Source organism: Cynocephalus volans, chromosome 9, assembly GCF_027409185.1.
Source record: "Cynocephalus volans isolate mCynVol1 chromosome 9, mCynVol1.pri, whole genome shotgun sequence".
Classification (NCBI taxonomy): Eukaryota; Metazoa; Chordata; class Mammalia; order Dermoptera; family Cynocephalidae; genus Cynocephalus; species Cynocephalus volans.
Window position 1 is genome coordinate 746,012 of NC_084468.1, and position 143,078 is coordinate 889,089.

Consider the following 143,078-nt stretch of genomic DNA (forward strand, 5'->3'; position numbering starts at 1 on the left):
ACCTGGGGCAGGTGTGTCAATGCAGCCCTGAGCAGCAAACCTTCCCACCTGCCTGCTTGACCTGTGATCGCGGCCCAGCGTGGCCGACCTACGTCCCTGCCCCAAGCCTGGGTCCCCTGGGCAGCCTGAGCCCCTCCTCCCAGGGGCAGCAGGAGAGGTGGGGGACATCCAGGCGGTGGACCCCCACTGAAGGGCGGGCCGGGTGGGGACATGGCCGTGGCATGGCAAGCTGTGCCTTAGTGTCGGCTGTGACTTTGAGGCTCAGATTTCAGAGTTCAGAGAGGCCGCCGGGACGAATGGCCTTTCTGTTCTCTTCTGCCCGTGGGGCCCAGGCATTGGGGAGTGGACAGGTGTCCTCGCGACACACCCTCCACACATAGTACCAGGCGCTCACACGGCCCCTCTTCTGCTGGCTCCCTGAGGGTGGGGCCCTGAGTGGGGCCCTTGGGAGCCAGGCTAGCCCATTTCACAGTAGGTCTGGGGGCAGCCTGAGACAGCCTGTCCTTGGTCCCAGGCTCCACAGAGGAGGTGGCTGTCTCAGGGCGGGGGGACATTCCTTGGCATGCCATCTTCGGCACTGCCCGACAGGGCCAAGGGCCACCCCGGGCTGTGGAGTGGCAGTCCTGTGACTGTCCCTCAGCCCTTTCAAAGGGGACAGTGGCCGGCTGGCATGCAGGCCTGTCTGCTCACCAAGTCCTCGGCCCCTTGATGTGGGTTAGGGTTACTGCAGCTGCCACCAGGCCCAGCCCCCTCCTCTCACGGGTCCTACAGACCCCCTGGAGCCGGGCTGGGGGGCCAGCCCTGCAGCCCCACCCGTGCCTGCCGGGGTCACCTGCACCAGGCAGTGGCTGGGCAGGCGGCGCTTGCCCAGCTGTCCCTGGGATCTATGTGGGGGCACACCCACGGCCTCCTGCCTGGGTTTCTAGGGCTGTCCCAGCTGGGGCCACATTGGGGTCTGGTGACGGGCTCCTCAGGCCCCTCTCACTTGCCCTGCCCCGGGCCCTTCCTCTCTGCAGAAGATGTCAGCCCCGGGAAGGAGAGCCCAGGACCCGACGGCCCCTCAGGGGGCCAGGAGGACCCAGCCAGCCAGCAGTGGGGTGAGAGTGGGGTGGGGCATTACTATCTGCCTTGGATGGGGTGGTGACCGTCCCTCCTGGTGCCCGCAGACCCTCGTCCCCTGACCTTGGTGCCCCCCCCGCAGCCCGGCCCCGCTTCACGCAGCCCTCCAAGATGAGACGCCGGGTGATCGCGCGGCCCGTGGGTAGCTCCGTGCGGCTGAAGTGCGTGGCCAGCGGGTACCCACGGCCTGACATCATGTGGATGAAGGACGACCAGGCCTTGACCCGCCCGGAGGCCAGCGAGTCCAGGAAGAAGAAGTGGACGCTGAGCCTGAAGAACCTGCGGCCCGAGGACAGCGGCAAGTACACGTGCCGCGTGTCGAACCGGGTGGGCGCCATCAACGCCACCTACAAGGTGGACGTGATCCGTGAGTGCTGGGGGGGGGGCCGGGGGGCCTGGCGGGGGCCGGGGGTCACGCCAACACGCTGCCGCCCCGCCGCAGAACGCACCCGCTCCAAGCCGGTGCTGACGGGCACGCACCCCGTGAACACGACGGTGGACTTCGGGGGCACGACGTCTCTGCAGTGCAAGGTGCGCAGCGACGTGAAACCCGTGATCCAGTGGCTGAAGCGCGTGGAGTACGGTGCCGAGGGCCGCCACAACTCCACCATCGACGTGGGCGGCCAGAAGTTCGTGGTGCTGCCCACAGGCGACGTGTGGTCGCGGCCCGACGGCTCCTACCTCAACAAGCTGCTCATTGCGCGCGCCCGCCAGGACGACGCGGGCATGTACATCTGCCTGGGCGCCAACACCATGGGCTACAGCTTCCGCAGCGCTTTCCTCACCGTGCTGCCAGGTGCGTCCCAGCCCCGGGCACGCGTGCACATCACCCCCACACGGGCAGAGGTGCCAGCTGGTATGGCCGCTCCCAGTCCCGTGCCTACCTCCCCTCCCCACCCCTTTTCTTGCTGTCTCTTGCAGACCCAAAGCCGCCAGGGCCGCTGGTGGCCCCCTCGTCCCCAACCTCCAGCCTGCCATGGCCCGTGGTCATCGGCATCCCTGCTGGTGCTGTCTTCATCCTGGGCACCGTGCTCCTGTGGCTGTGTCAGGCCAAGAAGAAGCCGTGTGTGCCCGCACCTGCCCTGCCCCCGTCCGTGCCTGGGCACCGCCCGTCCGGGGCAGCCCGCGACCGTGGTGGGGACAAGGATCTACCGCCAACAGCCGTCCTCGGCACTGGCGCTGGCGTGGGGCTGTGTGAGGAGCACGGGCCCCCAGCAGCCCCCCAGCACCTGTTGGGCCAAGGCTCGGCTGCTGGGCCTAAGCTGTACCCCAAACTCTACACAGACGTCCACACGCACACACACACGCACTCACACACGCACTCACACATGGAGGGCAAGGTCCACCAGCACCAGCACATCCACTACCAATGCTAGATGGTGGCTGCCTCTCCAGAGTGCCGGGCGCCATGGTGGGCACACAGGGCCGAGGGCAGGTGCACAGGCCAGGTGGGACAGAGGGCGGAATGCGAGGGAGGGCGGTGGGCCTGCTGGCCAGGAGTGGCCAGCGCTGGGGCTGCCCCATGAGGCCTGCACACACCTGGCCACCCACTGGGACCCACGCACCGTGGCACAACACACAGACATACCACCATACACACACATGCACACTGACATATCACAAGAGGTACACACGCAGACATGCCACCAGTTACACACATGCACACCCACTCGCATACACATATCCACGCATACACGTGCACACACATGCCACCAGATGCGCGCACACACAGATATACCACAAGAAGCACATGTACACACGCATACACATGTCACTGGATGCACACACAGACATACAACCAGACACATGCACACACATACCACCAGATGTACACACGTACACGCACACACCCTGTGAGATGCACACATGCATACACACGCACACACATACAGCAGATGCACACGTGCACACATGCACAGTTGGACTGAGACGCCTCCGTAAAGGAAAGGGTCATGTGGTGTGACTGCAGCACACATGTAGCGACCAGCAAGATGATGAAGGATTCTCTCTGGCCCCCGAGGAGGAGGATTTCACGGTGGCTGTGTTCGGCCCTCACCCCCGCCTCCTGTGTCCCTGCCCAGCCTTGGCAGTTGTTTTCACCATGACCTGCCCTGGGTGTCCAGGAGGCCATCAGTACCCTGGGCTGGCTGGGGGTGGGCACTGCAGCCCCAGGACCTGCGTGGCTGGAGCTGACTGGAGGTGACACCCCCCTCGCCCCACCTGACCTCCCAGTGCCGGAGAGGAGGGGCCTTGATATTTATATTTAAGGAATTAAGATAATATTAAATATGATGAAAGGGGGCAGGGTTGCAGGGACTCTGGCCACTCCTGGGACCCGGGACCCACAAGGCCGCGCTGAATGTCCATGCCCCCTGGGGGCCAGGCACCCTCCAGCCCACTGCCCGTGGTGGCCCCAACCTCTGTAATTTTATATAGATTTGAGCTGAAGCCTCTTATATTTAATTTATTTTGTTAAACAAGAGTGTGCATCCTTTCCTCTGGTCAGAGTTTGTGCCTGTATCCGCGTCTGCGTGTGCACGTGTGCATGTGCGTGCACATGTGTGTGCCTCTGTGTGGTAATCAGCAGCTGGGGAAGGCCCCTGATGTTCATTTGCTGGGCTGGGGCCACAGGGGCTGAGACCTGAGGGTTCCCGGCGGGAGGGCTTGGGTTTCCGGGCCTCAGTGTTCACAAGGGGTGGCAGCAGCCTGGGGCATTAGGGTGCTGGGGCAGGGCCCAGCTGGCGCCAAGTGTGGTACCCATCCTGGGACACTGTGCTTGGAGCACCGCCAGCAGAACTGGCCAGGCCAGTGTCCTGCACTCCTGGCCAGATGGTGCCCCCTCACCACACGGGGCTCAGCCCCCACGCCCTCAGTGCAGCGCCTGTGTTCCTGGTTCTGCCTTGTGGGGTTTCAGCAGGGTGGCCTTGGTGTGGGGACAGGCTTAGGTCACAGCCACCTCTTTCCTCAGGGCCCTGGCCAAGCATCCTCCCAGCCATGCCTCCGGTGTTGTGACCATGGCCTGCTTCTGCTGAGGACATGGTGGCTCGGACCCACGGGCTGGCATGGGGGTCGGGCTGCCTGCTCCACCCGGGGCCTCTTAAGCAAAGGCCCCAAGACGCTGCATGTGGGACCTGGCAAAGCTGCAGGCATGAGGTGCTGCGTCCCCAAGGCTGGGGGTGTGGCCGGGGTCCATGGTCATGCTGGTGTGTGGGGTCAGGATCAGTGCCTGGCCAGCTGCTCATCCTGCCAGGTCTCTGAGCGGCGTCACCTGCCGGGCTCTGCCACCAACAGTGGCCTCTCAGGGTGTCATCGGGAGCATCTCCCTGGACTGGGCCTGAAGGCAGGGCCGGGTCTTCTCTGCTCCTCATCCCCCTCCACTAGGACCCAGATGTATTCCGGGACAAGGCCCCGTCCTTTGAGATGTTCCCTCCCTGTCCTCTGGCCTCCCCAGGGTGGACCCCACTCCTGTCCCCAAGGAGGTGGGGCTGTCTCTGAGGGGAACTACAGTGGGGGTCCTGACCCCGTAGGCAGTGACCCAGTTTTGGACAGGCCTGGGCCTGTGGCCCCGAGTAGACAGGGGCCATCTGACCCGCGGATGCTTTCGGGAGCCCAGCCACGGTGACCAGGGATCAGCAGGGGCTCCAGGACCCCACAGCTGGTGACCGAACAGATGTTCCCCAGACAAGACAGGCTTTGGGCTGGCGCCTGGTTGGGTTTCAGCCTGGAGTTGGGGAGGGGTGGAGACCCCAGGCGGCTGGAGACCTCAGGCAGCAGGAGACCTGGGGCGGCGGGAGACCTGGGGCAGAGGGTCATCTGTGGATTGCAGGAGTTGCCCCTCCCCAGGGAGTGGGCTGGGGGTCAGGCAGTCCGAGGGCACAGTCCCCTCAGAGCCCCCGCCTGTGCCCTCCCTCAGGGCTGGTGCCCTGTGGACCCGAGGGGTTGGGGCCGATGCCCCGTGTGGCCCGCGATGGGCAGGAAGTGGCTGGTGGAGCCGGGGGGCCCTGGGTCCTGGGTTCTCAAGACGACCAGACCGAGCTCCTCCCCTGAGGACCCTTCCAGAGGTTCTGAGGAGAGACGCTGGGTGGCGGGTCAGCCTCTGAGCCTCTCGGTCACCCTGCGGGCATGGTGGGTGCCAGGCTGGGCTGGGGCTCCCAAGCGGGACTCGAGACCGTGCTGCCCTCACAGCCGCTGGGACCCCAGGCGCTGCTGTGGCTGCATCGGGTCGGCCCCTACTTGCTCCCCTGCAGCTTTCGGACCCTTCTCCCCACCGCGAGCCCACAGTCCCTTGACCCCTCCGTTCCTGTACCGTCTGTAGCCCGACGCTGCCATGATCCCACGTGGACATCCTTTGGCCACAGCTCTCGTCCCCACGCCGACTGCCCCTGTGGCAGATGCACGCTGGCCCCTGTGCCCCACGTTCCCTCCCCCCCACCTGCAGGGGCAGCCGGAGCATGATGTTGGGGACACAGGTCCTGTGTGCTTCGAGGACGTGAGGAAGGAGGCAAGGCTGGGGACGGAGGGTACCATGGGTCCTGGGGTGTGGCAGGAGGGACGGGAGGAGACGAGGACGTCCAGGCAGAGGAGCTGAACGACGAGTGCCCCACAGCCCAGCCTCACTGCACCCCAGCAAGCTCGTGGGAGGTGGGGGGCACCCCTCTGTGGGCCCCGTCCTCTGCCCACCCCACACCCCTACACCTGATTCAGAGGCCTGTGACTCTGACACCCCCTCCCCACAGGGCCTCCATAGGCCCAGGAGATGGACACCCACACACACGGGGCCGGGGGAGGCTGGAGGATTGAGGGGGCCTGTGGACAGCGTCCTGCAGGGCTGAGGGGGCCCTGGGAGAAAGGGATTTGCCCAGAGTGGCGGCCGTCACACCAGGGGGGGGCTGAGCCCTGGGCTTCCCTGCCCGTCCACATGGACAAGGCCAGGCCCAAGTGCCCTTGGCTGCCGCGGGAAGGTCAGCGGGCAGCCGCCAGGGCTGCAGCGACTGGGGCAGGAGCACAAATGTCTGCTGGGCTCCCGGGGGCGGAGGGCTGGGGTCGGCCCCTTCTTGGCTGTCCCAGTCTGGGGGTCAGAGGAGAGGATCCAGCAGTGTCCTCACGGTGACCCCCAAACCAGGCCAGGCTGAGCTGGGGGCTTCCTACAGCCATTCAGGGAGGACACTCTGTGTCCTGGTGAGGATCAGGGTGGCGCGTTGCTGGGCCTGGAGCCAGGCCTGCGATCCTCCCGCTGACCCGCGTCCTGGCCATGATAAGCCGCTTCCCTGTGAAGCCCGGCAGACTTGAAAGGGCAGCCCCAGCTCTGACACCCTCGGATGTGACCACCGCCCCGCCCCTCCAGCACCTGGCCCTCCTGTCTTCAAAGGGGTGTCCTCAAGCCGGCCCGCAGCTGTCCAAAAGGGGGGGCCTGAGGCCGATGGCAGAGCAAAGGGGCGTGGGACAGCCCCACCCCCGCGGTCCTGTGGATCAGAGGGCCTGGCCTGAGACCAGAGTCTGTTCCCAGGGCTCAGGACAAGGACAGAGGACGGAGGCACAGAGATGAGGGCTCAGGACAGGAACAGGAATGTGGATGTGCGCTCAGGACACAGGACAGGGGCCCACACACAGCACTGGCTCAGCCGAGGTGTGGGGGCCCAGGACCAAGCAGGAGCCAGGCCACCCTGAGCCTCCCAGGGTAGCACCTGGTGGGGTCTGGACCTGCTGCAGGGGCCTGGCTGGGCCACATGCAGCCCGGCTGGCCTGGGGGCTCCTCTGGGCCTCAGGCAGTCAGGGATACCCACAGGGCCAGGTGTGTGGGGGGAGCTGGGCTCCCTGGGCTGGGCTGGGATGTGGGGAGCATCCCGTCCCAGGCCAGTGCCAGCATCTGGCCTGAGAAGCTTCTGGACATCCCAGGAGATGAGGGCACTCAACAGAGCCCTGCCATGTCCATTGGGTAGGAGGCCGAGGCCACTCATCCCAGGAGGGGCCTGGTAAGGCTGCAGGAGCGGGGCTGGGCCCGGGCGCTCCTGGGCTCCTCTGTGCCCTGCACTGACATTGCCTTGTGCCCAGCCTGGCCTGGACAGGGCCCTCACTGGACATGTGTTACCAGGGGTGGGTGGGCTCGGGTGGAACAGGTGTCGGGAACAGGTGGGGAAGCTGGGTCCAGGGGCTCCCTGGGAGGCTGGTGGGGCCTTGCACTGCAGGGCCCTGGAGCTGCAGGTTTATTTTTTGGCTCACAAGACAGTCTCCAAGGAGAGAAACACTCTCCAGAGGGGCGTTGCTCGTGCCTGGCCATGGCTCGGAGCTGACCTAGGGCCCTCACTGGCCATCCTCTGCAACCTCTGCCGGGCAGGTTGGCTACCCTCTCCCTGTCACTTGGGCCCCTGGGTGACCTTGCAGTGCAGCAGCCAGCCCTGGTGGCAAGTGGGACTCGGGGAAGGAGTGAAGTCTCCCTGGATCCTCCAGCCCCATGCTCGGCTTTGGACGGGTTTGGCTGAAGCTGGGGACTCCCAGTGGTCCCTTCTCAAGAAGCTTCTGGAGGTGGGCACCCCGCATGCTGCCCGGGTGGTCCCCCTTGGCCCAAAGGTCAGCTCTGGTACCATCCAGCAGCGCCTCCTGAGGTCTGTCCCACCCCATCCCGCGGATGGAGGCTGTCACCACCATGGTGCTCTGGCCCAGCCAGGGCTTGGGCCCAGGGTCCTGGTTCAGGTCTACAGTGGACCCCAGGGCTGCGTCCTCCCAGCCAGTCCCTTGCCTGGCCACCCTGGTCACTGCCCGGCCAGACCTGGTTCCTTGACGTCCTGTCCCCGGGCCCTCCCGGGCCACCACACAGCCCTGCTTCCCCATGGGGTCCCCACCCATTGGCAGCTGTCCTCAAGCACCTGCTGTGCCCGCTAGAGCTCAAGTGACCCTCGATGCTGCTCTTCCTCCGATTCGAACCCCACCCCATGTCCCACCAGGCCAGCTGAGCCCTCTTCAGTCCTCCTCGGGCACTGAGGCACCCGCAGGCTGGTGCCCTGATCCCTGGACTGCTGGAGCCTGCACAGAAGAGGGTCACTCACTCTCTGGCCGGCCGTTGCAGTGACCTGGGAGAGCTGGCCTGTGTCCCGTGGGAAGGGGAGGGAGGTGACGGCCACAGGGTGGGGGTTGGGGTGCACCACCAGGAACTGCAGCCTCTGAGGCTTCCAGGTCCCCATGGCAAAGCATGGGGCAGTCAGGCTCAGTTCGTGGCAACCTCCACCCAAGGTCAAGGTGGTGACCTCTCTGGCCCACATCACCTTGAACCTCAGCTTCTGCCTGGAGCCGAGTGCAGGGCCTGCAGGAGGGACACACTTCTCCACTTAGCTGTGCCCTGTCCCGGCATGGGGAGCACCAAGGTGGCTCCTGCTGCCTCTGAGGCTGGGGGGGCGGCGGGTGCCAACCAATGCCCAGCCCTGCCAGGCCCCTGCTCCACCTGCGGTCGTGACTGACGTCTGGCCAATGTGTATGAGAACCACAGGAGAGAATCCCTGCCAGACTGTCCTGGTACCAGTGAAGGGGACTCAAAGTTGGCCAGTTATTGTCACTTTAGGACTTCCAATGGCCAGTCCCTGCCTCTGAGGATTCAGCCCCAAACCACAACCGAGAGAGGGACGGTGATTCTCCGCTTTCTCTGGCAGGGCTGAGGGACTCACAGAAAGGCCGCTGGATCCCCGAGGCCACCAGGGCAGGCGAAGGGTGGCCAAGGGGGCCGTGGGCCATCCTGAACCACCCAGGGTCCAGCTGCCTGAGGTCCAGACACCCTCAGTGTGCGCTGCTGTGCACACAGGAAACCAGGACCCTGTGGCTACTGGCCAAGGCCCTGGTCCACTGCCCGCCGCCCTGACATTGCCAGTTTTCTGTGTGTGGAGGCCACCAACATGGGACTTGCACTGGGTGTGTCTGTCCATCCGAGGCCACTGCCTGCCCAGGCCTGGCCTCTCGTGCCTGGGAGTCGAAGGGCTTTGTTGGTGTCCCATCCTGGGGAGTGGGAGAGACCTGGCCAGGAGCCCCAGACACACAGCTCGATGAGCGCCTGCCTCCTGGGGGTGGGGACTGCTCCTTTTGGGGCTGTAGTCACTGGCTGAGAACACGCTGACCCTGGGGCCTTCGACTGTGCTGTCCCTGTGCCCACACAGCTCTCTCCTCAGCCAGCAGAGGCCCTGCTCCTGGGTCCCCGTGAGGGTCTCCCCCATTGTCCCTGTATCTCCCGAGTGCTCCATGGGGCTGAGCTGGAGGAGCACATTGTTCTGGGGTCAGCCCCAGCGGGGTCCAGGCCTCTGCGAGCTGCTGGGGCCAAGCCCTCCCGGGCGGACATCCTCAGGGAAACAGTCCTATGGGCGGGGAGGTGGGAGAACTGGGGAGGGGACCTGGGGCCAGATTGGGGCATGATGTTCACCCCCACGGCCCACACCCCTGTCCAGCGAGGCCTGATGCTTGGGATGAGGATGGGGGGACGGGAAGACCTGGATCTCTGGTGGCCCTAGCAGAGGGAGGGGCTGAGCGGCCCATGACCCCCGGCAGCTGCACCCCATCCTGCTGCCTGCTGGGACAGCCACTAGGCATCTGGCCCTGGGCCGGCAGGTGGTGACAGCTGCCAACAGCTGGCCTGAGGGGTGGGCGCCAGGCTTATCCTGAGTGACTGGGAGGTGGGTCTGGCTGGGCCCTCGAGGAGCCAGGCCAGGTCACAGTCCCCACACTTTCATTGGAACTAAAGTTGGGGTTTGCAATGAGTTGTGGGGCACTACCCACCCTGGGTCCTTGGAACACCCTCTTGTGGCCCAAGAGGGACCTTTGTAGAAAGGACAGCCCGGAGAGCGTGGGAACGGCAGGGGTGACTCTCCCTGGCACCTGCCCTGGATGGGGACCCCAGAGGCTCCACCTTCCCGGGGCCGCTCCCCTCCAGGAGGGGACGAGCAGCTGGGCAGAGAGGGGGCCCCGCCTCTCCCTGAGGAGCAGGTCTTTGCTGGAAAGCCGGTCCCCCAGCAGGTCCCCCTGATGGGAGGCGGGGAAGGTGGGCTGCTGAGGCGAGGCCTGCGGGGGGGCCGGGGGCAGCCGTGGGCTCATGCTGAGGGGCGGGTGCAGACATCACCCCGGGCCCAGGTCTGGCAGGCGGCCCCTCCCACCGCCCAGGGTCGAGTGGGGGAGGTGGGAGCATGGCAGGGCTGCTGGGCCAGGTGACATTGTCCGGGGACTGCCGACTCCTGTTCCTCCACCCCCCACCCCCGCCCCAGAAGCTTCACCTCAGCGGCTGTTTCAGGAGCCCCCCAGCCTGCCCTCTGCTCAGAGGAGGCTGGGACCCTCCCACCAGTGGCGCCCTGGGGGCTGGGGACGGAGGTGGGTTTGGGGCTGCCTGGCTTTAGGAAGGAGCCAGCGATGAAGGGAAAGAGCCTCTGCCGCTGAGCAGTGAGGTCCCCGGCCCTGGCCTCTGCTGCCCTCTGTGAACCTCCCCCACCAGCACCTCCAGGAGCACCCACAGCCTGCATGTGGCAGGAAGGTGGGGTCCCAGGGTCAACACCCCACTCCCTCCCGGCCCTGGGCCGCAGGGAGCAAGGACCAGGCCTCCTCCGTCATCTCTCTCCACGTGGCCTGACAGTACCTGGGTGGGTGCCGCGGGTGGCACAGCCCTGGCTGGCGCCCTGGGCAGCTCCCCTACCCACAATGTACACCAGCTGAGTCCCCTGGGGCCAGACAGCCACTCTGACCCTCAGTGTCCTCATCTGTGACATGTAGGAGGTGCACCCAGCCCAGGGGCTGGCGGGAGCTGTCGGTGACCACATGGATGGGAGGTGAGCCCAGGCCTGGCCCTGGAGTGCCCTGAGCACAGTGGCCCAGGACCTCAGCCTGGGGAGGGCGGGGAGGGTGGCCGGGCGGCGCCGGGCTCCACGGCAGCAAATTCCTTCTCCGTTCACAGCTTTTTCCTCTATTTTTTTTCCTCTTTCTTCCAAAAGCCGTCCTCCACCGTTCCTTCCTGGAGCCCCTCCAAGACAATCGGCACCCGGCTCCGCTCAGCTGCCCACAAAGCCCCTTTGATGGCGGCGACGGGAGCTAAACCAACAGCAGCTGGGGGTGGGGTGGCTGGGGGGAGGCCGGGGCCGGCAGCGCCCTGCTGGGGCTCGGGCTGGGTGGGATGGGACTCCGAGGAAGGGGCTTCTGGCTGTCTTCTGCAGGGTGACCTGAATCAGCCGTGTGTTGGGGGGGGTCCCTTGTACACGGGGCCATACCAGGACCGCCCTGGCCCTGGGCCCGGCTGAGGCTGAGTTTGCTCCTGTCTCTGGCTATGAAATCCATGCCCCCGCCTGGCCTGGCCTTGGAGCTGTGAGCCTAGAGCCCAGCTCCTCTGAGCAACCCGCGGGGCCCGGGTTGTTCTGGGGGAGGCTTGTTGCCGCCCCTTGGCCTAAGGCCTTGGCACACTGTCCCTGTATCTCCACGGAGACGTGTCCAAATGTGGGTGTCTGGCCAGCCAGGCACTAGACGGTGGTCTGCAGCAGGGCCCACCAGCCTGCCTGGGAAATGGGACGGTGTTTGCCTGTGTGTGTCCTGCCCCTGCTGACTGTCTTCCCACTGTGGGCTGACGCATGCAGTGGTGCGCACTCAGTGCCTGGCCAGAGTTGTTGGACCCACAGTGCTTGTGGGAGCAGAGGCCTGGCCCCCAAAAGCCAGCTCTGAGCATGGGCTCCTTTGCTCTTGGTCCAGCAGGACCATGGGTGTCGGCATGACACACAGAGGGGCCCAAGCTGGGTGGGGGCCGGGGCTGAACATCCTTGAGCCACAGCTGGGGACAGGAAGTGGCTGCACAGGGGTCGGGGCTCACCAGGTTGGCCAGAGGAGCCTCACTTGGCTGTAAGCGCAGGCGTCACCCACATGGCCCTGCAGGGGCGGCGGCCGGACCAGGGAGTGTTTCACGCCCCACCGGCGAGTGGGCCCAGAACGAGGCACAATCCACCCTTTGTTCCCAAGATGCCCCGAGCCCACAGGCCAAGAGGAAATGAGCGGAGCGCCAGCCAGCAGCCTGCGCCCGCCGGGCAGGCCTTAGCCGCCAGCGCCCGGCCCAGCAGGGGAGCTCGGGCCTGCTCCTCCGCCCAGCTCAGCACAAGCCACGGCCATGGACGGGGGGTGGAGGGTGGGAACCAGGTCCTGGGCTGTCCCGCCAGGCAGGAGAAAGTTCCTAGAATCTGGAAGGCCAGGGCCGAGCCGGGGGCAGGCAGTCCTGGACCCACCCAAGTAGAAGCCCTGAGAGCGCAGCTCCTTCCTCACCCCACGGGGCTGAAGGTCCCAACAGCAGGGGTCTGTGAGCTCGTAGGCCACCTCCCCACCAGCCTGCAGCCCGCCCGCCCACACCCCTCCCCCGTGACCTGACTTTCTGGGTAATTGTGGGGGCCGCACGGTGGGGGCTTGGCTGGGGTCTGCTTCTGCTCTGCGCACTCCATGCGTCCTCAGGCCCTGCTCCCCGTCCTGTGCGTGGTCGCTCACCCCACGCCCTCCGCCTTCTCTCCCCTCTGGCCCCAGACAAGCACCAGGTCGCTCCTGTCTGAGGGTGGATGGTGGCAGGGACAGGGGCCCAGCCAGCTGTCTGGAGGAGGCCTGCTGCTCGCCACTCCCCGGGCCCCCCAGACATGACTGAGGGGTCTGAATCCCACACGGGCCGCTGGCCACACACTAGCAGCCCTCGGCCCTCACCCAGGACAGGCCCTGGGCCTGAAGGGCTGATTGTCAGACGGGTCTGTGAGGAGTAGCAGCCCCTCCGCCAGGGACGGGAGTGCACGTGCGTGTGTGCTGTGGGCTGACCCTTTCTGTCCTCCTCCCTCACCCCACACTCCCTCCAGAGTGGGGCCTGGGGCAGGAGGTGCAGAGGCTGGAAGACCCCAGAGGAGCCTCGTTCCGGGTGCAGGGTCCAGCCGTGGCCCCTCGGTGCGCTGACGAGTGTCCTGGGCCCCACACCCCTGAGGCCGCCCAGCTGTCTCCTCTCTCGGGTGCATCTCGGCCTCACTTGTGTGGAGGTGGAAAGGTGATCCCTGACGCCTCCCTGTCATGGCACGATCTTTATCTCCCTGGGCTCAGCTCTGTTCCAAGCCGACTGCTGAGAGGGCCCTGCTTTGATCCCGGCAGGCAGAGATCCTCACCGTGGCCCGGACACCCAAGGGACTGGCCTCACTGGAACACAGGCGGCTTTCACGTCACCTGCAAACTCCATGGGGGCTCTGACCTCAGTCTGGGTGCTGGACCCTCTGGGATGGCCTGGGGCCTGAAGCCCACCCAGAAGTGGGAGGGCCCTGGAGAGACAGGAGCCCCAGACGCTGGGAGGGCCCTGCCCAGGGAGGGCAGGAAGGCGGCTCGGGAGTCCACTCCTGTGGTTCCAGCAGGGCAGGACCAAGGCTCAGGGGCCCTGGTGAGCCAGAGAGTGTGTTCTCTGGGCCAGGAGTAGGGCCCCTCAGATCTGGGAAGCCCGTGGGAGGGAGCGTGCTCCCGGCTGCATGTGTGCACATGCTCATGATGCCAGCCACACAGACCCGCACACACAGCTCTGCGGCCTCAGGCTACCAGCAGGGCCCACCCTCACCCCACTGCCACCCCCAAGAAGGGGCCATGCTTCCTGTTTCCATGGTGCCCTGGCCCCCCTGGTTCCCACAATGGCCGGAGTCACTGGACTCCCCATCGGCCTACTCCTGCCTCCTCCTCCCAATGACCCAGGCCTCTGACTGCAGCCAACACCTGCATGGTCTCCTGGTTGAGTAGGCCCCAGGGATGGGGCCCAGCTGGCCCTCTGCCCTGGCACCCAGGGCACACCCTAAGGAGGCTGCCAGAACCACCCTGAGCCGGCCACGGGTGCAGGCCCAGGGCTGTCCCCAGTCCCATCTGATGAACAACCCTCCCAGGCTGGGGTGGGCATGTCCCCTCTCCACTGGCCAGCCAGGGAGGGCCGGGGACACTGCACACGCAGGAGAAAGGGATGTGTCCCCTATTTCAGGCAAGATGCACAGAAGGCCCCAGGACACCCACACCCCCCGGGTTGGTCCTACCACCTGTCCACAGACACCTACTATTTTAAAGAAGGTTCCAGCTGATGGCCCCCGCAGCCTGGATGGGGCTGTTGGGGAGTGGCCTCCTCTCCCCAGTGCCCCAGCGAGGCAGGAAGCATGTGGCGTTCCCTCTCGCAGGAATGGACCTCAAAGAGCAATAAACTTTCCTGCCATGCCTCTAAAAACATTTTTGAGAAGCCCCGCGCTGAGGTAGGCAGGGCAGGGGGCAGGTGCCAGGGCCCTACCTGCATAGCCACTCCTGGGGCCCGGCTACCAGGTGTCACCTGGAGTCAGGTGTGCCGGCTGCATGGCCCAGGCAATCACTAAACCCACAAAGACTTTCCTGTCCCTGTGTCCCTCCAAGCCCAGAGGGAGGGTGCTGGGTCTGGTAGTTGCCCTTAGCTTAGATGGGGGTTCTGCGGGGCCAGAGGGTGGCCCGGAGCTTGGCCAAGACCCTCTCCCAGTAGCCATCACCTCCCACCCCAGCTTCCCCCACCTCGCAGTAGGCAAGGGGCAGAGTGTGGTTGGTTTGCCCTGGTCCTTTTGGGGAGTGGGGGTGGCAGGGCCTGGAAGGACCAGAAGTTGTCACTGTGGCTGGGACCAGAGGGAAGGTCTGTCCTGAGGATGAGGGTTACATCAGGAAATAGCACTGTGGGGGGGCAGGGGCCCACAGCCCAGTGTCTGCGGGTGAGAACAGACCCTCACTGGGGTGTTGGGGGCCTCTGGCTGCCAATGAGATGGGGACCCCACCCCTTGCTGTGGGACCCAAGTTCCTAAGTGCATGTGGGCCCAGGAGAATGTGGTGGCCGGCTGGGTTAGGAGAGGGCCTGGAGGCTCAGGAGGATATTGGCCTGGGGGGCTGGGGCACTGGGCAGGTGGACCCTGCCCGGGCACCATCTTGGAGAGCCTTCTCTGATGCTCTGCTAGTGACAGCAGCTGAGGCTTCAGAGGGCCAGCATTTATTTAATTCCCTGCACAGGCGTCTACAAAGGCCCGCTGCTTCTGGAAGCTCTGAGATCCAGCAAGGCTGCAGAGTCAATAGCCCTTGTCTTGCGCTTCTGCTGCTTAAGCTGGCAGCAGGGTGGGGCAGTTGCTCCTTCCAGGAGGACAAGTAGTCACAGGTTTGCCCAGCCTTGTGGGCATAGGGCCCCCACCTGCTGTAAGAAGATCACAACAGCCACCCCGGGGAAAGGTGTGCAAGACCGACCATGCGCTCTCGCCACGCCGCTGCATGCCTCAACGCTGCCAGCTCCGTCCAGGCTGTCTTGGACATGAGGACACTCTCAGAGGAGAAGGGTCTGCTGAGGGCTCTGTGGGGCCTGGAGAACAGACATGGCTGGAGCCAAACCATCCCTGGTTTGAGTCCACGCTTGCAGAGCCCCGGGTGAGCCCGGGCAGGTGTTTCCTGGCCCGCCACCCCTGTCGGCCCCAGCCTCAGCCTCTGTCCACAGGCCCAGGGCCCAGTGAGTTTTGGGGGCTCCAGGCATGTGCAGGTGAGGCGGGTGCTGGTCCAGTGTGGCCCCTGGGCGAGGGCGCTGACCGCAGGCGTGGAGGGGTCGTGGGCGCGTCTGTGTGAGTAGCACCAGTGGGTCTGGCCTCATGTTACAGTTTCTACTGGAGAAGCTGCCCCATTTTGAATGTTGGCTCTGAGCTTTTTAAAAATTACAAATATACCCAGTTCCCAGGTGAGAGCTCACCAGGGAAGGTGGCTGGGGGGCTCTGCCTGCGGGGGCCAGGCTAACACGACCGTTCTGAGGTTACCTTGTCAGCCTAGCCAAAGGGCATTAGGCCCCTGGCACCTCAGTGGCCACTTGGGGCTCAAGTCCAGGTCCAGAGAGGAGACTGAAGCCTCTGTGGCCCATAGCAAGACGGACTGTTACAAGCAGTCCTGGGTAGTCGTCTGTGTGTCCTGTGGCGGGTGGCAGGCTTCACCCATGATGAGATCAGGGACCCTGCCAGTCAGAGGCACTATCTCCCAGGTGCCGTTCTGAGTCGGGCACCCATGTTGCCCCTCACCCACTGCCTCAGGATGTCCCCAGCCTGGACGAGGCCTCACTGGCAGAGGGCAAAGGAGCCAGGTGCTGTCCTCTGAGGGCTGGAGCTGGAGACGGGTGAGGGTGCTGATTCTGTGGAAAATTCTAGAAGTCATGGTGAACCCGAGCTCCTCCTCGCCCCCCATGTGTGGGACCAGAGGGGCCGAGGAGGGGGCCTCATGGGGTGACCCTGGCCCCAGGGTGTTGTGTGAATGGGGCTTCCCTGGGGCCAGGAACTACCCCCCCCCCAAATCCAGCAGCACCCCTGGGTCTTTTCTTGCAGGGAGAACATGACGCCCTGGGGTTTGCCGTTCAGGGAGCGTCTACAGACGCACGCTGAGATCCGCCTCTCCCTCCCGCCCCTAACCAGCAGCGCCCGCGGAATCCCACGGCTCCCCACACGGCTCCGCTTCGCAAAGAAAACAAACCGTAACAGAAAAGGCGGTCTCCTCCGGTGCTCTGGGCTGTGTGCTCAAATCATCAGCCAGTCTGTCCTCAAAGGGGTCTTGGCTCGGAAAAGTCCTGTAGCAAATTGTTTTTCAGCCAAATTTCAGTCTAAGATTTAAAAACGGAGAAATCAGAAGTACCAAAAGTGACAGTGGAATGAGGAGACGTCACATACAGGAAGAAAGTTTGCAAAGCAGCCCCAGCTAGGAGGACACGGGCCACTGAGCTCCGTCCGGGCACCCAAGCCCTGCATCTCCAAGGTCCTCCCACCCACCAGGCCACACTGCCCTGCTGGCCCGAGACATGGAGTCAGGACTGAGTGACCTGGGGCCAGGAAGAGCCAAACAGGCAAGGAAGAAAATGGCCCTCCAAGTCCAGGCCTGTGCCCTTCCAGCCCAAGCCAGTCTCCCTGGGGCTGGGTTTGAGGGTGACCCTCAGCAGGGGCAGGGCAGAAGTTTCCATCCCTCCGCCTTCACACACACACACACACACACACACACACACACGTGCACACACACGCACACACACATGTATACACACACATGTGCACACACTATACACCACATATATACACATAGATGCGTGCACAATGTTCGCATGCACACACACGCACATGTACACACTTGCACATGCCACACATACACACATGTACATACATACAGATATGCATACATGCATACACATGCATGCACACACACACACACGGTGTGCAGCTGGGGTGTTGCCACGGGTTCAGGAGGAGCAGGGCCCCATCCGCAGGGCCTGCACACTGAGTGCAGGGAGCTGTGGAGGACTTCATCCAGGCCCGTAGGCTGCTGGTGTGAGCTGTGCAGCCTGCACGGGAGCTGGGCCTCAGTTTCCCTGATTCTGCAGCCACAAGACAGAATGTGTCCATCCCCATGGTTCCTGCCAACTTCAGCACCCGCGAGTCTGTGTCTGGACTCTGCCAACTGACTGTTGGCGTCTGTAGGCGATGACTCATGGCTATCAGTCATCCTGAGTCAGCCCCAGGTGGCGGGGGGCTCCCGGCTCCCCCGGACCCTCTGCAGGGGAGTGCGAGTCATGGAAGTGATGCACCGTTGCTCCAGCAACGCTCCAAATCACGTGGCCCCTGCCCCAGCCCAGGTCCCCTCTGCCGTGGACAGGCCTGGGCTTGAGCCGCAACCACAGGGACAGTGGAGCAGGTGAAGAGGGACGTGGGCAGCAGAGGTGGCCAGGCGGCACAGGCGAGGCAGGGTGCAGGGTGGGGGAAGTGGGTGGATATTTCCTCCCGGCCCTCACCCCATGTTTTTCCTTCAGATTCCTGCCTGGTTTGAGGGGCCCCCTTTCCCCACTGTTGAGACCCCACTTCCCAGGGCTCCTGCAGATAGAACTCGGCCAACTCATGGCCCAGCAGGTGTTGGGCTGGACAGAGCCTGATCTCTCCCATCCTGGCTGTCCCCAGATGCCCCTGGACAGCCCCCAACAGCCCCAGATGCCCACGGACATCCCTCCAACACCTCCAGATGCCCCTGGACATCCCCCCAGCACCCCAAGATACCTCCGACATCCCCCCAACACCCTGAGATTCCCACAGACATCCAACAAGCCCAGATGCCCACGAACATCCCCCCAACACCCCCAGATGCCCATGGGCATCCTCCCAACACCCCCAGATGCCCACGGACATCCTCCCAACACCCCCAGATGCCCACGGACATCCTCCCAACAACCCCAGATGCCCACAGACATCCAACAAGCCCAGATGCCCACGAACATCCCCCCAACACCCCCAGATGCCCATGGGCATCCTCCCAACACCCCCAGATGCCCACGGACATCCTCCCAACAACCCCAGATGCCCACAGACATCCAACAAGCCCAGATGCCCACGGACATCCCCCAACACCCCCAGATGCCCACGGACATCCTCCCAACACCCCCAGATGCCCCTGGACATCCCTCAACATCCCAACACCTCCAGGTACCCCCGACATCCCCCAACATCCCCAGACATTCCCCAACACCTCCAGACGCTCGCCAATGCCCCTGGTGCCTGGCCGTCAGGTCCAAGCCCTCCTAGTGCCCAGGCTTGACCCGCAGATGGCCCTGGGCTCAGGGGAGTTCAAGGTCACACTTCTCAGTATTTCTATGACCTCTTTCCTCCCCTTCTGAGCATCTGCAGCCAGCATTTCCCTTCCCTTGGGGAAAACACTCCTCTGAGCTGGAGACCCCTGGCAGTCTGTGTCCCCCTACAAACCAGCTTAAGAAAAGAGGAGTGAGCAGTGTCAGCATGCCCAGAAGCAGCCCCAAACACACACCCTGCGTTTGTGGACATGTGCTTGATATGGGAGTGTCACCAGTGAGGGGCTAGACCTGCGTCTGGCCACGAGGAAACCTCAGAGATGAAGCCCAAGACCGAACCACTCTACTTAAAAAAAACAGGCCTGGGGCCGGCCGGTGGCTCACTCGGGAGAGTGCGGTGCTGATAACACCAGGGCCACGGGTTCGGATCCCATATAGGGATGGCCGGTTCGCTCACTGGCTGAGCGTGGTGCTGACAACACCAAGTCTAGGGTTAAGATCCCCTTACCGGTCATCTTTTTAAAAAAAAAAAAACAAAAAAAACAAAAAAAACAGGTCTGTACTGTCACAAAAATGTCTACCTTACCAAACACTGGAAGGCTGTGGAAATGTGCTGGATGAAAGGACACCAGAGAGGCACCTCACGTGGCATGTGCTCCAGCCTGGACACAGATGCCCTGTTCTCTGCACAGGCTGGAGTATGGTTGTGGCAGAAGCCTGACATGAGGGCAGCTGTTCCTGAGGTCGTGTGGGAGGACGTCCTCATTGGTAGAAAACACTCCAGGTACTTGGGGGTGATGGGCCATGGTATCTGCAACTGTTGAATGGCTCAGAAAAAAATAGTGCGTGTGTGTGTGCAAGCATGTGTGTGCGCAAGCATGTGTGTGCGCATGTGTGCCTGTGTGCATGTGCATATGTGCTAGTACACATGTATGTGTGTGCATGTGGGTGCATGTGTACACGTGTGCAAACACAATGTGTGCACTGAGTGCATGTGTACATGTGTGCAAGGGTGGGTGCATGTGTATGCATGTATGTGTGCATGTTCATGTGTGTGCGTGTCTGCAGCCCAAACGATAAAGCAAACAGGAAGCATCAACAATAGGTGACTCTGGGTGAGGTGGTGGGGTTTTTTATCAGTGTTAATACTGTAACTGTTCTGTGTGTGTGAGATTCTCTCCAAACCAAAAGTTAGCAAGAGGCACCACGTGATGCAGGGAGGGTAGGGAAGCCAGGGCAGGGTCCCAGGGCTTCTGGGCAATCATCTGCACGACATCAAGGGTGGCATGTGATTTCAATGACACAAACTCAACGGCGGTGCCCTGCCCAGGGAGCTCATGTCTGCAGTGGTTCTCATCCCTCTGTGGGGTGGGGGCCTCTCCTGGGCTTTGGAGACTGACTTGTGCAACGGTAGAGGGGACCTTGAGTAAGGAGCCTGCAGGCATGAGCTGCCTGCTGTCCCCAGGTGAGGACAGGGCTGTCCCACAGAAAAAGGCTCTCAGGTGTGGGCCTCTCCTCAAGCCCCCCGGGGACCGCTGGCTCCTGAGGAGTCCACGCCCGCACTCTACTCCTGTGAACGTCCCTCAACGTGCATCTCCACCCCTGGCTCTGTTCAGCATGGTGTGAAGTCGGTGTGCAAAGTCTTGGATTTACCACCTAAGAATTTTAGGAATTTCCTCTTGGTCTGAAAAGAAAACTTATTCAAAACCTCTCTTCGTATTTACGATTGCTTGTGTTTGAAAGAATTTTTGTCCTCTCCAGAGCAGCAACAGCTTCTCAACGGCCACACACATGCCTGGGGAGTGGGCTTTGTGCCCTCGGACTACCAGCCCAAGCTCCACTGAACTTGGGGGTCCAGGTCGGGTGAGCATCAGGGCACCGCCCCTGGACGCTGGCTGGGGGCACAGGCACCTCCCGGGCCAGGTGGTGGGTGGACACTTGAGCCTGGAGGGCCGATGCAGAGGCAGGGTTGGCCAGCGAGCACTCAGGCCAAGCTGGGCAGCCGTGGGGCGCCTGTGGTGACGTCAGCAGAGGTGGCCGAGCACCAGGTCCCCACAGCCAGGTGGGCCAGACCCTCTGCCTCTGTGCCTACGCACTTCCTGAGCCTGGCTCCTCCTTGAACTTCCTGCTGGTTCTGGGGCTTTCCAATTGTTCCCCCAATACAACTCAATCTGCAGGGGCTGCGGGGTCTCCTGACCAGGCTGCCGACCCTCCTCCTGCCCTCTCACCAGCTCCTGGGTTCCCAGGGCCAAGTCTTCAGACAGAGGGGGGAAGTGCTTGGGTCACGTGCCCTTGGAGCACTAACCCCACTGGGGTTAAATCGTCCTCTCTCTAGCAGCCCGCTGTCAACAGTCAGCTTTATTCCTTGGGAAAATAGTGCTGGCTGAATATTCTTTCACTTTTGAAAAACACATCTAGTAAATTAATACCTAACTTCACGCTATGCGTCCATGGAAACTTTAAAGCTAAAAACGAAATTTCTGCCAGATGGCAGCCAGTGTGGACTCTTGGAGATGGAGTGCTGGGAAAGGGCAGGCGAGGAGGGCTGGCCAAGCCCCGGCAGCAGCCGCGGTGGGTCTGTATGTGCTCGCACCAAAAAGAACAGACCGTAGGAAGTAGTTACGTCCAGAAGCAGGAGCAGGTGACCCAGAGAAATGCTAAGCCTCTTCTGGTTGGGTAGATGTGACTTTCCAGTCACATGCATGCATGATATAATCACACACAGAATCAGATTGAAAGGCAGTCCCTGAAGCCAAGAGCAGAGGAAAACACCGGTGCCACACGGGGTCTCCTGCAAGGTCCCTGGAGGAGGCTGCAGGAGTGGGGAGCGGTGCAGACGTGGCCGGCCAATCCCCTGGGGCCTGTGCTCACTGCTCCGGCCACACGTGGCCTCTTCTGTTTGTAGTGAGTGACTTTCTTAGCCAATCCTGGCCATGGCTCTCAACATGCCTGTCTATCCTGCTACAGGAGACCACCAGATCCCCGCCCTGAAGTACTGCCCTCTGACCTCTTCCTGCCTCACCTGACTTGCCCTCCCACCAGGCCTTCCCCCACACCGTGCTTGGCCATGTTGCCACCTGGCCCACCTACTGCCTGAGTCCTCCCTCAGGTTTCCTCCCACTTCCCTGGTGGCTCCTCCTTCTCAGCCTCCCAGCCTGGACAGCAGCCTGTGGGAGGGTCCCCAGCCCCCGGCCCTTCCTCTGTGCTCAGATCCTCTCTAGCTACTGGCTCTCTGTCCCCAACACACAGGCAGGTGACTCTCAAATCCTGGAACCCTTCAGGGGGCACTGTCAGAACCCGTCACCCTTGGCTCCCCCGGACCCCCAGGCCGAGCACCCGGGCCCCCCACCAGCACCAAGACCAGCCCCTGCTCCCCTCTGGCTCCCTCAGGTTGAGGACCCTCATGGCAACCCCCAACTTGGTTTTCCTGAGATGAGACAGGGTCTTTATGGTGCTGCATGCTCGTGACTTGCTGGAGGCCTCAGCAATTCCTCATCCCCACCCTCCACTATCAGCTGCTCCCATTGGGACACGGTACCACTCCACATGGCTGCCACCCGTCTGCTCCCAGGCATGCTCCCATGCATAGCTAGGTTGGCACCCAGCACAGGGCAAACATGTCACGTGAAAGGATGAATGAGGCCAGTGCCCAGAATAAGATGCAGCCTCCTGACCACCAGCTCAGCTCCGCACCCAACTCCTCACAGGTGCCTGAAGGATGGGGCACACTGGGGACACTCCCTGTTGCACTGCTTGTGAAGGGAATAAAAAGAAGACCCCAGGCCCACCCGAAGTGGAGCATGTGTGTGGCTCACTCATGTGAGCTGCAGGAGAGCTCACGCCAAGAAAAGGGGCAGGTGGAAGAACCACCTGTGCAGTGTGACCCACTTTTATTAAAACCAAAACAAGTGAACTGACCCCAACCAAACGCATTCTGGAAGATGCTGTGCTGCAAAAGGAGAAGACACACACCTGGAGGAGCCACCCCAGCATCTGGCAGGAGGCCTTGGGGCCAGAATGGCCCGATACCCACTCTCTCAGTCTTGGGACTGGGGTAGGTGTTGCCTTGTAATAAAAACAAGATGAAAAACAAAAGCCATGATGGTAGACAGACAAATATTTGTTCAGTACTACTGGGTGCCTTAAATTAAAGTGGACTAATGGGTGGGTCTGAGTATGACTGTATTAAAAATGTAACACAACGCTGAACCACCCTGGGACATCTGCAGGTCAGCTTCATTGTTCCACATCTGTACTCTGCACATGATTCCTAAGGAACATTTTGAGAGGTTTGCACGACCTGTAAAAACAGGAACAGCTAAAGACTGACCCCAAGACTTGGTCTGTTTCTGAGCACATGATTGCCACTGACACCTACACCCTTTCTCTGAATGTTGAAGGTCATCCTCTTGCTTCGGGTTCCCTGTCCCATTATTCCACAGAGAACACTCCGCAAAGTGTGCTGTGAGGGACTCCCCCATTGCCCTGAGCCATGTCCCCTGGAATCACTAAGGAACTCAGGTGCACAAGGCACACAGCAACAGCCTTGCTGGCTTTTCTGCACTGTCGTTGCTCAATGCAAACAGAACCTCTAAGTCTTACCTCATCATCCCAGTTTATCTTTGTGAACTTCAGTTGCCTAAAGCTTTTACAGACTCCATCAGAACAGCACTGAATGGACGGCTTGTTTTCATGTAAAATGAATCCAGCTGGGACTTGAGAGTTGACTGCACAGCTCACCTGGTCTAGTGCCCTCTAGTGCACCAGAGCAGTCCTGTGAGCAGAGGCCACAGAGGGTCTCGTGGCTGGCGCAGGGAGCCGCTCCAGTGTGAACAGATGCGAACATGGTTTTAGGCTCCACTGTTAACCCAGAAATGTCTCACCTACATTTGCCAACTAGCTATGAAATTAAACATTCTCACACTGCACTTAAGATGACCATTTTGCCAGTCCATTTGCATATAGCATCACTAATAGCAAACATTTTGAAGGAAACAGTTTGGTCAACTTGAAGAATTATATTACTTTCTCAAAGAACATTCTGTTAACTCATTGACTCTGACTCCACCAATCAATTGAAGTAAGATCTCATTTCTCCTGGCCGGGTCCCTTCTAGAGTATCTCTCTGAATCCGCATGGTGCTAGTGGCATTTCCTGTGTGTAAACACTAGCTTTGGTCTCGAATATTAGTGAAGAGAGAAATGATGAATGTGTCCACTTCGCTGGCACCTCTGGATTTTCTGTGACACACGTGGACAACTTGAAACACATGTCCTGTGTCATCTCAGCGGGGGCTTCATCTGGGCTGACAGAGGAGATGGATGCTCAGAGAGGCAGGTACCCACGAGAAGCTGCATGGCTGCTGAGAGAGGAGCTTAGGCCAAGGTTACACCTGAACTCTGAACCCTTGCTCTGAATCACGACTGCGTGGTGACTGCAGGGAAATAAAAAACCCAAGCGGGGACATCTGGTGGACAGCGTGTGGCTACACAGGATGCGGCACACTGCCTCCAGACCAGACTATGAGACACCACCGGGCAGAACAACTCACATGGTGCCCATACACATGCGAGCACAGAGTTGCTTCGCAGCCCAGTACACGTGGGAGAGCTGAGGACACCACCCCTCCATGGCCCCCAGCCCCCTGCCCTGCACTGACCCCACAGCTGCCCTGTCACTCTCACGTGTCTTGTTTTCATACCACTCAGGCTTGCTTGCATTGACTGACAGCTGTCAGCCAGGAGTTCAGCTCTGGCTGTCTGTCACAGAGCAGGGTCTGTGCAATTGTCTGGATCTTCTACTTAATTAAGTTTTCCCAATGAAAACTAATGGAAAATAAAAGCAGATGTGCTGATGTTAGTGTCAGTAATTTGAGAGGAAAGGACTGACAGTGGCAAACATCTTGATGCAGCCAGGTGCCCAGTGAACTTGAATTTGCTGAATGCAAGCTCGATTGTGAAAAAATAAAAATGAAGAACACGAAATGCTAAAAATGTACATCAAAACTTATGTCTGAAAAGCAAGGTGAGGCAAATCAGGAGATTTCTAAAACTATGGGTCAACAATCGGCCCCCAACTGGAGGGGCTGGGTGCTCCACTTGAAGAAAAGTGTGTGGAGTCCCAGACAGGTGAGGGGAGGACAGGAGCTGGGAAGAAATGACTTACAAGTTTTTATTTTTTACACTTCACATCTAGTCTACGTCTTAATATTTGAAACATGCATGTGTACATTATATAATATGCAGAGGGAAAGAAACATTTATGCCATAACTAGGAATTTTATAACACTTAAAACACTCCTGGGAATGGAACCAACCTAGAACACGTATACTACGGTGAGATTTCTGAACACCAGACTTCAGCACGTGTTGTTGGGACAAGGAGAACTCATGGAGCGGGAGCAGCCACGCATGTGCCTTGCCTTCCAGAAGACAGAAAGGCATGGGAGTGCGGGGGATCCTTCCTGTCCAGCAGCCCCAGACTTTGTGGCATCTTGAGGGCCCAGGGAGACGCCTGGGAGACTGGGTGTGTCACAGTGCCCTCAGGAAGCATGTCTCCTGCAAATGAAGTCTGTGATGTGGCCTGCTGAGCCTCGGCTTTTGTCTGCACGAAGGATGACTCTTCCCTGCTCTGTGCAATACCCAAGTGAGACTGAACATGCAAAGTTCTGCAACAGTTTTTAGGTAGATGCAAAATAAAAGATCAGAATTAACCCCATAAGCCTCTTTTCCAACCCTGGTGCAGTCCCGACTAGCAGGAGAGAGGTGGCGTTGGATGAGAGAGCACATGACCAGGCCCTCTGTGAGTCAAGCTGAGCACTTCCCTCGGGGAGGGTCCTGCCCACCTGACTAAGAAAGAGGCTGCATGCACAGAGGCTCACCTGCAAGGTGAGTTCAGCATGGAAGTCATCTCTGGAGGCAAAGATTGGTCCACCAAACATGGCATGACACACCAGCCACAAGTGTCATGTGAACAGAAGTGTGCAGCCAACAATGGATGACCCAGGATGTGACAGAGTTGACCTGTACTGCCGAGGCTTACCTGCATGGGTGTCTGTGCGTGGAATGCCCTGAGTCGTGGGCGCAGGTGCGTGGCAGACCCTGACCACAGCTGACTGGAAAACCTCTAATAGTGAACCAACAGCTAGTGCTCATTCTGCCTCCAGCAGTGACATTTTAAGGAAGTTTTTTTTTTTTTTTTTTTAAAAAGATGACTGGTAAGGGGATCTTAACCCTTGACTTGGTGTTGTCAGCACCACACTCTCCCAAGTGAGCTAACCAGCCATCCCTATGTAGAGATCCAAACCCGTGGCCTTGGTGTTACCAGCACCGCACTCTCCCGAGTGAGCCACGGGCTGGCCCGTTAAAGAAGTTCTAAGGCATTCAGAAGGGCAAAGTTTCCGACACATGACATACACCCCTACCCCAGATAACCAGAAAAATCTTTATTCCATTATGCTACTTAATCATTTCATCAAGAAAACGCGTGTGGTTACATCTACTGTCTAATGTGTGCATGCCGGGGGCTGGTGGAAGAACCGGAGGACCAGCAGACAGGGACAGCAGGAACACTCTCATCTTCTGTGCGCAGTCCCCCAAGGGGAGTGGACCCTACAGGAAGCACAGAGAGTCAAAACAAAAAGCTTAACTTTGTCTCTGAAGTGACTTCAGAATTCTACAGTGAAGAAAACGAGCACACAACGTCAAATACGAAAAGTTAGTTGGAGGAAAAGAGTTCATCAGTTTAACACGTATGCTTCAAAATACAGGAGTTACATCAGTGCTTTTAGAGTATTATTAATGTATTTAAGTCATAATTTATTTATTTATTTGTTTATTTTTAAAGATGACCGGTAAGGGGATCTTAACCCTTGACTTGGTGTTGTCAGCACCGCGTTCTCCCAAGTGAGCCACAGGCCGGTCCTAAAGTCATAATTTAAAAGTCCACAATGAATACAAAAGTGAACATTACTGAATTTCTGAACTACTAATGAAAAGCTCAGAAACACAATTCTCAAGAATATTTAAAGTTCTGTGTCTGCTCGTGTCACACATGTTTATTTAAAACTTTTCTCTTATACATGCACTTTTCCAAGGGAAGATTTTACCTTTCAGAGTGGGCGGGACACTTGCCTGAACACTGCCTCCGCATTAGGTCCGGGATGCTGATTGGCTGCCTGGGTGCTGGGGCCTGGGAGGGCGGCCCAGCCTGGGAGCTGCCGGGGCAGGGAGAACCCCCCCTGCTCACTCTGCCTGCTAGCTGGGATGTCGGAGTCTGTGACAGTCCCTTGTAGGGGATGTGCAGTGGTGGAATCCTAGTAATGGATTCAACAAATACAAAATTGTGAATGCTTCAACTGTTTTTGGTGACACGATAATTCCAGCTTTGAGCATTTTGTAGTCTTAAAGGCCACCTGCTGATTCAGAAGCACGTCTGGGTGCCCAGGACCAGCAGGGCCTGCCCCACACCCCCAAGCAGCCTCTTGAGGGAGGGTTCCTCTGGGCTGCAATTACTGTGAGCAGGTCCTCATGAGGACGGGCACTGGTTACCATGATCAGTGGACCCTCCCATGGGACCCCGCCCAGTGCTGATTAGAGTTGAGTTACCTTTCCCAGGGTCAGTATTAAGAAGCTGAGCAGAAAAACACCAAGGGAGGGAATCCAGGGTCTCTGCTGACCCCCACTTCCCGCAGACACCCAGACCTGCTGCCCTCGACCCAGGGCTCACTTGCTCGCAGCTGCCACCCTACCTGCCCCAACCTTCCCGCCATGTGGGCCGCTCCCTTCCCTGTCCTCCTCCTCATCCCTTAACTGCCAAGATCCTCTCAGATTCCACCATTAGCACTCCAAAGGTTCTGGAAGCTTCCGAGGCAAGCTTATCCACTCTCACGCTTTTGACCACGCCCTCCAAGGTGAGGAATCCTGAATCACGTGTCCAACCCAGACCCAGACTGCTGGATCCATCCAGGGCTGTGGTTCTCCTTGTCGAATGGATTTCTCTTCTATATTAATCTGTTTTTCATTTTCTGTATTTAAGGATGGTTTGACATCTTGGGGCCTTGCAACTCCTGGAGATGCTGCTCTCCCAGGTCTGGCTAATCTCCTGGGGAGCCAACAACCTACCTGTGATCACGCCTTTCATATGCAAACCAAACGATCCAAAGACCAGCCCCACCACCTCCTCTGTCTCAGTCCACACCCAAGCCAGTCTTTCTCTCGCCTACCCCCGCTGGGGAGCAGAGGCTGCCCACAGCCCAGCATCCACAGCAGTCATTCAAACTCGCCGATCCTGAACTGTCTGCACTGCCTGCCTTTCCCCAGAAGACACAATAAAGGTGTGTACGAAGGTTTGTGCCCAGGTGTTTCCCTTGACCCTCTGCCTCCTGACAGACCAGAGTGACACTTTCTCCTTCCAAGGCAGTGTCTCTGTGCTGTTGTCCTGCTACACCTGCCTACAGCACAGTCCCCAGGACTCAGACAAATCCATGTAAAACCAGACTCATCTTTGCCTTGCCAATGCCCCCTGCTTGTGCTGTCCGTCCATCCACAATCACCAGAGACAGAGAAGGGGGCGTGTCGATGGGACACTTCACTGCCCTGGGTGGCTGTGAAGGCAGGCGGGTGGATGAGGTGGGGCAGACACAGCAGGGTCAGCGGGCACCGAGGGAAAAGGGAGACACAACCAGTGTGTGCCTAACTGTACAGCCAAGAAAATGAGGGCCACACGAATGTCTAGAAGACTGTGGCTCAGGGAACTGTGTTCTGTTCAGGGGTGGCCACTACCGCCCATGGGCCGAGTCCAGCCCACCACCTGTTTCTGTAAGTACAATTTTACTGAAGCACAGCTTCACCCTCTTGTCCAGATGGTCTACAGCTGAGCACTTGCCTCCTAAGAACTGGAAATACCGACTACCTGCCCTTTACAGAAAACATCTGCCAACTCCCCCTCTATTCCCATGATAAAGTATCATACAGCCATGAAATGGTTCTTTTGGAGTTATCAGTAACAGGGCAAATGCCTATGTTATATTTTAGTTTCAAAAAAGCAAAATATAAAGGGTTATATACAATATAACCTCACTCAAAACATATTAAAATAGGATTAAAAAGCAATACACTAAAACTTTAACAGTGGTTATTTCTAGCGAATCAGATTGACTATATTTTGTTTTGTTTACATTTTCCCTTTTAAATATTTTTAAAAAGTTGTATGTGGGACCCTACCTGAGAGCACTGGACACACTCGTCTGACTTGGCGTCAGGCTGAGATGCTGAGGGCCCCAGTGGGAGACACTGCCTGTGGTGGAAAGGGAGTAAGATGTATGTTGTTCAGTTAGCACAGCATGACGTTTCTTTGTCTCTATACAACCCTGCATGTCCACACTGACCTGTCAAGTGCCCGAGCTCAACTCTGCAAATGCATCCACATAAAGGAGTGTAAATGTCTCATATCTCAACCTTCTTACCTTTATGGACCTTTGCAACTAAGAGAATATAAATCACAAGTATCAACATAGCAGATTGACATTAAGACCTGGAAGCCGGCACCGAGCGGTCTGGCTGAGCTCCAGCCTCGCACAGGAGCTCCTGGGCTGCAGCTCCCACCTCCAGTGGCTTGCTCTCGCCAGCAGCCACAGTCATGTCGGCGTGCAGGCATGCAGGGGCTCCACAGACAGCTGTGGAGCTGCACTTCTTCACTCACCACGCTGCAGCCCTGCCCTGCTGCTCTGAGAACTTCTGGGAAGGAGCCCCTTCCAGGAGTTGTTCCAGCTCCCTTCTGCAGGGATCTACCTGTAGTTAACTTCCTCCGCTTCCCTGCTAACATGAAAAGGGAGATGGACAGCTCTGTTCCAAGCCAACGATGCTTATGGTCAAATCCCTTGAGTTGGGAAATCTACGTGGTGGGGGAGTCCGAGCTTTGGGCTTCCCTGAACATGGTGACTCTGGTGATGGGCAAGTGTTTGGCATGTCATGGAATGTTATGGGGGAAGCTGGCCTGTAGGGCAGGAGGCCCCCTGAACAAGGTGGCCTCTGCACCCCTGATGGGAGTCCTGTCTCTGCCCTGGGGCTGTGTGGACTGAGGGAGGACACTGCCCACAGGTGGCATGGAATGCTCCTGAATCTGCAGATGACCCTCAGAAGGCCCTGCAGAACAGCTAAGAACCAGGAAGGCAAAACTGTCTTAGCAGTCTGTATTAATCCTGTTTTCATTTTCTGTATTGTATGGTGGTTTGACATCATGGGGCCTTGCTGATCTTGGAGAGACTGCTGCTCCCAGGAATAGCTAATTCTGAGACAGTAAACAACTTGCCTGGGAGCATACCTCTGATACAAAAACCAACCAATCCAGAGCCAACACTCTGAGCCACCTTCTGTGTCTGGATTCTACACTCCGGGAGTCAACAGTCTCTGCCCTGACCATTCAGGGCCAAGCACCCAACAACTAGGACAGTCCTACACCCTGGAGCCACAGAGTGCTCAAACCAGCCAAGCCCAAGCCTGGTCGGCCTCACCCATCCCTCTCACAAGAGCCACAACACAGGCTCCTGTCTACAGACTTTCACATCCTTTCTGCCACCTGATCTCCCTGTGTGGCCTGGGGGTGCCCTACCTTCTGCTGCTGGGGACCTGTGAGTAAACACTTAAGCTCCTTCATGGCCTCACCACATCTGATTAAAATAAGTCCCAGGTATATTTGAATACACAGAAACACAAACAGTAACGATGGGAGATATCTTGTTAAGTAATTGTTCAATACTGTAACGGGCAGCTGAAACAGCTTATTTACTCTTTACAGTGATTTGCTAAGATAACCATGACCAACAGTGACAAGTGATGAGGAAGCAGAGGGACCCACAGGTTAGCATCTCGCCCAGGCCACGTGGGCAGTTCTCTGTGTGCCACGTGTGACCCCCGATGTGTCCTATGGTGGCAGGCCGCAGGGAAGGGAGTCCTTCAGGCTCTGACTCAGAATCAAGTCATACCACAGGCATCTTCTAAAGAGCAGTAACTTAGAAGAAGGAGACTGCCGGGAGCTGCTGGCAGAAGGCAGATGGTTGAGCCCGAGAGCTCTAGAGCACAGCAGGACAGGCACTGCCGAGGAGGAATTCCTCAAGGTGCCACCATGCAACCAGAAAGCAGATGACCAAAGTGAAAATCCACCACCAAGACACATTTGAATTAAGTGCGGTAACTCCTATTCAGAAAAGCAATGTTATTTAATGCATTTTAGAAAGGTTTCCATTTGAAAAATTTAAATAAAAAACATTATGACATTTAAAGAGGGTAAATTTTGTTATCTGAATATGGACAGCTCCTCTTCTGGTGATTCCACATTAACAAGGCTCTGCTGTCTCCTGTATGGGACAACACGCTGCAAAAGCAGCTGCTCCTGCGTTACTGCTGAGGTAGATAATCCAACGCCAGCAACTCACAGATGTGGACCTGGATGAAATGCTGTCTAGGGTCTGCGTGCTGCTCTGTGTCCGAGCGCACATGTCGCAGCTCACTAGCTCATTCAGTGAGCACTTACTGAGAACAGACTGCTGGGTATGATGGAGCAGAGATCAGTGAATTATCTCTACAAAACCATGTATGACACTGGACAAAATTGTAAAAACAACCATTTTAGGGTTTGGAAATCAACTAAAGGCAGATGAGAAATTGGAAGACATTACTGTTGAAAATCTGCGACAGCTTTGGGCAGGAAGAGTAGGATTCTGTGTTTCCTTGCCTGGGGCCGCTCCATCTACCCTGACCCCACTGTGGCTGGCAAGAGGGCAGTTGTATCAGGGTGGGGTTGTTGGGGCGTTGAGGCCACACACCTCCTCCCGGGGCAGAGAACTAGCCATGACCCCACCCACACACGCGTATGTAATCTGTTGAAAACATTCGCTTGGACAGGAGAGATAAAGATGGTGCCTGACGGAAGCCACCGGGGCATGGCCAAGGAAAGACATAGTTTAAAATTATTGGATAAAAGATATTTTTGCGCTCGTGCTCACTGCGTGATTGCAAGAGCAAAGCGTTAGAGCAAGATGCATGTTCACATGACCTTTAAGATGAAAGGTTGAAGTTAGGAAATCCCCTTGCCATATGCTTATAAAAGCAGGTGCTTGTGTGAAAATAAACGGAACTGCTTGACAGAACCCCTGCCGCGTCTGAGTGTCTCTCTGTGGGGCTGAATAGGCGGGCAGCATCCTCGCCTTCCTCCCGGGCTCTCCTGGCCACTAGGGTGGCAGGAATAATTCTACCGGTTCCCTCTCTTGCTCATCCCGTGGCGGGGGGATAAAAGGGCCCGCATGGGGTGGCTAGGAACCAGGGGCTTTGCTTCAGAGCGGGTGGGCTCAGGGCAGGAGGAGAACACTCTCATTGGCTACGAGTGGTGAATCTGCGGGACACGGAGAGAGCAGGGCCTGCCAGAAAGATAATGGCGGAAGCCTGGAAACAAGAGCCAGAGAGAGGCTGCAGCCCACGTAACCTCGGCTGATGGAAACAGCACACGTGTGTGCAGGGGAGACTTGGGATGCCTACAGAAGTGAAGTCAGAGTGATTTGAGAAGCATCTGGATGCCGCATGGCCCACCAACACAAACAGACCATCGTCTGCTCTTACTACTTGTATTCCCTATTGTTTGGAGGTTCTAGCTAGGGCAGTTAAGCAAGAAAAAAAAAAAAAAAAGGCATCGAGATTGAAAAGAAAGAAGTAAAACATGATCTTACATACAGAAAACCCTAAAGAATGCACAAAAACCACCAGAGTTAATAAATGTGTTCATCAAGCTTGCAGGACACAAGATCAATCTATAAAAATCCATTGTATTTTCTACACGTTAGCAATAAAAATCTGAAAATGAAATTTAGGAAACAATTCCATTTAAAATAGCATCAAAAAGAATAAAATACTGAGGAATAAATTTTGCCAAAAAAGTGTAAGACTTTCACTGAAAACTACAAAACAGTGTTGAAAGAAAATAAAGATCTAAATAAAGGGAAAGATATCCAATGTTCATGGGCTGGAAGACTTACTACTGTTAAGGTGGTAACGCTCCCCAGATTGACACAGTCAGTGAAATCCCTATCAAAATCCCTACTTCCTGTTAAGCAGAAATGAGGAGGAAGATCCTAAAATTCAAATGGACATTCAAGGAATCAGAAAAGCCAAACCAATCTTGAAAAAGAACAAAGCTGGAAAACTCACATGCCATGATTTTGCAAATTACTACAAAACTATAGTAAGAAAAGACAAAAGAAAAACCTTTAAAGCAGCAGGAGAAAAGCAATGCATCACACCCAGGAGGACTATGTAACTCAAGGCTAACTCTGCATCAGAAACACCGGAAGCCAAGCAGCTGCGGGATGGCTCATGCAAAGTGCTGAAAATAGCCAGACAAGAAAGTCTACGTTAGGAGAGATTATCCTTCAAAAGGAAGACAAACTAAAGACATTCAAAGATGGACAAAAACTGAGAGAATTCAAGCTAGCCAGTCTTCCCTACAAGACATTTTAAAAAGAACTTCAGGTTGAAAGAAAATAAAACCAGACAGAACTGTTGAGTCCCCAGGAAGGAGTGACAAGCACTGGACATGGTAAGCAGGCTGCAAATGTAAAAGGTGTGAGTGTGTGTTTTACCATAAGAGCTTTAAGAAACATAAGCTTAATTAAAGAAGTAATTACAATATTATATTGTTGGGTTTATAACATAAATTATGTGTATTGGAAACTTCAAAAAGTTTGTGGAAAATGGAATTAAAAGATAAAAATAAAATATATAAACTTTATTTCTCAACATAAGCTCCATCAAGTTCAAGACACTTCTGTAAACAATGATACCAGCCATTCAGTACATCCCTAAAGAACTGGGGTTCCTGGGAAGTTATGTCAATGCACTCTTTTTTACATTTTTAACTGAAATAAAATGGGTGCCCTTGAGATATTTTTTTAAGATTAGGAAACAAAAAGAAGTCAGAAGAAAGGAAATCAGGACTGTAAGGTGGATGCCTAATGATTTCCCACAGAAATTCTCACAAAATTGCCCTTGTTTGATAAGAGGAATGAGTAGGAGCATTGCCGTGGTGGAGAATAACTCTCTTGTGAAGCTTTCCCTGGGCATTTTTCTGCTAAAGCTTTGGTTAACTTTCTCCAGACACTCTCATGCTAAGCAGATGTTATCGTTCTTTTGCCTTCTAGACAGTCAACAAGCAAAATACCTTGAGCATCCCAAAAAAGTGCTGTCATGACTTTTGCTCTTGACTGGACCACTCCCCCCTCTCGGTGGCCATGGCTTTGATTGTACTTTGTCTTCAGGATGGTACTTGTAAAGCCGTGTTTCATCTCCTGTTGCTATTCTTTGAAGAAATGCTTCAGGATCTTGATCTCACTTGTTCAAAATATCCATTGAAAGCTCTGCCCTTGTCTGCAGCTGATCTGGTCCAGCAGTTTTGGTACCCATTGAACAGAAAGTTTGCTCAACTGTAACTTTTCAGTCAGAACTGTGTAAGTTGAACCAATTAAAATGCTGATGATGTTGGCTGTTTTTTCTGCTGTTAATCAATGGTCCTCTTCGATCATGGTATGAACAAGATTAATTTTTTCATTGCAAATTGATGTGGGTGGTCTGCCACTGCAGTCTTCATCTTCAACACTGTCTCTTCCCTTCTGAAACCAAATTATCCATTTGTAAACTGCTGCTTTCTTTGGGACACTGTCCCCATACGCTTTGTAAAGTATCAATGATTTCATCATCTTTCTACCCAAGCTTCACTATAAATATGATGTTTGTTCTTGCTTCAATTTCAGCAGAATGTATGTTGTTCTGATAGGGGCTCTATTCAAATTGATGTCTTATCCTTCCTTAGTGCCTCAAACTAGATCATGTTCAAATATAGTATAACAAGTTAGTACAAGTTTATTTTGGTGCAAAGAATTTTTGCAATCCATACACAATCTTTTTATAATACCCATTTTCCATGAAGTTTTGGAAGACTCTATATATGCGAGTACTTCAAAAAGTTTGTGGAAAATGGAATTAAGATAGCACAAATCTTTCCATGAACTTTCTGAAGTACCCCTGTATGTACATAAACAAATATTACAGAGAGAGGGGCAAATTAAGCTACACTGAAGCAATGTTGCTATGTTTCACTGGAATCAAGTCAGAATGAACCTCAAGTATACTGTGATAAATTCAAGATAAATACTGTAACCCCCTAGAGCAATCACTAAGAAAAGAATATAAAACACATAGCTAGAATATCAACAGAACTTTTTGAAATTAAAACACGTACTGGTCTACTTGGGCTGCCATAACAAAATACTACAGACTGGGTGGCTTAAACAACAGACATTTATTCTCACAGTTCTGAAGACTGGGAAGTCCAAGATCAAGGGGCTGGCTGATTTGGTTCCTGGTGAGGGCTCTGTTCTTGGCTTGCAGACAGCTGCCTTCTCACTGTGTCCTCACATGACCTCTTTTTTTGTGTATGATGGAGTTTGGATGTGTTGTCCCCTCCAAAACTCATGTGGAAATTTGATCCCCAATGTGGCAGTGTTGGAAACTGACTGAGTCATGGGGGCCGATCCCTCATGAATGGATTAATGCTCTCTCTGGGGGAGGAGGGAGTAATGAGTGAGTTCTCGTTCTATTAGTTCCTGCGAGAGCTTGTTTTTTAAAAGACCCTGGCACCTCCTCTCTCTCTCTCTCTCTCTTGCTTCCTCTCTCTGTCTTGCTTCCTCTTGACATGTGATCTGCTTGTACCCGCCAGCTACCTGCCACCTTCTGCCATGAGTAGAAGCAGCCTGAGGCCCGTGCCAGACGCAGCTGTCCCAGAATCATAAGCCAAATAAACCTCTGTTCTTTATAATTACCCAGTCTCAGGTATTTCTGTTATAGCAACACAAAATGGTCTAAAACAGTGTACATGTCGAAAGACTGAGTGAGCAAGCTTTCTGGTGTCTTATTCCTTTTTAAAAAATTGTTTTATTATGATACAATCCACGCAACACAAAATTTACCATCTTAACCATTTTAAGTGTACAGTTCTGTGGTATTAAGCACATTCAGAATGTGCAACAATCATCACTACCAATCTCTATGAGAGTACTTCAAAAAGTTCATGGAAAAATAAGACTAAAAGATATTATGAATCTTTCCACGAACTTTCTGAAGTACCTTCATAGAGCTCTTTTCATCTGGTAAAACTGGAACTCTGTACCCATTAAACAATAACTCCCCATATCCCCTCCTCCCAGCCCCTGGAAGCCACCATTCCCTCTCTCTGTGACTGCTCTACCTACCTCATATAAGTGAAATCACACAGTATCTGTCATTTTGTGACTGGCTTATTTCACTTAGCATAACGTCCTCAAGGTTCATCCATGTTGTAGCACATGTCAGAATTTCCTTCCTTTTTAAGGCTGAGTAATATTCCGTTGTGTGAATACACCACATTTTGCTTATTCATTAATCTGTCAATAGATACTCAGGTTGCTTCCATACTTTAGCTATTGTAAATAATACTGCTATGAACTGGGATGAACAAGTAACTCTTTGACATGCTGCTTTCAATTCTTTTATACATATACACAGAAGTGGAACTGCTTCATCATATGGTAATTCTACTTTTAATTTTTTGAGGAACTACCTTACTGTTTTCTACAGCAGCTTTACCCACCAACAGTGGACAGGGTTCCAATTTTTCCACATCCTCGCCAACACCTGTTATTTTATTTATCTATTTATTTATTTATTTTAAAAGATAACCGATAAGGGGATCTTAATCCTTGACTTGGTGTTGTCAGCACCACACTTTCCCAAGTGAGCTAACCGGCCATCCCTATATAGGGATCTGAACCCGTGGCCTTGGTTTTATCAGCACCACACTCTCCCTAGTGAGCTACAGGCCGGCTCTGATTATTTTGTTTTTTTGATAGCAGCCAATCTAATGGGTGTGATGTGTTACCTCACTATAGTTATAATTTGCATTTCTCTAATGATCAGTGATACTGAGGACATTTTCATGTGTGGCCATTTGTAAATCTTCCCTACCCATTCAAGTCCTCTGCCCATTTTTGAATCAGGTTGTTTTTCTGTTGTTGAGTTTTAGGAGTTCTTTGTATATTCTAGATCTCAACCCCTCATCATATATATGATTTGCAAATATTTTCTCCCATTCTATGATTGCCTTTTTACTCTATTGATAGTGTGGTTGGATGTACAAAATTTTAAAATCTTCATGAGGTCCAATTTGTCTATTTTTTCTTTTGTTGGCTGTGCCTTTGGTGTCATATCCAAAAAATCATTTGCCAAATACAATGTCATGAAGCTTTTACTCTATGTTTTCCAAGAGTTTTACAGTTTTAGCTCTTTTGTACATTTTGATTTTTTTTTTTTTGGCAGCTGACCAGTATGGGGATCCAAATCCTTGACCTTGGTGCTCTAACCAACTGAGCTAACTGGCCAGCCCTGAGCTAATTTTTATACATGTTGTTAGGTAAGGATCCAACCTCATTCTTGTGCATGTGGATATCCAATTTTTCTAGCACCATGTGCTGAAAAGACTGTCCTTTCTCCACTGAATAGTGTCTCTTCTTATAAGGACACTGATCTTATTGGATTAGGACTCCACCTGTATGACCTAATTCAACCTTAATTACCTCCTGAAGGCCTTATCTCCATATATGGTCACACTAGGGATTAGTGATTTAACATATAGTTTGGGGGACATGATTCAGCCCAAAGCAAAATGGCACATTAAAAACATTTAATGCAAACAAATGTAGTTAAGGAGATACAGATAAACAAAAAATCCTGTTATATATAAAACAAATAGCAAGACAGCAGGCATAAATCTAATCATATTAATAATTATACTAAGCATCAATGTAATTGGAAGGTACAGATTATAAGAATGTATCAAAAAGAAAGATCTAACCATATGCTGTCTACCAGAGGCACACCTTGGATTCAAAGACACAAATAGGTTGAAAATAAAAATAAAAAGCTAAAGATAGGGGCCAGCCCATGGCTCACTTGGGAGAATGTGGTGCTGATAACACCAAGGCCACGGGTTCGGATCCCTATATAGGGATGGCCGGTTAGCTCACTTGGGAAAGCGTGGTGCTGACAACACCAAGTTAAGGGTTAAGATCCCCTTACCGATCATCTTAAAAAAAAAAAAAAAAGATAAAGATATACCATGCAGACTATAACCAATCTGAAAATTAAATGAAGAAAATTTCACTATCAAAACTAATATTTTTACATATAAACTTGTCAATAAAATACAAAACTTGTACACTGAAAACTATGAAAGATTCCTGAGAGAAATTAAAGAGCATCTAATAAATGAAGAGATAGATACAGCATGTCAATGGATGAAGGTATAAAAAAACTGTGGTATGTATATACAATGGAATACTATTCAGCTATTAAAAGAAATATCATACAATTTGCAGCAACATGAATGGAACTGGAAACCATCATGTTATATCAAGTCAGCCACAGAAAGACAAATACCACGATCTCACTCATATGTGGAATCTGGAAAAATAAATAAATAAATAAAAAGTTCTCATAGAAGTAGAAAGTATGGTTACCAGAGGCTCAAAGGGGCAAGGTGTGGGGAGGAGAAGTGGTGGACTAACCAGTACAAAACTATGTTGTCTATCCTAAGTGAATCATTGTGCAGTATATGCACGTACTGAAACAACACACTGTACCTCACAAAAATAAATATAAGTAAAATTGAAAAAAAACACCTCAAAATTGTTAAGGTGGCAATTCTCCCCAAACTGATATACAGATTCAAGAAAACTCCTATCAAAATCCCAGCAGGCTTTCTTTGTAGAATTTGACAAAAGAATCCTAAAATTTATGTACTAATGCAAAGCATCAAGAATAGCCAAACTTATTTTGCTAATTTAAGAACAAAGCTAGAAGGTTTACACCATCAAAACTTACTGTAAAGTGAAAGTAATCAAGGTGAAAGGACAGAACGTATTGATCAAGAGAAAAGAGTTCAGAAGAAAACCTTCAGTGGTGATCAACTGACTAATCCCAGTTTTGGACTGTTTTTTGTTAGCATATAGAAATACTTTTTTTTTTTTTTTTGTATATTGATCTTGCTGCACCCTGTAACCTTACCCCTTTCTTATTTCTAGTAATATTCTTACAGGTACCTTATAATATTAAACATACAAGATTATGTTGCCACCAATAAAGATAGTTATGCTTTCCCTTCCCAATTATATGCCTTTCATTTCTTGCCTCTAGCTAAAGCCTCCGGTACAATGTCAAACAGAAGTGAAAGTAGACATCCTTGCCTTGTTCCTGATCTAGAGAAAAAGCATTCAATCTTTCAACATTATATGATGTTGGCTGTAGGCTTTCTGAAGATGCCCTTTATCAGGCTGAGGAAGTTCCCTTCTGTTACATGTTTGTTGAAAGTTTCTACCATAAATAATTGTAGGATTTGTCAAATTCTTTTTTTTCCAGAAACATCATAGTATCTTTTATTAATTAGTTACCCTATATAAGGCCCTACAACTTTTATTTCCACATACTTTTCTTTGGTTACATTCTTTTAAAATTATTTTTAACTTATACATAATAAGCAATTATGTACGTATCTTTGGGGTATAATGAGATATTTCGATACATGTACACATTGTATAGTGATCATATCAGGGTAATCTACTACCTTAACCATCATCTTTTCTTTGTATTGGGAACATTCAAAATCCTCTCTTCAAGCTATGTTGGGGTACACAAAGCTTTTGTTTTCTACAGTCACCACACTGTGCACCAGGACACCAGCATGCTCTTCCATTCTAATTGTAACTCTGTACCCAATGATCAGTCTACCCGTCTCTCCTCCCAGTCTCTAGTAGTCATTGTTCTAGTCACTAATTCTATGAGATCAACTTTTTTAGATTATGCATGAGAGAACACGTGGTACTTATCTTAATATTTCTATTGAAAAGGTGTTATTTCTTTGTCCTTTATTCTACTAATATGGTTTATTATATTAATTGATCTTTGGATGTCAAATCAACCTAAATTTCTGGGATAAACCTATTTGGGAATGGTATATAATCCCTTTTATATGTTGTTAGATTTGATTGCTAAATATATCTTTAAAGAACTTCGCGTCTATGTTCATGAACAATATTGCTGTTTCTCTTTTTCTTGTGTTGTTTTTGGCTTTGGCACAGGGCACTGCTGAACTCATAAAATAAACTGGGAAGTATTCAATCTTCTATTTTCTGAAAGTTCATGAGGAATAGTACTATTCCTTCCTTAAAAGCTTGATAGAATCCACCCATGAAGCCATTGGGAAATGGGCTTTTCTTTGTGGATTTAAAAATTACTAATTCAACTTCTTTACTTGATAGGGGGTCTTATCCAGATTTACTATTTCTTGAGCCAATTTTGATAATTTGTGTCTTCCTGGAAGTCTGTCCATTTCATAGAAGTTGTTCATAATATTCCTTTATGATTCTTTTAATTAAACCTGTAGGGTCTATAATGATGTCCCCTCTTTTATTCCTGATACTGGTGATGTGTTTTTTTCTTGGACAATTTGCTGATCTTTTCAAAGAACTAACTTTAGGTTCCATTGATCTTCTCTAATGTTTTTGTTTTCCGTTTCATAGACTTCTACTTGATTCTCTTGTACCTTAAGTTGAAACTCAAGTTACTGAGGTTAGATCTTCTTCCTTTCTAATACAAGCATTTAAAGCTATAAACTTCCCTCTAAGCAGTGCTCTACTTGCATGCTATGTTTTCACTCAGTTCAAGATATCTTCTTATGTTCCTTGTGATGTTTTTCTCTGATCCACAGGTTAGTTTGAATTGTGTTTAATTTCCAAATATTTGTTTTATTCTCAGACTTTTTTCCTGTTCTTCATTTCTAATTTAATTCTGCTCTGGTCAGAGAATACACTTTGTCTAATTGCAACCCTTTAAAATGTATTGGAACTTGTTTCATGCCCTAGTGTAGGGTATATTCTGGAGAACGGTCCATGTGCACTCGAATGTATATTTTGCTACTTTGGGGTGGTGTCTATATTTTTCAGATAAGTCAATTTGGTTAACAGTGTTCTTCAAGTCTTCTATTTTCTTACTAATTTTTTCTCTAGTCATTTGGTCAATTAGTGAGAGTGAAGTATAGAATACCCAAACCATAATGGCCGAGTTAACGATCTTTCTTCTTGTCAGTTTTGCCTCATGTATTTTGGGGCTCTCTTTTTTTGGTGTGTATTCACTAATAATTCTATCTTCCTGATATATTGATCCTTTTACCATCATAAAATGCCCCTCTTTGTCTCCAGTAATAATTCTTATCTTAAAACCTATTTTGTGGGAAAGGGGGAGGGGGAGAGGGGATAAGGGATGAATTGGTAAAGGGCCACGAAGAACAATTGCATTGTATATCGTTGAATATACTAATTATCCTGCTTGAACATCACATATTGCACGAAGGTACTGATATTCAACTCTGTACCCCACAGATGTGTATAATCAACTATATTACAATATTAAAAAACAAAACCAAAAACAAAATCCATTTTGTTTGATATGAGTAACAGCAATTCCCGTTCTCTTCTGGTTACTGTTTGCTTGATTTATCTTCTTGTATAAATTTTCTTTCAACCTATTTGTGCCTTTGAATCTAAAGTGTATCTCTTATAGATAGCACACAGGTGTGCACTTTCTTTTATACCAGTCTGACAATCTCTGCTTTTCGATTATTGCATTTAGTTTGTCCACATTTAGTGTTATTATTTATGTAATCTGATTTACAGCTGCTATTTTGCTACTTATTGTCTTTTTTCCTCTATTATTCTTTTACTGTCTTCTTTTGTGTTTAACAAATGCTTTTCAATGTAACTTTTTAAATCCTCTTAATTTTTTAGCTGTATTGTTTGGAGCTATGTTTGTGTGTTTGCTCTAAACAAGTCTAATTTAGTCAATAGTAGCTCAATCCTAGTGCGATCTAGTGCTTCTGCTCAAGTACAGCTTTCCTTCCTCTCTCCTCCTTTGCACTTATTGTCACAGACACTACACCTACTTATGTTACAACCTGAACAATACAGTGTTGACTGTTTCTTTACAAAACATGAAGTTGAAGCAACAAAGAGAAAACAAAATTAAAAAATACAGTCTCTAATACTCACCCACCCATTTACCATTTCTGACACTCTTCATTCTTTCCCGTGGACTTAAGTTACTGTGAGATGTTATTTGCCTTCTGCCTAAGTGCCTTTCTTTAGCATTTCTTGTAGGACAGGTCTGTTAGCAAAGAATTCTGTTTTTGCTACTCTGTGAATATTTTTGTCGTCATTTTAAATTATAATTCCACTGGATATAGAACTCCTGGTTGACATTTTTTAAAGCACTTTGCATATGACCATATCTGGGAGAATTTTAGCAGGGAATACAGCCCATTGAATAAAACAGAAATCCACGAATCCATATTGTTACAAATTAATAAATGTATAAATACATAAATTAAGTAAAGGGGAAAGCTCTTTACAGTAGAATGCCAACTCATATGGGCAGAAGGAACTGTAGAAATAGAAAAATCACTATGAGGCAGTCATCAGTGGTGGCTGACTGTGGTAGGGCCAGTGTCCTGGGGAGGAAAAGAGTGCTAGTGACATCTCAGACTCTCTCTCCATAAGAGACTCACCCATTACAGGGGAAGTGGGGACTGCAGTGGAGAAACAAAGATGCCAGTGCTTCAAGTGACTGAGGTTACCATCCCCATGGAGGGACCAGGTGACCAAGGTTAAGGTCTCCATGGAGGGAACAGACTGCAGTTAAGGTCCCCACGGAGGGACCAGATGACCAAGATTGAGGTCCCCAGGGAGGGATCAGGTGGCCGAGGTTAATGTCCCCACAGAGGGAACACAAGACCGAGGTTAAGGTTCCCATGGAGGGACCAGGTGGCCGAGGTTAAGGTCCCCACAGAGGAACCAGGCGATTGAGGTTAGCATCACTGTGGTGAAATGGGTCGACGTCCTGCGCCTTGAGGTGGTGCACAGGGAAGAGCAGCACCATTTCTGGGCTTTCCTGCTGCAAGAGCATGGTCTGGTCTCGTAAAGAAACACCAGACAATGTAGGTGTGGGTCACCCTTCAGATTTAAGGTCTATATTCTTTAAAACTGTTGAGGACAAGAAATGGGAATTTTGAGGGGATGTTCCAGCCTGGAGGAGACTGAAGAGACATTACAACTAGATGTAGCTCATCTTTACACAGGGTTTTGAACTAGAGAAGACAGACTGTTGTGAGGGCTGATGGGATGGCAGAGCTGTGTCCATGTGGACACCTGGCCTAAGCTACAGGTGGTTTTGCTGAAGAGTGTTCTTGTGTTTGGGGGAGTTAGGGCACCACGCCTGTAACATGCTCTCAGTGTTAGTTAATGGAGCTAGTTCAAAGAAACGCTGATGAAAACAGAGCAAAGTCAGCAAGAGGTTAATAGTTGGGAAATCTGGGTGAGGGAGACATGGGAGTTATTTATATTGTTCTTAACAAAAAAAAAATAAATTATTCAAAAAATAAATTGGATACTCATCTTACAATATACCTCAAGATAAACTCCAAAGAATTTGGAAAAAGGTAAACATTAAAAATTAGAGAATTCTGCTCTGCAAAAGACAAATGCCAAGAGAATGGGAAGACAAAACAGACTGGGAGGAAATATTTGCAAAAGAGACATCTGATAAAGGACTATCATCCAAAATATACACAGTAAAATTCAACAATAAGAAAAGAAACGACTCAACTAAAAAACTGGCCTTAACGGACACCTCACTAAAGAAGACAGAGAAATGGCAAATAAGCACATGCTCCACATCGCGTGTCACCTGCAAAATGCAAACTGAATCAAAGAGCCACCACTACACAGCCATTAGAATGGCCAAAATCCAGAGCACCGGCAGCCCAAAGTGCTGACGGGGACACGGAGCAGCAGGAACTCTCACTCAGTGCTGGTGGGAGTGCAGCATGCTGCAGCCACTGTGAATGAAAGTCTGGCAGTTTCTTTCAAATCTAAACACACTCCTTCCATACAACCTAGCAGTTGTGCTCTTTGGTATTTACCCAAGAGTTGAAAACTTACGTCTACACAAAAACCTGCACTCAGACATCTACAGCAGCTTTATTCATAACTGCCAAAACTTGGAAGCAACCAAGACGTCCTTCAGTAAGTGAACAGATAGATAAACTAATGGTACATCCCCCTGGCCTTCCAGAAACGCATGCTAAGGGGAGAACAGCCACTGTGAATGAAAGTCTGGCAGTTTCTTTCAAATCTAAACACACTCCTTCCATACAACCTAGCAGTTGTGCTCTTTGGTATTTACCCAAGAGTTGAAAACTTACGTCTACACAAAAACCTGCACTCAGACATCTACAGCAGCTTTATTCATAACTGCCAAAACTTGGAAGCAACCAAGACGTCCTTCAGTAAGTGAACAGATAGATAAACTAATGGTACATCCCCCTGGCCTTCCAGAAACGCATGCTAAGGGGAGAACCCAGGGAGGACAGATGTCTGTGCACAAACATGGCAAACCCTGGAGACATGCACACTTGCCAGGAAACAGCAAGGTAGGCACAGTCAATCACTGAGGGGGCAGAGAGCAGCCCTGACAAGTGGCCCTGTAGGAAAGCATCAGAGATGGCCTGCACAGTCTGATGTGTGTGCAATGCACATGCCCCCCACACAGGTGGATCTGCACTTGCACAGGGAGCACGTGGAACGAGGCCAGAGGCCCTGGAGTTACCTCTGCCTAGTGAGGAGGCAAATATGGAGCTTCAGGAGTAGTACAGGGGACAGTGAAGAGAGCCTGGGTGTAGAGGACCAAGGCCAGGAGGGGAAGGAGCCTGATCCAGCAGGGTGGGGGCATGCGGCACTCACTCTGGAAAAGGACCAGTGATCCAATGCCAATTACCAGTTAGCAAACCTGGTGACACAACTTTTGTTTAAAACCAAGACGAGACAGAATGCAACAGGACCACTTCCCTTCTGTGACTGGTTAAATGGTAATCACCAGAGCTTCTCCTTGGAAGGATTCGACAGCTGCACCACTCTGGTAGACGTGTAGATTCCATGCTGGCTTGGTTGAAGGACAACGCACACCTGGGTAAGTTCTGCCAGCTGTGACTAAACATGACTTTTTAGGGACTACATTTTAATGTCTATCAATTTGAGGAAAAGTTACAAGAACTTTTACTTACCCATGCGTCCATCTTGGGGTGGACTAATCAAAGAGATTCTTGTAGGGCCAGTGGCTATCTCAGGCTAAGTACACAAAAAGAAAACAACTGATAAAAAATTGTCATTTGTGAGGTTCAGAACCTGTCCATTGAGAACATACTTCCAGAGCTCTGTCTCCTTAGTTGTCATCACCCCCTGACAAAATCCTGTGACTTGGCTCTGGGTTCACCTCTGGCCTCTGCCTCTGGAAAACTGCCCTAGGCCAACAGGTGGGGCCTTACCTGTTTCACTCTCTCTGTCCCACCAGGGCCTACAACAGTGAATAAATAAAGAACTCCACTGAGTGTTTAAAAGAACTTCAGAAGTAAAAAAATTTCATGGCTGACGTCAGATGATGCAAAACCCTAATCCTCATCGTGGGTGCATAATTCTGTCACCATGAAATCCGGATGGATGGGGCAGAGCCAATACTGCACAGAGCAGCACGTGCCCTTCCTGACACTTAACAGCAGCGCGGTAGGCGCTGTCCCTGCCCCTGCTTGCCAGGTTTTGAAGCTGGTAACGAGGCTGCTTCTCTACACCAAGTGGGCACGGGCATGGGCAGGTACCACCTCTCGCTGCCGTCCTTCTCTGACATCATTCCTCAGGCTCTCTGCCTACTGCTGGCATCTCTGTTCCTGGGGACCCTTGCATCACCCCGTCAGCCTCTAGACTCTGCTGTCACCAACGGGGCGCCCCCGTTGACCTCGGCTCCCAACTTCCCAGTCCCCATCCCCTAGCATGCCCACCCTCTAGGTCCTCTAATCTGCAGGCACTTCCAGTCCACCATGGAACTCATGTCCTCATGGCCTCTCCACCAGCTTAGGGCAAGCCCCCGCTCAGGGGCACCCTCTGTGATACCCGTGATGTGTCCCCTGCTCCTGCTCACTGACAAGACTCTAACCTTGGAAGAACCAGTCCCTTTACTTGATCCCCGACATGGGCAGCTGACACAGACCTATCTTCTGGAGGCTGCTTGGAGGTGCACTGGGATTTCAGGTGTTAGCAGCTGCATTCAGACTTCAACAGTCAACTCCAGACCAGGCCAAGAGCCTGGTGGTGACTTCCAAGCAGTTGGGCCCACGCTTGCAGAGAGCAGGACCAGATTTGGCCGAGATGGTTCTGGGAATAATCCTAGGAAGCCATGAGGCCTGGGGTGTCCTGAGTGTCGCTGCCATTCTGGTGAGTGTGCCTTCGAGAGTGGAGGCCTTCATATGGAAAGCTAGGATTTCACGGGAAAAACAAGAGCAGACTCCCCACATGGCTTCAGCTCAGCACAAACCAAGAGCAGCAGCAGGTGGCTTCCAAAAACCTTTCTCCCCAAGGCGCCCTTCCAAATGCCTCCTGATCCCTGGGGCTCCACTTCAGCCCAACACCCACTCAGTGTGTGTAATCAGGACACAGAGGGGGCTTGGCTCACAGGACACAGTCAAAGTGCATCCTTCTGTCTCTCTCCATTTACTATTCAGTGGAGGGTTTTCCTGCCAGAAAATAAAGATTCTGGTGAGACCCAGGGCTTTCCTGACACCAGAAAAGAGTGAAAGACCCTGTGGGGGCTGTGCCTTTCCGAGACCTGGAGCGGTCTTACAGCTGCCCATGGCCATGGTGGACACTGCAGGTGGTACAGACGCTGCTCCTGGCCCAAGGAGAAGACTTGCGTCCATCTGTACATCCTTTCCTATGTTCCTGGCTGCTGTGCATTTGGGTGGTCTTTGGATTCTCCTTCGAACAGGTTTTCATATTTCACTGTCTTCTCTCATTGATTCACGAATCAAATAAAGTATGTGACTGGTGGAGTTCACTTCGTATTTGTGAGTCACAATTTCACCTTCTGAAAAAGATCTGTCAACACCCGTCAACTGTACGTAGTAGAAAGTCCTGTGCTCATGTAAGGCAAAAGCCTTGACTTAGAATCAGCTGACCCTGCCTGACACCTTCCTGGTGGGCCTGGGGCCAGCACACGGCTTCTGCCTTCAGCACCCAGCTCCCCCAGCACCAGCAGTTTGAGGACCCTAAGAGATGAGGAGGAAGGAAAAGGAGAGCCCCTGGGACGAGTGCAGGCTGTGCTCCGGTGCTGGTCCTGATGTGGGGCATGCGTCCCGCTGCTCTCACAGGCCCCTCACAGGAGCCCCGACGCTTGGCTGGTGGCACGGCCTTTTCTCTTTTCATCTTGTAGCTGAGCTTGCGCCTCTGCTCCTCCAGAGTCCGTCCCAGATTCTCCAGATTCCTGCACTTGAAAAACCCCCCTCTGAAGAGCCTCGGGGCAAGAGCCCCACCAAGATCCAAGCAGCCAGCACACCTCCCCAGGTGGGTGGTGGTCCAGGCCTTGAGAGAGATGTGCACACTGCAGAGGGCAAGAGCCCCCGCAGGCAACCTGAGTGGTCTCCCAGAATCTTGGCTCAGGCTTGCGGTTACCAGGAACATCCCTTACTCTACTCCATTACAGGGGGAATGCACAGCAGCAAAGCAGCTCTCTCCAGAGAAACCTCTACACATGAGGGGTCTTCAAAAAGTTCACAGAAAGATTTGTATTATCTTTTAATTCTATTTTTTCACAAAGCTTTATTGTGCCCATGTACATCCACTCCAGGGATGACAAGGAGTTTCAGGAGGTAAAAAACTAGTTTTAGACACTTTCCCTGAAAACTTGCATTCTGGTGTAGCACAGGGGTTGGAAAACTCTGGCACAGCCTGCTTTTGCTCATATGGTTTTACGGGGACACAGCCACACCCACTCATTTCCACACTGTCTATCACAGCTTTTGTGATTCAACAGAGTTGAGTACCTGCAATAAAGACTTTCTAGTCTGCAAAGTCCAAAACATTTACTCTCTGGTCCTTTATGGAAAACATTTGCCCACTTGTGGTCTAGCATCTCACTTTGGAATTTTAATTCACTGCATTCTGGCCCTTCAGCTGCAATTTCCAATGTGACTCCAATGTGAGGTGTCTAAGTCAGTTCAGCCAGTCGGTCTTTAGTATTCTCTACCCTAGCCCAGTTATCCAAATTCTAAGGAAAACTGAAGCTGACCTGACAGAGAACCCTTCCTCACTAAGCTGTGGGTTCTGGGTAGCCATGAGTCTATGCTGATCCCTGAAACAAGGCCACGAGCAGACAGATGGAAGCAGGTATCCAGGCTCCAAGAAGCTGAGGCCCACAGGGTGCCTTGCACTCAGGGTCAGCTTCCTCCAGGGCTTCTGGTTGAAGACTGGGGATCAAAGGGGACAGATGCCCAGGACAGGGAGCAGATGCACCCAGGAGGAAGGGCATCCCACCTGGAGGCGCAGAGTGGATGGAAGGTTCTGGGGGCTGCAGGGCAGGGAGCGGAGCTCATGCTCACGCTGCCTACCAAGGAACTGGGTTCCTTCTCCACCGAAGCTGTGATGGCTCTTCAATCCCGATGAAATAAAATTCCTCCATATCCCAGAACTGAGGTTCCTCCACAATCTGGCTCCAGGTGATTCCCTTGGACATGAGCATTACTTCCCACTAACACGTTTACCAACAGTGTCCACCTCACAGGGCCATTAGGAAGATGGTTGGTGTCTATCAAGTGCTGAGAACAGTGTCTGCAAACGAGCAGCGCTGTTGACTGCAAAGCAACGCATGTGTTTCACAAGGAAATTGTTAGCACTCCTCACAGACATGCACCAAGTGCTCAACTGTCCCACCTCTACTCCCTCACACCCTCCCAGCCCTGGACACAGCTTGCCCTCCTAGTACCCCTCACTCCCTTTTCTGAGCTGCCTGGTGTGCGGCTGACCCCACATCTGATGGGGGCCGGGCTTGCAGCTCCCCTGGGCTCTGGCTCTGCTTTCTCTCCAATCTGAAGCTGTCACTTTTTATTGTTCAGCCCTTCACATTTCTGACCCACTTCCTCTCCCGGGCTGATGGGATTCTTGCCACTTCTCTAGATGGCAGGTGAAGTCAGGGCCACCAGCCCCGCTGCCGCTTCTCCTTGACACGCATGGCACCAGCACGAGACCAGCATGGGACTTGCGCTCTCCCATTTGCTTTCATTCCTCCAGGTACAACCACAGTCTTGGCCGTCCAAGCAGAGCAGGAGGGTTCTTAACGGTCCTTTAGGACCTGGTTTATAACCATGACCCTAGTTGCTCCCCACTGGGGCCAGCACACGAGGAGGAGGCACTGTTACAGCTCGGTGTACTGTTAAGTGAACGGTTAAGTTTATGAGTGCTGAGAAAAGCTGGAAGTACCAAATATCTGGCAAATGGAAGACGAACAACAAGGTGGGACAAATGTACTCACTCTTCTCGCCAGGGAAGCAGGAAGATCGACGTCCATCGACTCCACTCTGTTAAACACATAGTGAGATGCAGTAATGAGCCCAGGACTTACCTCTAAGTAAATGAGATCACCTTAAACACACATACACGTAGCAGAACCTCTTGTCCACATTATGAATGTCCAGACTTCTCTGTGGCTTCATGATCTTGTCAGAGCTTAGTCAATCACAGATCTGGCCACTGTCATTTCCCTGCCCACAGCTCTTTGCTGGCTGCCCACTGTCTGCACACAGCACCTCCTGCTCCAGATAGCTTGGAGTCTTTGCTGCCCCCTCTTGGCTCTGCTGGCTCCTACTCAAGGCCTGCTGACTAAGGCCTCCTGAGAGGGGAACGTCTCACCTGCTTTGTCAACACTCACTGCCTGGCCCATGCCTGTTATATCACCAACGCTCAACACACTCCTTCCTGAGCCCAAAGGTTGACAGGAAAACACCATCTGGATTCATTCTGAGCTGGCCCTCCACCCCTACAGCTAGTGATCTGACAGCTCCAGCAGGGGTCCCAGCCTGGGTGGAGTGAATTCTTATGGTTGTGAGCCCCTCGGTACCCATTCTGAAGATGTTTATCTTTCTTGTGCCAGAAGCAGGGCTCAGTTGCCCTTGACAGTTTCCAGCTCTCTGCCTCCTCCCAGTTCCTTGATGTAGTCAACCGAGACACGTGCCTCAGATACTGCTCCCCTGGTGACCATTTCCCCATGGGACAGCTAGATGCAGCCTACTGGACTCACCCTGCTGACCTCCTCCCCTTGTGGACTGTGCAGATATGCTGCAGTGACCACCTCTCAGTCCAGTGTGACCTTCTGGAACTCGAGCCTGCTTGCTCTAAACCCACCAATGAAAACTTCCTGCCCACCCCCCACTGCCCTGACACCCACAACCAGCCCAGCGACAACCAGTGAACCACTGCAAGAAGCGCTCCAGGCTCCTGAGCTCGGAGGGAGAGGGGTGAGGGCTTCAGCCACATCCCCCTGACATCTGCGTCCAGCCCAGCAATGACCAAGACACTGCTGAAAGCCTCCTGGTTTCCCCTGCAGGAATGAGGGAGGGGTGCCCACAGGCCTCAACCCCGCCCCTCCTCCTTCCACCCTATTTCCTTCCCCTCTCCTCCTCCCCCCAACTGTTCTGCAACAACATCATAGACTGTAAAGAAAAAAAAAAAAAAAAAAAAAAAAAAAATATATATATATATATATATATACACACACACACACACATATTAATAAATAAACTTAAAAAAAAAGGAAACTCCCTACAAAACACCTGTCTGAATAATGTCTTGGACCTCAATAAAGACGTGGGCCCATGAGTCCCTCTCTCCCTCTCTGCCTGACTCTTCAATCCTGCTTCGTGTGATGGAGGATGGCCCTTCCAACTCATTGAGCCCTTCCTGCTCAGGATCTATAAGTGATAAACCTTTGAGCTGTTTCCTGTCGTGGAGGTGAATTAAATCTGCACTTCCATCAGAAGGACCAGGGACTGCCCCAGGCTGGGTTTTCCCTGGTGCAAGAGCAATGATCAGGCAGGCTTAACTGGACATGGATCCAGTATAGAGAAGTTTCCCATGAGAGGAGTCCTGGTCACAGTCACACAACCAGGCGTTAGGCCGTCCCCAGGTAAGAGAAGTATCCTATCAAAGGCGCACTGTAAACAGCTGTGTCAAGCTCCCTTCATTTCCCGTTAGGGCAGGGCTGCCAGCCGCTCTGGTACTGGAACCCCAATTTAGCAGGAGGCTCTCCCATGACCATTTCCAAACCAACCATGGGGATGGATTGTGCAGGCTGGGTGGTCAGGACCACATTCTTGATCTGGGGAGTGGAGCCTCACAGGGATGTGAGATATGTACCTAAGGGAGCTGGACACTGCAAACTGTCTAGTACAACCCTCCTTTCTCCTCCCATTGGGGATTGGCAGGATTTGGGGATTTGGAGGGAGTGAGATGGGAAGAGAAGTGCCAAAGTGTCCACAGGAAGGACATGTGGGTCCTGTGATCTTCTCAAACTCCTTCACCACTCCCGACTCACGCACCTGTCAGGGCCCACGGAGCTGAGTGGCTGCCACAGGCGTCCCCCTGGTTTTTCGGAAGGAGCTGAGACAGAAGACCGCATGTTAGTGCACTTGCGTGACGCGGCAGCGTGCATCTTCATGCTCTTCCCAGTGTTATGCTACTTACTTGAAAGTGACTGTCTTATTGTGCTGAAAGCTGCTTGTTGTGACGATCTCATACTAAATGGAGGGAGAAAAGGTATCAAATTAAAACCACAAAAATTTACTTCCCACTAATTCATTCCAATTAAAAGTGTAAGAACGCTTTGAAAACAGCCAGATGTTCTTATGGGGTTTGCAAAAGGGCTCTCCTTGTAAACTTGACAGTTCTCCAAAATGTCCCATTAGTCTGTACACAACAGAATTAGTTCTATTGTCCTGTACCCCACCAAATGAACCCAACGCTTGTGACCATTTACATAACGGCCCCGGCATGTGCAAGTTTTACTGGACAGAAACCTGCTGGCAGGTGTTAAACGTACGAAATCAGGACAGGACGACAGCAGTTGTAACACACCAGTTTTTCAGGCCAGCAAGAGAAATGTGGGCAAGTTATGTGGTGGTTTTTCCCAGTCTGTCATTAAACCCCCTGGATCTGTCTCTATGACATCAGGGAGCAGAGACGGCGCTGCCTGAGGTCCGAAGCCTGCAACCCTAGCTCAGTACTGCTGCGTCCCATGACTGCCAATCAAAGAAGGCGGCTGCACCTCATGGGTCCTGGTGGAGACCTTGACATGTGACATGGAGTGGGTGGAGCATCTGTTCCTACAGACACACAGGACGTGCAGGAGCCATGCAGGCAAGAAGGGCTGGTGTCTTTTCTGCACTGAGCACCTGCTACACTGGCCCACTGGGTGAGGAACTGGCATCTGACATACGGAGCAGGTCTGCCCTCAATAAGTCTGGTTTGGGATCAAAGTAGCTAAGAACAGGACAGCGATTCAGACACCTGAGACCCCCCAGCACCGTCCCCCAGTGCCTTCTCTCCCAATAGCACATGGCCCTGTTTGACAGGTAAGTTCATCTTCTACCTCCCTCCCCCAAGCAGAAGTTCCCTGAGGACAGGCACTTGGCCTATCTGCCTCACTCTAAACTGCCAAAGCCCAGAACAGCGCGAAGAACACACAAGGTACTCAGTAAAGACCTGCTGCATGAGTAGCTGACCACAGTGGGCAAAAGCCCAAACCTTTTGCATCTGGCAGGGCTGTGGCCCAGACCCTGTGAGGGGCGCTCACTCCTGCTTCCACATGCCTCTAAAGCACTGTTGTGTGCTGGTCTTGCAGGAAGTCAGCAGCACTGACACCACCAGGTGTGCTACACTGCTGGACTGTCCTCAGGAAGGCACAGGCAGAGGATGAGCAGAAGTGGTCTTGGTGCATGAACCCAGCAGGCAGAGCACACGGGAACCCTCCTAGAGGAAAGCACAGGCGACATCAGGTGTGCACAGGGTGAGACCAACCCGAGCGACTCCGCAAAGATCACTGACCACACCAGAAACACACTTCGTCAAGCCACAGCCAGAGGGAAAAGGCGGATTTGGATTCCTGAGGATTTCAGGAATAGAAAAGAAAAAAACTGCCCATAAAAGGCTTAAATAAAAGATGGAGACACAATAATAAGCAAGAGACATGAAAGTAAAAATGAGCAAGAAAATTCTGGAAATGTTAGTTAATATAACAGTTAAATAAAAACTCAGTGGAGAAGTCAGGTGGCCATAGCACTAAACAGAGAATCAGGGAGCTGGAAAAAACATCCCAGGCTGTCCAAGAGACCTAAGGAGACAGAGATCATAAAACAAGGTCAAGAGACAGGGAGGACAGCAGCAGCAGGCTGCGGAAGGGGATCGCAAAAGGCAATGTTTGAAAAGATAGTGGCTGGGAATCTCCTAGAATTAATGAAAAACATGAACCCACAGAAAGAAGCAAATTATACACCAACAAGAAAAATATGAAATCAATTCCACACTTGGGTGCGTGTATGTATGTCTCTTCTCTTGTAATGCTGTAAAGTGGGGCTCTGCGAATGTGTTCTGCAAGGGCCAGCTGGCAAACGGACTGTGTTGCACTGCACCACATTTCACAATCTTTTAAAAATGTAGAAGCCATTCTCAGTTCAGGGGCTGCGTGAAATATACTGCAGGCTGGACTTGGCCTGGCGTCTGCTGACCCCTGGAATACACCCGTCACAAAACGAGCATGCAGCAACTCTTATAACCTAAAATAATGGCCACTGAAAGAGGCCCATTCCACCCCAAGGGAGGTAAGTGGATTGAATTATGTCCCCCCCTCAAACTCACTGAAGCTTGAATTGTGTCCCCCAAGTTTTATGTATTAGAAACTTGATCCCCACTGTGACTGTTAAGAGGGTGGGAAATCCTATTATGGTAATTGAAAGGTGGAGTCTTGAAGAAGGGATTGGATTGTAGGACCATGCAGTAGTGAATGGATTAAAAATGGTGGTTAAGGGCATGGTTCTGAGGGCTTTAAGAGAGAAGAGAGTCTGTCTTTCTCTCTGCTTCCACGATCTTGCAATGTGAGACCCCTGGGTCACTGTCACCACCACCAGATGGACTTTGGCCTTCCTAGCCTCAGAAACTGTAAGCAATAAATTTCATTTTCTTATCAATTACCAGTTTCAGGTACTTTGTTATAAGCAATAGAAATGGACTAATACAGAAAACTGGTACCAGAGAAGTGGGGTGTTGCTTATAACAAATACTTGAAAATGTGGAAGCAGCTTTGGAACTGGATGTTGCGGAAAGGCTGGAAGAATTTGGAGGAAAAGGTGAGAAAAAGCGTAGCTGCTGGTGGGAGTTTAGAAGACAAGAAAACCAGGGAAAGTTCGGAATGTTTTAGAGACTGGTTAAATGGTGGTGAGCAGAGTGCTGATAGACATACGGACTATAAAGGCCGTTCTAAGGAGGTCTCAGATAGAAATGAATAGTGACTTATTGGAAACTGGGGCAAACATCACCCTCGCTGTGAACTGGTTAGGAACTTGGCTGTGTTGTGTCCATGCCCTAGGACTTTGTGACAGTTGGAACTTAGGAGTTGTGAACCAGAGTATCTGGCAGAAGAAATTTCTAAGCAGCAAAACATTCAGGAAGCTGCATGGCTACTTGCAACAGCCTACACTTTACATCGTGCCTTTTGTGGCTGAAAAGTCATGATGTAAAGCTAGAATACATAATTAAAAGGGAAGCAGAAGGCAAAGAATTGAAAAACTTTCAGCCTGGCCACAAAAGCAAGGGTGTAGTCCAGGGAATCTTTGCTAAGAAGATTAGTACAACAGAAACGGATTATCAAGAGAAGGAGGGAAAGGCCCAGAAGGCATTGCAGAAGCCCCTGGGGCCAACCCTTCCATTTCAGGCCCAAAGACCTAGGGAGACAGAATGGTCTTGGGGAACAGGCCTGAGGCACCCTCTACAGGCTCACTGCCCAGGACCACCTTGGGATGCTGCTCCCCACACTGGCACCCCAGCTACGGCTCAATTGGCCCCAGGTGTGGCTGGATGTGTAGCTTTGGAAAATAAAAGCCAGAAGCCTTGGCAGAGTCCACATGATGTTAGGTCTATAGGCTTGCAAAATGCCAGAGCTCTGAAGGCTTGGGAGCCTCCACCCCGATTTCAAAGGACTATGGAAAAGCCTGGGAGCCCAGGAAAAGCTCTGAAGCAGGGCAGAGTCACCGCAGACAACCTTCACTAGAGCAATGCTGGGAAGAAAAGCAGGGTCAGAGTTGCAGCAGAGAAACCCCATCAGCACCATACCTAGTGAAGCCATGAGAGCAGGACCGCCATGGAGACCCTAGACCTGTGGAGCTAACAGCGTACAGTGCCAGCCTGCAAGAGGTGCAGCATCACCTGGGACCACGAAAGCCACAGGAGTGGAGCTGCCTGAGGACTTGGGGACCCAACCCCCATCAGGGCCATGCCGAGTGGAGCTGTGGGAGTGGGGCAGCCATGGAGACCCCAGACTTGTGGAGCTGCCAGAGTGAAACACCAGCCTGGGAGAGCTGAAGTGTGGCCTGAGACCAGGAAAGCCATAGGAGTGGAGCTGCTGAAGGACTTGGGGACCCAACCCACACACCAGTGTGCAGAGGACACTGAACATGGAGTCAGGGTACATGATTCGCCAGCTTTGAGATTTAATGCCTGCCCTGCTGGGTTTCGGACTTCTTTGGGACCTGTTACCCCTTTCTTTTGGCCTATTTCTCCCTTTTTGAGTGGGAATATGTACCTTATACTTGTCTCACCGTTGTATCTTGGAAGTAGATAACTTGTATTGATTTCACAGATGGGACTTTGAACTTTGGACTTTTGAGTTAAAACAAGTTAAAACTTTGGGGATGAAATGAATGTACTTGCATGTGAAAGGACATGAGTTTTGGGGGGCCGGGGGTGGATTGAATTAGATCCCCCCAAAACTCACTGAAGCTTGAATTGTATCCTTCTGTTTTATGTATTAGAAACTTGGCCCCCACTGTGATTGTTAAGAGGGTGGGAAATCCTATTATGGTAATTGAAAGGTGGAGCCTTGAGGAGGTGATTGGATTGTAGGACCCCGCAGTAGTGAATGGATTAAAAATGGTGGTCAGGGGTATGGTTCAAGGGCTTAGAGAGTGAATAAGGAGGTTAGTCTCTCTGCTCTCTCTGTTTCCACCATCTTGCAGTGTGAGACCCCTGGGTCACTGTTGCCACCACTGGATGGACTTTGGACTTCCCAGCCTCAGAAACTAAACAATACATTTTGTTTTCTTTCTAAATTACCCAGTTCCAGGTATTTGTTATAAGCAATACAAACAGACTAATACAGCAGGCAAAGCTAAGCCTTGTGCCAGGAACAGGCGCCAGCAGCCATAGCCTCCTCCTGGCCATGGCCCTGATGTGCCCTGCCAGTCAGCCACCCAACACAACAGGGCCACAGGTGTCCACACGCACACACGCTAGGTGCTCATCCTTGCACATGGAGCACCCACAGGCTGCTGGCTCCTCGACCTTCAGACTAGAGTGCAGCTCTAAGATGTCACTGAATACCAGATGCACTGTACCTATGTAATGAAGTGTTAATTGAACTGTGTATGGCACACTGTTGATGCCAAATTCCAGGCATATTAAATGCAAAAAAAAAAAAAAAAAGGTGCACTCGGCACAGATGCAATGTGGCAAAGGCACTGATCAGTGAGAATGGACAAGAGCGGAGGGCTGTGAGTGGCGGCTCTTTCCAGGTACTGAAATGTAATACTTCGGGTCACCATTTTAGGTTAATTTCGGCAACTGTGCAAGTGTCTTCCTGAAATGTGTCGCCTACTCACCAGGGTGTCTTTATAAACAGAACATGCCACATACACGTGTATTTACCTTTCACAAGTGGCTGCAATTCCTGCAGAGAGGAATCACCAGCTGCAGGGGTACCGCTGGCCCTGGCTGCCCTGTGGTGGCTCTTCGAGGCTCTTCTCGGGTGCCTCCCGCAGGCTCAGGAACCCCTGGCCAGCTCTCCCTGAGGGGAGTCACTCATCTCTCATCCACCCTCTTTTCTGCCTCCTTTCTCTTCCCTTCAGCTTCCCCACAGCATTATTTGCTTTGACAGAAGTTTCCAGTAAATGAAAGTGCTCCTTCCTCTGCTTCCTGGGCTACCACCGAGGTTGCGTCTACAATGACCTCCCTCTCTCTATCTTGGAGCCGAACACACAGTAGGGCTGCCTCACCTGCATGCATATGCAGGGCCTTACCTTTGCAGCTCTTCCATCTGCAGCCTTGATGTCCTAAGAGACTCTTCCAACGTGGAGATCTAAACATAATCAAATGACTTCTAGTTATCAGACAGAGTATGCCCAGCAACAGTCTGAACATGTCCCCTTGACCCTCTAAGTTTCTTAAACTATAAATCAGAATGTGAGTCACTCAGCATGAAGTTGCCCCCACGCTACTTGCAAGTGAATATGCATCAGGTCCAGTTCGTCAGGTACTAAAGACATGGCGCTGGGGGCATGAGTGCAGCGCTAAGCCAGGCAGCCCAAGAGACAAGCTTCTGCCCAGCATCCTCTGCACACTGGCTCACTGAGATAGGCAAGCAGAAGCCCAACATGCCAGCTGCTCGCCAGAGTACTCTGACCTCCAGGTCTATGACACAATCACCTTATGTGCTAGGCAAGTTCAAAAGCAGTCTCTGCCATGACGTCAGGGTCAGGCCCTGGCCCTGCCACTTGGCAGCTGCGAGACTTTGAGGTAGCAATTTAATTCTCCAGTCCTATGGTCATGTCTGTAAAAGGTGGTTAACATTATCTATCCTTTAGATTTGCTGTGAGGATAGAGAAGATAATGGACACAAAATGCTTCGCCAAGGCTAGGCACGTGGCAAGAAGCCTCCAGGTAGGATTCTGGGGGCAGCTTCTGAGGAGTCAGATGGGGCTGTGGTGGGCCAGGGAGTGGAAGGACAAGACAGAGGGGCAGGGCCAGGACGATGCGCCCCTTCTAGACCTGGCTGTGTGCAGAAACCAAGCACCCTCAAAGCCTCCTGTGCTCATGCAGAGAAGAGGCAGCAGGGCCTCGATGGCCTCCACACTTGAGCAAGGCCCGGGGTCTATGGCTTTAAAGCCAGGCTCCTTTACTCACTTCACAACCTTCAAAGTTTTTTCAAAAGGACTTTCATTAAAAAAAAAAAAACACGATTGAGTAGAGAACCCTCTAGGTTGCCTCCCACACCTCAGAAGCTCTGACGCCACCCCTGGCTCTGAGAGGGGGGAGGGTGCGCATCCCAGGGGCTAATGACAGGTGCTGGGCACACAGGCTGATGGTCATAAGGGGACAGTGACATGTCCCCAATAGCTGGAGAAGCAAAGAGAAACAGATCTTGCATCTGGCTGTCCAACCCTTTAAGAACATGGTGTTAGATAACAAGTCTGACATTTAAATCAAAAGGTCAAAAACTTCAAGAGACAATAATTCAATTCAATTTACCTTTTCTCTATAGAAGGCTAACAATCTCTTCCTGTGTTTTTCTTGAAATTCTGAAATCTGAGAAGATAACACATTTCAGTGGCTGACCCTGGCCAGTGGCTGCTATTGTACAACACTGTCATGGGGCAGCAGAGCCTGGAAGGAGCTTTAAATGCAGGCTACAGCGAGCTCTGTTTTATGTGCTATTTCCCCAACAGACACTTGTCTCCTCCTCCTAGATGTGGATTCTGCCAGGCCAGGGGCTGCTGGCTGCCACCTACAGCCAGCACTGCCCAGAGTACAGATGTGGAGGAGTGAACAAATGCCAGCAACAAACAGCCACACACCAGCACAGGCGCAGCTCAGCTTGCTCCACAGGAAGGTCCCGGGTGACCTCTCCTGTCTGAGCTATTTTGGTGGCACTCTCCTCCTGGTGATGGGGTGGGACGCTGGCCCACGCTGGGCCAACCACAGCGTGCTGACCCTTTGACAACGGGGACTGGTTCCAGGAATGGCCTCCTGACCAAACAGTGCCTATGAGAGAACATCCTGAAACTGACATGTGGATGGGGTGGGTGGGTGGGTGGAAAGAGACCAGCGGAGCTAGCAACAAGGAGGGCCTGGTGACCTGTCAGAATTGCCAAAACCAGCTACATCTGAAGCCAGCAGCCCCCTGGTCTTTCCATTTACACGAGCCCCAAAGTCCATGTTTGCTGCCTACACAGCCTGAACTAAGTTTCTGAGAGTGTCAACATAAGCAAGAAACAGTTGTCTGTGGTTTACTCAGGGGAAGAGCCACTTCCCACAAGCAGTTTCCAGACAATGGTGCCTGCCCTCTGGAGTGCTGCACTTTTGTTGCTGCGGCCAACACTTTCTTCTACTTACTGCATGGCTGAGACAACAGGGCTGATGTGGGTTAAACTGGCATTTAGAGTCAGCACCCCATAAAGCCATCACTCACTTCACCCCATCCTCCCAATCTCCTGTCATAACACAAACATGAGAGAACAGCCTGCACCTTCTGCATGGCTCCCTAGTCCAGTGCAAACAGGGAGAAAATTCCACTGTGGAAAGGAAACTTGCCCAGCGACAGCCCTTCAGGCCCCTCCTCCATGACGTAAGCCGTCTACAGTCGATGGCCACGCTAGGACCCCTACTCCAGGTCAGGAGGGACAGCATCCTCTTCAGTCTCCTGAGCTCCCGGATGCTGCATTTTTGGAGAGATTCAGAGCTCTCAGAGTCTCCTGAGGAGAACTCTGTTTCACGAGACAAGAGACTCATGTCTCAGCTAAGGGGGGATGACAACAACCCCAGGTGTTGCCCACATAGACTATGAAGAGGGGCTCCTGAGGCTCACAAGCATCCCTGAGCACTTTGCAGGCCACGTCCCAGAGCACCTTCCCTGACTGAGTCCGGAGTCCTCAGGTGCTGCTGCCTGCTCAGGTGAATGCTCACACTCCCTCCATGGCCAGCGCAAGGGCACCTGTGTCATGGTGCTTCTCTGAGGCACAGTCTGTGGGAATCACCACACTCCTGCAGGGCAGGGAGCCTCTGCTCCTCTGGCTCCACGCACTCCTGTGAGGACTTGGTAAGCTCACCTGTGTGATCTGTGATATGGGGGATGTGCCTTTTCTTCCCTTTCCACCTCAGACCCATGCAGGGCAGGCTAGGCAGGGCCATCCGAGCTCTAGAGCTCAGACAGGCTGGTGGAGATGGGCAGCAGATTGATAGCCACGTTCTCCAGCTGCCCTTAGCAAGGAGTGGCCTCACAGCCGGCCTTTCTCCACTGTCCTACTGCTCAACAGGTTCCACATCTGAGGCAGGAAGAGAGGAATGTTATGCACAAACCCCTAAACCATACTATCTTCGTGTGGGCTGGAATTCCAAGGAACAGAAAGTACTAGCATGTGGGGAGCACATGTCCACGCCAGCGTCAGCATGTGGACTCCCGACTGTGTGGGCGCTGGGCCCGCAGAGGCCTGTCGAGAGGGAGGTGGCTCTTCCTTTGTGGGCTACTTTCAGATAAAGACCACGGTGAGAGGCAGCATACAGGCCTCTGTGGCTCACTCTGCCCCACCCCAGGCAGATACTGACTTGGCAAGGCAGGTGTGGCTGCGGTAGGGACTGGGCCACAGGGAAGCATCCCTAGACCCTGCAAAAGCTTAGCAAGAGGAGGAAATGGGCTATTCCGCGAAGCCTGCAGGTGGGCATTTGAACTGCAGAAGGGACTAGCCCCAGAGTGAAGACTCTTGTGAGCTGGGGGTAGCCTAGACCCACTCGTCCACATGTCGCTGTGTCTGCACTGGGTCGGGGGACCAGCCTCCGAGACTCCACCGGAGGTGGTCTGTGCTCCAGGCCTGTGATCTCACTGGGGTGTTGGGACCCTGAGACTTGAGACGCTGTCTGTGGCAAACACCACAACAAGAACTAAGCAGGAGTTTGCAGCCTGGTGGGCAGAAGGTGACCATCAGAAGGGCACCAAGAAGAAAACTGCCGCCCTGAATCCAGGTGGGCAGGGGGGCTTCCAGCTGAGGTTCTAGGGTATGTCCACTGTGAATACTGGGGGCATCCTGCCCAAAGGACCACAGAGCTGAACTGAGATCACTTGTGTCTCAACGTGGCACCAAAAGCACCACCAGCAGCAACCAAACAGATCACATGAATTTTGTCAAAATTAAAAGCTTTTGTGCTGCAAATGTTTCGAGAAACAAACAAATGAAAAGAACACCCCGCAGAAGGCAGAAAATACTTGCCACTCACACGTGAAGGGACTTGCCTCCAGAAAATATAACACATGAGATCGTGTCCCCAGGTCTCCCCAGAGCCAAGCCACACTCACCTGGGAGGTTTCTCTGGAGTACTTCTTACACAGATCATCTATGCCCATAAAGAATGCCTGAATCTCTGAGCTTGTCTGAAAGAGAAAGAAAATGACTCTACATTTATTGCTTCTAAGAAACGCTGCTGGCTACGAGGTAGAAAATTGTACTTCAAGGTCTAGGATGAACCGCAGATGAAAGAAACGGCCAATGGGGCAGGGGTGGGGGGGCATCAGCAGGGGGCCAAACATCCTGGCTGCCTGGGCAGTCATGGCAGGAGAGGGCCGCATGTCCTTATTTGTAAGGCAAGAAGACAGGTCCCTATGTAGAAGGGCTCTTGGCAGGGGTTAAAGGGTGCCCGAGGGAAGTCCCCGGGCACAGGCCACGCACAAAGAGCAGTGAGCATGAGTGCAGCCACAGGCCCTTACTGAGTTATTTAAAAAGCAAGCATAAGGGACTTAGGAAAGAACAAGGGTTTAAGGAATGGCATTTGCCTACTTAGAGTCAGTCCCTAATGCAGACACTCCTGACTTTCTTCCAGAAGGCCTGCAACATGCCCTGCTCCCCCCACCCCAGGACCATGCTAGACCAAGTATCAGGGTGACAGCAGTCCTGGGCATGAACCTGGGAGGAGTTGCTGTTGCCAGACACAGAACGACATGGCATGCACAATGTGCCGGATGAGGGCACACACCAGACCAAAAAACATGGCAAGAACCTCGGTCCTCCCTCCTCCATCCTCTGGCTCAGAAGGGAGTGTTTACAAGAGTCTAGATTGTCACCTGAGGCAACCACTTCCCTACCTGCTCTCCCCAAATCCCACTGAAATGACAGTGAAATTAGTCAGGAGAAAATACTGAATTAGCACAGAAAATAGGAAATGGTGCCTTGAGTACTCCAGACCCTTTGAGGAATTCTAGAAGACAGAGGACAGACAGGCTCCAGTCAGCGCACCAGCCACAACGAGCAGGCTGGGCACAGAAGAGACAGCTCTGAACTCATTCCATAGTCACTTCAGGCCTCTGAGGGCAGAGGCCAGGCAGCACCATAGAGGTGAGCTCCTCCTAGTGAGGGGCTTGGACCCAGCAGAGGGGAGACCATGCTCTGGCCAGGATGCGGGGAGTTCCTGCACCACACCCCCCACACACACCAAACTGCAAAGGCACAGGCAGTATGCCCCACAGGATAGGCCAGGAGCTCAGAGTCCAGCCTGAGTCCCACTCTGCAGACACTCGGCCTGCGACCCTGGCTTATCAGTCGCAAGACACCTAACCACTCTGTGCCTCAGTCTCCCCATGTGTAAAACAGGAGCAGAAACAGTGCACACCCTGCCCCCCAGCCAGGCCGTGCTGAGTACCAGGAGACACCATGTGGGAACAGTGCACCACACAGTCTCGACCCGTGCTAGGCCTCAGTGAGCAGCCGTGGTCACTGTTATCTAAAGATACAAACACAAAGACGCATGCAGAACAAGACACACAGCTCCATGGATCAGTAACGGGAACACTCAAGAAGCTGTTACAGCTCTATCTGGCCCCTCAGCCTTCTAGGTGAGGGGGCCCCAGAATGGAACAGGAGGTAAGCGTGGAGATAGAACAGCCACAGAGTTGCCAAAATCAACAAATGCCATCACGGTACAGACTCACAATCCCTGGGAAGCCCGAGCAGGAGAACTACACAGATGACTACGGTCATACACACAACTGTCCGACTGCAGAAAAGCAAAGATAGATAAACAAGGGAGGGACTTTTTTTTGTTTTGGCAGCTGGCCAGTATAGGGATCCAATCCACTGAGCAACTGGACAGCCTGTGATATTTTCAAAATGCTAAAAAGCATTAATTTTCAACAAAGAATTCTAAACCCAGTGAAAATATACTTCAAAAATAAAGACAAAAAAGGGGGGGGATGATTTTCGAACAAATGAAAACTAAGAGAACTTGTCAGCAACAGATGCAAACTTGAAGAAATAATAAAAGGAATTCCTTGAAGGTAGGAAAAGGGATCCCTGGCGGGAGCACAGGGACTCAGGAAGAAACGAGAGCAAGAGACGGGGGACCTATGGGGACCTCACTGAACATGAGCTGCTGCCACAGGACCGGGCTGCAGGGTCAGCGTGCAGCAAGAGTCAACACTCAGAGGAGTACCTGGGAGAGGGCGGGAGGAAGGGAGATGACGTGAAAGCATTCCGAGGTCTGCATTGTCAGGAAACTCTAATCACACCAGACTTTAAAAAGTCAAGATTGCCTGCTGTAATCTCTAGGATAACCATAAACTAATGTTTTCTTGATCTGGGAGCTAGTTATGATCATGATAAATTTACTGAACTATATACTTATAATTTGTGTACTTGCCAATGTGTATTAGTCCATTTTCTGTTGCTTGTAACAGAAGACCTGATACTGGGTAATTCAAAAGAAACAAAATTTATTTCTTACATTTTTGGGGGCCAGGAAGTCCATAGTCCAGGGGGCACATCTGGTGAGGGCCGCCTTCTTGGTGGGGACTTTGTGCAGACTCCCATGGTGACATAGGGTGTCACGTGGCAAGAAAATGGCAAGAGCTCTCCCACGTGCTCACCTGCTCTCCTTACGAAGCCCCAAGTGTCCCTCCTGTGACAACCCACTCAACCATTCACTACAGCATGAGTCAATTCACTTACTCATAAGAGTATGGTTCTCAGGATCCAATCACCTCTTTAAGGCCCTGCCTTTCAGATACCATAGTCTCATTTCCCTGCTACAATGGGTATCAAACTTTGATCAGTTCTGAGGAGACATTCAATTCACAGGACTATGAATTATATTCCAATAAAAATTAATAGAAATGATAACTAAAAATTCCCAAGTATTTAGAAATTAATCAATATACTTCTAGATAACACTTGGGTCATAGGATAAACTGAGGAGAAATTTCAAAACTGAGAGATAATGAAAATATAACACTGCCAAATATATATAATGCAGGCAAAGATGAACAGAGGGAAAGTTATAATCCTATAATGTAAACATTAGAAAGGAAAGGTTGAAAATTGATGCTAAGCACCCATCTTAGACAACAAATTAAATACAAAGAAAAAAGGAAATGATAAAAAGAATTAATAAAATAGAAAACAAATAAAAAATGGAGAAGATAACAGAGCCAAAAATTTGTATTTTGAAAATACTAATAAAAATCAATAAACACAGCAAGACTGGTCAAGAAAAAAAGAGAACCTGAACAACAACCACTATTAAAATAAAAAAGGGGCATCATTACAGAACTTACAGACATTAAAAATACAAGGCGATTACAGGCAAGTTGATGACAAAAATCTAAAAATTTAGATGAAGTTCCTAGAAAAAGACAACTTACTTAAATTGATCTGAGAAGAATTAGAAACACTAAAAAGTATATACCAAATAAAGAAATTAAATCCCTAGTTAAAAAACTTGCCTTGAAGGGCTGAGCCCGTGGCTCACTCGGGAGATCGGGAGAGTGTGGCGCTGGGAGCGCCGAGGCCGCGGGTTCGGATCCCATATAGGGATGGCCGGTTTGCTCACTGAGTGAGCGTGGTGCTGACAACACCAAGTCAAGGGTTAAGATCCCCTTACCGGTCATCTTTAAAAAAAAAAAAAAAAAAAAAACTTGCCTTGAAAAAACCTTCAAGGTCCAAATTGTCACTCCTCAATTCTACTGAACGTTTGAAGAAATAACTCCAATCTTACAAAAATTTTTCCAGAAAAGAGGAAGAAAATAATTTCCAACTCCTTTTATGAGGCCAGAATAACCCCGATTTACCAAAACTTTGTTATAAAAAAGGAAAACTACAGGTCCAGCTCTCACGTGATCACAGATGCAAAACAAGAGCTGAATACATGGATATAGGCGAGCTGTGCTGCACTGCCGTGAAGTTGTGTTTATTCCTGGAACCTAAGGTGGGTTTAGAGTTTTAAAAATAAAAGCAACTCACCACATTAACAAAATAAGGTAGAAAAGTTAGATGATAATCTCAATATCTATAGAAAAAAGCATTAATAAAATTCAACACCATTCATGATTTTAGAAAACCCTTAGCAAATATAATTAGTGCACACACACAGTTGGTGGTGAATTCCTGAAAGCTTGATGCTAATGCCAGGAAACAGGCATGGCACGTGCTGTCACCAGCATTTCTACCCTGCACTGTACTGGAGATTCCGGCCAACACAGTAAAGACAGAAAATGGCATACAGATTTGAAAGGGAGACATAAAACAGTCTTATTCAAAAATGACATGATTGTGTAAGTAATATTCTAGAAGACTCTACACATAAACCAATAAAATTATCAAGTACATTTAGCAAGGTTGCTAGTGTAAGGAAAACTAACTGCACTTTAATATACTAGAAATAAACACTTGAGACGATATTTTAAAAAACTACTATTGTAGCACCCCAAATCATCAAATTCCTAAGAATAATGTTAACAGTGATGTATAAGGCCTCTCAAAAGAAAACTATAAAGTGTTACCGAGAGAAATTAGAGAATATCTAAATGAATGGAGGTATGTGCCATGTTCACAGAAGAGTCAATATCATACAGATGTCAATTTTCCCTAAATTGTTTTATCAATCAAGTGCAAAATAAAAATCCCAATAGGATTTTGTGTCACTGGAAATTAACAAATTGATTCCAAAATTTACATGGGCATGCAAAGACCAATGCAGGCCAACTGGTGTATCTGACAACTTCTATGTCTCGGGGGCTCTTGTGGGGGATGTTCGTTTCTCGGCCTGCTCAGTAGGTGGCTGGCAGCTCTGCCCTCAGGGCCTTCCATGTAGCATCAGCCTGCAAAGGGGCAGGAGGGTGGAGGGCTGCACAAGAGGCTATTTTCACGGGTCAGACCTGGAAGTGGCCTTCACTGCTCCCACCCACATTCCATCACAGGAGGGCAGGCAGGGAGACCGAGGCTAGCTAGGTGTTCAGGAAGGGAGGTCTGGGGGACATGCACCCAGGCTGGCTGTGGTCTGTCATTCTGATCGGTGGTATCGACTTCACTCCTCCTCTATATAGAAAGTTGCTCCCTCCATGGGACACCCCCAAACACCACTGCCATTGCGTCCACAGCACAGTCCAGGTTCTTGGGCGACATGTGGTCCTCTTCCTCAGGTCCCAATTTGGTCTGCAACCTATGAACTACAAAGTCAAGGACCACTTCCATGACCTCGCCATGACCTGACGTCTAATGGGGCACAGACGCAAGACTAGGAAACACTCCCAGTGAAACGGGGAAGAGAGCTATGGTTAGGAGAACATGGCAGTCTCCAATCCACATAAGGAGGAGACTACGGGCAGGTGCCATGGGGCTCCTCCCTGGGGGATGCTGGTTAAACTGTGACTCTCCCTGCATCCTGGGAAGGTTCTCTGGTCTGCCAACCTCCAGCCCCTGGTTCTGCCTGCTGGGGGTCCTGCTAAGTGAAGGGAGGCAGCCTGCCCTGCTCAGGCTTTTAGGCTTTGTCACTTGAGATTCATCCCTTCCCACTTGGGCCCTTCATCTCCTCACTGCAGCCTTTCCTTTCTCTCTTTGATGGAAGGCCCATGATGGCCTCAGCTCATCCTTTCTTGTAGTTCCTCAGGGAGGCACATTTAGAGGCTGGCACATCCCTCCCGCTCTGCTCTGTGCTCTCCAGAGGCTTCCCTCCTGGGCATCTGGCTGCCTCCCGCATCCAGCAGGCACTGGCTTTAGTCTGCCCTACCCTCCTGCCACCTACTACTGATTGCTACGGCAGTGCCCTATTTTGTGTGTGACATTAGTGGCCTATTTTGATGACAAACAAATTGACACATAAACGTATGCTGGTTGGTGACACACGCCGTGAAGCAGAATAAAGCAGGGTGAAGGACAGAGAGCCAGAGGGGACCTCTTATACAGCAATGCCTATCACCCGCAAGTCAGGGAAATCAGCTTACAACATGTTTTGTTCTACAGAAAGAGAAAAGATCAGAACAGAAGCCAACAGAGGGCCCTGCATTTAGGATAAACATTGTTTTGTGAAACTTATTTCACGGATGTGCACACACACGGATGTGCACACTGGGCTACGATATAAAGCGTCCTCCCTGCTGCAGGTCACAAAGAAGCCACCATTACACAGAGCAGCCGGGGACAGTCTCCTGATGAGATGACATCCCCAAAGACTTGATAGCTGTGGGGGATGGAGCTTGTGGCCACCTGAGAGAACATTTCAAGCAGAGTGGCCAGGGAAAAGCCAAGCACTAGGGAAGCACCTTGCTCCAGGAGCAGCAGGGTTGCAGCCGGGCCAGGCCACAGAGCCCAGGGGCATGAGGGGACTTGGGTTTTATTCCTGGAAAGTTGGGACACATGAAGGCACAGATCTGTCCTAGGTCTAAGCAGATCCCTCTGGCTGCAGGGATGACCAACAGCTCCTGTGGGGGATGGAGCAACAGGGAGGAGGCCGTGGATTCTGCAGAGACTGCTAGAGGAAGAGCCACATAGTTTGCCGAAGGTATAGAACACGGGTGTGAGAGGACGAGAAGCAGGAGCCACATCCACATTTTGAACAGCTTCGCTCAGTCACAAAGAACAAAAGAACGTATTTTTTCCAAACACCCATACAATATTAACAATTACCATGTACTAAAACACAATGAAAACCTTGATAATTAAAAAATGAAACCATATAGCTATAATCTCTGGTCATAATGCCATAAAACTAAAAATTAACTCTAAAAATGATAGTGGAGCTAAAATGTAACCACTTAGAAATTAAAGAATATTCTTTCAAAAATTCATAAGTTGAAAAAGAAATAAAAAGATTAGAGATTTTAAAATGATATTAAAAAGCAGTACTCAAAGTAATACAGAATGGCAGTACACATCAGGAAGTGGATGGTCTTAAACATATTTATTAGGAATCAAGAAAGAAAATAAACGAGTTAAACATTCAACCCCAGAAGCTAGAGAAAGGCCCAAGGTCTCCTCTTGCCAGGCTCAAGCCTCAGCACGTGACAGTGCATGGTGCTATGCAACTGTGCAAGCAGCAGAAACAGGCACTGCCATTGAGAGTTTAAACTGCCATATATTTGGAGAACAATAAGGCGCTTTCTATTAAAAATGCAAACATTTAATCTTTTGCCTTTGCTTTCCAATTTCTAGACATTTATGCAGCAGAAACATTCTTCCAAGTGTGGTGAGAGATTGGTAAAAAATTTTCACTATAAGGTAGTTTGAAACAATGAAAAACTAAAAAAACCCAAATGCTTGTCAATAGGAAAATATTGAAATATTATGCAGTCATTTAAAAAGAGAATGGGTGTGCCCAAACCAGAATGTCAACTAAGAAAACATTATTTTGGTAAATAGATAAGTCACAGTAACACACAGAGAGCAGGTTCCAATCTCGAGGCCAATCTCGTGGCCACCGTCATCTTTGGGAAACAAGACTGAGAGAACTTTCACATTTGCCATTTTGATTTTCTGTATTATATACATTTTGTGTAACTTTGTATATCTGTAATCACAAAAAATCCAATTATGATATTTTAAAACATCACACCAAATGCACATTTTGGAGAGCAGGCGTAGAAGAAAACAATCATTTGTAACTAAGTTTTTATCAATATCAAGTTAAACTGATGCACTTTACAGCTAGAACAAAAGGCATTGTATTAATTCTACTGCAGCTGTAATCTACTTTAAACTTGCTTCATGAACAGCCCTCTTGAGTATATACGACCCCTATGAAAAACCAAACTGTGTCACTCTCTTAAGGAGCTTGTAGAAGGGTAAAATGTTCATGGAAAAATAGAATTAAAAGATATAATATATACTAAAATTAACTCAAAATGGATTAAAGACAAATGTAAGAACAGAAACCACAAAACTTCTAGAAGACAACATAGGTAAAATACTTAAGGACATAGGACTGGGCAAAGATTTTATGAATAAGACTTCTGCAGCATGGACAACAAAAGCAAAAATGGACAAATGGGATTATATCAAACTAAAAAGCTTCTGCACAGCAAAGGAAGCAATCAACAGAGCAAAGAGACAACCTGCAGAATGGGAGAAAATATTTGCAAACTATACATCTGAAAAGGAATTAATATCCAGAATATACTAGGAATTCAAACAACTCAATAGTAAAAAAAAACAAATAAGCTGATTTAAAAATGGGCAAATGAATGGAATAGACATTTCTGAAAAGAAGACATAGAAATGATCAACAGGTATAAGAAAAATGCTCAATATCACTAACCATCAGAGAAATGCAAGTCAGAACCACAATGAGTATCATACCTCACCCTAATTAGAATGGCTATTATCAAAAAGACAGAAAATAACAAATGCTGACGAGGATGCAGAGAAAGGGGAGCTCTTATATACTGTTGGTGGAATGTAAATTAGTATAGCCAACCTGAATGTCCTTCAGTGGATGACTGGATAAAGAAACTGTGGTATATCTACACAATGGAATACTACTCAGCCATAAAAAAGAATGAAATTCTGCCATTTGCAGCAACACAGATGAGCTTGGAGAAAATTATGGTAAGTGAAATAGCCAGGCACAGAGACAGAAATACCACATGTTCTCACTCTTATGTGGAAGCTAAAAAAGTTGATCTCATAGAAGTAGAGAGTAGAATGTGGGTACTGAAGGCTGGTAAGGAGAGGGAAGGGGAGATGGGGAGAGGGTGATCAATGAATACAAACTTGTAGAGACAAGAAGAATAAGATCAAGTGTTCTATAGGAATAAAGGGAGACTACAGTCAACAACAATTTATCGTATAACTTCAAGTAACTGGTTGAGAGAATGTTGAATGTTCCCAACAGAAAGAGGTGACAAATGTCTGAGGTGATGAAAATGCTAAATACCTTGATATTATCATTGTGCACTGTATAAATACACCCATATATCACATTATACTCCATAAGTATGTAAAATTATCATGGGTCAATTAAGAAAAAATAAATTAAAAAGAAAAATATTTCAGAGACAGAAATAGATAAGAAGTTACCAGAATTGGGGGCGGGGTAGATTAGGGGGTGAATAATGAGAAGTTATTCCTCAAAGGGTACAGAGTTTATATTTAGGATGACAAAAAAGTTTTGGAAATAGATATAAGTGCCAATTCCACAGCATTGTGAATATAATTCCACGCAACTGTATATTTAAAAAGGCTTAAAATGGCAATCCTTATGTTGTATACATTTTACTACACTAAAAAAACTTGGAAAAAAAAAAGATAACAAATCTTTCAGGAACTTTTTGAAGTACCCTCACATTATACTGAAGAAATCTATTTAGCTGATTTTCATTTCCAGGAACATACCCCAATCCAACAAACTATGAATGAAGCCAATCTATGGCTAAGAAAGAAAGTTGTATCTAGGTTTTAAAAGCCAAATCCTAATTGTACTTTGATTACTCAGAAATCTCATAAGATCTAGTTAACCTAGCAAAATGAATGAGAATTTTAGATACTACACATGACTAAAAATTAAATCTCAAATTTAAAAGAATTTGTTTACTGTGATAAATATTCAGATACTACAGATTTCAACTTACATGTTTTGAAAGTAAAACTGTATGGCAAGGAACTTTACAAATCAAGCATTCATCCTTTTTACCTATAAAATAAAAACAAGTATTATTATATTACACTGATTAGTGCTTTTAAATATATTTAAATTCAGACTTGAAATTACAATGCTTCTTCAAGAAATACACAGGATAATAGCACTTAAATGTTTTCGTGTTCAAACAGGATGAGACTGGGGCTATGAATACAGTTGGAACGATTTATGAAATTAATTCCTTTTTTCCTGCTTTGCAATTTTGCCCAAAAATAATGATCAAAAAAGATCAATACTTAAGGTTAAATGCATCCCAAATATTTACTACAATCCAGTTTTATGGAGCTATCTAAATTTAAAATTTCTAACTATTCAAAATGAAAATAACTCCTCCAACCGCACTCAAAAGATAAAATGAATTTTGTTCTGCCCCTCTCAATCTCACCACTACAACACCACAGAAGATGTCCAAACGCCCAGGACAGACCACTCCTCCACTCACCAGATACATGTTTTATTGAGCTCCTACTACCGGTACGCCACTGCTAGGGCCTAAGAATGAAAGGTTAATATGTCCTGCCTGCTAGCATGCATCTAATCCACCTGTGCTGTCTCCAGGGTCTCTGCCCCAGATCCAGAATGATTCTATCACCTATTGTACTGTCTTCCTCTCCCTGGAAAACCTAGACCTCCAAGTGGCCAGCAATTAACATCAGCCTTGCAGTTCCCACTTTGCCCTCCACAGTGATGTCCATGAGCCCAAGTCAGCACCTCTGCCACGACCACACACTGGACCCCCACACATCCAGGGCATCACTGTGAAAACCCAGAATTACTCCCTACACTTCCAGCTCCTTCTCATCTGGGGCCCTGCCACCTCCTCACACCGTTGAGTTTTACTTCTTCACTAGCCAGCTTGGAGCCCAGGCCCAACCTGTCACTGTCGTAGTCTCCACAATCCTTTTTCTTCCAGCGAGCACGCCCAGACCAAACCTGTACGAGTCCAACTGCTGTCTTCCTTCCCCTCTTCTGGTCCAATGCAGCTAAGAACAGGGGGGAAAAACCACTTAACTGAGGTGGATCCATAGATTTGTGGATTCCAACATTGCTGAGTCTGCAACATGCTGGGCAATCCTTCTGCTTTTCTTGGGTATATCCCCCCATTCCCTATGGGGGATGTTCCAACAAGCCCCCTCATATCATATACTGAGGAAAAAAGAAGCCCCTGGTCATGACCTACCTCAATTTCCCTGCTCTCTTCTCTAGACTTACATACCACAGAACAAACCAATTCACTCTGCCTCCTTTCTGCCCTGGGAGGAGTCTCCTCCAGCCCAAGCCCAACCCTTCATTCATCTCTGTGTTCACACTCATCTCAGTATCCACAGCACTTGGCACATGGAATGGTGTCCTGGTGTGGAATGAGTGGTCCCCTTCTAAAAGCCTCCAGAATGATGTCCTTTCCTCTCTTCGTACAAGCACATTCAAGTCATGCTCATCCTAAAAACATCCACCCTCAACAGTATGTTCCGGCCCCCTCTCTCTCTTCAACTGCAGATTCTGGGGCAAGAAAATTCCTCTTATGCACCATCAGTCAGAAGCCTTGCAGCAGATTAACCCAGCGACTCATAAAAAATCTAAATTGGGGGAGAATTAAGAGACGTGATAGAGGAAATTATGTGCAGCTAACAGAAAGACAAAGGATTTGATACATGGTACATAAATAGCACTTACAAGTTAATTAAAAAGTAACATTCCAATAAAAGGCTGCGAAAGAACCCGAATGAGCAATTAGCAAAAGTGCAAATAGCCAAAAAATATCTGAAAGGAAATCCAAAGCCACTAATAAGAGATGCAAAAGGAGAGGACAATGGCACTCATGAGTAGATGCTCGGAATACAGATGGACACACCCTTTCTGGTAACTAAAAGATATATTACGCAACCTTAAAGAAGATGATACCAACTTATTTTAACACGGAAAGAGATCCATGTCTCAGTAAACAATAAAAGTAGATAACTAGATGATACACAGTGCATCATCTTTGTTTTAAAAATTTGCACTTGTAGAAAAGGTCTGAAAGCATAAGCACCAGAGCGTAAGGAGGGCTTACCTCTGAGCAATGAACACTGGCGTAGCTACAGAGCTACAGTCAGGGATCTGCCCAGAGGCCCATCCCTTTTCACAATTCTTTCTGTGTCCCTGGATTCGGTGTGCTTCCATTGCGCAAAATGCTTCCAAGGCGCAACATCTGTGGCTTTTTGAGGGAAAGAACTGAGGCTCCTAGAACCCGTGCTGGCCTCAGGCTTCAAGAGCCACAAGTACCTGGAAATCGACCCCCCGCCCCAGCCCTTAACCTGAGTATTGCTGGCCTCAAAAGCCAGGGCACTCCGAGCCTTGGCATGGCAGCACCCAACCACGAACGCCTTTGCATCTCCATCAGTCTAACATTACCTCAGGTCGCCTGTGATCCGTCACTAGCCCAGGGACACTTCCAAACATCAGTTATCTGACTCCACTGGGATGTCCACCTCATCAACACCTCTGCTTTATTTTTTTACCCAACATCTTTCTCCTATCTTTACTCACTGTCTTCAGAAAGATGCTCTCCACAGGGCTCTAACCTTTCCTCCTTCCTCCTCCGTCTTCCGCACTCCGCACACTCCGGAATCTGGGCCCATGACCTCCCCGCCAGTGGCTCCCCAAGCGCGTTCCAGGCCGTCTGCACTTCCAGACGCACGAGCTCGGGAGCCTCCCTCTCAGCCCCGCGGACGCCGCTCCCCCACCCGCGGGCCACCCGGCCGGCTCCCTCCACAGCCCCCGACGGCGCCCCGCAGCGGACGCCGCTCCCCCACCCGCGGGCCGCCCTTCTCCCCGCGGACGCCGCTCCTCCACCCGCGGGCCGCCCGGCCGGCTCCCTCCACAGCCCCCGACGGCGCCCCGCAGCGGACGCCGCTCCCCCACCCGCGGGCCGCCCCTCTCCCCGCGGACGCCGCTCCCCCACCCGGGGGCCGCCCCTCTCCCCGCGGACGCCGCTCCCCCACCCGCGGGCCGACCCTCTCCCCGCGGACGCCGCTCCCCCACCCGCGGGCCGACCCTCTCCCCGCGGACGCCCCTCCTCCACCCGCGGGCCGCCCCTCTCCCCGCGGACGCCCCTCCCCCACCCGCGGGCCGCCCCTCTCCCCGCGGACGCCGCTGCCGGGCGCGAGGGTCGCCGGCCCTGACCTTTGCTGAGGCAGGCCTCGCAGTACACGTGCCCGCAGCTGGTCAGGCTGAAACACGACGCCTGGCCAGGCGGCTGGAAGCAGCGGTTACAGAACACCCAGCTGGCCATGCCGCGAGCCCACGTCGCCTGGCGGACTCGGCCTCGCTGGGGCCGAGGGCGGGCACTTCTGCGCCTGCGCAGCGCAGCGCGCCGTCTCTCCCGCCAAAAGCGACGGTTGGAACGTACCAAGCCAGACAGGGGGGGAGGCGTGAGCCTGACTTTGCTCCTCGCAGGTGGTTCTGGGTAGACGTCCGGGAGGCGGGACACGCCGTGAGGCCCTGCCGTCCCTCCCCCATCGCTGCAATCCTCGACATTCTCCTCCGGAGCAGCCCGTCGTGGTGGCGCCCCCGTGGGTGCCGGCGATGGGGCGCGCCGGGAAGATGGCGCAGGTGCAGAGCGAGGCGGCCGCGCTGCGGAGACTCCCGGCCCGCGTCTGAGGAGCTGCTCCTGCGGTCGGCTGCGGGCCACGGCGGGCCATGCAGGGCGGGGCGGACCCGGGCCGGGCCTCCAGGCCCACCGTGCAGCGGGGATGGAGGACCAGGAGGCCGGGGAGAAAGCCCGGGCCGGGGACGGGGACGGGGCTTGACCCAGGGACAAAGATCCCTTCTGAAAGTAGGAGGCGGCGGAAGCGGGGAACGGACGCGACTGTGTTTGCAACTAACAGAGAGACTATGATGGTCTCGAAATTAAAAGTTAAAGAAGTAGGCGAAGGTTAGGTTTGGTAGAAGTTACACCAGGCGCGTGAGGCCGGGTCCCAGAGGGCCGTCCACGTGTGGGTTTCGGCTCGTGCGTTCAGAGGGCGCTTCCGGCCGGCCGTTCCCCTGTGTGAGGCAGGGGACAGCAGGGCTTTAGGGGGACTTTCTGAGAGGATGCAGCAGGGAAAAGACGCGCTTGCAGCGTGCGGGGCTGTAGCCGTGAGCCCGAGTGACCCTGAGCCCTTGAGGTGCGGCTGCGCCAAGTCCAGGTAAGCCGTGGGTGCAAAGTACACCCGGGGTCTCCGAGACTTAGTATGAGAAGGAATGCAAAGCGCTTCATTGATAATTTTATATTGATGGCGTGTTAAAGTGATAATATTTTTGATATGTTGGGTTAAATAGGTGGTACTAAGATTTTTACCTTTTTTTCACATTAAAAATATTTATTCATATCTCCACCGTTTTAAATGTATATTTGTGGACTATCCAAAGGTAAGTATTTCAGTACTCCTCAGGCTCCTGAACATTTTTAAGTGATCCAAGCAACTCTTATGAAGATCAAATTCTCAGAATCCTCAGCAAGGATATCCTTGAAGTCACCTCCGTGCTCCCGGATGGTATGCAGCTAGCAGGTGCCTGTACTTCAAGGACCCATTTTTCACCTGCAAGGTTGGCGATACTCATTCAATTTCCACCAAGTTCTGCACCTGTACACAGTTGTGATGCTCTCCACCTTAAATGGCACTTGGCTTCTACACTGAGTTACTTTACTGTACGGTGGGCTAGGGCAGGTGTAAAGGCAGATACACGGTGGGGCCCTTCCCACTTACACGAAAAAAAGTCGCTTATATTGCAAACTCCCTGGCATGTACAGACGACGATCAATGAACATAAATCCACCTAAACTAATCTCCGCATTTCCAGGCAGGAGAACGCAGGCCGAAGGCCGCCTCGGGCCCTCCTGAGGTCCCTAGGAGAATGTGGTCGATGCTAGGCCGCTGTCCTTCACGCATTCATGGACCGGAACCCTCAGACCTGGCCCGGCTGTTGCTGGCGCCTCACCAGGCTCAGGGCACTCGCCCTCCCCTGCCTGGCGCCCCGGCGTGGGAGGGCACATGGCGGTGAGGCCCAGCCACCCGCCAGCCCCGAGCCCGAAGCACAGCGCATCACCGCCACAGCACGGGAGGCAGGAAAGCTACCCTTCTTTAATGTGGTGACCGTAAAACTTGAAATTGCTTGTGTGGCTCACATTTTATTTTTCTAGGACAGTGCTGATCTATATACCACGTTTAATATAAGAATAAGATGATGTGCTTATTCTATCAAATTCAGAAGCTACATTGGTAAAATAATATAAGTGTTACAATGCTATAACAGTAATTTCAACTTCTGATATCTGAAATCATAAAAGTAATATACATTTATGCGTGTATTTTTATTTATTAATTCAAATGTTATGCAAGTTATTTGTCTTTATTGATAATATTTTAAACAAGCTTCTTAGCCACAAAGAAGTCTTTAAGGTACTTCATTTGGAAAATTCCAACTGAGGTAAAGATTAATGTTTGTGCAACAGCCCACCATAAAACACTGCTGTTTGTATCTTCACTGGTCATTCGAAAATTTTCTTCACGGTCCTAAGTGGAAGAGAAATAGACGGGTTTAGTTTGCACACATTTAGTACACATGATTTTGAGGGGAAAGTTGCTGTGTGCATTCAAGGTATTTAATATTACCCAATTAATATCTTAAGCCAAAGTGCAGTATCTGATTTTCTAGGCCAGAGTCTGTTGTTTAGCCAAGTATAGAGAGTAAAAAACAACCTTATAAAACACATCTTTGTATTTTGGTGTAAAATACCAGGAACTTGATCTATAACTTTATACGTTTTATTTGCTACCATCAGGCAAAGTGAACATTACTCAATAGTGATAGATTTTCATCATTTGAGTCTTTATGCTGAGCACTATGCGAGGCACTTGCATGCCTTATCTAATTATCACACCCATCCTTATTTTTCAGACAAGGAAACTGAGGCTTAGAGGTAACACAAGGTGAGTGGTAGAGATTTGAGCCCAAGTCTAGTCAGTGTCCACTGAGCACAATGACTCAGAAAGCAAATAAGGTCATAAGAACAAAATTGTGGTTTAGAAAGTGGGCATATTTGATCCTTTACAAACATGCAGGGACATTTGGAAGCATCTATTTATTCATTCTCTCAACTCATACCCTTTGCTTCTGGCCCCTTCACTAAGCACAGGGAATAAAAGGGTGAATGATCCACAGTCCTCTTTCCTAGAGGAGCTCATGGTCCAGCAGACAGAGGGAAGATAGACTGGTCTCTCCCCACTCGCTGCATGTCCACACCATTCTAGCTCACAGAGAAAGACTGAGGAACAGGCAGTTTGTCCTTCCCTTGGTGCAGGAGCTTTGGGTTGAGAAGTGCATTCCTGGCGCGAAGAGATAGGACAAGCTGAGTAGGCGACTGACCCTTTGATAGTTTTGTTCTTTGACTATTTGCTCAATTTGCTCAATTAGATGTTCAAGCTTGAAAGCAACTTCATTAACTTTGTCCTTTGCTTGAGCAATGGCTGCATCAAGGTCATGTTCTCCAATTCGGATATCTAAGTGGATCCGCTGTACAAACAGTAAAAAGGAAGAAACAGCATGTTTTTGAAACAGCTCCACTCTTTTTTCTTACTTTCTCTTCCTTTGTGTCCTACCATCATCCCCCTCCCTCCTCTCTCCCTTCTCCCCTTTTCCTGAGTGGGGCACCACTTCGTTCCTGACCTTTTTTTCCTTGCTGCCACTCTATTCCTATTCTACCCAGTAGTCTTACTTGTAATAATATCTCATTGAGTGGTAACCTACTGACCTGAAAGTATATTTATACCTTCCTGAACGTCAAATTTGCTATTAGGTAATATGTTTGGTGCTGAGAATATTTGGTTAATGCTATCAGGAAAGTTTTCTTTACATATAACTAAATCTCTTATGCTAAGGTATAAATTCTCTTTGCCTGTTCTCAACACCTTTAGAAAATAGCCAGTTTCCATCTACCGTGTAAGAGTTTTACTTATTAGAATTCTATTATTAATTCACCCTTCAGCCTTCAGTTGTTTTCAAGCCTGAATAATCACAGTTCTTTTAACCTTCCCTCACAGCTCTTATTTTTCAAACCCTTTAATCAACTTTGTGGCTCTCCTTTGAACCCCTTCCAAGCTCCAGCTCCCTCTTTAGTTGCTGCACTGAGATCTGGGCACAAGACTTTAATAAGTTTCTAGGCAGTCTGCGTGTAATGGTTCTGCATACCAATGTCATGCTTGAATAGTGCTGACACTGTGTTCACCAACGAGGACATGGGAGGCATATACTTACCAGCTTCCTCCCTCCAAATGACATAGGCCTTGTAGAATTAGATCGTAAGCAAATGATGTGTTCACCAGGTGAATCTGAAGTAAAATAGAATGTTCCTTGCGGGCCATATAACTTTGACAATAATACCTAGGATTGAGAATTTCCATAGTTTAAGTTTATTATTCTCTACTTTTCATTCTTAAAAATAATCTCCCTTATATAATCAGTAAAAAATTGTGTACTTCCTAAAGAATAAATCAGTTGGCAAATAAACATGGAAAAATATTCATCTTTACTAGTAATAAAAAAAGTCAAACCACTGTAAGACATCCTTGTTCATTGTCAGATTGGCAAAGATTTAAAAGTACCCAGGGATAGCATGGAGGAATAAACACTCTCCAAATACTGCTGGTGGGAATGTGAATTGAACAACCATTTTGGTGAGCAGTTTAGTGGTATATATTGAAAATTAAAATCTATATAATTACTGACTTGGAAATTTTACGTATATAGACTTATTCTATGAAAACATATGAGTAGACAAAGTCATATACAAGAGGATACTCAGTGTGATGTTGTTGTAATAGCAGAGTTGCACTTGAAATAAACAATGCCTTCCAGTAAGGGATTGACTAAATAAATTTAGGCAAACCCAAATAAAGAAAACTTATGTAGCAGTGAAAGAAAATATTAGACCCATATCTATACTAAAGGTGTTCATGAAATCCTGTGGCACAGCAGTGTGTATAAGATGTTATTTTTGTAAAAAGGATTGTTTGTAAAAGTATATCTGCATATATGAGGAGTCCTGAAAAGTTCATGGAAGGATTTGTATTATCTTTCAATTCTGTTTTTCCACTAACTTTTTGAAGTACCCTTGTATATGTGTCTATATGCTTAGAGAAAGATTCCAAAGAACACTCACTAAGCTATTAGTAGGGGTTTTATTTGTTAGGGAACTTTTCTGCTTAGTATATTTTATCTTGTTTTGCATTTAAAAAACAGGTATAAGAATTCTGGTCTGGCATGGAGGAGCTTAGAAGTTGTCACTGCATCCTAACAATAATTAAAGTGCCGAACAAACTGAAAATCAGCAATTCTTTTCAGATCCATCAGAGAATTGCGGTCACAAGGCAAACTGCTGACCCTGAAATTGGAGAGACATGCAGACAGGTGGATACAAAGAATCACAACTTAACAGAGCAGAAACCCACAAGCAGAACCCTCGGTGGAAACCACTACTGGGTTCTTTTTCCCAGCACATCATATCTAGCTTTCAACAAAAAATTAAAAGGTGTAGTAAAAGGCAAAAAACACAGTTTGAAGAGACAGAGCAAGCATCAGAACCAGATTCAGATGTGGTGAGGATGTTAGAATGATCAGACTGCGAATTTCTTAAAAAAAAAAACTATGATTAATATGGTAAAGGCTCTAGTGGAAAAAGTAGACAACATGCAAGAAAAAATGGGTAATGTAAGCAGAGAGATGGAAATTCTAAGAAAGAAATGATAGTGATTTTAAAAACCACTGTAACATGAATTTTTTTGGTGGACTCATTAGTAGACTGGACACAGCTAAGGAAGGAATCTCTCAGTTTGAGTATATATCAATAGAAACTTCCAAGACTGAAACACTAAGAGAAAAAAGAGACACACACAAAAAGGAACAGAGTATCCAAGAACTGCGGATATATCCAAGTGGCATAAATGCCAAAAACAAATACCCGCCCCCCGCACCTAGGCATATTATATTAAAACTGCAGAAAATCAAAGATAAAGAAAAAATCTTGACAGAATCCAGAGGAAAAAAATCTTACCCATAGAGGGGCAAAGATAAGAATTACCTCGGGCTTCTCAGAAACCATGCAAGGAAGAAGAGAGTAGAACGACATATTTAGTGTTGAGAGGAAAAACCCACCAACCTAGACTTTGGTATCCTGTGGAATTATTCTTTAAGAGTTAAGGAGAAATAAAGATTTTCTCAAACAAAAATTGAGGGAATTTGTTGCTGGTAGACCTGACTTGCAAGAAATGTTAAAAAAAATTCTTCAGAAGAAAGGAAAATGATGTAGGTCAGAAACTCAAATCTACATAAAGGAAGTGACTGCTTTAGAAAAGAAATAAGTGGAGGTAAAATAAACATTTTTCTTTTTCTCATTCTTATATAACATAATTTGCTCAAAATAATAGCAACAATGTATCCAATGATTGTAGTTTATGTGTAAGCAAAATGAATGACAGCAATGCTACAAGGGACAGGAAGGAAGAATTAGGAATAATATGTTATTATAAGGCCCTTGCACTACCTGTGAAGTGGCACTGGAAAGTGGTCTTGGTTTCAAGATACACCTTTTAATATTGTCTTTCTCTTGTATGTGTTAGTGTCTTGTTAAGTTTGTCCTTTAGTTTTCATACTAAGGATGAAAGTGGTTTGTTTACCACCCTTATGACATTGGAGTATTCTGAGGTTGTCTGAATTTACTTTACTAATGAGTTATGCACCTTCAAATGTTTTCTTGCTGCTCCTTAGCATCATGTTCTTTCATATTTTAAAACTCCCTGTAGCATTTCTTGTAAGGCAGGTCTAATGTTGATGAATTCCTTGGCTTTTGTTTGTCTGGGAAAGACTTTATTTCTCCTTTGTATTTGAAGGTTAGTTTTGTTGGATACGCAATTCTCGGCTGACAGTCTTTTTCCTTCAGCACTCCAAATATATCATCCCTTTCTCTTCTGGCCTGTAGGGTCTCTACTGAGAAATCCGCTGAGAGATTTATTGGGGCTTTGTTGAATGTTATGTGTTTCTTTTGCGGCTTTCAGTATTCTCTTGTCTTTGGTTTTTGATAATTTGATTAAAATGTGCCTTGGGGTGTTCCTCCTTGGATTGAATTTGACTGGTGACCTCTGAGCTTCCTGTACCTAGATGCTGTCATCTTTCTCCATACTTGGGACATTTTCAGCCATTATTTTCTTGAATATACTTTCTATATCACTTCCTTTTCCCTCTCCTTCAGATATGCCAATTATGTGGAGATGGTTTCACTGGAGGGAGTCCCATATTTGCTCTATTTTTGTTTCATTTTTTTCTTCTTTTTTCTTTTTGCTCCTCGGATTGGATAATTTCATGTTTTGTTTTTGAGCTCACTGATTCTCTCCTGATTAAATCTGCTGTTAGAGTTTTCTATCGAAATTTTCAATTCAGACAATGTATTTTTTATTTCTATAATTTCTATTTGTTTTTGTAAAATTGATTCAATTCCTTTGTAAAGTTTCTCATTCTGCTTCTGAATTGTTTTCCAGATATCATTAAGTCTTCTATCTCTATTTTCTTATGACTCCCTGAACATCCTTAAGAGGATTATTCTGAATTCTCTGTCAGATATTTCATAGATCTGTTATTCCTCTGCATCCATTGCTGGTGCTTTGTTTCATTTGGTGGCAACATATTTTTCTGGTCTTTTCTCGATCTTTATGCTGATGGCTAGGCATTTGAGGAGACTGCTATTTACTACTGATTATGTGGGGATGGCTTTTTGTGCAGATTGTTAATCACTTCCAGGTCAGGTCTGGGTGGAAATTCTGGCCCAGGATGGAGTCTTTCCTGCAGATTAAGCCCCCTGCAGTTCTATTGCCCTGACCGATTTCCACTGAGATCAGCTGCCCACACTGTGCCCAACCAATTCCCATGTGGCAAGCCTTGTGCATGTATCTTGCAATAACTCACTGGCCTCTGGGCAGCTCTTTCTCTTCAGTCAGTTGTGGCTGCTTGCTCCTATGTGGGACCGGGAGAATCCTGCTGGTGGTCTTTATGGCCTGTGGGCTGGTATGATGTGCTCCTAAGTCCTCCTCTCTCCTATGGACTCCAAGCAGATTTACATGAGGTGTGCCATGGCTTTTTTTGGCTGTGATCCTTGTGTAACAACTAGTCCCCACCTCCATACCAGGCTGGCTCAGAACAATAGGTGCCATCCCTACACCCTCTCACTGTTCTCTCTTACACCTTCACTAACTCCATGGGTCTCTTCTTCTCTTCCCCCAACACCAGTGGCTCCAGGTTGGCAGTCTTTGCTTTATAATATTTGTAAATTGGTTACTTATGGGAGGGTGAGATGCTGAGAATCATCTATTCCACCATCTTTCAAAACTTGGGGACGGGAGGGGAGATGATGCCAAAGCATAGAGTTGGCTTTGTTTTTTTTCTTTTTTCTTAGACTAATAACTTTTATATCTAAAATAATTTGTTATGGGCCGACCCTGTGGCGCACTCAGGAGAGTGCGGCGCTGGGAGCGCAGCAGCGCTCCCGCCGCGGGTTTGGATCCTATATAGGGATGGCCGGTGCGCTCACTGGCTGAGTGTGGTGCGGCCGGTCACAAAAAAGACAAAAAAATTAAAAAATAACAAATAAAATGATTTGTTATAACTATAACATGTTTTTTGTAAGCTTTGTGGTAACCATAACACAAAAACCTAGAAGAGACATACTGAAAAGAAATAACAAGAAAGAAAAATGTAAAGCTAGAGAAAACAACTCAACCACAAAGGAAGACGGTAAGACCAGAAAAAATGATTCACAAAACAACTGGGAAAAAAAAAATAGAAAAGTGGCAGTAATGAGTCCCTATATATCAGTAATAACCCTAAATGTAAATGGATTAAATGCCCAAATTAAAAGACACAGAGTAGTAGCTGAATGGATTATAAAACAAGAACCAACAATATGATGCCTGCAAGAAACTTGCTTCACCGGTAAAGACAGACCAGCTGAAAGTGAAGGGATGGAAAAGATATTTCATGCAAATGAAAACCAAAAAAGAGCAGGAGTAGCTATACTTACTTCAGAGGAAATAGACTTCAAGCCAAGGAAAGTAAAAAAAAGATAAGGAAGGTCATTATATAATGATAAATGGACCAATTCAACAAGAGGATATAACAACTCTAAATATATGTTCACCCAACTCTGGAGCACCCAGATATATAACGCAATTACTATTGGAACTAGCAGGAGAGATTGACTCCAACGCAATAATAGTTGGGGACTTCAGTACCCCACTTTCAGCAAAGGACAGATTATCCAGACAGAAAATTAACCAGGAGACATTAACTAATCTCTACTACAGGCCAACTTGGCCTAATGGACATTTATGGAACATTTCATCCAAATGCTGTAGAGTGCACATTCTTCTCAGTAGCACATAGAACATTCTGTAGAATAGATCATCTGTTAGGGTGCAAAATAAGTTTCAACAAATTTTAAAAAATTGAAATCTCATCAGCTACCTTATCCAACCATGATGGAATAAAACTAGAAATCAATAACAAAAGGAACACTAGAAACCATACAAATACATGGAAATTAAACTATATGCTCCTAAACCACGAATGGGTCAAAGAGAAAATCAAGAAGGAAATTAAAAAGTTCCTGGAGACAAATGAAAATGAAAATACAACATACCAGAACCTATGGGATACAGCAAAAACAATTCTAAGAGGGAAGTTTATAGCAATAAATGCCTACATCAAAAAAGAAGAAAGACTCCAAATAAACAACCTAATGTTACACCTCAACGAACTAGAAAAACAAGAACAAACCAAACCCCCAATCGATACAAGAAGAGAAATAACAAAGATCAGAGCAGAAATAAATGCATTAGAGATTTAAAAAAACAATATAAAAGATTGATGAAACAAAGAGTTGGTTTTTTGAAAAAGAAATGAAATCAATAAATCTTTAGCTAGACAAAGAAAAAAAGAGAAAACTCAAATAAAATCCAAAATGGAAAAAGGGACATTACAACTGATACCACAGAAATACAAAGCCTCATAAGAGGCAACTACGGACAACTATATGCAAACAAACTGGAAAACCTAGAAGAAATGGATAAATTCCTGGACACACACAATTTACCAGAGTTGAATCATGAAGAACTAGAAAGTCTAAACAGAACAATAACGAGTAATGAGGTTGAAGCAGTAATAAAAAGTCTCCCAACAAAGAAAACTCCAAGACCAGATGGCTTCACTGGCAAATTCTGTCAAACATTTAAAGAAAAACACCAATTCTTCTCAAACTCTTCCCAAAAAAATGAAGAGAAAGGAATGCTTCCAAATTCAGTCTATGCTGGTAAGGCCAGCATTACCCTTATATCAAAACCAGAAAAAGACATAACAAAAAAAGAGAAAACTATAGACCAATGTCCCTAATGAACACAGATATGAAGATCCCAACAAAATTCTAGCAAACAGAATTCAACAACACATTAAAAAGATCATACACCATGATCAAGTGGGATTCTTCCCTGGTATGCAAGGGTGGTTCAACATGTACAAATCTATAAATGTGATACATCACATCAACAGAATGAAGGGAAAAAATATCATTCTAATAGACCCAGAAAAAGCATTTGATAAAATCCAATACCCCTTCATGATAAAACCCCTCAACAAATTAGGTATAGAAGAATGTACCTCAACACAATAAAGGCCATATATGACAAATCCACAGCTAATATCATACTGAATAGACAAAGATAGGATGTTTTTCCTCTAAGATCTGGAACAAGACAAAGACGCCTGCTTTCTCCACTCTTATTCAACATAGTACTAGAAGTTCTAGCCTGTGCAGTAAGGCAAGAGAAAGCAATGAAGGGCATCCAAATAGGAAAGGAAGAAGTCAGACTATCCCTATTTGCAGATGACATGATCCTATACATAGAAAACCCTAAAGACTCCACCAAAAAATTACTAGAACTAATAAATAAATTCAGTGAAGCAGCAGGACATAAAATCAACACACAAAAATCAATAGCCTTCCTATATACCAACAGTGAGATAGCCAAAGAAGAAATCGAGAAAGCAATCTCATTCACGATTGCTACCGAAAAATGAAATACCTAGTAGTAAATTTAACCAAGGAGGTGAAAGACCTCTACGGTGAAAACTGTAAAACAGTGGTGAAAAAAAATTGAAGAGGACACAAATAAATGGAAAGATATCCAATGTTCATGGTCAGAAGAATTAAAATCATCAAAATGTTCATATTACCCAAAGAAATCTACACATTCAATTCAGTCCCTATCAAAATGCCAATGACATTCTTCACAGAAATAGAAAAACAACCTTAAAGTTTGTATGGAACCACAAAAGACCCTGTATAGCAACAGCAATCTTGAACAAAAAGAACAAAGTTGGAGGCATCACACTTTCTGACTTCAAAATATACTATGAAGCTGTAGTACTAAAACCACATGGAACTGGCATAAAAACAGACGAATTGACCAATGGAATAGAATAGAGAGCCCCCAAATAAACCTACACACAACCAAGTGATTTTCAACGAAGTTGCCAGAAATATATAATGGGGAAAGGACAACCTTGTCAATAAATTGTGCTGGAAAAACTAGATATCCACATGCAGGAGATTCAAACTAGACCCCTATCTCTCACCATACACAAAATCAACTCAAAATGGATCAAAGACCTAAACTTAAGACCTGAAACTCTGAAACTACTAGATAAAGACATAGGAGAATTGCTACTTGAAATGGAAGTGGGCAGCACTTTTTTGAGCAAGACTACAAAGGCACAGGCAAACTCCAAGGCAACCACTAAAAAAAAGTATGATGGATATGCTAAGAAAGGAGAGAGAACAGAATCATAGAAACTGCTCATTTAAAATCAGAGAAATCAGGAAAAAGAGTGGAAGACAAAAATTGGAACAAAGAACAATGGCAATGAATAGAAAACAGTAAATATGGCAGATATTAATCCAACTATATCAATAATTACTTTAAATGTCAATGGTCTAAATACACCAGTTAAAAGACAGATTGTCAGATTGGATAAAAAACAAAAAAACAAGATCCAATTATATGTTGTTTACAAGAAAATCACTTTTAAATATAAAGGCACATAGATTAAAAGTGAAGGGATAGAGAAAGATATGCCATGCTAACCTTAATCAAGAGAAATATGGAGCTGCTATATTAATTTCAGATAGAGTAGGCTTCAGAAGCAAGAAAAATGACCAAGGATCATTACATAATGATAAAGTGGTCAATTCTCCAAGAATATAATCCACAAATGTGTATGTGCGTAACAGTAAAGCATCAAAATATGTGAAGCAAAAACTGATAGAACTGCAAGGAGAAATGAATGAATCCACTGTTGTAGTTGGAGACTTCCACACCCTTCTATCAGAAATGGACAGATTCATCAGGCAGAAAATCAGTAAGGACGTAGTTGAACTCAGTGCCGTCAATTGATTGGATATAATTGACATCTATAGACTACTTCAGCCAACAACAGCAGAATACACATTTTTCTCAAGTTAACATGAGACATTCACCAAAATAGACCATATTCTGGGCCATAGAACACACCTTAATACATTTAAAAGGATAGCAATAATACAATGCATGCTCTCAGGCCACAATAGAATTAAACCAAGAAATCCAGGAAGATAGCAGGAAAATCCCCAAATACTTGGAGATAAAACAACATGCTTCTAATTAACACATAGATCAAAGAAGAAATCTCAAGATAATTTTAAAAATATCTTGACTAAATGAAAATAGAGGAGCACAGATTAAGTTTCCTCTACAAAATGGGATAGGAATATTGGAAGTGGAAAATGGAATACAGAATGTATAGGTTTGTATGGTAAATATATATTGTTATTAATGTCTACCCTGCTCACCCACTAGCCATGTTATTCCCTTGGGCTGTCAGTCAGATGACACAAGAAATAGGCACATGATCAAGTTTGGAAACTTGGAGTAATCTGTGCTCCTGGACACACTGATTCAAACAGGAATAGCCAGAGTACTTGTGGGGATCCTGATAAGGATCTTAAAAGGGGATCTTAGGTTGTAAAAATGTTGGCACTAGAGCTGTTTCTTGTCATCTTATTTCCGAATGGAGAATAAGATCTATGGGGTGAGAATTTTTTCTCTTAGAAGAGGGCTGGGCATATGTTAGACTTATAATATTTGTTGACTGTTTGCAGAATGAATGAAAATATTTTTCCTCCCTTCTAAAAGGGGATGTTTCAGGCAGTTGTGTTTTTTGAAAGACGAGCCTTCTCTTTTAAAAACAGTGAACAGGTTTCAGTGTGATGGTTTTTAGCCCAAATAAAATTTTGGCTCTGGATTTAATAAGCTTTGGGGAGATTTTCAGATTAGTCATCAAGGATTGCTGGGAAAGAACAAAAGAGAATTGGATCTTGGTATAACAGGGAACAGAATATGAACAAGAAGCACAAGAGATGGAGAAGAAGGGAGGAGAAGGTAGCTTGACAGGTGGCTGGAGCTAGGGAAGTGGTTTCAGTGGGACTCGTCAGTGAGGTGCCAGGTATGCCAGGAGAAGACTGTTAAATAGGCAGTAATCACATGTCCAGTAGTCCAATTGGATTGGAGTCTTCAGTCACCACATGAGTGGGGATGTCAAAATGTCTATGCTGAGATTAAGCCCATCAGTCATCCAGTTTCATGAGAATGGGAACTTTGCTCTGTCTACGTCAAGCACCCTCTCCTTGCCAGCTAGAAAGTCCTGTTCTGTTCTATGAGGCTTTGGTCCACTGCCATCCTGGTACCCCATGACAACTGAGTTGATGGGCTGAGCAATTGAGAGTACCTCGGCTGGCACAGTGGGTGATGGACATCTCTGTTACATCCACTATATACAGATGAGAAGATTGAGGACCAAAGCAGTCAAATAACCTGTCCAAGGAACTTGGCTCTGACTCCAAAATATACTTTCTATCCACTTGACCATGGTGACTGTTCTACTTCTCTGCTAACTCCCAGTGAGGGAGAGGTTTGTAAAACTAGACAGACCCAAAGCCTGCTGAATTACTAGAGGAAGATCCTGCTGGAACGGGAGGAGGGAAGAGGTGGCTTTTCTGACCACTGTGCCTGGGTGAGGCTGCAGCACCTGCAAAGCAGATGGGGCCTGGCCCATGCAAAACCAGAGGGATGCTTTAGCCCTAAGGATCCTCACTGCCCAGCAAAATCAGCAAACCTCAGGATGGCAAATATGATGCCGCTGTTTTATTTCTTAAAAAACTTTTTATGTTCAGAAATCAGTGTCTGTTCCTCAACTAGACTATAGGCACATCGAGGGCAGGAACTTTCTACATTTTTGTGTCATGCCTGTATTCAGTGCTATATACGCTAAAAATCGTAAATGCTGGTTAACGAGCGCTCATGTAGAGCTTTTAGAACTTTTAGGGGATATATGGCACGTGAATTTTTAGCAAATGAAAAATTTTTAGTAACAAAACATAAAAGAATGTTTTACCTCATCACTGTAAGTTGTAACCTTCACAAACATTCCCAAACCAGGAGCAGATTCAAGGAAATCATGTCTGCCTATGTCCCATTGCTGTATTTTGAAAGTCCCTGTTTCAAAAACATAAGATTAGACATGTAACATAAAATGTAAGAAACAGTAATAGATGGTTACTGCTAAATTAAATGAGTTTTTCATTTACTTAAATTACAAAGTACTCCTAGTTTGAACAGCTTGTATCTTGGTGATTAGGTCACCTCACAAAGTAGGAAGACTGAAACACAGAGGAGGACTGGGTTCTTGTCTAGTTCTCACTCTTGTTGACTAAGTAACTTGACGAGTAACTCACCACTTTAAGCCTCAGTTTTCCATTCAGAAAAGTGGGGATAATACATATCCCCATTAAACCTCCGAGTTGTGAGGACTGTTGAAAATAAGCCTGTGAAAGGTTTCCACCTAGAATGTGAAGTCCATGTGGGCCAGGACTGGGAGCTATAACTCCTGGACCTTTTCCACCATCCCCAGTAGTGCTCCGACCTTTAGTTTCTTCCTCCCATAACTTAATCCTGTACAGTTCCAGCAGAATTCCTATCTAGAGCAAGTTGTGGTCACATCAAGTCCTTCATTTCCTTGTCTCCAGGAGCCCCTACTAAAGTTTGGATCACTAAAAGGTCCCCAACCTTCTGTCCTTAGTGTGTGGTAGCTGTCACGTGGCTTGACTTCCCTTTGTACCTTGGAGGGTACAATGGGAATGAAAAAATAGCTAACATTTACCGAGCCTTCCTTACGTGCCAGCTAGAATGCTAAGCATCTAACATGTGTTCTGAGGGAAGTATTTGTATTCATTCATTCACCCAGTCATTTGACAAGTATATATTGACCACCCTCCAGACAGAAGTGAGCAAAGCAGACAATATTCTAGCTCCCAGGGAGTCTTCCTGCAGACATAAACAGACAACAAACAAATAGACAATGTAGAAGGTGTTAAGACTACTATAAGAAACTGTAAGTAACCAGGGACAGGTAGCACTGGGGACTTTTATGTATTATGTGGGGAAGTCAGGGAAGGCTTCTCTGACATTTGAGCAAAGACCTAAAGGATTAGAAGAGTGAAAATAAATATATAACATATATATATATATTTATGACATATAAATATAAATATTATACAATTTCATAAGGATAGAGGAAGAGGCACTACACTGCCTGCGTTTGAATCCTAACTGCTACTTGCTAGATATGTGACTATGGGCAAATTAGTTTTTCTGTGTTTTAGTTTCATCATATGTAAACTCATCATAAAAATAGTATTTACCTACATAGGGTTGTTGTCATGAGGATTCATATATGTGTAAATTGCTCACTTAGAATGGTGCTTGGCACATAATTAGCACTGAATAAAAGTGATATATATTATATGTATGTGTGTAATATATAAGTATAAATATAAAATCATACACACACTATTTTTGGTAAGTGAGGTGACTTTTCCCTTGTCACCACATAATGCTATCTCTGGGAAAAGATCTTTCCATGCAGGAGTATATGCAAAGGTCCTGGGGGCAGGAGCATATTGGAGTATTCAAGGAACAGCAGAGTTGCTGGATTGAGGTTAGGGAGAGAATGGTAGGAGATGATGTTGAAGGAGTAGCAGGGGCCAGATCATGGAGGGTCTACAAGTCCATTGTAAGTATTTGGGGAAGAAATTGAGTGGAGTGACATGATATAACTTTCCTTTTAAATTTTTATTGTGGTTGTTCTGTGGGGGAAAAGATGAAGAAGGGTCAAGGGTGAAGGCCGTGAGGCTATTGGGGCTTGGACCGTGTGATAGTGGTGGAGGTTGTAGAAAGTGCTGGAGTCTGTATTATTGTCCCCATTTTACAGGTTGGAAACTGGGTCTCAGAGAAAGTAACAGCTGAAACCCACAGCTAATAAGGTGTAGAGGCAAAATTAGAACCAAGGCAGTCTGATTCCAAACCCTGGAACTACTAACTCCAGTACTACTCCTAGAAGGCAAGGGAGAGTCAAATCTCTGATAGGGACTTGAGACACAAACTTGACCTCGGATACTGACCGTGGAGGGCAGCCCCTGGAAAATGAAATACCCTTTGGGGGACACTTAGAGGGAACATTTCCTGGGTTAGGAACACAGAAAGCAACTCTCAGGCCCTGCCTGAACTGTAGAGTGACTTCAGTCTTAGGCATCTTTGAATAATAGTGGTCTATCCCCGCTCTCCTCCCCAGAGTTTGTTAACTATACATATAATGTATGTGTAATACTTTTTAGAATGGTTCATCTCTAGGAGGTCTTTAAAATGGTATCCTTGATGGTTCTGGACAAGATGTAATAAGTCCATTTCACCCTATTTTCCTGCTGATTACAACTAAAAGCCCTGGGCAAAATGTACAAAGCAACTATGAGAGATTCTGAAAGGTGGAGGCAAGAAGGTAGACTGGCTGAGGACCTCAGGACTCAAAGCACAGCTCAGCAGTGGGTTACCTGTTCCTATGTACCACAGTCTGAGTGCTAGAATAATCTGTAGCCTGCAAGTGCAGGCCAGATTTATAAAAAGAGAGAGAATCTGCTCAGGAAAAACCTGTCTCTATCCAAAGGATCTGGAATAGGGGGCCTGGCATGGTGAAATCCCTTTGACTATACCTGCCCTACTCCAGATGAACACCATGAAAGAAGTTGCACCCCTCCCCACAGGATGCCTCAGCTGGGGAAACTATGGGCTGGAGCCCTAGGAGTAGGCCCACTCTGCACTGAGTGAAGGACCATGAGGAGTTGGCACCCCTTCTCTACACTGGAGAATGCGGGAGGATTACAGGGAGGGGGAGCTGAAGAGAAAGATCTTTAGATCTGTAAATGAAGTCCTGAGCACACCTCTGATCAGCCCATGCATGCAACTGACTATAATTAGTACAGCAAAATCTTTGAAAATCCAACTATGGCGTGGAATACTTCCCAGGTATCAGATTGGCCTCTAGATAGCACACAAGTGGAGCAGACCAGAGTAGTAGTGCAAAGTTTCAGAAAATGAAATTAACATTAGGATGTGTGTTCTGAATCTAAATGGTTGACCGCCTGCTAAAATAGAATATATTAATTAAATAGGAACCAGAGTCAGAACATAATACTCAAAATGCCCAGGACACAATTCAGAATTGCTCAACATGCCAAGCAGCAGGAAAATCTCAACTTGAACAAGAACAGGCAGTTAACAGACACCAACAACAAGATGACAAATGCTGTAATTACCTGACAAGAACTTTAAAGCAGCCATCATAAAAATGCCTTAATAAGCAGTATGAACACTCTTGAAATAAATGGAAAAATAAAGTCTCAGCAAAAAAAGTAGAAAATATAAAAAGAACAAAATGGACAATTAGAACAGGAAAAATATAATATTCAAAATTAAAACCACTGAATGGATTCAATAAAAGAATGGAGATGAAAGTCAGTGAACTTGAAACTAGGTCAATAGAAATAATCTAACCTGGACAATGGAGATAAAATAGATTTTTTTAAAAAGATGAGCCTCAAACAGAGTTTCATGCACCTGTAGGACAATATCAGAAGCCTAGGGTCTGTGTTATTGGAGTTCCAGAGGAGAGGAGAAAAAGTGTGGGGCTAAAAAGATATTGGAGGAAATAATGGCTGAAAACTTCCCAAAGTTGGAAAAGGACATAAACCTACAGATTCAAAAAGCTCAGTGTATCCCAAACAGGATCACCCCTCCACCAAGTCTATCCCCACATATATCACAATTAAATTACTCAAAACTAAAGACAAGAAAAAAAAAATAGAGAAAACAAAGAGAAATGATGTAATAACAATAGGGAAATAACAGTTTCAATGACAGATTTCTCATCAGAATCATGGATGCCAGCAGGCAGTGGCACTTTTTTCAAGTGTTGAAAGAAAATAATTGTCGAACAGAATTTTATATTCAGCAAAAATATCCTTGAGGAATGAAGATGAAATATTTTTAGCCCAAGGAAAACTAGGAGAACTTGTCTTCAGAACACCTGCTTTAAAAGAATTGCTGAAGGAATTTCTTTAAACGGAAAAAAAAAAAAAAAAGATAACAGAAGGAAACTTGGGACATCAGAAGCAAAGAAAGAACAATGGAAAGGGTATACATCTGCGGAAACGACAACAGACTCTTCTCTATTTTTAAGGCTGACAGTTTAAATATGTTTGAATGTTGAAAGCAAAAATTGTAACGTTGTCTGATGTACTTTTCAGTGTAAGTGGAGGTAATATTTAAGACCACTATATTTTAAAGGGTGGGGGTGCAAAGAGACTTAAATGGGGTTAAGATTTCTACATTCCTTTTGAAATGGTAGAATATTGATACTAGTAGACTGATAAGTATATGTACGATAATCCCTAGAGTAACCACTAATAAGAAGTACGGAAAGAGATACAGTGAAAAACACTATCGGTAAAACGAAATGGAATATTAATGTTCAAGTGACCCAGAGGAAGGCTAGAAATGGAAAACAAGGGAACAAAAGACAGAAGGAACAAAAAGAAGACAAATAATAAAATGGCTAAATCCTGACATCGATAATTACATGTAAATGGCATGAACAGAGATTAGACGAAGATGATCAGAATGGCTTTTTGAATGACCCAATTTGAATGCAGTCTACAATTATAAATGCAGTCTACAAAAAAATCACTTTGAATATAGTGCTATAGATAAGTGAAAAGTAAAAGGATGAAGGAAGATATAGCACTCTGACATGAATCTTAAAGCTTGAGTGGCTATATAAATATTAGATACAGTAGGCTTCAGAGCAAGGAAAATTCCCAGGGACAAAGAGAAATTGCATAACAATAAAGGTGTCATTTCACTGAGAAGACACACCATTCTGATGCACCAACAATAGAGCATTAACACGTGGAGTAAAACTGAGAACTGAAAACAGAAATGGAAGATCCAGTTTACAGTTGGTACCTCGACGCTCCTCAGTACTCGACAGAACTGCTAGACAGAAGATCAGCAAGGACACAGAACCGAACAGCATCGTCAACCAGCAGGACCTGCTTGACATTTATAGGACATTCTTCCCAGCACCGACAGAATACACGTTCTGTTCAAGTTCGTATGGAACATTCAGCAGCTGAGGCAACAAGGCCCTCAAGGTGACTAGGCACCTGTGCCAAACAGCTGAGTGCTCCTGGAGAAAAGCCACAGCCCAGCTGACTGATCATTTTCTAAGTATCTGATCACCTAGAAATCTGCTGTAGAAAACAGCTGGTTCCTGCTCCTGCTGAGCCTCTTCCAGCACGCTGCCCCACCCCCACCTCTCAGATGGTTACTTTGCCTCTTCTGGAAACAGTGAGGGTCTCCATCTGTCCACGACCAAACATCCTACCGCTCTGCAACCTACCTTTTCTGCTCCCTCTCTTTGGGATGGTTGGGGTGTCCCTGTCCTGTCAGTGGCCACCCTCTTATTTTTCTGGGACTTTGCTCTTGTTGCAGTCCCCACACTTGCCCACACTGGGCTCTTCTTGTCCACATGCCAGTATGCTCTTGGTAGTCCCTCGGCTACATCCTGTAAGGTGCTAGAGAGCAGTGACATTTTTTCCCTCTTTCTTTGGATATCTGGGGCCTGGAAATAAGCCTAGAGCATGAATGAAAGTGTGTCCCACAGCACATGTTCAATAAAGGATTTTAAATGAATGAGGGCCACCAGTTGGGCCCCCTGTTAAAACGCCAGTGTTCCCTTCCTGCCTTGAGTCGTCAGAGTGAACCAGGGTAATTTCTACTGCTCTTGCCCTGATCCTGCGGCCCTAAGTGCGCGCCCTCCACCCCCGCCCCCTCCGGCGCAGTGTCGAGGTGGCGTCGTGCCCCGCCGCGGCCAGCAGGTGGCAGGAGAGCAGCGCGGCTCACGGGCAGAGGCCTGGGGCGGCCACGGTGTGCCCCGGAGGGCCGCGGGCAGGTGCGTGAACGTCCGCACGCTGCTCAACGCGGAGGCGGCGCACTGTGAACTCTGGGCGACACGTGATGAAGGGCGCCCTGCCTTACCTGGATTCTCACGTGCACAGCGTTTCTATCAGCTCGTGCATTAGTTCCGTCCTGTAACGCTGTAGGGTAGGTGTAGCGATACTCAGTTTACAGAGGGGGAGCCCGACGGCTGAGTGACTTATCTAAAATCATGCGGATAGTCAGTGGGCAGGGCCAGGATTAAAGTTCAGCAGGGTTGATCTCAAATTGAGGGCACTGGGCATCACAGCCTACACCACCACGCACCGCAGACTCACGCGGTGCGCGTGTGTGTGTGTTAAACCGACCCCAAATACAGTTCCTGCAGAGGCTCTGGGCACAGACCTCACTTCCCAGGTCCCCTTCTCCTCGGGTTTCCAGTCTGGTAAACACAGAGCCTCCCGCATGCCAGGCACCTGCTGGGTGCTGTGGGAGGGGAGCTGCCCCAAGCACACAGATGGTCTGGTCTCCAGGTACCCTGTGCACACCCCTGGTGGGGCTGTCCCACTTGCTCCAGACTGAGTGCCGGAGGCTGGAACCATGGGTCATTTGGGTTGGTATTAGAAAAAGAAAACATATTCACTGTAGGAATTTTAGAGAGTAAAATCTCTAGACATTTTTGGCATTCAGTATTATCCTTCTAGCCTTTTTCCTAGTACGTGCTATATACTTCATAAAGAATAAGATTATATACATACTATCTGTAGACTGATTTTCCACCTGATTTTTGTGACCATCTTCAGTCTCGAATATTCTTGTATTACCTAAGTTGAGGTCTGTCCGGAGGGCTGAAGAAAACTCCAACGTTATCTGCGCAATGCTTGGTCATTGTGCGTTTGATGAGTGAGTGAAGGAATGGGGGCCCGCGTTGTGGGGTCTAAAGCCAAACTGTCTGGTTGACCCCTCGCTGCACTGCTCACAAGCTGTACGATCTTGGGTGCACTTACGAAACCTCTCAGAAGAAAGCGGAGGGTGGTCGCAGGCCCGGCCTCTCAGGATGGTCACGGAGATTACATGAGTTAAAACATACAGAGCACCCAGAGCATTGCCTGGCCCGTAGGAATCACTCAAACATGCTAACCACAATTAATCGTTACTGTGTAAGGCAGAATAGGGCAGGTGACAGAAGAGGTGCGATGCTTGCTTAAAATCTTCAGTGGCTCCCCAGTGCTCTTAGGACGAAATCCAAATTCATCAATATGTTCCTCAGGCCTCCAGGAGTAACGGAGGGATGTCCAGAAAGGTGAGTGATGTTTAAACTGAAACTCCGAGAATGAGTGGAGACCTCTAGGCAGGGGGAGAGGGGCCTGTAAATTCCCACTGTCGTATGGGAGGTTAGATAGTCTCAACTAGTGGCTCCCGAAGTTGGCTGCACATTGGAGTCACCTGGGACCTATAAATGCTAGATGCCTGGCTCCCACCCCAGAAGTTCGATTTAACTGGTGAAGGGGTGAGACCTGGGCACAGAAGGCAGTTGCTTTCAAGAGTAGCTATAAACATAGTGATCTCTTCTAGAATGTTCCGGGTTTCTGGGAGGATCTTTTGTTTTCCTATAACCTTTTTGAGAGTCTGAGTAGAGGGAGTGTGTTGCTGACAGAGGTGCGTGATCATCAATGTAAAGCTTCATACATTGTCGCAAGTAGAATCACCCTGGTGAAGATGTCCTCGGCACCCCAGAAGCCCCCAGGCCACCTGTCACTCCCTGCTCCCCCCAGAAGTAACGACTACTCTGACTTCCAAAGACAGGTTGTTTTGTCTGTTTCTGTACTTTATATAAATTTGCATGCGCTTGTGTCTGGCTACTCTTAACCCTGTGCTTGTGAGATTCATCTGTGTCTTTATGTGTAGGTGTAGATTATTTATTGTCATTGCTGTTTACCTGGCCACAGGGTGCTCCTGTGTTCCACTTAAGCAATGTGTAGGAGCTGCATGTCTTCTCATACACTTGTTATTTTCTGTCTTTGTCATTGTGGCATTCAGTGGGTGTGCAGTGGTGTCTCATGGGCTTTGCTTTGCATTTTCCTGATGATTGATGAACTTGAGCACCTTCTTATCTATTTCCTGGCCATGTGGGTCTCCTCTCCTGTGAAGCATCTGTCAGTCTTTTGCTAGTTTTTCTATCCTGTGGACACAGGATGGCCCTCCATTGCTGGTTTGTCATTTTCACAGTCATTTCAGAGACTGTGCACATCTTCACGTTTATTCTAGGCATGTGTCATTTTTCATCACCAAGGAGAAGCAATTGAAAGGGCAGACACTCTTCTCAAATCGTCGTACTTAGAAGCCATGGGCATTTGCGAAGGGCTGTGGCAAGGCATGGAGTCAGCAGGAATCGGCAGTACTCCTGAGGTGAGAGTGCTTTCCTCGGCCCCAGAGAAGACGGCTGCCACGCCTCGTGCTCACGGGAGTGTGGTGGACACTGTGAGCCCCACCCTGGCCCCTTCAGATCCCTCTTCCAGCTGCGTTTGCCCACCCCCAGCTTTGGCATGCTGTGACCTGCAACCTTAGACGGTGCCTGGAGCACGGAGCCGTGCTCCCTCCCAGAGGATGGGGACTGCGTGTGAGCGATAGTACCCGCCTCCCCACCAGAGCCCGTAGCCATGGAAAACTGTTTGGCCTGGAGGTGAAACAAGTTGTGTGCTGTTTCTCGTCCAACTGTCTCCTTAAATATTTTTTTAATTGTGGTAAAATATATGTAACATAAAACTTACCATTTTCTTAACCATTTTGATTGTACATTTCACTGACATTAGGCACATCCACACTGTTGTGCAGCCATCACCACCGTCCATCTCCAGAACATTGTCATCTTCCCAGGCTGAGACTCTGTCCCCGTGTAAGCAGTAACTCCCCAGCTCCTGCTTTCTGTCTCTATGAATTTGAATGCTCTAGGTGCCTTATGTAAGTGGAGTCCTGCAGTATCTGTCCTTTTGGGTCTGGCGTATTTCACTTAGCGTAATGTTTGCAACGTCCATCCATGTTGTAGCGTGTGTCAGAGTCTCCTTCCATCTTAAGGCTGAGTGACACTCCACTATGCGGATGGACTGCATGCACTTTGTTTATTCGTTCATCTGTCGATGACATTCGTGGGTTTTCTACCATTTGGCTAATGTGAATAGTGCTGCTATAAACATTGGCTTACAAGTATCTGTTTGAGTCCCTGCTTTCAATTCTCTTGGGTATGGACTAAGGACTTCTCTGCTCTCAGGCAATTTCTCTTCCTTTCAGGGAGGGTTTAAGCCAGAGTCAGAGCCACACCTCCATCTTTACTAGGCTTGGGGAGGTACTCAGAGGCCAGGTTAACAAGGTTAGAGAGTCCAAGAGGGTGGGAACTGACATTGATAGGGCACCTGCAGCATGTCGAGGACTGTACCAGGTGCTTTGCTGCTCCGTGGCAGGTATTTTCTCCAGGTCACAGACAAGGAAACAGGGCTCAAAGTCACCCAGCTATTAGGCAATAAAAGCAGATTTCAAAGAGCATCTCTTTGTCTCCAAACCCTGTTCTCTATTCCTCTGTGGTGCTCTGAACCACCCCCACCTGGGGAAGATGGAAAGCCAATTCCTCAAATTTCTTGTAGTCTATTTTTAGTCCTAATGAGGAAAAAAAAAAAAAACTTTTAGGTAGAATTTGATGAGTGGCTCTGAGGTCATCATTCTTGAACTTTCTAGACGGGAGTATTCCACTGGACTTGGTGGTCCTAAGAGCTGTGAAAGGAGAAACACGGCATAGCTGGTGGGTGTCCTTCCTGGACTAGAGATCTGGGACATGGTCACATGTCCCCACAGAGTCTCAGATTTTTTTAAATCTGGTTTGTCATTTTAATAGCGATCTAAAAATTAGATATAAGGATATTCTTGATGAGCACTTCTTAACCAAGCAGCGTTCGACACTTGCAGTTATGATCGAGTCGCACTAAGTGAAGTCAAGAGATATCGCAGGCAGCTGAAGGCTTTGCAGTAGTTAGTGAGACAGGGAGCTGCAAACACAGAGTGGTTTGTTAGCACAGGCAGGATCGGTGCGCCAGACTGCGAAGAACCTCATCCGCAGCGGTCGCTCACGGATTCCCACTGCAAGCAAATAAACTGAGCCGGTCCCGGCGTCTGACATAGGGACTTGCAACAGGCCATGAACAAAAAAATATAGAGCAAATATGCAAAGAAATGTTGCCATCAAGGGGACTTTTAAAGGAATATCTAAGAATTGTATTTTGGAGTATGTTATCACATTATTTGGCACATCAGAGTAATGACTGACAAAGATAGGATCATAGACAAGAGGAAAAATAATGACAATAACAGAAATTTAACTGATGGCCCATCATGCTCAAAGTTCTTTTAAGTGAAGTTCATAACAGTTGTGTAGGAAACACCCCTAAACACCACCCTGTTATTAAATCCAACATTGGTGGTTTGTGTGCCTCTTTAACTCTTGAAGTATTTATTTTCTCAAAGCCTACTGCGACTGTAACTATTTTATTTTGGTTCGTATTTGCATGGTATGTCTTTTTCCATTCTTTTTCTTGCAAACTTTCCTTATACTTAAAGTGTTTCTTTTGGAAACAGGATATAGTTGTTTTTTTAAAAAAATCCAGTCAGACAATCTTTGCCTCTTAATTGGAGTGCTTTGTCCATTTATACGTCTTAATACGATGTAAAATATAGTTGGGTTAAACCTGCCGCATTGCTATTTGTTTTTTGTTTGTCCTATTTGTTCCTTGTTCCTTTATTCCCCCGAGAAAGAAAAAACAATCTGAGCTATGCAAGGTCTGCTAAATTTCCTAGGCCCAGAGAGAGATGGGCCTGGAGCTTCAGTCATGTCCTCCTTCCGTGTCTGAGATAACTGGTAAAAGCAGCGGTTTCCAGGCCGGCTAGCACTGCCAAGGGTTGGAACTTATCCAGATGTTACCATTGTGACTCTTGTCCTTTCCTTCAATGCAATGTTCCTGGAATTTATGACACAGAGAACAATGTATGGCCAATCAGTAACTTATGTTATTTTAGCAAATCAATGCAAATTCTTTGCAAACAACTTTAGAACTGCCCCTTTAAGATTCTCCCTTTTTCCTTTAAAGATTACCGATTTCTCCTCTGTCCTCCAGAGCACATTTTCAACACAACTTGAATTTGTGTTTCTTGGGTTGCAATCCTAACACTTGACCCAAATAAACTGTTTTATATTTTTGCCTTGGTTTTTTTTTTTTTTTTTTTTTTTTTGTAGTCTGGTGTAGCTGGCAGAATTCAGAGCAAACCCCCTCCCCACCAACCACATGGTGTTTCCTCTTGGACTCAGTGCTCAGTACCAGCACTGCCAAGTTAACACATTGATTTCTCCCAACTCCAGAGGTTTCACTGCTTTCAAAAGGGTGAGTCCTCCTAAATTAGGATCTCCCTCTTTTTTGGTAGAGGTCTAGACATTATTTCTAGTTTCTTCTAACTTCTTCTCTTTCCCTTTTCAGAAGGAGGGTCCATCTCTATCCATGGACGAGGTTTAGGTAAAGCTAGACTACTTTTTCACTGTCACCACATGGTGGTAGATTCAGGTTATGGTTTTGTAGTCTCTGACTTTGTCCCTGGGTAAGACACCAAGTAAAAGGGAATTCTGCCATGTCGCCTCTACCATGGAGGGGGAAGTCTGGGTCATGGTATTGAAAGGTTTGCACACCTATGTGATTTAGTTTGATTTTGGTCGAAGAAATGAAAGATTACACAGCATGCTTTGAAGTTACAGCTGTCTTTCATAAATCACAATTTGATCTGCCTCATTCACTTGTGAACAATTTCTACTAGTCTCAAATTGGAAGTGCATAAGGGTGAATTTCTCTCCCCAAAGCTAAGAGACATTTGCTCTCTCTGGCACAATCAGGGGCTCTAGTAGATGTCAAGATGTTTGTCCATGATGCACGGTGGTGTTGTAGGGTTTCCTGAAAAAAGAACATTTACAGGGGCTGTGCTGCTCACCCAGAAGATGCAGATAAAGGGTGGTCACCAGGCACCTTGAGTACTCTGCCACTGCAAGGCAGCCTGAGACTTCAGGACACATAAGAGTAGGCATCGTGGCTCATTGGTGACTCTGAGAAGTGATACTCATAGGCAGCACGTTTGACCGCACACACTGCCCTAACTTGGTCACATTTGAAGGAGGTTTTAAAGGACGAAAAATTGCTCATCAAAAACTAAGCTTTCCCTTAAGGTCTAACCCCCATTTAGCACTCTAGCTGGTTTTACATTCAATATAATGTAGGCTCTCAAACACAAAGGTATGCCAGATGATATGGATTGTGTCCCCCAAGTTTTGTGTATTCGTAGCTTGATCCCCACTGTGACTGTGAAGAGGGTGGGAAGTCCTGTTGTGGTGACTGAAAGGTGGGGCCTTGAAGAGGTGATTAGATTGTAGGACCATGCTGTAGTGAATGGATTAAAAATGGTGGTCAGAGATATAGTTCTGAGGGCTTTAAAAGGAAGAGCACATGACAGGTTAGTCTCCCTCTGCTCCACAATCTTCTGCTATGTGAGATCGCTGGGTCACTGTTGCCACCACCAATGCCTTCACCAAAAGCGTTCCCTGGACTTTGGACTTCCCAGCCTCTGAAACTGTAAGCAATTAATTTTGTTTTCTTACAAATTACCCAGTTCCATGTATTTTGTTATAAGCAGCAGAAACTGACTAATACACCAGGTTTGGTTTTTTTCTTCTGAGACTCCCGTTGGCTTTATCACTTTTTCTCTTGCATGTTCTTGAATCAATGGTCATCACATGGACCACTTAAACTACCTAAGTTTGTTTTTTTTCTAAGTACCAAATTAAGAGATTGCAACTACAGAGCTAACATGTAAGGAATTATGAGTTCTCTGCCTGTCTGTGTTTTCTTTTCTCTGCCTACTGTGTTGACTCTCCCACAGATGTTGAGAGAAAACTCACTGCTTATGGCATTCCAGCCAAGAATTTTTTAAAAAAAGTTTTAAAGGGCTTTTAAATTACAACAGCTCCATGGTAACCTACAACATAGAAACATTAGACACCTTTTGAAAATGTAAACTTAACTTTGCATGACTAACAATTGCTTAAGGTGATGAAAGAGTTAATTAAAAGATTGATAATCTAAAAGAAAAATAACTAGATAAATGTTTACAAAAGTTAGGCTCTTAGATCCAAAGGTCAGAATCTTGAGCTCAGAGCAATAATATAAGGTATTATCTGTCTGGAATAAAAATTGCTTTGTCTGCCATGCACGGACCAGAAGGAGCCGAAGGGAAAAAATGATAACTTTTAAAAAATACTTCCCCACCTGCACTGACTGGCCAAACAAACCAGGCAAACAAAAGATATACTTTTTATTAGCAATTCAAGACCATTTGTAGGTTTTGTTTTTCTTATACAACTCAATCAATCCAGCTAGAATGTAAACATTGAAAATTTAACCCTAAACTCATTTAAAACTGCAAAAAAAAGTAAAGTGTTTTTCTTTAAATATCAAACTTCTACAAAAACTGATTTAACTAAAATCTGATCCAACAGTATTCATTAGATTACCTATAAGGGCAAATAAAGTTTAGTCATGTGAACAGGTTCCATTTGTCTGAAAAATAGTTTGGACCCAACTTTCTTTGATAAATTAGTGAGTTTGTATTACTGTCTCATGACTAAAATGAAAACTGTAAAATCTTTATATGTGTGTGTATTCATGGGTTTAGGTGTGTTTATATATTATGTAGTATGTTGAGTCTATGTGGTAAATTCTGGTGTAACTAGCCCCCCCTCCAAAAAAAAAACTTAAAAAAATTCTGTTCAGATTGGCTAAATGAGTGCTCAAATAATATGTATAGTAATCAATCCAATTGTTTTTAATTCATATGACTTAAGTAAATCTTTGACAAATAAGGTGTTTTTAAATTTGTTGATAAGATAAAAACAAAAATATCTTCAAAATTGTCAGCATACGTTTTTGCCAGGGTTCACCAATCAAACAGGATTATATTTGTCTCTGCTAAATGTTTTAAGGTTATAAAACTATAAACCCACCCTAAAACAGAATGATTTTTGTTTATGTGACTCTTTGATGAATAAGACTAGTTTAATATTGTTAGTTTAATTTTAAAAAAGCTGTATATTCCAAAGTTCTTACTTAGGTAAACACCTGATATTCACAGTCTGTAAAATGATGAACAGAAAAACAACTTAGAATGATGACTGTCTCTAATGCTCATATCTCAGTTGTCATAAGTAATCTAAGTGTAATTGTTAAAAATAAATAAATAAGACTTTACATGAGACCTACCCTCTTAATGAAATTTTAAGTGTACAATACAGTATTGTTGACTACAGGAACAACGTTGTATAGCAGATCTCTAGAACTTATTTATCTTGCTTAATGGAAACTTTATGCCTGTTAATTAGTAACTCCCCATTTCTCCCTCCTCCTAGCCCCTGATAATCCCATTTCACTCTTTGATTCTGTGAATTTGGTTATTTTAGATACCATATGTAAGTGGGATCATGCAGTACTTGTCTTTCTGTGACTGGCTTATTTCACTTAGCGTAATATCTTTAAGGTTCATCCATGCTGTTTCCAGTTGCAGAATTTCCTTTTTTTAAGGCTGAATAATACTCTGTTGTATGTGTATGCCACATTTTCCTATTCTTTCATCTGTTGTTGGACATATAGGCTGTTTCCACATCTTGACTATTATGAATAGTGCTGCTATGAACATCGGGGTGCTAATATCTCTTCTACACCCTGATTTCAATTGTTTTGGATAAATATTCAGAAGTGGGGTTGCTGGATCACATGGGAGTTCTATTTTTAATTTGGGGGGGAGCCTCCATGCTGTTTTCCATAGCAGCTGCACCATTCTGCCCTCCCACCGACAGTGCACAAATGTCTCGGTTTCTCCTCATCCTGGCCAACACTTGTTGTCTTTCTTTTTTAATAACAGCCGATCTGACAGATAGGAGGTGATATCGCATTGTGGGGGTTTTTTTTGCATTTCCCTCATGATTAGTGACATAGAGCATGTTTTTCATATACCTGCTGGTCGTGTGTATGTCTTCTTTAGAGAAATGTCTGTTCAAGTCCTTAGTCCCTTTTACAAATTGAGTTATTAGGCATTTTTGCTATTGAGTTGTAGTCATTTCTCATATATTTTGAAGCTTAACTCCTTATCAGATATGTATGGTTTACAGATATTTTCTCCCATTCCATAGTTTGCCTCTCCACTATGTTGACTGTTCTCTTTGCTGTGTATAAGCTTTTTAGTTGGATGTAGTCTTACTTGTCAAGTTTTGCTTTTGTTGCCTGTGCTTTTGATGTCATATCCATGAAATTATTGCCAAGGCCAATGTCATGAAGTTTTTCCCTTATGTTTTCTTCTAGGAGTTTTACAGTTTCAGGTCTTACATTTAAGTCTTTAATTTACTGTTAGTTGATTTTTGTGTGTGAAATAACATAAGGGTCCAATTTCATTCTTTGCATGTGGATATCCAGTTTTCCCAACACCAATTCTTGAAGAGACTATCCTTTCCCTGTTGTGTACTCTTATTACCTTTGTCAAATATTAGTTGATCATATGTGTGTGGATTTACTTCTGGGCTCTTTATTCTGTTCCATTCATCTATATGTCTGTCTTTATGCCAGTACCATACTGTTTTGATTACTGTAGCTTTGTAATATACAAGCATTTTGAAATCAGGAAGTCTAGACTAAGAAAAAGAGAACTTAAATGAAGTCAGAATGAAAGAAGAATGTAGCGAGTTGAATTGTGTCCCCCCCAAACCTCCCTAAAGCTTGAATTGTGTCTCTCAAGTTTTATGTATTGGAAACTTGGCCCCCACTGTGACTGTAAAGAGGGTGGCAAATCCTATTATGGTACTTGAAAGGTGAACCCTTAAAGAGGTGATTGGATTCTAGAACCATGAAGTAGTGAATGGATTAAAAACGGTGGTTAGGGGCATGGTTCTGAGGGCTTTAAAAGAAGAGAAGAGTCTGTCTTTCTCTTCGCTTTCTCTGCTTCCACCATCTTGCAATGTGAGACCGCTGGGTCACTGTTGCCACCACCAGGTGGACTTTGGACTTCTCAGCTTCATAAACTGTAAGCAATAAATTTTATTTTCTTTATAAATCACCCACTTCCAAGTATTTTATAAGCAACAGAAACAGGCTAACATGAGAAGACACTATAACTGATGCCACAGAAATAAAAAGGCTCATGAGACTAGCATGAACAATTATATCCCCCCAAAACTGGATAACCTAGAAGAAATGGGTAAATTCCTAGAAACATACAACCTACTAAGACTGAATCATAAAGAAATAGTCTGAACAGACCTATAACTAACGTGGAGATTGAATAAGTAATCAAACACCTCCCAATAATGAAAAGCCCAGGACCAGATGGCTTCATGGGTTAATTCAACCAAATGTTTAAAGAAGAATTAACACCAAATTTTCTCAAACTCTTCCAAAAAATTGAAGTGGGGGACACTTTAAAACTCATTTTACAAAGCCAGCATTACCCTGATACCAAAGCCACATAAAGACACTACAAGAAAAGAAAACTATAGGCTAACATTCCTGATGAATTTAGTGCAAAAATCCTCAACAAAATACTAGCAAACAAGAGTCTTACACCATGATCAGGTAGGATTGATCCCTGGTATGCAGTGGTGGTTAAACATAAAAAAATCAATTAATATGATACACCACATTAACAGAATAAATGATAAAATCACGATTGTCTCAATAAATGCAAAAAAAAAAAAAAAAAGCATCTGACAGAATTCAACATCCTTTCATGCTAAAAATTCTCAACAAACTAGGAATAGTGAGAAAGTACCTCAACATAATAAATGCCATATATGAAAAGTCCACAGCTAAAATTATGGTCTATGGTGAAGAAAGCTTTTCTTCTAAGATCAGGAACTGCTCTCACCACTTCTCTTCAATGTAGTACTGGAGGTCTTAGACAGAGCAATTAGCCAAGAAAAAGAAACAAAAGGCATCTAAACAGAAAGGGAAAAAGTAAAATTATTTCTGTGTGAAGATGTGGAGTTTGGATGTGTTGTCCCCTCCAAAACTCATGTGGAAATTTGATCCCCAATGTGGCAGTGTTGGAAACTGGGTCATGGTGGCAGATCCCTCATGAATGGATTAATGCTCTCCCTGGGGGAGGGGGGATTAATGACTGAGTTCTTGCTCTGTTATTTCCTGAGAGAGCTGTTTGTATAAAAGACCCCAGCGCCTCCTCTCTCTCTCTTGCTTCCTCTCACCATGTGATCTGCTTGTACCTGCTGGCTGCCTGCTGCTTTCCACCATGAGTAGAAACAGCCTGAGGCTCGTGCCAGATGCAGCTGTCCCAGAATCGTAAGCCAAATAAACCACTTTTCCTTATTAATTACCCAGTCTCAGGTATTTCTGTTATAGCAACACAAAACAGACTAATGCAAGATGACATGATTTTTTTTTTTTTTGGCAGCTGCCAGATATGGGATCTGAACCCTTGACCTTGGTGTTATAACAGCACACTCTAACCATCTGAGGTAACCAGCCAGCCCACAAATGACATGATCTTATATATAGAAAACCCTAAAGACTCCATTAAAAACTGTTAGAACTAATAAGTGAATTCAATAAAGTTGCAGGATACAGAATCAATATAAAAATCAGATGCATTTCTATACACTTACAATGAGCTATTATTAGGAAAACAGTCCCATTTACAGGATCACCAAAAAGAATGAAATACTTAGGATTAGACTTCACGAAGGATGTGAGAGACTAGTATCTGAAACTGCAAAATACTGATGAAAGAAGTTAAAGAAGACATAAACAAATGGAAAGGCATCCTATGTTCATGGACTGGGAAAGTAAATATTGTTAGAATGTCCATCCTACACAACACAATCTACAGATTCAATCCCTATCAAAACCCAATGGCACTTCTTTACAGAAATAGAAAAATGATTCTAAAATTCATAGGGAGCCACAAGAGACCACGAATAACCAAATTAATCTTGAGAAAGAAAAACAAAGTGGGAAACATCCCCCTTCCTGATTTCAGAATATATTACAAAGCTATGGTAATTGTTCCCTTCTCCTTTCAGCATCTTTGAAGATGCCATAGTTTCTGTTGAAAAGTTGTCATTCTTATGGGCCCTTAGGTAATCACGTCTTTTTTTCCTTGGTGATGTTTTAAGACTTTCTCTTTTTGTTTTGGCTGTTAGTAGTGTGACTATGGTGTACCTAGGTATGGTTTTCCTTATATTTATCCTCGTTTGGGGTACTCTGAGCTTCTTAAGTTTCTGGGTTGATGTCTTTCATCAGTTTTCAAAAATTCCTGACCATTATCTCTGTCAATACTGCCTTTCTCCCTTCTCTGTCACCATTCCTTTTGGGGATACAATTACATGTGTATTTGTACCATTTGCCTCTCTCATGTCTCTTACACGGTTTTCTGGTTTCTTCGTTCTTTTTTTTTTCTATTGTGGTCTCTTCCAGTTCACTAATCCAATCTCCATCATTAATCTTCTCTCCCCAGTCTTTTGTTGAATGTATCCAATGGGTTCTAAATTTCAGATATTGTACTTTCAGTTCTAGAATGTCCACTTGGTTTTTTTAAAAAGAAATTCCAGTTGTTGAAATTTTCATTGATGTTGTCCATCCATTTCTCTTTAACACTTTAATAGTTGTTTTAAAATCCCTCTTTGAATCACATGTGCATCTCTTTCTATTGCCTGTTTTATCTTTTGGTTTTTTTGTCATTCAGTCAATCTTTGTTTTTTAAGCATACCTCATAATTTTGAATTGGATGCTAAATATCGTGGAGGCATATTATATTATTTGGATAATGTCACCCTCCTCTAAAGTCTCTTCTATTTTTCCTCCTAGCAAAAAGAGCTAGTCTATTCCAGTTTTGTCCTTATTCCTCAGATGTAACCCTTATTTCTTGGGCCTGATCCTGTCCCAGGGGTGTGGCTCTTGTGGGGTTCCTGCTGAAAGTCCAGGGTATTTCCCAGGGTCCCTCTAGGGGCTTGACCCTTCCCCCTAGATCCGTGTGGCTGGTGAAATCTCTGCTCAGCTCTTCTCCCAGTTGCTATTTTCTGCTAGTTGTTTTTGTTTGGTTTTTGAGTTTCTCTCTACTTTTATCTAGCTTAGGTATGAACCAATTATTCGAGGAGGATTTTTGTGCAGATTTTTAGGCCCCTTTTTTTTGCTTCCTTCCTCTTGTAGGTTTCCCTCCTCATTTCCCAGCCACTTTGGCACTCCTGAATTCTGACGCCACTTTCTTTAGCCCTTTCTCTTGGGCTTTATTTCTCTAATAAACAATTTGGAAAATTGCCTGAGTGGAAACATCGATATGACTGTGGAGCCCACCTTGAGTTTCCCTTCCCCAAAGATCACAGCCTCTTAGGTCCTGTGTAGATTATACTCTGGTGCCTTCGAACAGTTGTTTTATATATTTTGCCAAGTTTTCACAGTTGCTTTCCATGGGAGGGTTAACCAAATACAAGCTGTTTCATCAAGGTTGAAACTGAAAGTTCCTCCTGTTCTCCCTTAAATCCACCCCAGTGATTTTTTACCCCTCAACTACCTCACTGAAATTGCTCTTATCCGGGACTTCATCTGTGTTGCTGAATCCAAAACCTAATTCTCTGTCCTCAGATTACTTGGGATTAGCATTAGGTACAGCTGATTACTCTTCTCTGCTGTGAAGCATCTGTCCATTTGCTTCCAGGACCCGTCTCGCTCTCACTGGCTGCTCCGTCTGGGTCCCCTTTGCTGATTTCTCCTTCTCTCCCCGACCTCTGAATGGTATAGCATGCCCCAGGCTCGGTCTTCATGTGCTGTCTCTTCCTCAGTGACCTGGCCCAGTGTCAGGGCTTCAGCACCAGTGATCTGCACTGGCAGTGCCTCGGGTCAGATCTCCACCCGGCCTCTCAGCTGCACACACCCTACCCTTCCTCAACAGTCTCTCCTTGGGTGGCCAACAGGAATTTCAGATTTAATTCACCCAGAAACAAACTCCTGACACCCCCCACCCAAACCATGGTCTGCCCTCTTCTCCATTTCCATAAACTCTATTTTTTCAGTTACTCAAGCCTTAAACACTGGAACCATCTCTCCTCTTTTTTATCCCATTTTTATTCTGTTGAAACATCTTCAGGGATGACTGTGCTGCTCCTAGAAGCCCCCTGGGCGCCTGAGCAGGGCCAGGGGCCACCTAGGGCCTGAGCCATGCTCCCCAGATGTCTGCTTCCAGCCTGGCAATGGCTTCATCGCCGCCGGAAGACTCCTGGGCTCCCGAGCCAGGGCTGGGGGAGGCCCGAGGGCCTCGGCCATGCTCCCTGACGTCCCCATCCAGCCTGGCGACCACCGCGCCACCTGCAGAAGCCCCCTGGGCTCCCGAGCCAGGGTGGGGAGAGGGGGCCGAGGGCTTCAACCACGCCCACTGAGGTTCGCATCTAGCCCATTGGCAACCGGGCCACCCCTGGAGACCGAGTCGGAGTGGGGGCATCTGCAGGCCCCAACCACGCCCCCAGCCCTCCCAACCAGGCCAGCCCCACCCGCAGCCGCACCGCAGCCGCAGCCGCACCCGCAGCCGCAGCCGCACCCGCACCCGAAGCCGCAGCCGCACCCTCACTCGCACCCGCGGCCGCAGCCGCACCTGCACGAGCATCCACACCTGCACCCGCACCCGCACCAGCACCCGCACCCGCAGCCGCACCCGCACCCGCACCCGCAACCGCACCCGCACCCGCACACTCATCCGCACCCGCACCCGCAGCCGCACACTCACCCGCCCACTCACCCGCACCCGCACCCGCCCACTCACCCGCACCCGCACACTCACCCGCACACTCACCCGCACACTCACCCGCACCCGCACCCGCACACTCACCCGCACCCGCACCCGCACCCGCACCCTCACCCGCACCCTCACCCGCACCCGCACACTCACCCGCACCCGCACCCTCACCCGCACCCTCACCCGCACCCTCACCCGCACCCGCACACTCACCCGCACACTCACCCGCACCCTCACCCGCACCCGCACACTCACCCGCACACTCACCCGCACACTCACCCGCACCCGCACCCGCACCCGCACCCTCACCCGCACCCTCACCCGCACCCGCACACTCACCCGCACCCGCACCCTCACCCGCACCCTCACCCGCACCCTCACCCGCACCCGCACACTCACCCGCACACTCACCCGCACCCTCACCCGCACCCGCACACTCACCCGCACACTCACCCGCACACTCACCCGCACCCGCACCCTCACCCGCACCCGCACCCGCACCCTCACCCGCACCCTCACCCGCACCCGCACACTCACCCGCACACTCACCCGCACACTCACCCGCACCCGCACCCTCACCCGCACACTCACCCGCACACTCACCCGCACCCGCACCCTCACCCGCACCCGCACACTCACCCGCACACTCACCCGCACACTCACCCGCACCCTCACCCGCACCCGCACACTCACCCGCACCCGCACCCGCACCCGCACCCGCACCCTCACCCGCACCCGCACCTGCACACTCACCCGCACCCGCACCTGCACACTCACCCGCACCCGCAGCAGCACCCGCAGCCGCACCCGCAGCCGCAGCCGCACCCGCACCCGCACCCGCAGCCGCACCCGCACCTCCCTACCCCCGTCCTACCTGCCCCCCCACTGCTCTGCAACATCAACTTTGAATGTAAAATAATAATAATAAAAATAATAAATAAAAATTTAAAAGAAACGTACGTTCTGTCTTCAAAACGCGCCCAGCGTCTGACCACCGCGCCCGTCCCCCGCAGCTCCCCGCAAGCCGCACCCTCCTCCCTGGACGAACGGGAGCCTCGCCCCGAGTCCCCTGCTTGTGCCCGGGCTGCTCCTGGCCGTGCTCACCGCGGCGACCGTGTGCGGTGTGTGGAGCTCACGTCGTGCTGGAGCCTGGCACAGGTGTCCCACCTACTCCCGCGCCTGCAGCCCGGCGCCTGCCCGGCCTGGCCCGGCTGTGCCGCCTGCCTCTGCGGGGTCCCCGCTGCAGTGCGGCCTTTTCAGCAGCCCTTTCTGTCCGCGCCTGTAGCTTGCTGTCCCCTCTCATGCTGTGACTTGTCCACCACGCTTGCCGCCTGAGCTGTTGCATAACTTCCTCCTTGGTTACTTTACTGCCTTTTTCTCTCCGGGGGAAGACAAGCGCCCTGGCGGCGTGACTGTTGCAATTGTGACTCCCCGGGATCGAGAACAATGGCTCAGGAGGTGCCCTCGTGCCACATAACAACGTCGGGGTCAGCAACAAACTCCGTACAGGATGACGGTCCCGTATGATTGCAGCGCAGCTGAAAAATCCCCAGCGCCCCGTGGTGTCGCAGTCTACGTGTGGGACATGGCGTTGCTCACGTGCTCGTGGTGATGCTGCCGTAAGCAAGCCTGGCACTGAGTCAGCCCCGTAGGACGGCCTGGTCGCCACGGGGTGACCCTCCCCGAGGCAGTGCAGGCCCCTGACAGAGAAAGCCAAGCGTCTGACACGCCGGGGCTGGACCCACCCGAGAGGGCCGGACCCACCCGAGAGGGCCGGACCCACCCGAGAGGGCCGGAGCCACCCGACAGGGCCGGACCCACCCGACAGGGCCGGACCCACCCGAGAGGGCCGGACCCACCCGACAGGGCCGGACCCACCCGAGAGGGCCGGACCCACCCGACAGGGCCGGACCCACCCGAGAGGGCCGGACCCACCCGACAGGGCCGGACACACCCGACAGGGCCGGACCCACCCGAGAGGGCCGGACCCACCCGACAGGGCCGGACCCACCCGACAGGGCCGGACCCACCCGAGAGGGCCGGACCCACCCGACAGGGCCGGACCCACCCGACAGGGCCGGACCCACCCGAGAGGGCCGGACCCACCCGAGAAGGCCTGACCCACCCGAGAAGGCCTGACCCACCCGAGAAGGCCTGACCCACCCGACAGGGCCGGACCCACCCGACAGGGCCGGACCCACCCGAGAGGGCCGGACCCACCCGAGAAGGCCTGACCCACCCGAGAAGGCCTGACCCACCCGACAGGGCCGGACCCACCCGAGAAGGCCTGACCCACCCGACAGGGCCGGACCCACCCGACAGGGCCGGACCCACCCGAGAGGGCCGGACCCACCCGACAGGGCCGGACCCACCCGACAGGGCTGGACCCACCCGACAGGGCCGGACCCACCCGAGAGGGCCGGACCCACCCGACAGGGCTGGACCCACCCGAGAAGGCCTGACCCACCCGACAGGGCCGGACCCACCCGAGAGGGCCGGACCCACCCGACAGGGCCGGACCCACCCGAGAGGGCCGGACCCACCCGACAGGGCTGGACCCACCCGAGAGGGCCGGACCCACCCGACAGGGCGCCCGCTCCAGAGTTCGCGCGTTTTCACGTGACGTCCATCCACGTCCACGGCAAAGCAATAGTTAAGAACCGTTCGCCAGCGCCGCTGAGTGGCCGAGGGCCAGGCCCGTGCCCACCTGCCACTTAACTCTCGCGACTTTGTGCGCTGCTGTCATTCTAATCCCCATTTAGCAGATGAGGAAAGGGAGGCCGGAGAGACCGGCGCAGCCGCAGGGCCCACGCTCACACCGAGAGCGGCCAGCGCAGAAAACAGCGAAGCCCGCGGCGGTGCCCTCCCAGCGCACACCTGCGCAATGACAGGGCTGCCGGTGGCAGGCTTCTCAGAACGTCCCGTCTCCAAGCGACGCAGGCAGGGCTGCATCTGCTGAATAGACAGGTAGAGGGAGGTGGGGACGGGTGGACGGGGAGAGGGGCGACCTTTAAACGGAAGGGAGCGCGGTGAGCGCGTGGAGCAGCAGCCCGGACGCCAGGGACATCGCACTAAGGGCCAGTGGCGCCGCGCTCCAGAAAGACCCGTGTTCCGTCTCCAGCCCAGTTAGAAAGCCAGATGTGGCCACATCTGGCTGCAGGACAGCAAAGACCAGCTGGCGGTTTCGTCCAGTGCGCTTGCAAGCCTCAAAAAGCACAGTTTCGTCCTGCAGCCTGCCCATTCTGCAACTAGGGACAGTCACCCTGGAAAAGAGACCTGGGCCGACGGAATCAGTGGCTTCCAGGTTATGAAGGGCTTCAGGTGAAAACGTTAGATTTGTTTTGAGAGAGCCCAGATGGCAGAACACCGATGCCTACGTAGCAGTTGTGGGGACGCGGCTCCTGCTCCATGGGCAGTCGCGGGCCTGCTGCCCAGCAAGGAGGAGGCGAGCAGCTGCCCCAGGGCGTGCCGCGGAGGCTCCTTCGCGGCTCGGCTCGGGACGGTGCGGGCAGCCTGCTGGCTCCTTCCACCCCGGGGCAGTGGCCACAGGAGGGCCGGGCCCGCACATTCCTTCCAAGGCCAGAGTCTGTGGACTCGGACTTTGGGGCCATAGTGTGCTCTTCTAAAGAAAAATTGAAACATGCAACCGGATGTGTTTCCGAGTTTTTCCTGTAGCAGGAGACTTAGCAGCTGAGCTCTAAATCTAAACCATGCGATGGCCGGGGTGGCAGGTGGCTGAGGAGACCGTGGAAGAACAGAGACGCAGGGGAGGAGAGGAGCAGCTGGGGCTAGATCCGGGAAGGAGAAGGGACAGGAAAGCCCAAGGTGGGCAAGGACTCAAGGCAGAGCGGCCCTTGCCTCAGGCGTGAGGGGGACAGCCGCAGTGGGCAGTGGGACAGGGGCTTCGAGCCACACGACCGAAGACTGTCCTCCACAGCCCGGGAGCCGAGGCGCAGAAGACACCCTGCGCTCAGGCCCTGTTTCCCTGGGCCGGGCTGCGGCCCTCTCCTATGCTCACGTGCTCTGTCACAACCAGCACAGTAAATGGCATCTGAGATTCTTAAAGATAGCTGACAGCTGGGACAGCAAGTCGAGCTGGGATGCTGTGGTGTCGTACCCAGGTGTCCTGCTCTGTGATCCTGCAGTCGCGCTGCAGGCCACTCTCACGTTAGGTTTGTGTAGCTGGAAGGACTATCAAGAGCAAACCACGCACGGACACTCACTGCCCAGCAGCATGAGCTTCAGGAGGTCTGCACGATGCCACAAATGACGTCGCGAGTCCAGCACCCAGAAGGGAGCACTTTACCCACCTGTTATCACGGTGTCACTTGGGATGTCCTCTATCACGCACTTCTCCTCTCGCTCCCCTATGTGGAAATAAAAAGCCGCTGAAAGCGAAAAACTAGAACATAAAAGAAGCGTCAGCGTTTGCATCCTCTTGCCTTAGCTGCTCCCGGGGCTCTCTGAGGCAGATCAGGTGCAAGTGACACTGCCTGTGCAGTGTGCGCGTTCACTGCATGGTTCTGTAAAATCGATTTCTGTGAGAAGTGACACGTGGCGCCTACACTCGAGCAGGTAGTGGCAGCAAAGCCCAGAGAACGCGATGAGAGGACGTCTGAACCTCGGGACCTTTGCAAGCACGGTGACGTCAGAGTTCTTTCTGGTCTGTTCTTCTGTGAAGATGCTGAACTGTTCTGACGGAGTGAAAGCAGTGTCGGGCCGGGAGGGGACCGGAGGGACCCGGGAACGCCAAGTGCAGCAGACACCGGGGGTGGGGAACCCTGGGCCGCTCCTCTGAAAGGGCCATTTGCTGGTTGTTTCCACTACTTGGCAGCAGGTGGGGGAGGAAGAAGTGAAGACAGAATCATGGGGGATGAAGGACCAGGGGAGGGGACACTGCTGTGGGGACAGGAAGCGGGCGTGGAAGCGTGGGGTGGAGGAGGAGGCAGCTCGCTGCGGTGACAATGTGCTGACTGGGCAGACCGGGGAGAGGAAGAGTTCACGTCCTGACCTTCAGGTCCCGTCGGCGCTGGCAGAGCAGCTGACAAGTCGACAGACCTGACGTGGGCTTCACCAGGTTTTGCCCAAGCTCATTTCTCTGTAGGAGAGTGAGCTGTCACTAGGATGCTTCGACAAGCGGTCACGAGTGCTCTTGAAACAAGTGGAAACATGGAGAAGCACGGCTGGGAGGAAGCGGTCGGCACTAGGCCTGCTTGTGTGACTGCTCTGCTGACTGTGTGAGCGCGGACAGGTCAGCAGACCTAGGATGTCGCCTGTCAGGCCGAGAATGGCAGTGCCACCGCACAGCGTCGTCCTAGAAACGGGAGGCACGTGTGCTGTGCAGCCCTGGGCACTGAGCCTGACACGCAACAGATGTGCAGGGACGGTGTGGCTGGGGCTCCCCTGCTTGCTATGCCTGGTGGAGCTGCAGCCGGAGGCATTCCCAGTGCATGGCAGTGGCTACCAGGACACGGGCCTTCTGCAGCTGCCTCCACCTTTGGCCCCACCTGTAGTCCTTCCTCCTGTCTAAAGCCAGCCCCTGCTTGCTTTGGAGCTCATCGTCTCCTGCCTCCCCAGAGACCTCGCTCTTGGCCTGGCTGCTGGCTGTGTGTAGCCCAGCCTCCCCGACCACCAGTGTGTTCCTCTGGAGAAGAGCTATGGCACCATGTTTACAGGCCTGGACCCTGGGCCATGGTCTGGGCTCACCTCCTCTGCCACTTACCCCCTGCGTGACCCTTGGCAGTTCCTTAATTGCTCTATGCCTCGGTTTCCTCATCTGTAAAGTTGAGGCAATAATAGAGCCCACCATCTAGGGCAGTTGTGAAGGTCGAGTGATATGGCGTGTGTTCAGTGCCAGCAACAGCCGGCACGTGGTGCACACCATGCGAGTGTCTGCGTGTTGTTCCACAGCCCGACACCTTGAGTGGCTGTCCCAGCGTGCTGGCCCCGCCTCTCCATCTCCAGCCACTACTAAGAACACGTCTTGTTGTTGAAAATTTTAGGCAAACAAAACCAAGGAATTGTGTGATGAACCCCAGACTTGTTTCATTTAACCAACACACTCACACACTTTTTTCCCTGGAGTATTTTTTTAACATTTATTTGTACATATTTGTGGGGTTCATGTCTGTGTTTCAATTATCCTGGAGTATATTAAAGTAAATTCCAGATCAGAGGCCATTTTTACCCATTGCTACTTCAATCTGCATCTCTTACTGGTAAGACTTTCTTTTTAAATAATAACCACCGCACGATTATGGCACCTGCCAAAATTAATAATTCTTTACTATCATCCAATACTCAGTCCATAGTCAAACCTCCCTGATTTCCTTAAAAGGTCTTTTTACCGTTGATTTATTAGAACCGGTACCTAAACAGGATTCCCACGTGGCGCTTGGTTGCTGTGGCTCTTCAGTCCTTTCTTCTACAGGATGTTCCTTTCCCACAACCAGTCTTCTTTGCTATCCCAGTAAGTTGTTGGAGACACTGAGTCCCTGGGCTCATCGTGGCCTGCAGCCCAGGTGCAGGCGGAAGCGCCCTCGGGTGCTGTCTCGCCCGGCACAGGCCTCCGTGTGCACTCGGAGCTCCCGGGGCTCTTGCTGTGTGCGCTCCTGGCTCTGGAGGCTGGAATGGGGCCCAGGCACAGATGCTGCTGCTCCGTGGACGCCACTCTGAGGGGTGCGGGGTTAATTGCTCTGCTCTTGTTTCCCGTTTGCTGGTGTGTGCAGCCCCACGTTTGATCGGACTCGGGCTTGGACTTTTCAGCGGCAACAGCAAGCGTGGGCTTCCTGTCGCCTCACGGCAGAGGCCCGAGATCCGCCAGTGGGCTCAGTGCTGTCTGCCCGATCCCCCCATCGTCAGAGTCCCTGTCAGCCTGTACCTCATGATTTTGACTCCCGTTTACGCTCTGTCCCTTGACTCAGGAAGTGAGCGCTGTGAAGAAAACTTTCTCCAACCAACTAGTCGGTTACCCTGGAAGAGAGATTGTGAAGGAAAGGCAGGCTACGTGCTTGATTCTTTCCCTAGAATTATTACTTTTCAAAGTAACACATTGAGCCCTAATAGCAGCCCGGGGTAACCGATGGGGCTTCTCTGAAGAGTAATTATAGATTCATGCACTGTCAGATGTCACTGCAGTCGGTGATCTTTCTGATGGTCAAACCTCCCAGCCTTTGGCAAGGGCCAGCCCCTTCCGTTCGGCTCCTGCGTCCTTTTGACAGATAAACATCAGCTCTTTAACATAGAAGCATTACGTGAGGGTGAGGGTGTTTGTTTTTGCAGGCTGTCATTGTTCTGAGTTTTCTCAGAGGACACAGCTAGAAAACACTTTTTCTGTTTGCTGGTTTTTAAATAAAAAAAGAAATCATGAGTTTATGCTCTTACGTCCAACTGAAATTTAAGACTAAAGAGTTTAACTGGATTTCTTTGATTATATGCTTGTATCTCTTTCATGCTAGAAGTCTTTATTCTTAATAGCATTAGCATAACTACTTATTTCCTTTATCCTTCAATATAGCTACAGTAATTCCAAAGAACCATACCAACATTGCCAGCACGAGGAGTCTTCAAAAAGTTCACGAGAGTGGAAGATTCACGGAGATGAGACAATCGAAATCCCGGAGAAAGATGGTCTATTGAAAAGGAGACTCATGAGCCAGAATGGAAGAAACACCGAGATGAGAAGATACGCTGGTGCGCGTTACTCCATCTTGGCCAGAAGTGGGATTTGAATCTGTCTTTGGAAGTCCGTTTGATATTTGGAAACAGCCCATGGAGAGGACAGTATCAGACTGAAAAGGCAGAGTAGACGATCCCTGGGATTGCTCCCCACCCCCACAAGAAATCAACTAGCAATAACAAGAGCACAAAAGTGTTATCCTGAAACCACCAGAGCTTAGGGGAAGAGGCGGAGAGACCCCTGAGCCCATGAAGCTGTGGAAAGCAGCCATGGCAGGCTGGAGGCAGGATTGCTTTGAACGGTCCCAGCTGCTCCCAGGACTGATGTGGCACAAGGCACAGAGCAGCTTCCCAGAGTCTGCAAAGCTGCCACAGCACTTTTTGTGTGAAGCTACTTGGAGCCTGCAGGGGAGAAAACTGCCATGACCATTGGGAAAAAAGACCACTTCAGAATGGTCCATACCATTTTCCAAGACAGCTAGCTACTTGTGAAGTTCCCCTGAGCTGCAAAGGAGAGAGGGGCCACAACTGGCAGGACAAAAAGATCACTTTGGAGCACTCCATCCTCCACCCCCAAGGCCAGCAAAATGCCAGAGGTGGAGAAGGCCACTGGACCTGCTGTCTCAGAGGTGAGAGGACAGAGTAAGAGTTGGGTATCTGATTTACCCAGTGGTCTGTGAGTCTTCATGGGAGACTCATCCAGGGCATGCCCCATAGGAAACATTTGTAGTGCCTGGGGGTCCAATCCATCAGGAGTACATTGAGGCATAATATTGGCAGCTTATCTGTGTTCCAGTCAGTATGGGTGCCACACAATGGAGACCAGCCAGCGCTGTAGTGCCACAAGGGGTGCAATTTGCAGGACGCAGTACCAGGCTGGATTTTCCACACAGCCCAATTGCTCCTGTGGAGTCTTCCCATGACACTGAAGTGACTAAACAGCCAACAATCAAATCCCAGTCCATGCAAAAAGTCTTCCCCAGACTGCAAAACAGTGGCAGGGAAGCAACTTAGCTCAGGCAAAAAATTCAAGTTTTTATCACTGCAGTAAAATTTCCCCAACCTGGTAATTAATGGCAGGACAGCAAGCTAGTTCCAGTGCAGTGTTTAAATGGTGATGGCCACTATAAATCTTCCACAGAATGGAAAAAACTTCAAGCCAAAGGTAAAGTTCTGATATTGAGTAGTAATGGTCTAACACCACCAAAGAACACCTACAAAAGCTGGGAAAAGTAACAACCATCTTCTGAAGTGTACAGGCATCAATATAAGGATACAAATGTTGAGAAAGAAGAGAGAAACATGAAACCACCAAAAGAAACCAACAAATCTCCAGCAATGGACTCAGAAGAACAGCAGATTTATGAAATATCTGACAGAGAATTCAGAATAATTCTCTTAAAGATGGTCAGGGATTCACAAGGAAATACAGATAGAAAATTAAGTGACATCTGGTGCTGTGGATTAAATGTCCCCCCAAAGCCATTGAAGTTTAATCCCCACTGTAACTGCTGAGTGTGGGGCCTTGAAGAGATGATTAAATTGTGAGGACCATGCCATAGTGAACGGATTAATACATTTGATGGTTTAATGGTGGTTGTGGGTGTGCTTCTGGTGGCTTTAAAAGGACAGCACGTGAGAAGCGTTCTTTCTCTTGCTTCTGCCTTTCTCACAATGTGATACCCTGCACTGCTGAAGTCACCACTGAAGAAGACCCTCACCAGAAGTGTTCTGGACTTTGGACTTCTCAGCCTCCAAAACTGTAAGCAATAAATACATTTCTTTACAAAGTATCCAGTTTGGGGTATTTATGTTATAAGCAACAGGAACAGACTAATACATCTGGAAAACAATCCAGGAGCAGAATAAGAAACTTAACAACAAAATAGAATCGATTTAAAAAACCAAATAGCAATACTAGAAATAAAGAATATGTTATCTGAACTGAAAAACTCAATAGAAAACTCCAACAGCAGACTTGATCAAACAGGGGGAAGAACACAGTGAGCTCAAACACAGAACATACTAAATTACCCAGTCAGAGGAACAGAAAGAAAAGAATAAGAAAAAATGAAACAGGACCGCAAGAATTGCGGGACATCATCAATAAAAATTACCTATACATAACTGGAGTATACAAAGGAGATGAAAGGGGAAAAGACCTAAGAAGCAGGCTTAAGGAAATAACAGATGAAAATTTCCTAAATGTGGAGAAAGATGACAGGATCTAGGTACAGGATGTTCAGAGGTCACCAATCTAATTCAACCCAAAGGAGAATGAATACCCCAAAGCACATCATAATCAAATTATCAAAAGCCAAAGAAAAAAATACAGAAATCAGCAAGAAAAAAGAAACACTTAACATTCAGTGGAGCCCCAGTTCAGCTTTCAGCAGATTTCTTAGCAGATTTCCTGCTGGCCAGGAGAGAGTGGGATGATGTGTTCAAAATGCCAAAGGAAAAAGACTATCAGCCAAGAATTCTGTATCCAGAAAAAAATAACCTTCAAATATGAGGGAGAAATAAAGACTCTTCTAGACAAACAAAAACTAAGGGAATTCATCAATGCTAGACCTGCCTTACAAGAAATGCTAAAGAGAATTCTCAATCTGAAAGAAAACAATGCTAAAATGTAACAAGAAAACATTTGAAGGTATAAAACTCACAAGTAAAATAAGTACACAGAATTCAGAATACTCCAATGCTGTAAGCTTGGTAAATAAACCACTTATATCTTTAGTATGAAGTCCAAAAGACAAACCTATTAAAGATGGTAACAGATACAACAACTATATAAGAGATAGGCAATATTAAAAGACATAACTTAAAAAAGTAAAATGGCAAAAGTGGGGGAATAACATCAAGTGTAGAGTCTATTTTTTTTTTTCCTAGTGATCAAAGTTGTTATTAGTTTAAAATAACCTGTTATAGGGCTGGCCAGTGGCTCACTCAGGAGAGTGAGGTGCTGATAACACCAAGTCAAGGGTTAAGATCCCCTTATCAGTCATCTTCTAAACAAACAAACAAACAAACAAACAAAAAACCAACTCGTTATAACTACAAGATGTATTTTGTAAGCCTCATGGTAACCATAACACAAAAATCTACAATATATATACTGTAAACAGTGTGAAATCAAAATATAGTACCAGAGAAAATCACTTAATCACAAAGGAAAACAGTAGGACAGGGAAAAAAGGATCCACAAAGTAAGAGAAAAGGATCTACAAAATAACTAGAAAAAAAGTAACAAAATGACAGTAACAAGTCTCAATCTATTAATAATAACTCTAAATGTAAATGAATTAAATTCCCCAATTAAAAGACACAGAGTGGCTGAATGGATTATAAAACATTTACCAACAATATGCTGCCTGTATTAGTCCATTTTTGTGTTGTTATAACAGAATATCTGAGACTGAGTAATTTATAAAGAACAGAGATTTATTTGGCTTATGATTCTGGGACATTATGAGCATGGGCCTCAGGCTGCTTCTACTCAGGAAAGTGGCAGGGAGCCAGTGGGTACAAGCAGATCACATGGTGAGAGGAAGCAAGATAGAGAAGAGAGATGCCAGGGTCTTTTAAACAACCAGCTCTCACAGGAACTAATAGAGAACTCATTCACTACCCACACGTCCAGGGAGAGCATTAATCCATTCATTAGGGATCTGCCCCCATAATTCAAATAGCTCCCAACACTGCCACATTGGGGATCAGATTTCCACATGAGTTTTGGGGGGACAGCACATCCAAACTCTATCACTGCCTATAAGAAACTCACTCCACACAAAGACTGAAAGTGAAGGGCTGAAAAAATATATTTCATGCAAATGGAAACCAAAAAAGTGTAAGAGTTGCTATACTTAGATCAAATAGACATCAAGTCAAGAAAACAAACAAACAAAAAAACAGATAAGGAAAGTCATTTTATAATGATTAAGGGATCAATTCTATAAGAGGATGTAGCAATTCTAAACATATATGCACCCAACATGAAAACACCCAGGTATATAAAGCAAATATTTTAGACCTAACAGGACAGAGAGACTCCAACACAGTAATAGTTGGGAACTTTAACACTCCACTTGCAGCAATGGATGGATTATCTTGACAGAGAATTAACCAGTAAATATCTGATTTCATCTCTGCTCTAGACCAATTGGACCTAACTGACATTTATAGAACATTCCATCCAACAGCTGCAGAACATACATTCTTCTCAGCAGCACATAGAACATTCTCTAAAATAGACTGTAAGTTAGGTCACAAAACAAATATCAACATATTCAAAAAAACTGAAATCATTTTAACTGTCTTTCTGACCACCATGGAATAAAACTAGAAATCAATAACAGAAGGAACATTGGAAACTGTACAAATTCAAGGAAATTAAACAGCATGCTCCTATGTGCCAATAATGAAATATCTGAAAAAGAAATTAAAGACACAAATAAATGGAAAGATATCCATTTTCATGGGTTGAAAGAACTGGTATCATAAAAATGTCCATATTACTCAAAGCAGTCTATAGAATCAACACAATCCCTATCAAAATACTAATGACATTTGATGGAGTTTGGATGTGTTGTCTCCTCCAAAACTCATGTGGAAATTTGATCCCCAACGTGGCAGTGTTGGAAACTGATTGAGTCATGGGGGTGGATCCCTCATGAATGGATTCATGCTCTCCCTGGGGGAGGAGGGAGCAATGAGTGAGTTCTTGCTCTGTTAGTTCCCATGAGAGCTCTTTGCTTAAAGAGACGCTGGCACCTCCTCTCTCTCTCTCTTGCTTCCCTCTTGCCATGTGATCTGCTTGTACCCACCGGCTGCTGCACTTTCAGCCATGAGTAGAAGAAGCCTGAGGCCCGTGCCAGATGCAGCTGTCCCAGAATCATAAGCCAAATAAACCTCTGTTCTTTATAAAATACCCAGTCTCGGATATTTCTGTTATAGCAACACAAAACGGACTAAAACAGAAAATTGGTACTGAGGAGTGGGGTGTTGCTATACGGATACTTGAAAATGTGGATGCAGCTTTGGAACTGGGTAATGGGCAAAGGTTGGAGGAGTTTGGAGGACTTAGAAGAAGAGAAAAAGACAAGGGAAAGTTTGGAATGCCTTAGAGACTTATGTGGTGGAGAGCAGAATGCTGATAGAAATGCGGACAATAAAGGCCATGCAGATGATGAGGTCTCAGACAGAAATGAGGAACTTATTGGGAACTGGACAAAAGATCACCCTTGCTACACCATAGCAAGGAATTTGGCTGCATTGTGTCCATGCCCTAGGATTTTGTGGAAGTTGGAAATTAGGAGTTGTGAACCAGAGTATTTGGCCAAAGAAATTTCTAAGCAGCAAAGCATTCAGGATGCTGTGTGGCTACTTCTAACAGCCTACTCTGAGTTATGGTGGCAAAGGCATAATGTAAAATGGAAGCAGAGTGTAAAGATTTGGAAACTTTGTAGCCTGGCCATGCAGTAAGGAAGCAGAGAGCCGGAGAACAATGCAAGGGTGAAGCAGATAAACTGGTTGCTAAAGACATTATCTTGGCGGTGAGGCAGCCAGATGCTAAAAACCAGGGCAATGGAAAAAAATGTCCTAAAGGCATTTGAGAAGTCTGGAAGGGTGCCCCACCCATCACAGGCCCTGAGGCCTAGAAGGACTGAGTTATCCCAGAGGACAGACCTGGGGCACAGCTGCCCTCGGGAATCTGCTCCCTGTATCCCAGCTGCTCCAGCTAGAGAGGCCCCCAGTGTGGTTCGTGCAGCAGCCCTGGAGAGCAGAGGCCCAAAACCTCGGTGGCATCCACCTGGTGTTAAGTCCACAGGCCAGCAGGACATGAGAGCAGTGGAGGTGTGACAGGCTCCACCCAGATTCCAGAGGATGTATGGAAAAGCCTGGAAGCCCAGGCAGAGACCTGCTGCAGGGGTGGAGCCACCACAGAAGCCATCTACTAGAGCAATGCCGAGCAGAAAAGTGGGGTTGGAGCCCCCACAGAGAGCCCCCACCAGGGAAATGTCTACTAGAGCCAATGCAGCAGGGCTGCCGCCAGGACCCCAGAACTGCAGGGCCACTGGTCACGTGCAATGAAGGCCTGGAAAAGCCACAGGCACCAGTGTGGCCCACTGGGCTATGCCTGGCAGAGCTGTGGGAACAAGGCTGCCTGATGCTTTGGGGGCCCAGATGCCCAATTGTGCCCAGGATGCAGGACTTGGAGTCAAAGAACATTATTTTGGAGCTTTAAGACATAGTGACTGCCCTGCTGGGTTTCGGACTTGTTTGGGCCTGTTTTTCCTTTCTTCTGGCCTGTTCCTCCCTTTTGGAATGGGAATGTGTACCCAATGCCTGTTCCACCATTGTATCTTGGAAGCAGATAAATTTGGTTTTCACTTTTACAGGTTCACAGTTGGAAGGACTTTTGTTTTTGGTCTGAGAGGATATTTTGGATTTTGGACTTTTAAGTTGGTGCTGGAACAAGCTAAGACTTTTGGGACTGTTGGGATAGAATGATTGTATTTTGAATGTGAGAGTGACATGAGTTTTGAGGGGCCAGGGGCAGAATGACGGAGTTTGGATGTGTTGTCACCTCCAAAACTCATGTGGAAGTTTGATCTCCAATGTGGCAGTGTTGGAAACTGATTGGGTCATGGGGGCGGATCCCTCATGAATGGATTAATGCTCTCCCTGGAGGAGGGGGGATTAATGAGTGAGTTCTCTATTAGTTCCCACGAGAGCTCGTTGCTTAAAAAGACCCTGGCACCTTCTCTCTCTCTCTCTCTCTCTCTCTCTCTCACTTCCTCTCGCCATGTGATCTGCTTGTCCCCACTGGCTGCCTGTCACTTTCCACCATGAGTAGAAGCAGCCTAAGGCCTGTGCCAGATGCAGCTGTCCCAGAATCATAAGCCGAATAAACCTCTGTTTAGAAATAGAAAAAAAAAACAAAAAACAAACCTTAAAATTTGTATGGAACCACAAAAGACCCCATATAGCCAAAGCAATCTCAGACAAACAGAACAAAGCTGGAGGCATCACACTACCTGACTTTAAGATATACCACACAAAGCTATAGTAACTAAAACAGCATGGTACTGGCATAAAAACAGACAAAAAGACCAATGGAACAGAATATGGAGCCCAGAAATAAACCCAGAAATGAATATTTGCAGCCAACTGATTCTTGACAAAGGTGCCAGGAATACACATTGGGGAGGCAATAGCCTCTTCAATAAATGATGCTGGAAAAACTGGATATCCTCATGCAGAAGATTGAAACCAGACCCCTATCTCTCACCATGCACAAAAATCAACTCAAAATGGATTAAAGACCTAAATTTAAGGCCTGAAACTATGAAACCACTAGAAAAAAACATAAGAGAAACAGTACATGAAATTGGACTGGGCAATGCATTTTTGAACAAGACTATAAAGGCACATGCAATTAAAGCAAAAATAGACAATGGGATTATATTAAACTAAAAAACTTCTGCACAGCAAAGGAAACAATCAACACAGTGAAGAGACACACTGCAGAATGGGAGAAAGTGTTTGCAAACTGCGTATCAGACAAGGGGCTAATATCCAGAATACATAAGGAACTCAAACAACTCATCAGCAAATAATAATAACCTAATTTTAAAAATAGGCAAAAGACCTGAACAGACATTTCTCAAAAGAAGACATACAAAGGGCCAACAGGCACATGAGAAAATGCTCAACATCACTAATCATCAGGAAATGCAACTCAAAACCACAATGAGATATCATCTCACTCCAGTTAGAAGGTTATTCTCAACAAGTCAGAAAATAACAAATGCTGGTGAGGATGCAGAGAAAGGGAAATTCTCATACACTGTTGGTGAGAATGTAAATTAGTACAGCCATTGTGGAAATACTATGGAGGTTCCTCAAAGAACTAAAAATAGGACTACCCTATGGTGCAGCAATTCCACTACTGGGTATTTGCCCACAGAAAATAAAATAAATATATGAAAAAGACCTCTGCACTCCCATGTGCATTGCAGCATTACTCACAATATCTGAGATTTATATAATATTTGTATTATCCTTTAATTCTGTTTTTTTCCCACAAACTTTTTAAAGAACTCTTGTATCAAAAAGACTACCAAATGCTATCTAAGGTTTCTTTGCATTCTCTTTATTTTTAGTATTTCCCCAGGGGTATATACACAAAAAATACCACCTGAAGTTACTGAAATAATTTTTTTTTTCATATAAAGGATGGTTCATTTATATCAGTTTGTTTTTGGTATTTAAGGTTTAGTCATTTTGTCTTTTTGTTTTAGTTGGGTTTATTTTTATGTTTTAATTAGGTAAAATATTTACGTGGCTCAAAAATAAAATTATAAACAAGAAAAGAAACAAAGAACAGATGGGACAAATAGAATAAAAATGAAAATGGTAGACTTAACCCTAATCATATCGATGTATATTAAATGTAAATGATGTAAGAGGCAGAGATTATCAGACTAGTAAAAAGCAACACCCCAGCAAATGTCTTCTACAATACATGGACTTTAGGTATAAGACAAGGTAGATTAAAAGTACAAGCATGGAAAAAGATATACCACACAAACTTTAATCCAAGACGTTGGAAGGCCTATATTAATATCAGACATAGTACCCTTTGGAATAAAAAAATACTACTGGAGATAGAGGAGCATTTTATAAAGATCAAAGGGTACTATCTTAGATGTACATATACCTAATAATAAAGCTTCCAAATCCATGAAACAAAAATGGCCAGAACTGAAGGAGAAAGAGATACATCTCCAATTATAGCTGGAGATTTCAATACTCCTGTTAGTAATAGATACAAATAAAGGAAAATCAGTAAAGACAAAGAAGCCCTGAACAACACCATCAACAAATTTGGCCCCAATAGACCAACTAACGTTCATGAAGCAGGACACTCAGCCACGACAGAACTCACAGTCTTTTCCAGTGGACGTGGAAGATTTGCCAAGATAGACCTTATCTTGGGCTGTAAAATACATTTAAAAGGGTTGAAATCATACAGAACGTGTTCCTGACTACAGTGTAATTAAACTAGAAATCAGTAACAAAGAATAGGCAAAAAAACTCCAGCTATTTGGAAATTACCCACACTGTAAAATAAACCATTTATCTAAGAAAAAGTCACGGGGAAGATAGGAAATATTCTAACTGAATTGTGATAAAAATACATTTCATTCGTGGTATGCAGCTGTGTTAGTCTGTTCCTGTTGCTTATAACAAAATACTTGAAACTGGGTGATTTATAAAGAAAACAAAATTGATCACTCACAGTTTCTGAGGCTGGGAAGTCCAAAGTCCACCTGGTGGTGGTGACAGTGACCCAGGGGTCTCACAGTGCAAGATGACGGAAGCAGAGAGAGCAGAGAGAGTGACAGACCCTCCTCTTCTTTTAAAGCCCTCAGAACCACGCCCCTGACCACCATTTTTAATCCATTCACTACTGCAGGGTCCTACAATCCAATCACCTCTTCAAGGCCCCACCTTTCAATGACCATAATAGGATTTCCCACCTCTTAACAGTCACAGTGGAGGCTAAGTTTCTAATACACAAAACTTGGGGGACACAATTCAAGCTTCAGTGAGTTTTGAGGGGACATAATTCAATCCACTGTAGCAACTAAAGCAATTCTTTTATTTATTTTTAATTTTAACTTCTCAATATACATTGTAGTTGATTTTTGTGACCTTTTACCCATTCCTTTCCCCCTCCCTCTCCCCCCTCCCCCCCACTACATCATATCTGTTCATTTGTTTTAACAAGTTAGAGGAATTGTGATTGCTGTATCTTCTCCCCCCACCATTTATTTGTTTTTGTGTTTACTTATTTATTTTTAGCTCCCACAAATAAGTGAGAACATGTGGTATTTCTCTTTCTGTGCCTGGCTTGTTTCACTTAATATAATTTTCTATAGGTCCATCCATGTTGTTGTGAATGGTGCTATTTCATTATTTTTTACAGCAGAGTAGTATTCCATTGTGTAGATGTACCACAGTTTCCCTGTCCACTCATCTGATGGACATTTGGGCTGCTTCCAACTCTTGGCTATTGTAAACAGAGCTGCAATAAACATTGGAGTACAGGTATCGCTTTGGCATGATGATCTCCATTCTCCTGGGTATATTCCCAGCAGTGGGATAGCTGGGTCATATGGCAGATCTATCTGTAATTGTTTGAGGAACCTCCAAACCATTTTCCAAAAAGGCTGCACCATTTTGCAGGCCCATCAACAGTGTATGAGACTTAATTTTTCTCCACAACCTCACCAGCATTTATTATTCTCAGTCTTTTGGATATTAGCCATCCTAACTGGAGTGAGATGGTATCTCAGTGTGGTTTTGATTTGCATTTCCAAAAGGCTGAGTGATGTTGAGCATTTTTTCATGTGTCTGCTGGCCATTTGTATATCTTCCTTTTAGAAATGCCAATTCCACTCCTTTGCCCATTTTTTAATTGGGTTATTTGGTTTTTTTGCTGTAAAGTTGTTTGAGTTCCTTGTATATTCTGGATATTAATATTTTGTCAGATGTATATCTTGCAAATACTTTCTCCCACTCTGTTGGTTGTCTTTTCACTCTGTTGATTTTCTGCTGTGCAGAGGCTTTTTTGTTTGACATAATCCCATTTGTTTATTTTTCCTTTAGTTGCCTGTGCTTTGGGGGTCATATTCATGAAGTCTGTGCCCAGTCCTACTTGCTGGAGTGTTTCCCGTATGTTTTCTTTAAGGAGTTGTATTGTTTCAGGATGCATATTTAATTCTTTAATCCATTTTAAGTTGATTTTGGTATATGGTGAGAGATGCAGGTCTAGTTTCATTCTCCTACGTATGAATATCCAGTTTCCCCAGCACCATTTGCTGAAGAGGCAGTCTCTTGCCCTGTGTGTAGACTTGGTGCCTTTGTCAAAGATCAGATGCCTATAGGTATATGGGTTGATTTCTGGGTTCTCTATTCTATTCCATTGATCTGTGTGTCTGTTTTTATGCCAGTACCATGCTGTTTTGGTTATTATAGCTTTGTAATATGTTTAAAGTCAGGTAGTGTTATGCCTCCAGCTTTATTTATTTTTCTCAGGATTGCTTTGGCTATGCATGGTCTTTTGTTATTCCATATAAATGTCTGGATAGTTTTTTCCATTTCTGAGCAAAATGTCATTGGAATTTTGATGGGGATTGCATTGAATCTGTAGATCACTTTGGGTAATATGAACATTTTCACAATGTTAATTCTTATGATCCAAGAGCATGGAATATCTTTCCATCTCCTTGTGTTCTCTTTAATTTCTCTCAACAGTGGTTTGTAGTTCTCTTCGTAGGGATTTTTCACATCCTTGGTTAACTATATTCTTAAGTATTTTATTTTTGGGGTGGCTATTGTAAATGGACTAGCTTTCTTGATTTCTTTTTCTGCATGTTCACTGTTGGAGTATAGAAATACTACTGATTTTTGTGTGTTGATTTTGTATCCTGCTACTTTGCTGAAATCATTTATCAACTCTAAGAGTTTTTTTGTAGAGGCTTTAGGCTGTTCATTATATAGGATCATGTCATCTACAAACAGGGACAGTTTGACTTCATCTTTTCCAATCTGGATGCCCTTTATTTCCTTCTCTTCTGATTGCTCTGGCTAGTACTTCCAACACTATGTTGAATAGGAGTGGTGAGAGTGGGCATCCTTGTCTAGTTCCTGTTCCAGGATGATATTGGCAGTGGTCTTATCACATATAACTTTAATTGTGTTAAGATACTTTCCATCTATACCTAACTTGTAGAGAGTCTATCATGAATGAATGTTGAATTTTGGCACATACTTTTACAGCATCTATAGAGATGATCATATGGTTTTTGTCTTTGTTTCTATTGATGTGGTGTATCACATTTATTGATTTGCATATGTTGAACCAACCTTGAATCCCTGGGAGAATCCCACTTGATTATGGTGTATACTTTTGTGTATGTGTTGCTGTATTCTGTTAGCTAGCATTTTATTGAGAACTTTTGCATCTATATTCATCAAGAATATTGGCCTGTAGTTTTCTATTTTTGATGTATCTTTGCCTGGTTTTGGTATCAGGATGATGTTTGCCTCATAGAATGAGTTTGGGAGAATGGCCTCTGTCTCAATCTTTTGAATAGTATGTAGAGTATGGGTATCAGTTCCTCTTTGAAGATTTGGTAGAACTCTGCAGTGAACCCATCTGGTCCTGGGCTTTTCTTTGTTGGGAGCCTTCTGGTAACAGCTTCAATCTCATTTATAGTTATTGGTCTGTTCAGATTTTCTATATCTTCTTGGCTAAATTTTGGTAGTTTGTATGCATCCAGAAATTTATCCATTTCCTCCAGATTTTCAAATTTGTTGGCATATAGTTGTTTATAGTAGTCTCTAATGATTCCTTGTATTTCTGAGGTATCAGTTGTAATATCTCCTTTTTCATTTCTAATTTTTGTTATTTGGGTCTTCTCTCTTCCTTTCTTATTAGCCTTGCTAAAGATTTATCAATTTTGTTTATCTTTTCAAAAAACCAACTTTTTGTTTCATTGATCTTTTGTATCATTTTATGGGTTTCTATTTCATTTAGTTCTGCTCTGATCATAATTATTTCATTCTGTCTACTAACTTTGGGTTTGGATTATTCTTGTTTTTCTAGTTCTTTAAGGTGAAGTGTTAGGTTGTTTATTTGCCATCTTTCCATTCTTCTGAAGTAACCATTTAATGTGATAAATTTCCCCCTTAATACTGCTTTTGCAGTATCCCACAGGTTTTGGTATGATGTATCATTATTTTCATTAGTTTCAAGAAATTTTTTGATTTCCTGTTTAATTTCTTCTTAGGCCCATATGTCATTAAGTAGAATGTTGTTTAATTTCCATGTGTTTGTATAGTTTCTAGAGTTTTGTTTGTTATTGATTTCTAATTTTAATCCATTGTGATCTGAAAAAATACATGGAATAATTCCAATTTTTTGAATTAGTTTAGACTTTCTTTGTGACCTAACATGTGGTCTATCCTGGAGAATGTTCCATGAGTTAATGAGAAGAATGAATATTCTGAGGTTGTTGGATGAAATGTTCTGTAGATATCTGCCAAGTCCTATTGGTCTAAAGTGTTGTTTAGGTCTTGTGTTTCTCTGTTGATTTTTTGTCTAGATGATCTGTCCAATGTTGAGAGTGGGGTGTTCAGGTCCCCCACTATTATGAGGTTAGTGTCTATCTCATTCTTTAGATCAAATAGTGTTTGCTTTATAAATCTGGCTGTGCCAACATTGGGTGCATATATATTTATGACTGTTATGTCTTCTTGATGGATAGATCCTTTTCTCATTATATAGTGGCCTTCTTTATCTCTTTTTATGGTTTTTGCTTTAAAGTCTCTTTTATCTGATATAAGAATAGCTACTCCAGCTCATTTTTCATTTCTATTTGCATGGTATATCTTTTTCCATCCTTTCTCTCTTAGTCTATGTGTGTCTTTACAGGTGAGGTGAGTCTCTTGAAGGCAGCATATTGTTGGGTCCATCTGTTTAATCCAGTCAGTCAGTCTGTGTAATGAATTGAATTATGTCCCCCCCAAACTCACTGAACCTTGAATTGTGCCCCCCCTGTTTTATGTATTAGAAACTTAGCCTCCACTGTGACTGTTAAGAGGGTGGGAAATCCTATTATGATAATTGAAGGTGGAGCCTTGAGTAGGTGATTGGATTCTAGGGCCCTGCAATAGTAAATGGATTAAAAATGGTGGTCAGGGGTGTGGTTCTGAAGGCTTTAAAAAGAAGAGGAGAGTCTCTCTCTCTCTCTCTCTCTCTCTCTCTCTCTCTCCCCACCACCAGATGGACTTTGGACTTCTCAGCCTCAGAAAATGTAAGCAATAAATTTTGTTTTTCTTTATAAATCACCCAGTTGCAGGTATTTTGTAATAAGCAACAAAAACAGACTAACACAGTCTGTCTTTTGTTCCTTTCTTTCTGATTTTCTGTTTGTCTTCTGTGTTTGTTCTTGGGATGGTAGATAAACTATTTTTTCTCTTTATTGTTAGCATTTTTGTCTTACTGGTAGGTTTTGTTCTTTCTTGAGTATTCACGGCAGGCTGGTCATGTGGTAGTGAACTCCTGCAGTTTTTGTTTGTCTGAGAAATATACTATTTGTCCTTTGTTTCAGAAGGATAGCCTTGCTGGGTAAAGTACTCTTGGCTGGCAATTTTTGTCCTTTAGTATTTTGAATATATCATCCCATTCTTTTCTGGTTTTTAGGGTTTCTGACGAAAAGTCTGACGTTAGTCTGATTGGGGCTCCCTTATAGGTGACTTGCTACTTCTCTCTTGCAGCTTTTGAGATTCTCTCTTTGTCTTTGAGTTTTGCCAGTTTGACTATAACATGTATTGGAGAGGACCTTTTGGGGTTGAATACGTTTGGAGATCTTAGAGCTTCCTGAATCTGATGATCTGTAACTTTCCCTATACTTGGGAAGTTTTCTGCTATTATTTCATTGAATACGTTTTCAACGCCATTTCCTTTTTCCTCCCCTTCTTGAATACTCATGATTAGGGTATTCGAGGGTTTAAGGTTGTCTGTTATCTCCCTTAGGTTTTCTTCAATTTTTAAAATTATTTTTTCTTTTTTCTGGTCTGTCTGTGTTAATTCAAACAGCCTGTCTTCAAGGTCAGAAATTCTCTCTTCTGCTTGTTCTAGCCTGCTGGTTAGACTCTCTGTTGTGTTTTTAATTTTGCTGAATAAATCCTTCAGCTCCACAAGCTCTGCTACATTCCTTTTCAGGGCATTGATTTCTTTGTACATTTCTTCTTTCAGATCCTGAATATATTTTCTCATTTCGTTGTGTTATCTAACTGAGTTTTCTTGTATCTCATTTAGTTTCCTTAGAATCGTTGCTCTAAATTCCTTGCCAGTCATTTCAAGGACTTCCTGTTCTATAGAATCTAGAGCTTGAAAGATATTATTTTCCTTTGGAGGTGATGTACTTTCTTGATTTTTCATATTTCTGGTATCTTTTCTTTGGTGTTTATTCATTGTGGCAGGGGGTATCATGGTTCATTCATCCCACCCTGATGTCTGGCCTGGATCCTGAAGGGTCTGCCAATTCTGTACAGTGGGAACTAGACTGGGCTGGGGGTTCCCGTGGTGCCTGCCTGTTCCAGCATGGCTGACTTGGGGTGTGTGGGCCCGGTGGTTCTTGGGCCTCTCTAAGTGGCAGGCACTGGCCTGGGCTGGAGGTCCCATGGCCTGTTCTGGCATGGCTCTAGGGATTCCTGTGTTGCTTTGTAATAGTTGCAAATTGGTTGATTTGTGGGAGAAAGCAATGCTAGGAACTGTCTACTCCACCATCTTGACTGGAAGCCTAAAGCAATTCTTAAATGGAAATTCATTCCTCTAAATGCTTATATTAGAAGAGAAGAAACGTTTAAAACTTGTGACCTAAACTTTCACCTTCATGAACTAGAAAAAGAAAAGCAAATTAACTTCAAAGTAAGAAGAAGGACAAATATTAAAGATTAAAGGAAGAAAATATTAAAGTAATATTAAAGTGTGGAAATTATTGAAACAAAATGAACAAGCACTAAAAGGAAATCAATTCAAAACTGGTTCCCTGAAAAGATCAATAAAGTTGATAAGCCCTTAGCTGGACTGACCAAGAAAAAAAGGAGGAAAAACACAAATTAACAATATTAGAATGAAAGGGGGGCATCACTATCAATCTTACAAACATGAAAAGTATAATAAAGGAATATTATGAGTGTTATGTGCATAAATTTGAAGAATTAGGTGAAATAGACAAATCCCTCGAAAGCACAAATTAACAAAACTTTTACAATAAAAAATAGAACATCTGGACAGCCATACTTCTAGCAAAGAAATTGTATTCATAACTAAAAACTCTTCCCACAAAGAAAATTCTAGGCCCGATGGCCTCACTTGGTTAACTCTGCAAAATGTTCTGTAAAGTATTTAAGGAAAAGTTAATAACAGCTTTTTATTAGTCTGTTTTCTGTCACTTAGAATACATGAAAGTGGGTCATTTATAAAGAAACAAAATTTATTTCTTATAGTTCTGGAGGCTGGGCAGTCCACGGTCCAGGGGGGACATCTGGTGAGGGCCCTCTTCTTGGTGGAGACTCTGTGCAGACTCCCGTGGTGAAGCAGGGTGTCACATGGCGAAAAATGGCAAGAGCTCTCCAGGGTGCTCACCTACTCTCCTTACAAAGCCCCAAGTGTCCCTCCTGTGACAACCCACTGAACCCTTCACTAGAGCATGAGTCAATCCACTCACAAGAGCACGGTCCTCAGATCCAATCACCTCTTTAAGGCCCCGCCTTTCAGATACATCATCTGGTTTCTCATCCTCTTAACATTGCTATAATGGGGATCACACTTTGATGAGTTTTGGGGGGACATTCAAACTATAGCAAGTTTTTCGTGAAGTCTTTCAGAGGAGAAAGGGACACTTGGATTCATGTCATGATATCATCATTTTCGTATACCAAAATCATACAAAGATATTATAGAATCTGGTAACATCAGCGTTTGGAACTACCAATTCCCTGAGCTGTTAAATATTCTGTGGCTAAAAATGTGCTCAGTTTTTCAAATTTGTGAACCTCCGCTTTCAGTTTAGGATTTGTTTTCCTCAGGCCTGTTAATCAATTGTCATTTTACCACTACTTTTCAGCTTCCCAAATTTTGCTGTTATTTTTTCCTCCATTCCTGGTCAATTTATACTTTTGTCATTTGAGAGGTTTTTAAAAAATTTGTTACCATCCCTTATATTTCAGACCATCCTTCTGAGATCATTTTCCTCCATCCTGAAGCATGTCCTTTAGACATCCTTTCAGTGCGGTTCTCTTGGAATTCGGGTCTCAGTTTTTGCTCATCTGAAAATGTCTTTTTTTTGCCCTGTCTTGAAAGATATTGCTGATTCAGAAGCCTGGGTCCACAGTTAATTTTTCTCAACATTTTAGAGGTAGTGTCTGAGTTCCTTCTGACTCTTTGCCACTATTGGGAAGTTGCTGTATTTAAACAGATGTCCCTCTACAGGTGGTCTGTCCTTGTCCTCCGGGCCCTTTAAAGGTCTGCTCTTTGTGTCTGGTGTTCAGCAGTTTCAATGTGCCATGACAGGCATGGATTGCTTTCACTTGTCCTGTTTGGGGTATGTTGTGCGTTAGGTTTCCAGAGACATGTTTTCATTTAACCAGTTCTGTGAATTTTGCACTATTTTCTCTTTAAACATTCTCTCTCCTCCAGTCTCCCTGTTATCTCCTTTAGAATCTCTGGTTTTAAACATTTTAGAACTTCTTGTTTTATCTTCCATATCTCCCTGAAATTTTCCATTTTGTCTCTGTGTGCTGTGTTCTGGGTGATGCACGTATCTGTAGCTGTATCTTCCAGTTCACTAATTCTCTCTCTAGCTATGCCTGATCAGCTCTTTAACTCTGAGGCCTGTCATTTCATGTTTTTCCTTCCCAAATTTGTCTTTGTTTCCAACTGTCCCTTGTTGATTGGTCATTTTTGTTCTACCCATTCTATATTGTTTCTGTGGTCTTGGGTCCTGAATCTGTTGGCTTTTTTTCTGGTGACTTTCAACCAATCACAGTGATGTGCTTTCTCGTGTATGTGACGATCTGTTGCACTCATTGCTTGGTTTTGACTGATGCCTGCACTAGGGTTTGGGAAAGCTTCCTGTGCACAGAATCACTTCTGCTGTTCCCTATATCAAGGGGTGCCCTGATCTTAAGGGCCCCGCTCTGCATGGGAGACCAGGCTCCCCTTCTCAGCTCTGCAGCAGCCCTCAGGGAGCCCAGCCTTCCCCTGCCACTCACAAGCTCATTTTCTTCGGTTTGGCCTCACCTCCTCCTTGCTCCAGCCCCAGTTCAATTTTCTGTTTGCTTGTTTTTGGAAGTGAGTTCTCCCGTACATCTATGGAAAGGGCAGTGTCTCAGAGAGCGTATCTATTCAGAGGTTCGAGTCTGGCTGTTGCATGTGGATGGAGGATGTCTTCTCACAGTGCCTGTTCAGTCCCAGTGCCCAAAGCAGGCATCTGGGTATTGCCTCCTAAATAGTCCCTTCTGTAGTCTCTGTGGAGTTTGGATGGGAATGGAGTTAGGTGTGAGGATTCAGTCCACCATTGGTGCCAGGAAGTCCCCACCCCTGCACTTCTCCACGTCCCGCCCTCTGCTTCTTCGCCAACAGCCCCAGCCCACAGCACCTGCTTGTTGCCAAGCACAGTGAGGCATCCTCATCAGACCCTCTCACAGCAGTGAACACTGCTGACCACCTCCTCCTCCTTGACACGCTGGGCTGGGCAACCCCCTTCCACTGGGCCCAGCCCAGCAGCCCCCTCAAAATCCAGCAGGTCCATGTCTAGTGATTTGAGGGACATGCAGGGTTCAGTGTGGGTGGTGGCCTCCTCATTTGGCCCAGGTGTCCTTCATCTGCCTGGGGTTGTTCAGTGTGTGAGGGGGCTACAGACCCCGCACAGGATCCTCAGGGGCAAACCATGTCCTCACTTGGCCCCTCTGTCTCCCAACCGGGCCAAGACCTTCCCCAAACTGGGATGGGGGCCAACGGCTCAGGTGTCTCTGGGAGTAGTGTTAAGTGCAGGTCTGTAACTGTTCGTGTTGCCTTCTCATCAGAATATATGCAGGGACTGTCCCCTTCTTTCCGCTTCCACAGGCATCTGTGGGACCTCCTGTGTCGGCCATCGCAGTGCCCTGCCTCTCCCCCTCCTGCCTTCGCCCCACACGCTGCTCTAAGCCCTATGGCTGGAATGACCCTTTGCAGCAGCCCAGCTGGCTGTGCTGTCCCTCAGTCCTTGTCTCAGGGCCCTTGTGCTCCTGCCTCACACAGGGCTGGAGCAGCGGCTCTTCGCCTGACCTGCCTGCTGCCAGGCTGCCCTCACCCCGTGCGGCCACAGGGCCTCCTGGCTCTCTGTCACCCAACACAGCAGAGCCTCTGCCGCCAGCTGTCCCTGCCCGGGACGCTCACCCGCAGATGTCGCACAGTTTCCCCAGCTCCTCCAGAGCTCTGCTTGGACAGGGGCTTGTTCATGTGGGTCCTGGCCACTTTTCTGCGAGAGCGCCCAGTGCCAGCGGCAGCTGCTTTCCATCCACTTCTCCAAAGCTTGGGCGGGGCTCATCTCCTGCTTTACCTTCCCCATGTCTCCCTGAAATCTCAGTTCCTAAGACAGCACTTGCTGTTAAGTCAGCTGCAGGTTCCGGCTCAGTTCACAGTGGCTGTCCCCGGCATGCTGGCCCCACATCGACAGGCACTCTGGGGTCCCTGTGGCCGGGAAGAGAGTGCTACAGGGTGTTCTGACCCCAAAGGGACACCCATCACCCCCAGGGCCCCTCCCAGTGTCCACAGGAGTCTCTTTCCGCAGCCTCCTTGTGCTCCCGTGGGATGTCACAGGCTCTGCATAGCACGTGGTTCTGCTGATCTCGTCTCACGATCGCTGCTATCTACTGGAGTGTTTAGTCCGTCTGCTCAGGTTTGAGCCTGCAATCCTCCATGCTGCTCCGGTGCACTTCTGAGATTTGAGCTCCTTGGTTTCGTTAACACAGTCAACATGCCCTCCTGGTATCCCGGACCTGATAACCGCAGCTCCAAGGACTCTGGGTCTGATTTTGTATTTTGCCAATTCCACTGATTTGGGAGCATGAGGGCTGGTGCTGTGTGTTTTGTGGGTTTGGGTTGTGAGTTCATGTTTCTGGGGAATCCTTTGCATCCTGAGTACCCAGTGCAGTCCCTTGGCAGGATTTATGCTCATTCTTCCAGGCGCCCCAGGGCACTACTGGCCCAGGAAACTAGAAGGAAAACTTCTAACCAAGGGTTTTCAGATCTGCTCTGTAACCTCAGAACCCATGGCCTGTGAGCCTGGGCTTGTACCAGGAGGATTCAAGGATGGCAGGAGGGGGTCCTGGGGTCTGATCGTAGAAGAGCCAGGGCTGGAGGGTTTTAGCCAATCGGGAGGAAGGTGGTCTTCCAGGGTCCCCTCCCTTCTGGCTGCTGGGAGAGGGTTCAGGGCGCAGCACCCTTTGAGAACCTCAAACCATGCCCAGCCCAGGCCCAGGCCCGGGGAGGGGGGCCCTGTGAACCCACCAGAAGGAGCCGTACTGGGGAAAGGAGCACTCCAACCTCTGAAGGGGCCATGGCAGATCAAGTGAGCCCTTGAGGGGCATCTTGGAGGTTGGGGCCTCTGAGAGCGGCAGCACAGAGCTGCACCCACACAGGAGGGGACGGCAGGGGCCCTGTGGCCACAGCTGAACCTCGAACTTCCTGTCCTATGTGCAGTCGCTGTGGGTGTTGGGTCTGTGGAATGGGCTGACCATGTTGTCTTCTGAAACCTTGTGTCGCCTAAGGGCACGGCCTCCCTGCTGGGGGAGACCCTCGCTCAAGTTTACGTCCCCTTGCCCGGTGGCCTTGTGCATAGTGGCCCTGTGTGCCTGCACGGTGCCAGGAAAGGTGCGAGGACGGCCAACGGTATTTTTCAGGAACAGAGACAGTCTTTATTAAAATGCGAGAAGATCTGTAACATGGGAGTGAAGCTTCTGAGACGCCCCTGTGCACCTGTGGCCCCTGCACAGGGCCAGAGCCACAAATGTGAAAGCTTCGCGCCGGCACCCTGGGCGGGGATGGTCCAGCCCGGGTGTCGTCCGACCAAGCGCTGGGGTGGATGTGCTCTGCATGAAAGAGAAACCTCCCGGTGACGGTGACGTAATAAGTTACAATGGGACATAATTTAGAGTAGAGACTCTGTGCTCCGGGGATTAACTTATCCGTGTGAAAGGAGGACTGTGAGTGTAGACAGGGCCTGGGGTGACCCAGAGAAGGCAGCATGCGGGAAGGGCAGGGTGGGGGTGTCAGCCGCGCCCTCCTCCCTGGCCACCTGCCTGCCGCACTGCCGCAGGCCTCGGACCCAGACCTGAGTCCCCCGGGGCTCGAGGGGCTGAGATGCTGCAGGCTGGGGTCCTAGACGCAGTTGTCAGGGACACACTCGGTCTCCTCCTCGAGCTCGGGGCAGGGGGTGCCGTCATTGGCGGGCTGCACGCGGACGTAGCGTGTCCTGCTCTTGGAGCCAGGCTCCCCGCAGGGACCTCCGCACAGGCCCCAGGATGACCACAGCGACACCTCACAGTCCAGTGGCGTTTCTGGAACTGCACCAAGCACAAGACCAGCCGTGGACACTCGTGAGAGGAGGTGCTTCGTGTGAACGAGGGAAGCCCCAACCCACGTGGTAAGCACTGCAGGAGACCACCCTATAGGTGGACGGAGGCCACCCAACGTGGCCCCTCCAGACTACCCAGCCTCTGGAGCTGTGGCTTCGGTACCAAGCCGGATGCTGTCACTCAAGTGTCGGCTGAGTCTCGGGCTTTGGGAAACCACCCCCAACACTGTGGCACCAAGGCCCCTGGGGGGTCCCGAGAGCGCCTGGAGGGCGCTCCTGCTGTTGAGACACGCTCTGACAGTCTACACCCCCGGCTACGTTCACACACATGAGCACGTAGACGCAAACCCCGCGCTGAGCTTTCAGGCTGTGGGACGGCGTCCCATGGGCTCCGACGTTGCTGGCATCATTGCTCTTGCTTTCCTACGCCTCACCCATTTCCACCACTTTCACGGAAAGTCATTGGTTTGGGGTTATACTTAAATCATCTGGTGATTTCCATTTTTCCAAAGCAAAGTGAAAATGCCTCTTATGTCCGCCACCCACCCACCCAGCCAGGGGGACAGTGATTCTCTGTGGCTGTGTGGCCTGAGGTGGGGGGTGGGGAGCGCCTGCAGAAGGCCAGGAACCAAGGCTGTGCCAAGGTCAATGGACGTGACCCCATCAGTCAGCAACAAGTGTGGCGGGCTCGTGCCAAAGGGCTCCAGTCTCCCCACAATGGGTTCAGGGGAGTTCAGGAAGAGACAGAGTGGATAAAGAGTGCAGGTGGGTGTGCCAGGGGCAGTGCCTGGAATGTTCTAGTAGCCCCAGCTGGGTGCACACCTACAGCAGAGTAGAACAGGGTCTGCAAAGACCCTGGGGAGCTTAGGCTCTGAGCAAGAAGCTCTATCCAGAAACTTGACAGTAGGTGAGGGCTCTGGGACAGCAGCCTGGGTGGGAACACCTGAGCCCCTACATGCCCCGGAGCAGCAGGAGGCCCAGAGCCCCCTCCTCCGGGCTGGTGAAGAGACCACGAATGTTACAGCAGCCCCTGGCCCACAGTGAGAGCCTCACAAAAGCCTCACTGGGGTCCTGCAGATCCCCGTGAGCAGGAAGCCAGAGAGGAGCCAGCCCAGCTTGGTATGGGCCAGGCAGGGGCTTCCTGGAGGGCACCCCCATGTGCCAGGCCTGCCTCTGCCCTTAGGGAGCTGAGAGCCACAGGAGAGCCCCATGTGGGCGATGCATGGTGTGGGGGGTCCCCAGGACACAGCCTCGAGGGCTTGAGGGGAGAGGCCGGCCAGCGAGGGAGGCGGGCACGCGGGAAGCCCTGGGGAGGCTGGTGGGGCAGCTGCATCCTGAGCTGTGGGCAGCTCGAGCAGGCCGCGAGCGGGCACCGTGTCATTGGGCCATGCTCCTCAGAAGCCCTGGTGTTGGGTAGAGAAGGGGCTTGGCTCGGTCCTGCCACTTACAGTGCGAGCTCTTTGCCTGCAACTCTAGACAAGCCCTCCCACCACCAGCTCCGCAGTGTGGTCCCCAGGCTGGCTGGGCCTGCTCTGTCCTCCTCCCCCTCCTCTCCAGGTCCTGCCCCCACTCAGGGCTCACCGTGGCGTCCCCGCCTGGCCCTGCCTGCTGGGCTGCAGCTGAGTCCGCCCTGCCCGGCGCACTGGCCATGCACTCCCTGCCCACTGTGGCCGGGTGTCCCCCAGGGGTGGGGCAGGTCACACTCTCAGGACTTGCTGCCTGGCTGCGCCGGGCTGTGGTGCACGGCCGGTGCTCGACTCGTGTGTCCGCCTGGACAGATGAACAAGGACTCTAAGCCTGAGGTGGGGGAGTGGGTGCCACCCACCGGTGTCCACAGGGCTGAGGCACCAGGACGGGTGCTGGACCACAGCGAGGCCACCCCATTGCAAACGAAGAAGCACCTGGCGCCGGGCGCGGCCTCTGGTCTGGGGCCCGTCTCCCGTCTCCAGCCTCCCTGAGGCTGTCCTTGCTCACGAGTCACGTCCAGGGCATGTGGGGTGGACCCTGAGCCTCCTCAGCTCCAGCCAGAAGCTGGAGGACGACTGGCCCCGTGGCCAGCGAGGCTCTCTGACTGCTGGGTTTGGCCGGCTCCAGCTCTGCCATGGGAATGTCTGTGACTTAGGGGCTATCACCCTGGGGCCCTCAGCACACTGGAGGCTCATCCTGTCTCTCCCGCGTCCATGACAGGTGAGACTCAGGTCCTCAAATGGCCTCAGTTATTTCATCTGTCCTCCCCCCAGCACCAGGGGCTGCCTGGGGCCTTCCGACCAGCTGGCGACCCAGCGTCACTGGGCTCTGTCCCATGGCCTAGAGACACATCCCAGGAGCCGCTCGGCAGGGCTCAGTGGGGAGCCAGTGGCTACCACCCAGAAGCTGTGCAGAGAAGGGACCCCAGTTTGCTCAGACTCCAGATGATGGCCCCGAGAACTAAGAAGATACTGTCGGTTCTCCTGGAGCGCCCACCCCCCTCCCCACGCCGAGGGGCCTGTTAGCAGAGCCCCAGCTGGCCAGGGCGGGACAGGAGGAGCCCGGTGACACAGCTTCCCGGTGGGCAGTGGCGCCTTCTCTGCCGATCTCTGCTGCTTCCCCAACGAGGGGACAGGTGGAACCCAATTTAGCGAGTTTATCACATCTGTCCCTGTCAGCTGTGACATGTGGGGCACCTGCAGGCACATTTCTGAAGGGGACATTATCTCTCTGACACTCTTTGGGGCCTCTTTTCATTAGTCACCGCTAGGCCGAAGCAGTGTGAAACGCTTTCAACTGAGAATATTATGAGTTAAATCTTTGGCTCGTCGCTTGAATCGACCGAATCCTAAACCTTTAAAACTTAGCCTCATCTTGTAACAATGCTGTGAACACCCTATGCGACACTACTCAGAGAGGTTCATGTGACCCAAAGGGTGATGAGCCCTCGGTGCCCGAGAGGCTCCGTGCTCTGATGGGTTATGTTCAGGATGCACCTGGTGCAGCGGTTCTCAGATCACGTGCTCTGTCATGCAGCTCGGCCCTACTGCATGTCACCAGGTGACACATGTCCCATGGGGCCCAGGACGCACACACTGAGCTGTGGCTTCTCACCCATAGGACGTGGCCAGTGGTGGACATGGGATTTTCCTCTGAACCTAAGAGCCTTGGCACTCTGGAGTCATGCATGTTGACCGGAGGGCTCCAGCGTACTTCTGAAGCCCTGGTGGCCTCCTCTCTGCCATCATGGCCCAGCGTCCTCGGGACCAGGCCACCTGCAGCGTGTGTGGGATGGGAAACCTGGACATTACCTGAGAGGCTGTTGAATATCTCGTTGTCCCTGCTGGCCAGGTCCAGGGCGGGTGGGACGAAGGCCCCGGGGCTTTGCTGGAGCCGCGCCAGGGTCACGCTGGCGATTGGAGGCAGAGACTTCAGCCGCGGGTAGTAGAATGAGTTCGCTGGGTGACTGGGAGAGGAGGACGTTATCTAGGGAGGAGGGGGAGGGGTTGGCACAGGGTCCAGGGAGCGGCCTTCACGTGTGTGTGTGGCCCTGCTGGGGCCAGGACCCAGCATCCAGCAGCGCTGTGCAGGAAAACCTGGGCCTCCTGGGAGTGACACACAGCCCAGCAACCCCCACCTGGCTCAGCTGAGACATAGCGATGACGGCACTGGCTGTACTGTGCTCACATGCCAGCAGGGTGGCACATGCTCCTCGAAGCAGCCCATGCAATGCAGGCTTGGATGCTGACCAGCCTTTGCCTCTCCAAGACCCTTGCATCGTGCTCTCTTCCCTCAGTGCCACCAGCCCCCAGGGGTGGGACTGCACCCCGCCTGTTCACTGTGGGGCACTAGAAAGATGGCCAGCCTTGAAACAGGCTCCAGCAGCAGGGATGCCAGAGCCACCTCCAGCAGGCAGGAGTGGGCAGCGTCCTCACAGCCAGGCCCAGGCCCACACGTGGGTCCAGAGCACTCCTGGCACAGTGTGGGTCACCCACCTCGGTCACTGTGTCCTGTGGGATTGTTGCAAAGTTGGGGGAAGAGAAGGTGAAGCCGCTATCTGTCCCTGCGTCGTAGGGGTAAAGGTCCATGGCCACGTGCTCCTTCCAGTGGTCCCCATCGCACAGGTCCAGGCTGTCAATGCCCACGAACCAGTCGGGGCTGGGAACGATGCGTACCACGAAGGACACCTGGTGCAGCAGTGGCTCAGCGGGGTGGAGACCTCCGCAGGGACCCCGCCTCCCCTCGGGCTGCCGCGCCACTTACCAGTGAGTGCCTGGAGCGGACCTCCAGCTCCGTGGACGTCTGCCCGGTGCCACTGGGGACAGCGGGGGCCGAGAACACCTCGTGCACACTCTGGAGCTTCTCTGCAGCAGCCTCGATCTCCTTCATCAGGGCCCAGGCCTCACCGCGCTCGGCGAAGTCCCTGAGCCCGTTGCTGGCGTACTGGTCCTTCCTCCACATGCTGTAGTCAGAGCCGTGCGCTGCCCCTGTGAGGACCACCAGTGTGAGAGGCGGTGGCACGGGCTGGGGTCCCAGCCGCCACCCGAGCACACACCACGCCCCTCCTCCCTTCAGCATCAGCTCTCCCGGCCACCAGGCAGGGAGCCACGTCCGCCCCCGTCATGCGCAGATGGTGACAGTCTGCAGCCGCACATGGCCCCGCACCTGGCTGGTGCGACCAGCGTCCAGCCGGCCTTCCCCGTGACTCCAGCCGCCCTGTCCCCACCACGTCCCCGGAGCCCAGGGCACCACGGGCTGGACGCAGTGGGCGCTTGGCCAGAACTCCCCGCGCCGAGGGCTCCTGGGTGGCCGCTGCGTCCCGACTGCGGGTGCTGTGCAGCGCGCGGGGACCCTGTCGGGGCACACGCCTGCCCTGGGGCGGCGGGGCTGCACTCACCCAGCAGGGACGACCACTGCGCGGGGGGCCGGAACAGCGGGTACTGCTTGGGGAAGGCCGTCTGGCTCCACTTGCCGGTGAAGGCGACGCTGTACTTGGCCAGGGCCGGGGCGGTGCACACGGACTCTGCCCCGAGCGCGCGGCCGGCGGCGGAGCCGAGCGTGGCCAGCACGAGCGCCCAGAGGGCCCTGCCCGGGGCGGCGGCCGCGCCCGGGCTTCCCATCACCTGGAGCGGAGGGAGCGCGGCCACCGCCGGCGCCGTGAGTCCCCAGGGGCTCCCCGCGACGCCCCCGCCCGGGGCGCGACCAGAGAGGGCGACCGGGGA

At 48.5% G+C, this 143,078-nt stretch overlaps 4 protein-coding genes across 5 annotated transcripts in view; 1 reads left to right on the plus strand and 3 right to left on the minus strand.

Moving 5' to 3' along the window:
* The window catches only part of FGFRL1 (fibroblast growth factor receptor like 1), a 12,748-nt gene extending 10,157 nt beyond the window's left edge, over positions 1–2,591 (plus strand). The window contains exons 4-7 of the mRNA XM_063108207.1: positions 1,017–1,097; positions 1,202–1,486; positions 1,562–1,915; positions 2,041–2,591. Coding sequence (XP_062964277.1) covers positions 1,017–1,097; positions 1,202–1,486; positions 1,562–1,915; positions 2,041–2,495 — 1,175 coding nt within the window. The 3' untranslated portion in view covers positions 2,496–2,591. The remainder of the gene's footprint in view (positions 1–1,016; positions 1,098–1,201; positions 1,487–1,561; positions 1,916–2,040) is intronic.
* Positions 2,592–20,458: 17,867 nt separating this feature from the next.
* On the minus strand, positions 20,459–73,941 carry RNF212 (ring finger protein 212). Its single transcript, XM_063108491.1, has 13 exons — positions 73,833–73,941; positions 70,600–70,661; positions 61,069–61,143; positions 58,251–58,307; positions 57,023–57,081; positions 51,423–51,475; positions 51,278–51,338; positions 49,216–49,261; positions 44,927–44,990; positions 28,906–28,978; positions 26,815–26,996; positions 20,779–20,936; positions 20,459–20,695 (listed from the first exon to the last, which is right to left on the minus strand). The coding sequence occupies exons 1-13, from the start codon at positions 73,939–73,941 to the stop codon at positions 20,459–20,461; spliced, it is 1,236 nt and encodes a 411-aa protein (XP_062964561.1).
* A 2,113-nt stretch (positions 73,942–76,054) lies between these two features.
* LOC134386629 (transmembrane emp24 domain-containing protein 11-like) lies at positions 76,055–113,443 on the minus strand. Its single transcript, XM_063108848.1, has 5 exons — positions 113,320–113,443; positions 88,218–88,318; positions 77,946–78,071; positions 77,058–77,204; positions 76,055–76,204 (listed from the first exon to the last, which is right to left on the minus strand). The coding sequence occupies exons 1-5, from the start codon at positions 113,441–113,443 to the stop codon at positions 76,055–76,057; spliced, it is 648 nt and encodes a 215-aa protein (XP_062964918.1).
* A 23,764-nt stretch (positions 113,444–137,207) lies between these two features.
* SPON2 (spondin 2) overlaps positions 137,208–143,078 on the minus strand; it is a 6,068-nt gene continuing 197 nt past the window's right edge. Inside the window, exons 1-6 of one of the 2 annotated variants that reach the window (XM_063108504.1) lie at positions 142,754–143,061; positions 142,120–142,343; positions 141,852–142,043; positions 141,168–141,342; positions 137,647–137,878; positions 137,208–137,404 (exon numbers count right to left, since the gene is read on the minus strand). In XM_063108504.1, coding sequence (XP_062964574.1) covers positions 137,694–137,878; positions 141,168–141,342; positions 141,852–142,043; positions 142,120–142,343; positions 142,754–142,976 — 999 coding nt within the window. In that variant the 5' untranslated portion in view covers positions 142,977–143,061 and the 3' untranslated portion in view covers positions 137,208–137,404; positions 137,647–137,693. Of the gene's footprint in view, positions 137,879–141,167; positions 141,343–141,851; positions 142,044–142,119; positions 142,344–142,753; positions 143,062–143,078 lie in introns of those variants that run through there. The other variant, XM_063108503.1, reaches the window with a different exon arrangement.

Bases quoted from the DNA above. Each gene is read 5' to 3' on its own strand.
- LOC134386629 (XM_063108848.1), bottom strand. From the start codon at position 113,443: ATGCAAACGCTGACGCTTCTTTTATGTTCTAGTTTTTCGCTTTCAGCG. The intron at 78,072-88,217 runs GTAAAACATTCT...TCTCAATCCTAG, and splicing joins TTACAACTTACAGTGATGAG to GTATTATTGTCAAAGTTATA. The intron at 77,205-77,945 runs GTAAGTATATGC...CTGTTTGTACAG, and splicing joins CATTTGGAGGGAGGAAGCTG to CGGATCCACTTAGATATCCG.
- RNF212 (XM_063108491.1), bottom strand. From the start codon at position 73,941: ATGGCCAGCTGGGTGTTCTGTAACCGCTGCTTCCAGCCGCCTGGCCAG. The intron at 49,262-51,277 runs GTGCGTGAGTCG...TGTGTTTAACAG, and splicing joins AGCTCCGTGGGCCCTGACAG to AGTGGAGTCGATGGACGTCG. The intron at 26,997-28,905 runs GTAGGGTCCCAC...ATCCATTACTAG, and splicing joins AGTGTGTCCAGTGCTCTCAG to GATTCCACCACTGCACATCC.